At 38.9% G+C, this 121,896-nt stretch overlaps 1 protein-coding gene across 1 annotated transcript; it reads left to right on the top strand.

The window, feature by feature from the left end:
* The first annotated feature begins 2,983 nt into the window (after positions 1-2,983).
* On the top strand, positions 2,984-78,773 carry TMEM245 (transmembrane protein 245). Its single transcript, XM_058025938.1, has 18 exons — positions 2,984-3,619; positions 13,374-13,491; positions 14,636-14,737; positions 15,641-15,748; positions 19,627-19,851; positions 23,710-23,879; positions 28,719-28,742; positions 34,147-34,251; positions 35,553-35,635; positions 37,763-37,853; positions 38,653-38,751; positions 40,611-40,742; positions 47,474-47,596; positions 51,457-51,602; positions 67,013-67,113; positions 68,425-68,599; positions 70,806-71,000; positions 72,019-78,773. The coding sequence occupies exons 1-18, from the start codon at positions 2,984-2,986 to the stop codon at positions 72,062-72,064; spliced, it is 2,679 nt and encodes an 892-aa protein (XP_057881921.1). The 3' UTR covers positions 72,065-78,773.
* Positions 78,774-121,896: the final 43,123 nt, after the last annotated feature.

Here is a 121,896-nt window from a genome sequence, read left to right as displayed (position 1 = left end):
ATGCAGGGATAGTTATTTTCTAAATACACAGGCCAGTGCTGACACCTTGTGGCTTTGTTCCTGACTTATTTCATAGCTCCATGTGGTTATTTTGGTTGTAAATAATGATTAACTTGCAGCTGCTGGCATTGTCTATCTCCTCTGCTTTGTGGCCGCCTCAGCACCCAGTATTTTGGTATCAAGTGTAAAACAGCTTGGAACTTTGGTCTGTGTTGACTGCACATCGAGTGAATAAAGAGCTAGGGATGTCTCTGACCTCTTGAACAGGACTCAAAAGGTGTCAGTTCAGAGCACAAAATCGTGGGTGCTAGTATGGAAGCAGACAGAAGTTACAAGTTTCTCTTTTACTAATTAATACCTGATTTTAGGTAGGAGGTATTAGGAGAGCACCAAAGACTATCAATACTTATCACATGTACTTTCAGGTGCATATGGATTTTCTCCACAGATGTGAAAGCATTCTTTTGCTGCCCTCTTTTTCCTTGAAGATTTCCTAATTGGAAAAATATAATCAAAGAGATTGTTGTAGAATTTCTGGCAGTGTAGGAGCCCAAGGTGTGCTATTTATCTTTGACCATAAAAATGCCTAAATCAAATGTATCTGTGCAAGTTATGGACATCTAATCTAAAATCTCTTAGCATTTTAAATCTTAGGCAAAACCAGCTGTGAAGTTGCTATTTGAAATCTGTTGTGGAGTTAAGCTTTAGATGCTGGGGTGTGTCTTGTGAAAATCACACATCCTCCCCTCAGCTGTCAAAGATTTAGAGATTGTTTTCTGTTACGCTTGTGGGTCATGTCCCTGTTCTTAAGTAATCCTGTTGTGGTGATACATTAATTAGAAATCTTAATTTTATTGCATTGTTGTTTTTTTTTCCCCTTTCTAATATTTTTAGTTTAAAATGGAGAGTGGAAAGCATAATTGGAAAGGAAAGGTCTTAAACAGTAGGGACCAGATCCTTGGCTTATGTAAAACAATATTTATAGCTTCAGTCAAGTCAAGGAGGTGGCATTAATTTCTGTTCCTGCAGAACATGGCTGACTGAGTCTGTTAAGAAAAATCAAAGGAATAAAGATGTGCCAATGAAGATTTGATTTCCTGGCATCTCTGGCTAACAGAAGGATTAGAATTCTCCGCTCTCCCCTGTGTAAATCTTAATTGACACTTGCTAATTGAACTTTGATGCAATAAAGGTATTGTAATGAGCAATTAGAGTTTGGCTTCTGAACTAAGGAGAAAAGTTCAGGTAATGGTGCATTCATGTTACCTCCTTCAGCACCCTGCCAGGAGGCAGATCTATCTGATCAAAGAGCTGTGAGTGACAGTATCAGTTTAAGGTTCAATGAAAGCTTCTTGTATGGGACAACTGCTTGTAATGCCTCATCAGGATCAAACAAAGTGCCTGTAGGTTTGTAAGTGCTTTCATGGCATAAAATTAAAATACTTTGTTGAACCTACACGTGATCTATTCAGCAGAGGGAAAACAAGGAGCTGCAGGAGCTTAGAGGAACCTTTGCAAGTGTAAACTTCTGCATAACTGGCAGGAAAGGCTTTGCAGGGACAAGTCAGGACTGCAGTGCCGAACCTCAAAAACTGGCTGGGGCCCAGCCTCACCTACAGCTTCAGGATGCAACATAGTCACAGGAAGGGTGTGGAAAAACCTCTCCCTTTCACCCTTGGCATTATGATAGGGATAGGTCACACCTAGCCATTGTCTTGGTACTGCTCTGCATTTAAAAGCTAGATATGAAATGGTGTAGAATTCCCACTTTACAAGTTAAAGACAATTGTGCTCAGGATAATTTCAGCTTTTTAACATCTCCATCACGCAAGAAATGCTCCACTAAAGTCCTTGCGGACTCCAATCTAATATGAAGTTATGTAAGGTTAAACTTGCATGTAAAATTCTAAAAATACAGAAATTTTATTATTTTCCTTGTTTTTTTTTAATATCTGTGTACTTTTTATATGTCCAGTGGCATGTGATCTCTTTATTATGATTTAGAGGATAAGCTTGAAAAAAAAGGGGAAGATCCCTCTGAGGGTTTTATGGCAGCATTACCAATAGCTTTAGTACCTTCTGAAGGGCTGTCTTAAGCCATGGAAGGAAAACTGAGTAGCACAGTGCCAGCACTGAGCTAGTTCAAATGTCATGAATTTTGGCCCCTGCAAGAGTTGCCCAGACCATGTGTATTTATTACAGATGCATTTAGACCATTTGCAGAATGTTAGCAGTTGCCTTCATGCCCGCACTCAGGTGTTTGGTGTATGCCAGCTGCAGGAAGTTAGCTCCTCTCTAGATTATTTGCAAATAGCATGTGATGGTACAGTGTCATAAATGTCAGGTCTAAAAAACCAGTGCCATAAATGTCAGGTCTAAAAAACCACGCTAAGCACAACTACTTCTTCAGTGGGCCTGACTGCCAGTAAAAGAGCAGACGCTTCCTTGTTAAACGATTTGTTGCCAGAACATGTTCAGACGAGACAAAATGCTCCAGCTGGTCCAACCAGTCTTGCTCTCCAGCATGCAATGACACTCCAGATCTCCGAAGTTGTTCCGCTCCCCGAGACTGCAGCAGCAGTAGGGAGAGCAGAGCGTTCAGCGAAGCAGGACAGGGCTGCACTTTGGGGTGGGGAGCTGCGGGGCTCTTCCGTGCTCCAGCCTTTGGCCGCCTTCCTCAGCGGACGCCACGAAGGCGCTGGGCCCGCGCTCGGCGGGGACGGGGCAGGCTCAGGGCCCGGGCACAGCCCCGCAGCCCCGGCCGGGCGCAGGGAGCGCGGCTGCCGCTCTCCCGGAGCGGAACTACATTTCCCAGCTCGCTTCCCGGCCGGCGCCGCCCCTTTCCCGCCGGGCTGGGCGCACGCCCGGAGCCGCGCGGCGGCGGCACTACAGCCCAGGGCCCCTGCGCGCCCTCGGGCACGACCGCCCGGGCACTCCCGGCCCCGCTCCGCGCCCGCCCGCGGCGGCCGTGCCCGTGCCCGCCATGGCTGACAGCGCAGAGCCCGCCGCTCCCGACGCCGCTCCCGCCGCGGCTCCGGACGCGGGTCGCGCCGCGGCCCCTGCGGGCTCGCCGGTGCCGGAGCGGCGGGCGGGCGGCTCCCCCGGAGCGGGCGCGGCTATGCCGCGGCTGCCGCTGGGCGGCCAGGGCGGGGCGGCGGGAATGTCGCTGCCGCGGCTGGAGAAGCCGATCAAGCAGGCCTTCTACAACACCGGGGCGCTGCTGTTCGCGGGGCTGTGTTGCGGCGCCGCCGTCCTCGTGTACTTCATCCTGGAGGCGTTCCTGCGGCCGCTGCTCTGGGCCGTGCTCTGCGGAACCTTCCTGCACCCCTTCAAGACCTCGCTGACGGCGCTGGGGCGGCGCTGGCTGGGCCGCCTGCACCGCTCCCGCACGCCGGTGCTGCTGGCCGCCCTCCTGCTGCCCATCTGCTTCGCCAACTACGGCGTGGAGGCGCTGGGCGAGCAGGTGCTGCGGCGGCGGCGGCTCCTGCTGCTGCTGGGCGCCGGGGGCCCGCTGCTCTACGGGCTCTACTGCCTGGGCAGCTCGCTGGGCGTGCAGGTGCTGCTGGCACAGGCCGCCCGCATCATCTGCCAGGGGCTCGACTACTTCAGCAGCCAGTGGGTGAGTGAGGGAGCGCCGGTGTGCCGCGGCCGCGCTTCAGGCATGCCCCGCTTCTGGAGATGCTGTTTAGGCAGAGGTGATTCAGGCGAGCTCTTGGGTAAACATCCAGGCTTGTTGGGTTCTGAGGTGTGTGTTAAAGTGTTGCGAAATAGCAGCGCACTCCACAAGTGAGCCGGGATGGGGGAAGGCGCCTTAAGGCTTATTTCTCTGTCCGCTGTGTAGGGTTTCCTTTTTCTTAGCGTATCAAACAGTGCAAAGGCAATTTGAGCTTTAAAAAATAAAGCTGTTTAACTTAGAAATGTTACTGATGCTAACAAATCCTGGGAGACTACTTTTCCCTGTGTTCTGTTCAGTAGGTAGCATAGAGCTACCTATGAGCTAGCGTAGAGCTACCTTAGAGCTTCTGGCAGAACTCTTTTACACTTTGTTACTTATAACTGAAAATACAAAAAGTGCTACATATCAGAAGCAAATGGATATGTGAAAGATCAGATCAGTAAGTTGTACTTTTGTTAAATACTGATGTGCAACTGGCATGCTCAGATTTCTTAAGTGTCAAAGACTTTTCAAAAGTGGCTCTGTCTTTTAAGCAAAAATAGTGTGCCCTTTCCCTAGGTGACAGTGCTGCTGAATGGACTGACAGAATATTTTGACAGACTGCCTCTAGTGTGAATAGAATGGACAGGAGAATGTGTTTAACCTCTTGAAAGTAAACACTGGAAGAAAAGATTTTCTTGACTTTATTTGGTGCTGGAAGATGTCAGAGGACATGTGTTTCTGGTCTGTTTTGTCCTCAGAAGTACAATTAGGACTGAGTAGACAGAGATACATTCTCTCTTTATAAAGAGGCAAGATACTACCATGTTTACTTTCAGCTGAGTAGTAACAGAGCTAAAGCATGGCCTGATACTAGTGGGAAGCTTTGACTTGTTGCCACACAATTTGCTTGGTAAGCTTAAAATTTTTTTAAGATTTTTTTTTTTGCACTGACCTCTTTGTTTTATTTTTAACAAACCTATAATATTGCTGCACTAACTGATGTGGCTAAGCCGAGGCTTTTATTAAAAGTTTCTTAATTAAGCCATACTTTATGCTGTGTAAATATAAGGGTACTAAAGGAAGCTGCACTTATTGAGGCTGGTAACTGTGGCTGTAATGCACTGCTGGATGTCTCTGCCTGCTCGGTGGAACCTTGTTTAGCAGTCTCTGATCCTTCTGGTGTTTCTGATTTAACACTTGTGTTCATTGAACTGTAGTACAAAATTGACTGCACAAAGCATAGTAAGCTCCCAGAACTCTTCAGACCTGAGTTACTTGGGAAGATTTTTGTGTCAAGGTAACTGATCACAGAGTTCCTTAAGCAAACCAGTTGCTTTCTAGGCAAGCTGAGTCTCTTTCTGTGCCTTATAGGACAAAAAAATTGTGGGCTTTCCTTTGTAAATAGCTGCTGCTCGGTCTGGCATCATCTGTACACTTTGCAGTGTTTCCTTAGTCCAGTTTTTTTAATTTTGCAGTGCTTGATGTATATTATCTCAGAGCTGTAGCAGGGTAATTTAATTTTATCCATGCTGCTGAGGAGCCCAGAGCTGGATCAGTTAATAGTGCCGGTTTTAACTTCAGTTAAGCACTTTAAAAGCCATTTAATTGGTGTGTTATATTGCAGGGCTCCATTTGCATGCATATGTTCTGCTTGTTAGCTGCACAGGAATTTGGGATATTACAAGTTGGTTTCTCCATTGTACTGTTATTCTCTGGGCTCTGAATCCTTCGTGGTTCTTTCTGTATGCATGATTGTCTTCTCTCTTTCTGATTCTCTCTCCTGTGCTAGAGAAATGAGTGGATGCCTATCGTTAGAATTATGGGCATTTGGAATACTGACTTGTTATTCTCTAAATAAAGGTATTTTTATGGTATCTACTAGGCCATGATACTGAGACAGAAACTCTCCTCTTAAGTTCTAGAAAAAAAGAAAGTTCTTTAAATGCAGAAATTGCGTGTGACAATGACCTGGTAAGGTGTATCTTGGCACCAGTATGTTGAAGAGCTTTCCTGTCCTGCTGTCCTCACATCTGGCAAAGCCATTGATGGCATTGATGAGCCAAGATTCAGAAGTGCCTGTGTTCCCATCCGTGGCTCTTAAGTCACACCTGCAGTTCAGGAATTTGGGTGCCTCCATGACTGGATTGTTTGACAGCTGATTGGAAAACACTGCATTTGGAGAGCAAGTTCAAGATCTTAGGCTAGTCTACAAGCATCGTGCTCCCATGGTCTCCTTCTCTTTCCCTTCAGGCTTTATGATCTTTGAAGAAGCTTGCTCAAAAAATGTAGTTGGCTGCTGGGCCTTAAATTAGAGGCTGATTAAAAATTCCAGATGAGTTCCTTGTTCTGACTCCAGCCTTCTTTTGGTTATTTGCAGAATTCTTATGCAGAGGGCCCTGCACAAACAGCAGTTTCATATAATAGGGAAGGGGAATGTTTTTCTCTATAGTTTTTTTCTTGGGAAGGATGTGAGTTTGTCCTGTAGTGGACTGAATATAGTCCTACACTCTTTTGGGCTGCAGCAATTTCATTAGTTTTGCAGGAGCTATGCCTATGTCCAGCACTGTATCTAAAAACCAAATTCTTTTGCTTTGTGGCAAGAGTTCAAACTACTTCAGGCTGATGTTTTACACTTACGTTAATATATATCCAAGTCCAGCTATTCATTATATTTTCTTCTTTTTTTGAAGAAGAAGAATTTACATGCTCATATTTATTTGGGAAACAGATAGTTTGTAGATCCCAGCAGATGTTAAGAATTATACAGCTGCTCTGTGTTGGCTCTGAGATTCATCTTCGTAAATTAAATTTGATGTAATCGTAATGAGCAGAATCCTCTGTAGTGAACTTGATTATGGGCTGTCACAATCTTTCTCTCTGGCCAGTCTTTCTTCCTTGCTTTGTCACAGGTTGTTGCAGGCTCACAACTGTGCAGTCACATGTGTGTGTCAGTGTATTTTTATATCTCTGACCGTATGAGGTACAACTGGTGTTGTTCTGGGGGTTTCCATGCAGTTAGAGCACCTAATCAGTCTTATCCTCACCAGGGTGCTAGGCAGATCTGCAAATGCCATTGCCCACCATTGCCATGACTGCTGGAGTGGAATGTTGTCAGAGTACATGCTGCCTCTTATGGCTGGTGTACTGTCTGCCCCCCATCAGGGGTTCTGTGCAAGACATCCACAGGGAAACCTCCATTTGTGTTGCACTAAATGTCACCCCCGAGCAGCCCTTGCAGACTGAAATTCTCCAAGCATTCTTCATGCTCTGAGGCGTTTGGCTTCTATCACCTGTGGGGGCAAAAAAGCATGTGTGTTTTGTTGAGTTCACCTGATGGGGCAATTTCTCTTTTGTTAAAGAAAAGAGCACACTTCTGATTTTTAATGTGCATACAATTTCTATTTTTTTTGAGGGTTTAGCATCGGTGGGCTTTCTTTTTCCTTCCCTTTCTTCTTAGACCAGTCTTGCAGGTTTCTAAAACTTTCCCACCTTAAAAAAAAAAACCCAAAACCAAAACAAATGCCTGAACAAACTCTTAAGTATTCTTTCTGCTGTTTATTATCCTTTAGTATTATGGTATCCTGGCTTATAAACGATACAGCCAAGTACTGACTGTAAACACATCTTACCAAAACCACAGATTTTGGTGTGTTTTCACAACTTTGTATGGTAGAGATAAACTGTGTAGAGACCATATGTGGCCTGTTGAAAAACAAGATGGGGAGAGGCAGGGAAAGTCTGGGATGTTGATAGTGTTTTGTACTGTTGTTTTTGCCTTCCACACCCACCCTCAGTTTTGGAAGAGCCTGCAGTGAGATACCTTTCTTGGAGAAGCCAAGGAGCTTGTTCCAATTTACATGCAGCAACTACAGCCTCAGAGCTGGCAGTAGCCTAAAGCCTAATGATATATGCTACATAATATTAACTATTAACTATTTATTGGTATTTATATGTATGGTTGAACACAATGATGTTTATTTTTCCAGCATCTCTGAAAGGAATGATCATTATGGAACTGTCCAGCAAAATTTTAACTGTGCTCTATATAATAAAAGAAGAAGGTGAAGAAGTTGTATGTGTTGAGGAGCCATCTTTTGCAGAAGTGTTACCATGAAATATGTCAGAGGAGTGTTGCTCTGTCTGCACGGAAAGAACTTGATGTTCTCTGGGAAGCCTCTTTTTGCAAGAGAATCTTAATACATTTGATTTCTGAATAGCATTTTTATTACTAGTTTCTCATAAGTAGCTTTTGTATTAAGACAGGAAGAGTGAACTAAATGAGAAGTATTCTCAACATCCATTGCTTCAGTCTTCTGGGTATCTTAGGTTTTATGTTTTCTTCTTAAATTCAGTGTAGGAAATATTGCAAGACACATTGAAAATAATTTCAGCCCATGTGAGGCAGTATTATTTTAGTGGTCAGTTTCTCCCTGCCCCAGGGTTCTAGTTATAAGTTCATACATTCATCCCTTCAGAGAGGGATGATCTCACTAAACACCATGTTCTTTTTCATGTGGTTTACTAGTCTGTGTTTTTTTAATGCCAGAAATACCAGCATGGATATATGTCATGTTTGGGGGTTCTAGAAGAAACAGAATGGGCACACAGTTCTAGTCCTTTGGACTTGGGGCAAGGAATAACTTACTTGTGTCCACTTAGAACCTGCTCTAGGTAAATGAAGGCCTCCTAAGTGAAGGGAGGAGGTGCTTGTCTGTGCTCTGAGGTGAAAAATAGTCTTACATGTGTGATTAGTTGCAGTTTGGGTATTTTCTTATGTTTGATAAAGGCTGTCTCCTTACTAAAGGACAGGCAGTTACACACTTATTCTGCACATTGTGGGATGTTTCCTCTTGTGTGCTAATGAAACTGTGCTAAAGCTACAGTAAATCAATTTTGCTTCTGGAAACTGGAGTCAAAATTACATCTTCATAATTTGTTACCTGCCTCCTTATTATCCTTTATGTTGTTTAGAAAATCATTTTCAAATGAACCGGCAGGTAAAGAAAACACTGATTTTTTTTTTGACGGCAAACACAGTTTGGCTTTTAGCAGTGCATTTAATGCCTTGTGCCGCTTCATTTTTCAAGTCCAACGCTCTTCTGTTCAGCTTTTGTGGTGGGTTCATTTTACTTTGTCAGCCTGCATCAGCACTGAGGAAGGTGATGTAGAAATAGTGAACTGGTGTCATAAGATCACCTCTTTAAACTATCTTCACTCTGCAGTGCTGTTTTAAAAGTTTGCAAAAGTGCTGTGTTAATGCTTGGTCATGTTTTAAATTATTTTTTATTTTGAGAAAAACTAATGAAAATCTCTATTTCCAAATGAAAAATTTTAAAATATTACGGGGAACTGATGAGATAGTTTGGCCTTTTTTTTTCTTCCCCACCCCCTGCAAAAAAACTGAGACTGAAAAATAGAAAGCAATTTGAATTAGATCTGTAGATCCATCAAACAGTTTTAAATTTAAAGTTCAGTTAAAATCCCCCAAACAAACCAAAACTTAAACTCTTAAAAACCTTGTTTTTCATGATTTCCAAGTGGGAAAGAGCAGCCAGGTAAAAAAACATCATTTCAAAATGGCCACGGGAGAGAGTAGAGCTACAATAAGGAAGAAGTTCAGACTCTGTTTTCTAGGTGCTGAATTGTTACAAACTGAAATTTTTGGCAGGTTGGCCAGGCATGTATCAGAAGAATTAACTATTGTTTCATCTTCTCAGTCTTCACTGTTGTGTTTACTTGTGAGGTGGTTTATAGAATCATGGAATATCCTGAGTTGGAAGGGACCCAGATGGATCACTGAAGTCCCACTCCTGGCCCTGCACAGGACCACCCCAAGAATCATACCATGTGCCTATCACTGTTGGGTCAGGAATGGGTGAGTGAGTGGCACATAGACTCTAGGTCTCCAGAAGGCTAATAATAATTTTATTAGGAAGCCCATTCTTTTTATACATGGTCCTGATGCAGGTGAACCTGATTGGTCCTGTAACCAAAACGCTGTCACCATTGCCAATTACCCTTTGGTAAACATCTAATGAGAAACAACTGTTCAAAAGACCAGCTGCAGAGCCTTAAGATAAGAATTGTTTGAATTCTTTTCTCTGAGCTTCTCACAGCTTTTCCCAGAACAATTCCTGGGAAAGTTTATCTGGCTTTCTCTCTCTGACCAGGCTGTCCCAACCACATGTGCCTGAGAAGGCACATGAAGCAGGTGGGAAATGTGTTTGCTGCTGGATGTGTGTTGGGGTGTTGGGGCAGCATTCCAAGGAAGACTAAATCATTCCAACAGCTTTGCAGTGGGAAGCTCTTCTTGCTCATTCCACTTCTACATATGCTTCTGTTGCCCATTTTGTTACTGCCTGCCATACTTCTGTGAGCTTATTTTGCTATAACTGAATTACAGGTAGTTTTGTAGGGGGGTCTTGAGCTGGCTGGATGAATGTTGGAGCTGTTGTGCAGAAGAGGTGGGACTGCCCAGCTGGCAATAGGGGATAATGAGTTGCCACTTCCAGTAGCAGTGAGTTATTGAATGCACTCGCCTGCAAAACCTTCCCCACAGAAGTTTACTTGTTGATAGGAAAAAGGGGAGTGAATTGTGTAAATAAGAAATTTTACTCTCCAACATAAATCAGTATAAATGTTGTCAAAAGTTAAGTAGTTAGAGTTTGTTCTTGAAAAATGAGATCGAAGCCAAAAGAGTGTCTCCGATTTTCAAATCCTTCAACTTCAATTGCTTCAACAGCAAGGAGAAACAAACTTTCAGTCAAGTTCGTCATACTTCATGCTGATAAATCCTTGACTTTCCAGCACTGAAATTTCAAAGAAAAATCACTGAAGCAGATGCTTGAGTTTAATGTAAAAGTTGCATCTTTCTATGGTGTCATTTTGTCGCTAGTTGGCAATTTAGAGAGAACTAAAGCCCTTCATAGTCACCTTAGATGTCTCTAAATCTGCCTCTTAAATTTGCCACTTTAACACAGAAATGGATGCTAAAATCCAAGAAGTTACTCTGCAGTGTTAGCACTATTTATTGAGAAAAGTGGGCAGTTTTACATGTCTAAAGGCAAAGCAACACTTAGTTCAGTTTGTGACAGGTGCTACAAAATGCAAAGGACACGTGAAATATGAGGTCTTGGCTGTCTGTTAAGATGGGCAAGGGAAGGAAGAAGGGCAGCTTGCAGGATTAAACTATCCCAAAGTTGCAATGTATGGAAATTGTGCATGCCTGTAAATAATAATTGTGATTAAGGAGTGATTTAAAATCTCAGAGTACATGGTAAAAGTTAGGGTCTGCAACTGATTTCAGCTTGGTAAATAGTTGATGATAGCTAACACATTCTGCAAAATCTGAAGTGTATGTATTAGTTACCTGGTTAGCTGTGCACCCTTGTAAATTAAATTTATAGGCATTTTGTCTTAGCATGGAACCTTATCAATTACAGTTTCAGTGCAATAATTGCAGTAGCTTAATTTTAGTGAAAGTAGGCAGTCTTTCATTTGTTGTTTCAATTATGTCAGTTCTTGAGAATGACATATAATAGAGAGAGGCTATTAATATTCTCCATGCTTTTCAAGCCAAAACTTTTGGAGACCATCCAGAAAAACAAAGGCAAGGGTTATGTAACACACTTTTAAAGGGTTAAGGAAAAAAAAAAAGTATGCTGTTGCCAAGCCAGTACGGGATGAAATCCTAGTCCATGTCAATTTAAGTTAATTTACTTTAGTTGCTTTCAGCTATGAACCGTTGGAAGTAGGCTACCCTAGTTCCTGTGCACTGGTTCTTGCGGTCCAGGGATGTGCTTGGCCATAGCATTAACCAATAAAGAGCTGATTATTCTGTGGTGTCACTGAAATTAAACTTCTTGCCCCAGTCAGTTGACTACACAGTTCTTGTTACAGAGCTTCAGGAAAGTTATTGTTTGATCTCTGAAAAAGGGCTGACTGATTTATTTAAAAGTAAGCAATTTCTCTCTATTCAGTGGAAATAAAGATTTCAACTTGGATCATTTGCTAAGCTTTTAGAAATGATAACTGATTAATTTTTTAATTTCAAACACAAATTATTAAATACCTAAGCCCTGTAAGTGTTCAGCTACATGCATGGATAAAACCAGTGTGGTGTGTTTTGCTTTGTTGGCTGTTAAACATAGGCTTATAACTTGTTAGCCTCCTACTTGTTTTTAAACAGAAAGTTTAAATTACTGAACGCACTGAGTTTCCTCTTTAAAAATTTAAATTTTTAAATTTAATGATAAATTTAATTTATCATTGAATTTAAAAGCTAATGAGAAGATCTGCTTGGAACTGGAACGTTCATCATACAGAGATGTGTATGGCTGATGTTAGGGAGTGGGATAGTATCTTTGTGATGAGTTATCTCTTGCAATTAGAGCTGGGCTGTGAAGTGCCCTTTGAGTGAATTTATGTTTCAACCTATTAAAGGAGTGCTACTGTGCATTTCTGGTAAAAATTTCTGTTTGTTTGTGACTTTAGTCTTGATGTCCATGGGTTGTGTTAGTTTTAGACATTTATTTTGAGTCTGCACTTGGCCATAAGCATTATTGAACTCTGTTGATGCAAAACTAGAAACAAGTGAAAAGTTAGAGTGATCTGCTTAGATAAGAAGCATTAGTGTGCAAAGGGCAGGTATACCTTTGTTCACATATCTTAAGTGATTTTAAATAATCTTGTATATTCAATCATTCCCACTGAAGTTATCAGGGACATGACTCACTGCTTGTCTGCTCAATTCAGTACAGCTAAGATTTCCTCTCCACCAGTTAGGTATGTGGCAGTAGCCACTCAAACCTGCTTTTCAGAGACTTGTGTTTCCAGCATGAGTTGTATAGTGCAGAGTAGAGGTGAAAACTCCTCTGTGTGTTCTTCCTAATTGCTTGTTCTGTGTCTGTGCCTGTGCATTCTTCCTTCTTACAGTGATGTCTGATTCAGCAAATTCTCTTAATAGAAATTCTATTCAAACTTCATTGGAATTTATGGATTTATAAGTGTAAATTTTAAGATGTACTTAACTGTAATGGATAGGGAATGTTCATTGAATTTGAGTGAGAAAGGTCTTCAGTTATTTAGTTAAAGAATGAAACACTGGGTTTTAATTTTTACAGATATTTGTACTTCTTTTATTTCACATCCTCTCTTGAGTAGCGGCTTTTCATCTTCTGTTACCTCTTCCTGCTTCCTTCTTTTTTTTAGCTCAAATTCATCATCTCAAGATTCTTAACTCCAAATCTGTATTGTGTTTTATCTGATGAGTAGAGTAGTAGAAAGCAGTTAGAAGCCACAAACCCAAGTTGTCACTGATGTCTTCCTGTCTTTGGTTTTTTTAGTTAAAAAAATGAAAAAAATGACATGTCCTATAAAGGCATCTGTTTTGTGAACCAGCACCACTGAGGAGCAGCAGTTTTTGTTGTGCTTCCTAATGGCTTCTTTGGCTTAAGCTCCCTTTTGTGTCTTTGGACTGAAGCACAGGAGCTGGCAAATTGCTCCATGCTGGAATGAGTGCAGCATGTCTCCTTGCGGCCACATAGGTGCTGCCGATGAACTCAAATAATTAATTGAAATGTGGGCTTCTTAAAGGCTTAAAGCTGACTTCAGTTCTCTGTCTATGACAGTTATGGGTGTGTGCACACATACATGAGTGCAGTAGAGCTCTCTTTCAATGGATGTATACATACCTATGTGTATCTTTTTCTTAAAGATATGGACACTGGTAGTTGGTTACCTGCTGATGGTTTCGTTCAAGTGGAATATAAGCACTGAGCGTTACTTAAAAGCAGTCTCTGTTCCTGTCTGGATTATGCTGCTCTTTCACTTAGGTGAGTAACAAGAAGTTATTATTCTGATAACTGAGGGTTCTGTAAACAAAGCTCCTCACTTGCTCTTCTGCTAAATCTGTGAAACAGTCTTAGCTGAAATGCAAACTGTTTTGTCTGCTCAGTGATTCCAGCTGCATGTGTCCGTAAGGGAGCATTAGAGTAGGGAATGGGAAGGCACCAAGATGCTAAGCTATGTCTTCCACTCCTCAAGCCTTTGTACTTCCCATGATTTCCCCTTATTTGGTTCACAGACAATGTGAACTTCTTGACAGTGAAGAAAGGCTGGGGTCACATGAGGCTGGCTTTAGACATTCATTTGTGCTATTTTTTGAAAGCCTGCCATTAACCAAGGCTGAAGCTGCAAAATGTGTTTAGTAGTAGTAACAGAAGCAAAAAAAAATAAATTCTATCAGTAGTCAACAAGCATATCAGGATGATATCAGCAGTATAAAATACATTTGCTAGTAATCTCTATAATCTGTTAATACAACTATAAGATTATAGTAATCTTTTAGACTTATGTTACACATTTAATATAATAGATGTTCTCATATCAGAGTTTATGGTGGAAGAATCATGCAGTTAATAGAAGAATACCATGAAAGAAGGTTTCACAGTGTACCTCATCATTTACTTTACTTTAGCAGCAGGTTTCAAGGGTTGTTCTGACCACGTGGGTATGCCTCCCTGAGGTTTAAGCTATATGTAGTGACTTTGCATTTGCCTAAATTTTGACAATCTTGTATTTACTGGTAGTACAGGCTGAATAGGCGAAATCCAAGAAAAATCCCATTCTGTGGAGATCTAACATAAATACACATTTTTGGGGGGACATGACTTTTATCTGTTACCAAAAATCTTTTAATTCTGTATTTTCATGTGATTTTGAATATTGTTTTCAAAATTTGTTCTCTATCAGCATAATGTCACTGAAGTTAGGAACAGCAACAACTTGATTTGTTCATTGAGAAACTTGTTCATGTTTCTTTTCTGTTCTTCCTTTTCTTTAATGCAGAAAGCCTTTTGTTTTATGACTTCTTTGTTTTCTGGTTGATGTGCTGCCTTTGTTGGTTTTGCTAAATGTAGTTTTTATTAATGGTGTAATTTTTCTTGTTAAAAAAAAAATCCCAACTGTATCTTTCAGCTTCTGTGGCAGGTTCCTGGAGAATTCCTGTATTTCTGGTTATAGTTGTTCTGATGACAGTAGGCATGTTGCATGAACAGCAGAATGGAAAGGAATCTTCTGGTAAGGAAAAGTCATTGTTTCTTTTACTGTTGGAGGCAAAAATTCACTTAAGTCACATGAAATAATCTGGACTGTATGTCCATAAATTCAATAGCATATGGATTGCAAGAGTTTGCTGTAGGATGTTTATTGTGTTTCAAAGTGGTTTACTCATGCTGAAGTGAATCTTGGATTCTTTACAGAAAGTGATTGCCATGGACTGGTGTTTCGTTTCCATGGTAAAGTAGCGACTCATTATTGAGCCAAATTCCTTGAGTATGGATTTCAGTATGTAATTTCAGGCTTGAAGGTAGCCCAGGATGTTTGAAATCAGAGGCTAATTTTGAAAGAAATGAGCAATATGGGTTTAGTAACTCCTATTATGCTGCCTATGAGAGAAACCAAGACAACTCCATACAGCAAGTTTCCAATATACAGTCATTTGTTTTTAAATAAGTTTTTTAAAAATATGTTTTGTGTTTAGATTTTGAGAAGAATAGTTATTTTCCTGTTGCAAGTCAGTTTTGAAAAATGCAAAGGCATCGTAAATTCCTGATGGAGGAAACCTTTTTCCTGTCTGGCTGTTTTAGTTGGTTAGTAAAGATGATTAACTGGTATAAAATTTTTTTTAATAATCAGACTGTCAGCAACTGTGAATGTCTTGGGTGGTAGCAGTTCATTATCAAGAAAAGCACTAAGCAAATAACTGGTTTTGAGTTCTGGCTGCAGGTGTATTGTAATACAAAAATTAATAGCACTCATGTCTGTTTGATCATATTGACTACTTATAATACATACTAAACACTCACAGCATTTGTGCGTGTAATTTCTGCTGCCTGACAGCTCCAGTGGATATCTAACACCAAATAAAGCATTTTAAGGCTTAAGCTTTTTGTTACTCACATGCATGTATATATTTTACAGGGGCTGAGCTTCCTGGTCAGATGATATCCATTGCTGCTTCAACAATTGCCATGGCAATTTCAATGACAGAAGATGAGTCCAATAATGAACATTCCTCCCAACCCTCAGGTGACTGAATACTCTGTAAGAAACATTTGAATTTGCTCTAAAGGCATGAAAATGGATGGAATTGAGATAAAATTTCAAAATAGTCCATAACCTCTTCATTCTGTCCAAAATAGTGTCCAAATTGTGAATCAGGTTTATCTGTTTTTAAAAAATGTCAAGAAGATGCTAGTATAAAAGCTGTCTAGCAAAGGATAGTTTATGTGGCTGTTAAAGACCCTGAGTAGAAGGATTTATTACTGTTTTGTGAGTTTTTTTAGACTGAAGGTGTGATTCTTTTCCTGTTCTTCAATTAATTCTTTTAATTTTTCTAGCCTTTGATTTGTTGGCAGTTACATGTTGCATAGCTGGATTTCTGGACCAAGTACAGACAGACTGGAGGAATTTTTGTGTACATTGCAGTGAGGAAAAAAGCCCACTACTTTAAATATGGCATGCTCAAAGTCCTTCCTGTAGTGAGCTTACTTGACATTGTAGCTTGAGTCACATGATACTTTCACTTTGTGTAAGGCAATAGGCTTAAAAGAGTTCAGACAAGGTGTTTAGATATCCATCAATGATTTTGAACTTTACCATCTTTTTTTGGGTAAGTCTTTGATGAAATGTGATACTAGAAAATTAAGCTATTACTGAGATCTCTGGAAATTGAAAAGTTTCATCCATTTCCTGCAAACCAAACCAAACAGATCTTTCAACGTTACAGAATGTGAACTTCCAAAACTTAATTTTTAAATATAAAAATGGCAGCTTTAGACAACTTACTCTTATCTTTTTTTCTACATTTTACATTACTATATCATCAATATAAACATAGAAGCCTATGGAATTATGTCCTGAAATTTGAGATCAGAGCATTATGGTGACAGCTCTCCTGTAATTCTGTGTCCAGTCTTTAATTTTGGAAATGAAAATTTTTTTAAGCTGGGAGAATAAGGGAGAATAATTCAAAATTCTGTGACAGCAAGAAATTGATGTGACAGAGAACATACTGTGTAATGAAAAGAACAGATCTTAATAAGCCAGCCTGGAAAATTTGTTCTTTTTTTTTTGTTGCTGTTCCGAGAAGTACCGTTCATTCTGATTTTGCTAGAATTTTTTCCTGAGTATTGTGCTAGCTGTTTAGACTGTCATGCTCTCATTAGTTGGAAGATAGAAAGGTGTTTTTCAGGGTTCATCTCACAAAATAGGAAGCGCACTAAATGGGATTTTACAGAAGCTGAAGTTACTCAAAATCACTGTACTGACAGTTCTGTTTTTCTATTTGTGTTGACAAAGCACTCACACCTTGGTTTGCAGAGCATATCTTGCCAGCAGAAGGTGACTTTTTTCATTTGCAATTTTGGTTCTTTTCTGGACAGATCAGCTTTGTGAACTGGTTTATGAGAGTCATCTAAATGGCAGTTCTGATGCAGGCCTGTGTTTGTCATGTGGAGAATACTGGGTCATTGGGAGTGACAGTTTAGTTTTGCTAAAAGTGCTGGAGAACTGCATTCTGAAAAAGTTCTTGCCTTGGGATACCCTAGAACTTTTTCCTATTTCTTTCTTTTTCTCTTTCTTTTTTTTCCTTTTTTACTCCCTCATCTCTTGCCACTCTGTTTTGTGTTCTGTGTACAGTCTGCTTACAGGGAAACTGTAAGAAGTAAGACAGTAAATTGTTACTGCTTTTAACATTACTGTTGCTGTTATTTAATTAAATCATTCTTCATTGCAAAAATATGTCAATCAAATTTTTCATTACAAAAAGAAGGAATGTTCTCTTTTATTTCCCAAAGGCTGACTCTCCTAAGGAGTTTTTGGGCAAAAAATATTGAATAACTTTCATCTTAGGCATAGACTTCAGCTAATTATTCTGGTTTTGCTTTTGGTGCTTCCTTTTGTTTGATAAATATTTGAGTTTCTGTGTGTTGTATTATTGCTTCTTATGTTGATTATATTAGCTTTGGAGCAGAACAGTAAGAAGTGTTGAATAAATTGAAGGGGAAATTCTTTATTGTGGGTATACTGCTTTCAAATTTGTGTTTCTTTAGTGCATCCATTTGTTTCTGTTAGTACTCTTCTGCTTTATTGCATATAGACTGAGAAGTACAGGGGACTCATACACCCTTTTCCATATGACAAAAATACTTTGTCTTTTTAAGAAAATTTCTGTTTACAGGTAACTTTTTCTCTCCCCTTGCAAAAAGTTGTTTGTAGTTGTATAGTAGGGCTGGCCATCATCTCCTGGAGATACACAGTGATTTGCCAAGAACCTCCCCACCTGAAGCTTCTGCTGTGCTTGGCTGCTTGCAGAATTCCTTCTTTCAGGTTGCATGCCATAGTTCCTTCATGAATATTCTGGAGTTCCACCAAATACATAACCAGCAACTATCTGATGTTTCTGTCATCATTTCAGTGTCAATCCCAACTGGGTGAATCAATGGATTTGCACTGTTGTTTTGGTGTGGTGGGGATGTGTTCATAAGCTGTAAAAGTAGTTCCACTTACCTAGAATACCAGCCCAGGTTTCTGCAAGAAAAGAGAAGTGTTCATCTGCTGTGTGAGGATGCAGTTTGTTACTTAATCTTACTGTATGACAAATGAGTGTTGCCTTTTTGAACATTTTAGCTGTCATGCTTTAGGCTAGGAATGGTTTTGGTGACACACTGCAGCCAAAAACTGTGTGGAACACAAGCAGTTTGACTCTGTGCACGTAGTATGCTGTAGTACAGTTTTTACGCAGTTTTTCTTCATGGGGGAAGATGTGTCTGTGGCACAAGTCCAGTGAAAGAGTTGTGCTCATTGTTTACCAGCTGTGTGGTAGGTACCAGCATATTAAATTGTCTTTTATGCTTCAGCAAGAGTAACTTTTCAGGTTTTTCTGTGTGTGCATTCCTGCACTATGGCTGCATACTTTCCTCAAGTGGTGATATGTGGGAAATGTGTGCATTTGGACAACAGCACAGAGCCTCAGTAAAAGCTGCTGCTGCTGTTCTCAGGAAGAGATTTTACATAGTGTGGCTGAAGATGGATTTGGTGTCATCCAGCAACTGAAGGATCAAATAAATAAATAAATAGGCATGTTCTGCATCCAAAAATTTTAATTTGAACACAGTATTTTTGCATGAAAAGACTATTGTTTATGTATAGGGTCTTTAACATATCAGTTTATATTTTTAAATTTAATTTCTTGTTAGCTAACTTATGAGTGAGAGACTGACAAAATTTGTTATCCACTAACTTGTGCTTGATGTTACTAATATTTGTTACACAGAGCAAGGAATTTAGGATGATGGTGTGAGTGCTCCTATGTTTGTGTTGTGAGTGATCTGGAAAAGTAGTGAGACAGTTGTAAGATACAGGATTTCTCTTCAATGCATACTCTATATTTTTTGTTCTGTTTAAATGAGTATTGATTCCTAAGATTCCTTTTTGAGTACTTGAAGTAAAGGGAAGTGAAAGATTTATTTTAAGGCTTCAGATTTTTTTCTAGAAGTTAATTTTGTGTTTTTCATGCTCTTATGGTTCTTTGATAAAACATATTTGGCTTGTAATTTACTTGCAGGGACAGGAGCCCTCTTAGAGGCTGTAGCAACTTCTCATCTCTCCTCCTCTCAGCACTGTTTGGCATGGTGATGCAGGATGTGGGAGAGTTTACACAGCCTTGTTCTAGCTTTTCAAAATGCAGATCAGTGCCAAGGCTGTCTCAGTCTTTTAGAAAAATTAAAAGAAAAAAACCAACCCCAAACCAACAAAAACACACCTTCTGCTGCTGTCCCTTCCTTCACCTCCACCTTTCAAAAAAAAAAAAAAGCAGATAATTTGGGAATAGGGAACATATTCTGTTCTGTGGTGAATATTAATGTGATAATTTCCATTTCTTTGTTTGCATGTGTTTGTTTTAGGATCAACAGCAGAAAGTGATCAGCCTCCACCTCCACGAGCTTCATCATCTTTCGGCACCTCCTCTTCATCATCTTCTGGGAACAGACAAAGAACTGAGATTGGATCTTTTCTTAGAAAAAAGAAAACTAGTGATATTTACTTTGTTACTCTTGTGTGGGCCATTGTCATTGTTCAGATCTGGCTAAATTTTTGGATTGTGCAGCTGTTGCCAGTGCCATTTGCAGGTAATAATCCAATTACTAGAAATGTTTGGCGTCATGTTAAATAAAACAGGGGGAAAGGCTTGTAGGCTTGTATGAGTTTTATTTAAAAGCTTTTTCATGACTTGTTAAGACAAGATGAACTGTAGCTTCAAAAAGGAAGATTGATGTGCCCTGGCTTTTACCTTGTAGTGGACAACTCTGTTAAATTGCTTTGTCTATTGACTGTTGTAGTTGCCTTAAATAATTTGGGGCCATACCTTATATAGTAAGAATACTTCTTACTATGTAGACCAGTTACTTCTTCCCCCTGATGTCAGTTCTTTCATAGTTTTGCACCTATAAATGAAGAATAGTTTAGCTGTTATTCAGTAGTGGAGTAGAGCTCATGTTAGCTTTTAATTTCTGTAAAAAATGGGTTGCTAGGTACTGTGGACAAGTGACAAGATAAATGTAGTTCCAATTTTAGGTCTGAGGTTAATTAGCTTTGTGGCTTCACATCTATATGCATCTGTTCTCCTATATATCAGGTAAGAATTGCAGTAGTTACAGTAGCTATCAAAAGATATTATTTTAAAACTGGATGCCACTTTTTCCTCTACTCTTTTGGGGGAATGAAAAGGGAAAATGGGAACTCTGGGAGTATGTGTGAGCTGCTATGAATTGGAAGGCATTTTTTCCCATCCCCTTACTGCAAACAAAGTGAGTTTTTTTACAGTAAGGGGATTTAAGCTTCAGTTAAAATGCTGTTTTTTAGCATTTTAAAATGCATTTATCACTTGAATGTACCAATTTTATTTTTTACTAAGTGTGGTGGGTTGGCCCCAGCTAGTGGCCAAATACCTTCCAAATCAGTCATTCTTCCAGTGTTTTAATGTGGGCTTATTTGTGAGCTGCATTCCCTTTAGGGAGGTATGGGCTGTGTTCCTTCCTCTTGTCCCTGCCCAGGGTTTCTGCCCTTCCTTAGATACATTTGCATTGAAGCACCACACCCGTGCCTGATGGGCTCAGCTTTGCCCAGGGATGGAGCTGTTGTGGAGCCACCTGGAGCTGTGTCTGGGACAAGGCAACCCCTGGTCTCTTCCCATGGTGGCCACCCCAGAGGGCACCCTGCTACCAAAGCCTGACATCTGTGCACAGAACACAAAGCTCTGTAAACCGTCTGGAACTTGTGACTTGGAGTCACACTTAGAGATTGGAAGGGCTGTGAACTCCAAGGCATGGAGAAGGGAACAGCTGCACCTTTGGCTGTGGCACTGGAGCAGCAGCTCAAGAGTAATGTGATGGCAAGACATATAAATAGCTGAATGCAGGGTAAAGCAGAGAGGGGTTTGACCTTTGTTTCATTCCAGTATAGCTCCTACAGAAAGAATTTCCCAGTTTTGGTGTCTGGGTGTCATGGGAGATGGCAATCATGACTGAAAAAGCGATTAGAAAATAAATTTTAGACTTACTAGAAGCAGAGCTTTGTGAACTAGAACTAGCTCAGGTAGTTCAGTGAAAAGTCAAGGAGTAACTTTACCACTGTTCAGAATCCCCTACATGTGAAGAAAAGGGGGAGCAGCAGTTCTGCAGCTAGACAGAAGTGAATGGTTTAAGCTTGAGCCACACAAGTCTGGATTAAAGTCCACGTCTAAATGAGACAGACGAATACTGCTCCTGACAGTCATTAGGTCTAAAATAACTACCCAAACAATAAACTAATCCAAAAGAGAAATTGCTTTTGGGAATATTTGTGACTTGTTGCCTTAGCAGTGACACTGGGCCATGACGTGCTTTCTCGTGGCATAGAACTGAATCATCAGAAAGATATTACACATGGGCAGTATAATGATGAACAGAGCCAAACTTAGAACAGTGGATTACATTAAAGGTCAGAAGGTGAGGGATGATAGTCTGCATGGCTGAAAGAGAGGGAATTGTAAAAATACTAGGAAAATAGGAAGGCTAATAAAGCAAGTTTCCTTGCAATGGTTTAAGTTTAAAGAGACTAACAATAACTTGAGGCACTTCTGAAACCTTAAAGAGGATGGTTCTAGTATGTAAAAGCCCCCCAAAACCTCCCCAAAACCTTAAGTAGGTGTTAATTTCACTAGAGTTCCTTATATTGGTAAAGAGGACTCATACAGAGTAGCATTTAGATTATTAGAAACATCTTGGTGCCATTAACATTTTTCCTTGAATGCATTTATACTTCAGTTGGAATGAAATGATCTTTTAAAATTGCTTAGTGTAGAGGGTGGGAAAATAATACCATAATTATACCATAAAATGAAAAGGTGAAAGAATTGCTATGAATTGAAAAGCTAAGCAAAGAAACACATTGTGGAACACTTGCAGCATTTTACTGAGTGATTTGAGCCTGGAAATCCTCATATTGTCCTTTTTTAAGATCTTTCATTTACTTCCTTGCTTGTTCTGTTGTATCTTTTTTTTTAAATTGTTGTCAGGTAATTTTCTGCTTCCTGCAGATGTTTGGAACTTGTTATTATGCAGACTTTTTCTTCTTTTGCTCAGTGCTTTCTAATAACAGTTAGAAATAACAGTTTCTTTATCTTTTCCTCTCTTGTCTCTTTTTAACTTAATATGATTACAGCTGTTTGATTGACTGTAGCACCTCCTTTGCAATGAGTAACAATACTTTTTTTTAGAAGATACTGTGTAAACACTTAAACTTAAGTAACAGTGGAAGATTAGAATGCCATTTGAGGATCTTGTTCACTTTGTAAAATGCAAGCCTGCCTGGCTTTGCTGAGCAGCAGTTTGTGTTGTGGCCATGAGCTGCATTTCATCATACAGAATTTCAGCCTTTAAGTTCAGTGCTGGCACACGCACTGTGTTTTCTCCTTTGTTGTATCTTTGCCACTCATTTTATTAGAGAAATTATTGGATTATTCTGTTTCTTCAAGAGAATAAATCCCATATTTGCCACACGGTGGTGCCAGAGGGTAAGTGAACTAAATGTCAGCAAATCATTGCCCTGACTCTCCAAAACAAGAACATAAACTATTACACAGGTGGCTTCCAGAGAATAAGCTCTTGTGGAATTTGGATGAATGCCCTGTAGGCAGTAAAAGTCAACCTTTTTGGCTATGTATGCCATTTTACACTTCTCCAAGTAGAAAAATGATGTAAATTTTTGATGATGAAGTGATGTACTGCCAACTGTTGTGGAGCTCATGTTTGGCAGTAAGTAATGAATCTGGTTTGGAGAATAGTTGCAATAATTAAAAGAAAAAGATTTATTAAAAAAGTGAAGTTACAGGTAGTGATAGAAACTTCAGTACCCTGTGTTGCCAAGATAAAATGCTAATCACAAATAGCTTTCTTTAAGGTTTAAAAGCAAAATCTTATCAGTAATATTTCAAAAGAAGATTTAAATGGATGCATCTTTACTGTGAAATTCTGCATGATGTGGTGTCAGTTCTTGAAGGAAAGATACACTTTAACAACTTAGAAGGCCTAATTTAGGTTGAAGATTTTCTATTATGTATAAAGTGCTGTTAAGTTCTGATTGTGGCACTTTGTGTGGAGCCATTTGGCATGGTGTGTGTGTGGATATGGAAGAACTCCACTGTACTGGAATAATGGAGTGGCACCTTCTTATCCCAGGCCTTGATCAAGTCTGAGCTGCATTTTTGGGTAGTGTGCTGTCACTTTTCTTGTGCTGTCATCTAAGTTCCATGTGGATAAGCACAGCTACAAAGATAGTGAGGAGATTAGTACTAAAAACACTGGCAAATTCCACAAGTTTTTAGTGGGAAATAAAACTCAGGAGTCTTTTCCTTTCTTTTTCATCAGTCTTCCAGAATAGAATAAATAAGTAGTCTTGTGGTGTTCCTCTGAAATCTCTGATAGTAAATTTCCTTCTTGTGGTTACAGTTTGGGCACTTAAAAAATTCGTGGTTCATTTTGGAGTTTTGAACTTCATGGCAAAGCACTGCAAAAGTTGGTGGCAACTGGTTGAAAATTTTGTGAAGGAACGTCAGGAAGCTCTTGCTCCACGGCCCATCAGAGGACTTGGAAGTGTTATGCTAAAGCTTGACAGTAAGGTATTTCTACTTACTTCCTTAAGCCACTTCAAAGTTTGTTTTATTCTCTGTTTCACCATATTCTGAGATGCTTTAATTCTAAAATAAATGTCTGTCACTAATGGATATGTCTTTCATGTAAAACTGTATCTGTTTTATGGTGTATTTTAAATTATGTCTCTTCTATCACTATTCGCACTTAAGTGCACAGTTAAATTTGTTAAATGGTTGCATGCAGACCTTTACAGAAGTCACTTTTAAAATATTGAATCACCTTTATAAGGTTCCTTATCTGAGTAAGGCAAAGTTCTCTTAATCTTACCTGTTTACAAAGATTTTGAATTTAAACCTAATGAGCTTTAGTCTGAAGGATAAGATGTTCCTACTTCTAATGTGAAAATTTAATTAAAAAGCAGACCATTGTGTTTGGGTAGTAGGGTCCAAGTTAGTTCAGACATATTTGTCTGTACTGTGTGGAAGCAAAGTTGTTGCACACAGTACTATGGTGGTACAGAAATGAGTCTTCCCTCTGTAAAGGAAGAAATATGTGGGATAAAGTATTTGAGAATTGCCACAGAATAAGGCTTCTGTGTTCCCCTTCCTTCTTCCCCATGCAAAATATGCCAACATTTGCATTGCAAATTGCATAGTTGGAAAGCTGCAGGAAATTTATAAAGTTTCTCTCATTAAGAAATTTAATTTTCACGTAAACGGATAGATGGATTATTTTGTTTGTAATAGCTGTGGCACTGTATAAGAATGTGCTTTCTGTAAATGTGTCATTGAAGTATTCTCTGCTCTGGAAAAAGCCTTTATCTTAGGACTTCTATAACTGAAGAGCTGAACCCTGTAAGTACATTTGTCAGAGCATCTGTACCTTGGCAGATTGGTCTTGCAGTTTATAGCTCTGAATTCCTATAGGAGAGGGAGGAGCTTAAGCCTGGATGTAATGGGTGAATGGATGACAAAAGGTCAACAAAAACATTAAAATGGCTGTAGGAAAAAAGTAATGATTTCACAGGGTTAATTGAGGAAGAATTTGAAAAAGGAAAAATCTTTCAAAATATCCCTATAAAGAGCAATAAAGTGGTTTTCCAAAGGTAGTGAAAATTACTAATGTGGGGATAAAAGCTTACATTATACAAAGCTTTTAATAAAAAGATTTTGTTCCATAAGTAAGAAGCCACTCTAGACACAATGTTGAATGTATTGTTGTTTCATGAGTTGTCAGGTTTGGTATCCTTGTATTGTATAACTGTATGATACAGTATCCTTCCTAATTCCAGCAAGTCTTTTCTCCTTAAAGAAGGTAGGGCTTTAATGTGCAGCAGAACCTCTCGCTCTTCAGCTTAAATGTACTTAAGGTCAGTTTATTTACATGTTGTTTTTGTCTAAGCAGGAGAACAGTGTTGACCAACTCATTTCCCCATCTCCCTTCACCCCTCCATTTTTTAGATGAGAGCTGTATTCCTCCTGAATGTGTGCTCTGTGTATTAAAGCAGTTTAAGCTTTCCCAGACATTACTAGAAGGGCACTTGATAATCTGCATGATTTTGTTGTCCTCATTTGTGCCTATTTTAATTCTGTTTCAGCCAGCATTTATCATGGGTGACTGGGATTATATGTAATCTTCCAATGCTTATCACACTAATACATCCATATCTTTTTAATTTCTACTGGCTGTGCTCATTCTGTGTATTGTAGGATGATGGATGCATGGTATCTCAGAATTTGGGAAGCAATGCCACAGGCTATTGGCAGTTACATTTTTTGTAGGGACGGGGAAACAAGAGAAGTGATAATTACATCCTTGCAAGATTTTTTAAGTTATATTACCAAATGTTTTGCTTCAGTAGGCACTGTTGAAGAGAAAGTAAATATACGTGAACACAAAAAAGAAATTTAAAGAGTAAATTGTTACAGTTTACCTTTTATTGGGGGTGTGTGAGAAACCAAGACTGAGGGATCATTTCATTTGAAATTAGATGTTTAATTTTTAATATTTTGTTTCTAGCTTATTTACATGGGAGCTTAATCTGCTTAGGATTTTTGTTTGGTTTGGTTTTTTGTTGGTATGCAAAGTTAGTTGGAAACTCTATCTTAACATCAGGATGTATTGAGGATCTTAGCTAAGTACAGCCAGCTGTTGATGAGGTCTTTTTCATGCAAACACTTAGTGGTAATACTTGGGCTGGCAAACATGGTATGTCCAAATAGGATATAATTCCAGATTTGAGTGAAATGTAGTGAGAATAATGAACATATCTTAGAGTGGCATGTCTTTTTCCCAAACAAATTTTAGGAGGCTAGTGTAGATAGTCTGAAAAATGGCCCATTGTGAGAAATGGGTGAGTACTGCCCATGCATGCAAATCTGAGCTTTACTGATTCTATCTGTTTTTTAAACAAAACCATCAAGAAAAGAGCTGCTTCTCTTTGACAATTCTCATTTACCCCTGGTTCTCCTGGAAGTGCAGAGAAATTTGAAATGAAGAGAAACTCTGATGAGAAAGAGAAGAGCATTGCATTTTATTGTTTTTGTAAGCAGTAGGTCAGTCTCTGTATAAATGTGTGTTTAAGAATGGGCTATGAAATTAGGATGTGGATAGTGTATCCTGTTCTTACTGTATACTGTTCCTGGCTGTGCATTTGCCTCATGGAGTCTTTTGCAGACAGCAGAGACTTCCTGGAGGAGAGAGTAGGGAGGTTTCTCTTGTCAGCCACTGAACCATCCTAAACTCAACAGATGGGGTAACATGGTTGTTCTTATCAACAGTAGAGAATTAATAATCTTCTTTACTCATTTTTTTTAAATTTTATTTTAAAGAGGACTGTTGCCTTACAAAATGACTGCAGTTTGGTTATAGAATTTGTGAGGGAGTTTAGCAGCATTGGCAGTGGCTCAGCTGCATGCACTGGACTTTTACTCCTTGGCATGCACTAATATTTTACATACATGTTCTCTGATGTACTTGAGTGAATCATGTAGTTTTCATATGCTTTTTCTAGCTATAGTGCACTAGAGTTTTATATGTGGATTATTTAGATTCTTTGCATTTTGGATAAAGTCAGCTTCTATTTCTTCTGGTAGCAAGTTCATTACATAGTTTAACCAAGCACAGAAAACAAGCATAATCTCTGCCAATAGTTATATTGTTATAAAAAATACTTTCATACACATAGAAGAACTTAGATGAGTAGCTTTCCATTGAAATACTGGAAAAGTGGCTATAGACTTATTAGTTTTGGATGACTTGAAAATTAGAATTAAGCTGTAGCCTATTTTCAAATGTAGGTTGATTACATTTGTAGAACTACTTAAACATCAGTATTGGTAAGCTGATAGACAAGTAGAGCCTTCCAGATATTGTCTTAAATGTTGATAAAAAATATTTTTATTTTGGACATCTAATGTTATTTCCTAGTTACTGTATTTATCATCCAATTCCCAGAGGCTGAAATTACAGAAAAATACCAAAGATTTCCTTTCACGTTCAGCTAAAATCTTAGGGCTCTTTTGTTGTATTTTGTATGGAATTGCAAAGTGGAGCAATACAGCCATGAGATCTGTGGTTTTTCCAAAAAAAACCTCTGGTACAGACAGTAGGTTTTAAAGTGAAGAAATAAAGTTAAAAGTATGTTGTTTAATCAGAAAACAACTTTCCCTTTTTTCAGGGGATAAATTGCTCCATAGGTGAGGAGGTAAAGTAGAAACAAATTCTACAGTGTCAGTTTGAGGCTTTTGATGCCTTGTAATTGATTTCTCTGACTATGACTCTTTCCAAAAGTAGCAAAAGCTAGTAAACATGGGTGCTTTATGACATATTTCATTTTCATATTTCCTAATGTTCATGGTTCTTTGTAAATCTGCTTCTAACCTAATTAACATTATGAGATAAATATGAAATATTCATGCCTTTTGTTTCCATTGGGAGCTAATGTAATTTCTGGCAACTGGTGAACATGTTAGATTTACTGAGAATTCAATGTCTTGTTTTCAGGGAGAAACAAACTTCACTTACATGATCTTAATCTCTAACAGAGGTGAATAACAACATTAAAGCTCTTCTCTGTTCTGATTATGCTACTAATGATTAGTAATGGTTAGAATTAGGAGTATAATCCTACATAAACTAGGTCCTGAAATGGATATACTTTAGCATGTGGATGAGCATCAGTAATGAAAAATAACTTCAGTGCAAAAGGAGAAATTGACTGTTGAGAAGAGCAAGGAGAATTACATGAAATCTGTACATTTATATGATCTACAATTGGCTGTTGTATGTATATCAGACTTAATTATGTGTTTGTTGTGCCATTGAATGTGAGTGCTTTAATATGAATGTTGTACCAAAAAAACATATGAAATCTGTCCAAGAGTAATTGACATAATAAGAGTGTTCTGAAATGCGTAAAAAGGGAATATTTGAATGCTGCAATGGGAGTATTGATGCCATAAACAAGTTCCTCATGTCAAGTTTTGGTCTTTTGCTGAAATGTCCTTCTCAGAGTACAAGTCCTGCTCTGAAGTGATGGTAGCTGTCAGTATAATTAAACTGGAATTGTCCAGATTATGCTGATAGCTCGGTTAATGCCATTAAAGTTGTTCATATTTGTTATATCCCTCTTTGTTTCAAAAGTGCATGTTAGTAGTAAAACCCAGGTTCTTGCATTAGAATTTGTTATGATCTTTTCTTCCTATTGCAATTTACCTTTGTGTCTAGAACAATTTCATTTTCATTCTGTGGATGACTTTGCCTGCCTCTCATTGCTTTTTTTCCCTATTACTGCATTTTTCAATAATTTTCCACTGTGTTGTGTTTTTTTCCCTTTTCTTCCATCTCCGCCTGCCACTGACAAGCTGTGGCACTGGCTTAATAAGAAGGTAAATAAACAGAAAAATTATGATTCCAGCTAATGGATTCTGTGTTTTTGGGGAGTTTGATTTTTTAATAATTTTTTTTATTTTGCAGCATGAGCACTCCTTAACATGCCTTGCTTCATATAGATTTCTCTCTCAAATGCCTCTTTTCCAGCTCTTGGTATAAGCTACTGAAGGTCATATAATTCTGTCTGATCTCTTCTACTCCAGTGAATGCACATAGTTAAATGTTTAGCACAGCAGAGTATTGCATTAGCATTTCAAGGGGTAGAGTGATTTAGGGGCACTTTTATTTAAGAATAGTTGATCCCTGCCTGGTCCCCACTTGTACCCCTAACCAAACCAGTTGTCTCCCATTCTGGAGAGCTGTTCTCTGCTCAGGGAAAGCATCAGTTAACCAAATTACAAGGGGGGTGGTGAGGCTGTGAAGCACAGTTGTAGTTCTGTAGGTGCTTGCAAATGGTGCATGGGCTGGTTTCACTGAGTGCTGCCAGTCTTTTACTTTTGCAGTGCCAAACTTGCCTGTGTACACAGGCACAGTACCTCATGTACCAGGAGTGAATGCATACAAAATGAGACTTTGCATGGCCTCAGAACTGCTGAATCTTAACAAGTCTGAAGGAAAGAAAAAGGCTAGTTTAAAAAAAAAATAGGTAGTTGGTATAGGTAAAATAATTTTTTTCCTATTGTGTGGCTTTTAAAACTGTGTGATATGTTTTCATGACTGACTTATAATCGTCCATGAAGAGGGGCATTTTTAATGTTCTCTTGCCCTTGACTGTATTTCTGCTGTTTTAAAATGACATTTTTATTTCTCAACTATGAAATGTTTATCTTATGTGAGTGACTTGTGGTTAGTTAATATGTGCAACCATAGCCTGTCATAATTTTTTTTTAAATTAGATACTGGTTTGTTAGCAGAGTTCAGGTAAAGAGCTGAATTTGGTGACCCACAAGAGAAAGAGTAGTCTCAACTGCTTTTTTCTGTCATTTGTCATTTTGTTGAAAATTCATGAGTAGAGGTGAGGTTTTTTCCTTAATACTGGTAGGTTGCAAAACCAATTTAACTGTAATAGCTTTAAATGCTAAAATGTCTGGATTTTATTTTTAGTTTAGAAATTCGCATTATTTGGCAGAACCCTGTGGATATAATTTCTTAAAAGAGCATGGTTTTTTAGTTCCTTGGAGTTATCTTTGAAAACTGTTGGTTTACTTTACAGTTTCATAAGTAGAAATCCTGAAATCCTGATAGTATTACATACAGCATTGACTTCTGTACATGAATATACAGTAATAATACTATAATCAAGGTTTTTAAAAAAGTGAAAAAATGTGCAACCAGTGGGTTAATTTTGTTGTGTATAGTGTTTTGGTGATTTTTAAAAAAAAATTTGAAAAAATGTCACACTCTACTAGAGGCATAAAAAAAGAGGGGATTTGTGCTACAGAACACTGGCTGCAGTTAAAAGATGATTCCTTTTTTGCCTGTCTTTGAAGGGACGTACTTCAGAGACTACAGACATAAACTTCTGATAATCCAACAGGAAATTTAAAGTCATATGGATATGGTAGAGTTTGAAATGATAGTTGATTATAACTACTAGTGTAAAACCTTGGCTTTTTGATTCCTGTTTGTGGTATATATAGCCGAAAATATAGAATAGATTCAGTCAGTCTGGCGTAATTGGTTCTTAATAACATTGTCCATGTCAGGAGTCTTTAGAAGGAATTGCTAAGTTCTTCTGCTGCTTCTGCAGGAATACTGGTGTAGGTAGACTTGAGACCTCACACAGACTGTTCCCTACATTTTCTAGCTTAACTACTCAGCAGAGTCATTTCACCCTAACCTTGGGATGTGTTCTGGTTACAGACTTCCCCTTATTCTCCGCAGACTATATTAATGAGATGGTATCTTCAAATATTAACTAAGAAAAGGGAAACGAGAAGTCTAAGGAATGTCTTGGGAAAAAATCCTCATAAATAGTGGAGCTGTTTACAGAAAAAATAAAAGTCCATGTTGGTAATTTTTTTTATATAGATTTAATCAAATGTGAAGTAGATGCCTAGGTGTGCTTTACTGTTTGGTTAATGTAGTAAATTAAACATACTAGAAAAACTACTACCCCAAAGGCTATGCAGTATGAAACCTGAAAATAATAATTCATAGATGATGTATCATACTGCAAAATGTGGAGAGCCTGTCTAGATAGTAGGATTTCTGATTTTTAAGTATGGACTGCAGTTCTGTTACAGCTTAGTGTAATATGGTTTTGTGTCATCATCCAAAAGTTGAAAGAGGGAGTACTTGCAAATTATTGAGGAGCTTTCTAATAGAATGTAACTCAATCATAAAAAACACTTTTACAGTGAGCTAAATGAAAATAAAAACCTTGATAACCTTTCAGTTCAAAACTGTAACAATTAAAGATAGACTGTCCACAAAAAAACTATCACAAGTCAGTAATATTTCAGTTTGGTTTTACAAGTTGACCTTCTGTAGCTTAGGAGCCTGGCTTTCCTTTACCTTTGCATAATCTCAGATGCTGTGGCAGCCTCAGCTTTCTGCTGTTGACTAACCTTTGGATTAGAAGCTTGGAACCGAATATAAAATTTCATGACCTCTGGCTAATGAGTGTGTTTAGTCAGTACATGTTTGTCTCTGTGTGCATGCCCATGGTTTACAGGAAGGGTGTAAAGAGAGGTCTGGCAGGGTTGGGGTAAGAGTGAAGTCTGGACCTGATTCAGTGATAAATACGACCACACAGGCATTTAACAGTGCAGCTTCCTGCAGTGAGCAGCTTACCCGCACCTATGCATTATTTAACAGGAGTGTGAAAAGGTGAGGGGATTGCTAAGGAAGTGTTGCGGGTTGATGTAGGGAAAGAAAGTATGTTTTAATAAAAGAAAAAAGAAAGAATAAACATAACCTAAGTGAATATCCATCTGCTTTTACTTGCACAATACTCAGTCCAATTCAGTCTTCTGCTGTGATGTATCTGTACCACTACATAACTTGGATCCCCTTAAGTCTGTGTTGAGACTTGCAGTAGTACCTGTAGGCTTGCCAAAGCTGGCTTTCATCAGGCTTCCTTGGGCTACCTGCCCAAGTAAATAGAGACAGGGTGGCCTGGCATGGCTGAGGCTGCTGCTGGTACCAGTACAACATCAGTGCTGCCATGTCTTTGCTAACTAGATTAAAGGTAATCCAGGATTTACATATGCTCCAGCTGCACCTTAATGGCAGTCCAGGCATATTTGAACTGTCAGTATGAGTGTCTGGGAAAGATGCCTTGTGCCATCTCGGAGAGAATCCTCATCCTGGTCTTTTGGAGCTTGCCCTTCCATTAGTTGCTACGTGGCAAAACATCTAAAGCCTTCAGCCTCACCTCCACTGAGATTTCACCTATTGAATACCCCTCACACAATTATTGAGCCTAGCATTTTTTGAAATCTCTGACAGTGCTTCCAATTACATAGCTGCAGTAAATCTGATTAAAGTACTATTTGTAAGACTACTGGATTTCTTTAAACTCTGACTTAGAAAGTAAATAGTAGTTTGAACTTCGAAGTGATGAGGGCAGTTTTAATTTTTAATAGCTTAATTTTGAAGTCCATGCTATAAAATTTTCTTCCTCTGCCTATCCAGTGGTGTTTTCTTGGTGATATTTTTTATTTGTGTCCTTTGAAACAAGGACTTTCATTTCTTGCTTCTCTTGCATAATCACTAGATGTACATGAGGCTTGGAAGGATACAGCAAATCTCATTTCAGTCTTATTTCCAAAGAGGTAATCCCGATATATATGCCCTGTGCAGGGGCTGCTCAAAGTTTTTCAGAGCTGTAGTACTGCTGCAGGCAGGTCACTTCCTTCCACACTGGCAATGCATTTCTGATGGCTGAAATCCGTTAGCAATGCTGAAAACCAAACTTAGGTTAAAAATACCTAAGACAAAAGACTTTTCACACTTCCTTGTGTTTTCCGAGTTCCTTTCTGCAGTTCTTAATGTAGTACAGACTTTGTTACAAGAACTTGTTAATTTAGATCTAACAAGGAGCTGGTTGTAAAAACTTGGAATGTAAAAATAATTACTTGATATATATAAAGTACTCAGATACTACTGGATGAACACACACACAAAAAATCCTTGCTTTTGTCAAATAGCAGATCTGACTTCAGTGTTGACCAGTTCAGTCATCACAGAGCAGTCTGAGAAGTTTGTTGTTCCAGGGTCAATTTCATTTGTAGGGATAGGGTAAATATGCAGAAAGAACTAATGTAAACCATTAGCATGCATGTTAGTAGTTTTATAAGATCTCTGACTAAAATGTTACCAACTTAATCATTGAATATATAACTTGGACTTGAAGTACTTTTGCTTACTGCACATGGGCTTTGACCTCAGTTTTCGTGAATCACAAATTGTACAATTGTGCTGTTGTTTTTTCCTGTAGTAATGCTAAATGGAATAGAAATAGATCTGGTGTTTGAACCATAGGAGCTAGAAAAATGTATTTGGTCATGCTTGCATGTGCTTTCACAGCTTTTTATGTAAACAATCAGTTTGTGTGCAAGATGAAGCTCAACTTGCCATGTTCCAGAGCACTCTGCAAAGTCATGTGACTGAGCAGTTTGATTGTTTTGAATGACATTATCAGAATTTCTCTACTCAAATATGGTATTACCATTTGCTTATGGACATATATAGAATGGGCCTTTTGTGAACTGACAGAACAACAAGTGCCTGTTTCCTGTATCAGTCAGTTTAGCTGATGCATGCTTAATGCTGAGCATCCTCCTGAGACTGGAAGTGGATAGAAATAGTTGGTGCTGAATAATTGGCCTGATATTTAATAATGCAGAGCCCCACCTGTCCTATTTCAGTTCAGAAGGTGATGAGGCAGCTTTAAAAATTTTATTACTTGCAAAAATACCTCATTTGTCATTTAGATGGCTCTTAGCTATTCAAATCTGAAAGTTATGGTTGTGCTTTAAAGTATACCTTGATAGCTTTGAAGTCCTGTGCAGACAATATCTGTAAGTTTCCAGGTTACTGAAGGACAAGAAACAAAGACAAATTTCTGGGTTCTAGTTGACATGAATGTCTTCTTTAGGTACTTCTCTAGGTCTAGTAAGTAATTGTTGAATTATTGCTTGCTTTGCAGAGAGCTTGCTGTGTTGTGTGGTAATGTGTACACGTTTTTTGCAAAATCACATGTCATACCATGACCTTAATCATGCTAACATTGCTTGTTAATTGTTCATTTCCAAGCTTGGGCATAAATGCTGTTTGATTAGAGCCTGATTTTGTACTGTGATTGTAAATAAAAATACCAATACTGTTGCATAGCATACAGCATTGCTTTCATTAAAGATTGATTTATGTGCTATAATGTTTTTTTCTGCACAGATTATCGTGTGGCTGGAGAAGATGCTAGATAAAATAATCAGCATTTTCATAATATTTGTGCTGGTGATAGGAACCCTTCTGCTAGCTCTTCTCCTTACTGCAAAGGTACAGTGTGCTAACAAATGCAATCATGAAGCTCGTTTTTGTTGCTGATGAAGGTTACTGATACTTACACGAGATTGTGTAGCTTAAAGAATTTTTCTAAATGTTGTAATTGAACTTGTCACCATTCCAAGACTGTAAAATATACAAAAATATATAAAAATCTCAATGTTTCTATTTCTTTGTATCTCTGTGGATTTTACCTATATGACAAGGCTAATATATAGACATTTGTAAATACAAAATTTATTCTAGTAAAAGAATTACTAGCTTATGTATTACAGGAACAGATTTGTTTTGCACCCTGTTGACATTTTCCTTGTCAACAGAAGAACCATTTAGATTTTTTTCTCTTTAACTTATCTCACATCAGAAACATTTGCAAAATAATTAAGGTGTGTTTGTCATTTTGTTTGTGTAATTGCCTGTAATAACCTCATGGTATCCTTTCTGAGTTAAATGTACTGAGATTCATGATCAGGTATTCTCTGAAATTGATGTTTGGTTTATGGTTGAGTTGGGGTTTTTTTTTGCTCACCAGAAGAGGTCACTCATGTACCTTTTTTTCCCTTTTTCCTTAATGGAGCTGTGTTCATACTTGAAATGGTCAATGGAGATTGAATGTTTGACTTGAATACAGTTATGGAGCGAAGATCAATGGGTTCTGATGTCAATCTCCTTTTTCCAGAATGCAGGCATATGTAATGTTGAGTACTTAAAACTAAAGACTTCTGAAGTTGTGCAAATGTTCCTGCCTAAAGCTCCCTTACAGGCACAGAAGGAGTATTAAGATATTTATAAAAGGTGTATTTTATCATTCTTGCTGAAGAATTTATTTAGTTAGGCACTTCATAGCAGGGTTGGTCATGTAAGAGCTAAGTATTCATTAATTTTTACACTTCTTTGATCCATGGCTTAAAAAGCTGTATCTAAAACTTTTCTTTGTATTTTAGTACTTCTCTTGACAGCACTGCTGTTATTTTTGATTTTTTTTTCCACTGATGGGATAAGGTTTAAATTTCCATTTGCTATTACTATTGACCAGAATTTACTATTGTATTGACTTGGTGTTTCTTGTGTTAATGGGACTTCTTTCTTCCTAGTGGGTTGTTCGCACTGGAAGAATTATTTTTTAAATGTACGAACTGGTCACTGCATCCCTTCTCACCTTCCCCCTCCTCCCCACCCTCCTTCCTCTTCCACCACTCACTCCTCCTCCTCCCAAAAAAAAAGAATTCTTTCTGAATGTAGGAAGAGTTGTAGTTTGCATTGCATAACATTTCTCCTCTCTGTCTTTAATTTAGGTACATCAAGAGAGCGTTCACATGATTCAAGTCACAAGCAGCTTGATCAATGAGACAGTAGCCAGTCACCCAGAGTGGGCAAAGTAAGAATGCTGAAGTTAAGCGAATAGTATAGGGTGGATGAACAAGCTTCCAGGTGCTCTTATGCATAGTTTTTAATTTAAAAAATCCCCTAGGTGAACAGAAATGTGGGTATCTCTCAGAGGCAGATGTGAAAGCTAAACTCTCAGGCAGCAGAGATGTTTGTGCATCACTCTGGAGGACTGTCAGTGTGCTATCTCATTTGAGGACTGGTTGGGTTTTGGAAGTGAAGAATGACTCCATGAACTTTCCTAGCTACAGTTGTGGAGAAGAAACTTGTATAGTGCAGAGGATGAAGAGATCTGTGTTTTGTCCCTTTTTGCTATGAAAGAGAAGTGCTGACGAAGAATACTCTAGAAAGTTTCAAGATAGAGCTAAATTATTTTTAAATGTAGAGTGATGGATGTGGAGTGCATTTGAAGGAGTAGGAGTTGAAGACATTGTTCCTGGAGTGAACTGAAGAAGAGTTCAGGGGTGGATGGGGGGAGTTTGGTGTAACTCAGTTGGGTAGGGACATTTCTATTATGAGTAGGCATGTGCAGTGGGAAGTTTGTAAAGTTTGGTCTGTGTAACGACCAAAGTAAGCACCAAGACAAGTAGTAAGGGAGAGAGATGATTTTGAGAGAAATGCATCTAGAAAAAAACATGGGCACACTGGTGAGAAAGGAGTCATTGCATGAACATCAGAGGGGGAATAGGTGAGAATGAAAAGTGTGATATTAACAGGGGCATATTCCAGGTGGCTTTCATTCCGATTCAGCTAAACAGACATTGGGCAAGTGTAAGATATCAATTTAATGACAGCAAAAATAAAATCTCTCCAGAATAAGAATGGTTGACTCTTTCAAGGGCACATTCTTGATAAAAGTGATGGTAGTTTAAGAAGATCGAAAGAAAGCAGATGCTGCATTATAAGAGCAAAGCAATTTTTCAAAAACAGAACTAAAAGGATATAGTTAATAACCACTGTAGCAATACATCCTTTAGCACTACTGAAGTAATCACAATTGTGAGAACAGAAAGCACTTAAAGCACTTGGTTTTATTCCTTCATGGCATCTCTTGTGTTGTTTGGCCTTTCTGTTTTGCTGTAAGATGGAAATAAGTGGAACTAATGGAGATGGAAATTTGACTGTCACAAGCTTAATTGCATAATGCAACTAGTGGAGTACTAGTTAAATAATTTGCAGAATTCTAGTATAACTTCTTAAACTAGAGAAGTTTGCATTTAGTTTGCATTAAAATTTGAAGTATCCATAACACTATATTTTAGTTCATTAAGAATACCTCTTGCCAAATCCATGAAGCTTTACCAGCTTTCAGAGCTCGATGCTCGTTTTTATTTTTAGAGGTGAGTGACTGAAATATCTTGGAATTCCAATCTGGAACATTTCTGAAGCATTATACAGACAGAGGAGCTTCCATGTTGGTCTTTAGTCAGGTGAACAAATACAGCAGTTCTGTTTCCTGAATGCTTTCATTTTGTGTTGGAAGGGCTCCCAACAAGTGCCATTGAATCAAGATGTAAAAAGAAAGTGAAAGCAGAGATTTTGTGGCCTGTATTCACAAGTGGTAAAATGCTGTCAACTCAGTAGGGTACCTTGCTTGAAAGTGATGTGAATCCCTGAAGAAATTCACAAGCAAGTGCTTTGGTGAGGACTTAGAAATAACTGATGTCCAGACCTTTTGTCAGCTGGTTGATATTTCATGGAAACTATGTTAACAATTTACAATTGTAAATTATAATTTACATTCAGCTTGTAATTTCAAAAGGTTGTGTTTGCAGCTAGATGGGACTGCTTCATATGATATTTTCAGGAAACTCTGGGAAAAAAAAAGAATATTGTGTGAGTAGCACACATAGAGATTGAAGAACAGATTTTTTCTGAAAAAGTTGAGATATCAAATTAATTAAGGTTTCAGGAACCTTGGAGGATTTTAAATGCAATGGCATGCCCTAGATTTAAATGGGAAAATTTATTCCTTAATATGTAGAAGGAGACATTTGAGTTGTAGTAATTTTATATGTATTTAGCCATAATGATTTGTTGTTTCAGAATGTTAATTTGAAATGTGTTTTGGGTGTAATGAAGTGGGTATAATATAACAGTTAACTTTGTTTTCCCTCAGCTGGCTCCCAGAGGCCCAGGTCATTCAGAAGGCGCTCAATTCTGCAGCCAACAACGTTTACCAGTATGGCCGAGAATGGATCACACACAAGGTCAGAGTGAGCTGTCAGAAAGCTCAAATTCTTTGGTTTTTGCTTTCATTTCTTGTATTTCATAAAAGTAAAAAGAAATTAAAATACATTTCTCAGTAGTTCTTTTCCATGTGTTTAACCATTTTGTTGACAAATGTATTCTTTCCACCCTGGTTTGGGACTTTTGAAGGAAGAGTGGGAGTGATTTCAGTAGTCTTTTCTGTTCAGGGATTAGTTTATTTTTAAGAACTGAAGAATCATTCTAATGATTCCCAGTAAAAATGGATCAAATAAAATTAAGTCATTTTTTTTTTAAACTGACTTTGGCTGTTGTATTAGAGACCATGTAAACTTCTGTTTCGACCACTAGCCCTCCCTCTCCCCTAATTTCTGTGTGGGCTGGGTGTGGTGCCCTGGATATTTTTTAAATCATAATTTATATAGTTAAGCTATATTCTTCTTCTTCAGAATTTGCCAAGATTCTTACTCATATATTTGATGTCTAGCACACATCTCAAATTATTTGAAATATTTACTCTAAAGATATGATCAGGGGCTTTGGATTAAGGATTTTAGAGACAACATTTGTTTTGCAGTGCAGAAAGAAGTCCTCAGCACAGCAGAATGTTTTTAACAAAATCTTTGAATTGTGAACAATTTTATCTGAAGTGTGTATTTCATGCTGATACTAATTTTTTAATAACTTGGGTTTGAAATGTGCCTTTACAGACAATCTTACGTTTTTCATCAAGCATGAAGTTCATCCTTGGATGCCTGCTCTGTTCTGTCCTGTATAATAATAGATTTTTATGTGTTTTAGCTCCATAAGATTTTAGGAGAAAAAGTAAATAACACTGCTGTGATTGAAAAACAAGTACTGGAACTCTGGGACAGGCTTTATCACTCTTGGTTTGTGAAGGTAGGTAACTCATTTAAATGGTATTCATGCAAACTATCACTTAGTACTCTGACATAATTATGCATTTCTGAGGAAGAGATTAGCAGAAAGTTGGAAGGTTGAGTAAAAGTCAGTAAAAAGAAAGTAAAAGTTTCAAGTGTGTAAGACACATCGTTCTTGAGTCACAGTTTTAGTATTGCCAGGGCTGTGTCCTAAATTCAAGGAGTAAAGTGTGTTTTTCTGTGTGCCATTTTATAGTTTTCTCACTTTTTATAATTAGTATTTCATAGTTTAGTGCTTTCTGCTGATTATTTGGGTTGTTGAGGTCTTGGGAAAAGGCAACTGGTCTTCTGCATGATTTGTGTAACTTCTATTAATTTGAAATTGTGAGAAAATAATTGCCCTCTCATAAAGTTTCTTGCAATGCATTTTTGCAGCCATCTTATAATGTGTTCTGTACACTGAATCCTGAAAAGTTCCTAAGAGTTAAATCATTGTCATGCTGCCAGTGCTGTCTGCAGTTTAAAGGAAAGAGCAATTCATTAGCCATCGTGCAGTGGAAATATCAAATCCAGAAGTCATATTCCTGAAATACTTCTGTACATTTGAATGATTGCAATTACATTAACACTTTTCTTTATGCAGTTACTCTTCAAGTACCTCTAAAGTTCCAAGAAGATCTCTGCACTAAAGAAATAACAGTTTTGGTATAGAACTAGATGAACAGGTGATAGATCTCTACACAGAAATACAAATATTTACAAATACAGAAGGCCTATTCAAGGGAGATTTTTTGTCTACTCATATGTTTCTACTCTAAGTAAATTGCTAGCTCAGAAGAAAGATCTCTGTGTTGGCAGTGGATTGTTGTAGAGGGTTGCTAATAGTACATCAAAAAGTGTAACAGCATCTAGAGAGAATTGGTAAAGAGCAGAAACTGTAATACTCTTAGATAAATCGGTGCAGGGACTGCACTTGGAATATTATTTGCCATGTGTGGCAAAAAAAGATACTGCCATTTTGCATGCAGGTTGCTAAGGCTAAAAGTGTGCAGAAAAATTTAACAAGTAGTGGGATGCTTATTATAAAAGTCAGAGTTAAGAACTTGAGAAGTCTTCTGTTAAAGACTAGGATGTTTTAGTCAGCGAGTTTGCTTAAGCTTGCTTTCAGAGAATTTTGACATCCTTCTCTGAAACACTTGTCGCAGTCCCAGCCTGTGGCATTCAAGATGATAATCAGGTGTTATTCACTGGGCAATAGCAGCATCATAATTAGGGAGGAGCCACTTAAGGAATTAGCTATTGTTTTTATGGCCATGTCCTGTTGTCTTGTTGTGTGGCAATTACAGAGGTCTGTAGTCAGAAGAGATCCTCCTGCATCCAGTTTAGCTTTTAGGTTTTGTGTGATGAAACATTTCCTCTGGAGAGGTAGAAACTAATAGTGAGAAAACTAGCTGCTTGGACTTCTGCTTGCATTTTTCTTTATGGGCTGTGCTCGGAAAACTTGTATGTTGCAAACAGTAAATTATGTAGGCAATAATTGAAATCATTACCTCTTTCTTATGTGCTTTCATTAAGAGCAAAACAGATACCATTATATCAGTCAAGCAGTAAAGTTAACTTTTAACTGAGGTGAATCAATACAACATACACATATGTAATTAAATGGGATAATTAACTACAGTTTTCTGTCAGATTTTAATTTTTCCAGTGTACAGAGGACTTCCAGGTATTTTAGGGGATGCCAGTTAAAGCAGCTCTAAGCATTTAGATGGGTGTTGGATCTATTCCTCATTAAGAGAACACCAGTCTAAAGCATTAGCTTTTGTCTTTCTCATATATCTAAATTTTATTCAGATGTCTATTTTCTTTGTTTTTAAGAATGTAACACATTCTGGAAGACACAAGGGACACAAGTGGCACATAAACCGTCAGCACAGCTGGCTTGGAGATATTCTGGACTGGCAAGATGTTGCGTCGTTTGTTCACGATAACATCGAAACGTTTCTCTCGGTACGTATTCTTTGCACTTACTATGAAATTGGTCTAATTTTTAACTGATAGAAATTTCTCCTTGGAGTACCACTAAGGTTATGGATTCAAGTAAATGGAAAATTATGGAAACGCTGTTAGTGTTATTTACAATTACCTAAGCAATTGTTGCAAGCCTATTTAAGATATAGCTGTAAAACAAACAGAAATATTTATGATAAGCTCTTGTGCTTTCAGCATCTTCATGGATACCAGCTTTCTACATGTCTTCCTGAGGCATATTGTTACCTGTGTCACCTGCAAGCTGATTTTCAGTGCATTATTTTATGTAGTCTTTTCTCTTTAAAGAAGAAAACAAATAAGTTATAACTGGAGAAGCTATTGACTTAGAGTTTGTGAAAACAAAACCAAGCAAAAAAAGTGGAGGGGTGATCTTTTTGGGTTTTTTTACCTCAAATTACTATTATTTGTGGAGTTTAAAGCAGCTTATTTTTTTATTTTATGAAAGTTCTGTGGAGGATGAAATTGGTATTTTATACAGTGTGAATAAAAACATTTCACCTTATGAGGAGAAAAAGAGGAAGCATTGAAAGCTTGAAATTAAGGTGTTTCACAAAAAAAAAAAAAATCATGTTAAATCCTAAATGCTTAATACATAGGATCAATCCCCAATATAGTTCATCCTTGCCTTGAGCTGTTGTCATTACATTATCTTCAATTTTGTAAGACTATTATTTATACCAATCTGGCACTATAGCAGATCTTTGGATGTAGTTAAAGCTAATATTTTCCTCCAAGCAGTCCTTGGTTTAGACTGATAGGCACGTGTGCTTTTTCTGTCCTCCCCCAATTGCTGCTTAAATTGTTACAGCTTCTACCATAGAAGATGTGAGACAAGGAAGAGTTGAGAGAAACCTTATTGCAGGAAACCTTTTTTCAGTTAATTATGAAATTTGCTTGGTACTTTCTCAAAGTTGGTCGTGCATGCTTGAGGCAAAGGTTTTAAAAATGCGCAGCACATCATGATTGAAAATCAATGTGGAGTTTCCTTCTAGACAAGAGGCACAGAAGGAGGAGAAACTACCTGATAAGAGTGTGTCATTTGCAGCATTGCTGCACAGTGCTCAGAAACCATGATGTAAGATGTGCTTCAGTAATCTTAGCAGGCTAGAGAGAGGGAAAGAAAAGTGTAAAGAGAATAAATATTTAAGAATGAAAAACATTAACATTAAAATTTTCATCTAGCTAACATGCTTGCTTTACTTCTAAAACCTAGTTTAAAAGTTCAAGAAAAAAGTGCCAGCAAATGACTTGCTTTCCTGTTTATTTCCAGGAACTCATTACTCATCAGCAGTGGGGAAACACCTGTCTTTTTTCTCCATGTACTCATGTCCTTAATGGCAGACTGTAAAACAGTCAGCTTAGTATAAAGCTCTAAATCCTGATTTCACATCCTTACTGGGCAGCATTTTCTTTCCTGGCTAGCTCATCCACAGTGCATTGCATAAATATTACTCACGCCAATGTTTTTAATTAAAATTGATGAAAATACAGTCTCTGTTCTTGTTTAGGTCATTAAATTTGGAGATTTTTAAAATAAGAATAGCTTTTGCTTAAGTCTGGTATGTTTAAGCAAGTTTCTTACCTGTCCTAAGATACAAAGCAGCCTTACTGTATTCAGGATTTATGTTCTTACCAGAGCATGAAAACCTTTCGCCTGGTATTTTGAAGTGGAACAATGGGTTATTAGAATGGCATAGTGATTTGGGAAGGGTTAATATTTTAAATTATGTGAGTGCTTCTGGGAGTGTATGATCTAGGGATTTAATTTTTCTGTTGCTTAGATTCTTTAGTTTGGGTTTTTTGTTTGCTTTTTTCATATTTTATGGAACTTTGAGTGGGATTTAGATGAGATTACATGGGGCTTTGAGCAACCTGGTCTAAGGAAAGGTGACCTTGCCTGTAGCAGGGGGATTGGGACCAGATGATCTTTAAGATCCCTTCCAACCCAAGCTGTTTTATCTTTTTATTTTTTGGTTGAGTGTGTTGTTTGTGGGGAGAGTAAAGTTGAACACTTGAAATCAATGTTGGCTTGTAGTTCTTAAGAATATAGCAAGACACAGTACAGTCCCAAAGCTGTGTTGACAGGTTTTTTAAACATACAGATAATTTAAAGACGATGAGATAGCTGTAAAGAACTGTGTAAAGAAGCAGATACAAAGCTCTAATGAGATTTCCTCCACTTTTGGAAAAGAATAAATGTGTGTGATTACACTATTTACATGTAACAGTACTTATGCATAGATGGATATTTTTTTACAAAAAAATAACTGTCTTGCTATCCCCTTGACTTTCTGAAGTATTTCAGAGTAGAACAGATGACAGTTTTTCTGAAAATACAGCTATTTGACAGTGTCGTATTACAGCCACAAGCAGATAAGCTCTTTTCTATTGATGGAAGTCAAAGGAAGTATTCTTCCTTCTTAATAGGAGGAGTGTTTGCTGTAAGAAAAATGTTAAGAGAAGACAGATGCTAGTGCTTCACTTCAGGCTTTTCCTGTAATGGAAGAAATTTTCATTTTAGAGTTGAAGGCATGTAATTAAATTACTGATGTAGGTGTGCAGGGCAATTGCTGATGTTCATTTAATTTGTAACAACATGCATCGATTCAACTTTGCAACTTTGAGTATCAGGTAAAGCTTGGAAGACTTCTGTCCCCCCCCCCCCCTCAAAATGTGCTGTTCATTATAGCAGTTATGCTTAGCTGTAGTTTGATGTAGACAGACTTTAATTATTTTAAAGAAATTTACTATATAAACATGTAAATTGCCTGAAGATTTAATATGAAGATAAGCTTTTTCAAGTTTGTTTGTTGGTTTTTTTTTCCCTCTAAAAGCCTTGATGTTAGCAACATTGCTGCCTTTTTCCAGTATTAGAAACAGTAGTGTTAAAAACAGCATAGTATAATCAGTGGTGTGTTTCTGAAGTGAGGTTTATTTCATCTCATTCTTGGCAGAGAGAGCAAGAGTGGAGCCTCACTTTGTCTTATATTTTGCACTCCATATTCCGCTCCAAGGTAGTTAATCAGATGCATGAAATAGGCAGCATGGAGCTGGACTATTAAGATTTAATTTCTGAAAAATAAAAAAGACTCATTCTTTCCTTACTCATCTGTTTTTCCATTCATAAACCCTTTTCTCCATTTCTTGTATGCTTGTAGCATTGAGAAAGTGAATTGCTGCTGGCTAAATCTGTGAATGATGACTCAGAGCTCCCTTGATGTTACATGAAACATTGCTAATGTCTTCTTAATTTGATCTTTTGGCTCCTTGCACAAGAATACTCATCATTCCACCAGCAGGTGGTATCTCATTCACAGATCTCCCAGACAGGAAGACTGAAGACCTTGCACAGAGATATTCACAGCAAGCTACAGCTTAGTTAGGTTTCCCTTCCCGTGCTTTTAGCATGACTGATCTGTGCATTTTAAATCAAGTCAGCTCCTCAAATATTTCACTGAGTTACTACACATCCTAATATTTTTCTCTGGCTCCAGTAGTTTCTTTAAGTAATCTCATAAGTTTATAGTTAATTCAATCAATTTTTCAGTAATATATCAACTAGCATGTCAGGGTTTTTTTCACATCTTTACAGTTTTATTCCCTTTATACAGAATTGAGTTAAGTACACAGTTTTATCTGGCTTCCAGAAGTTTGCTGACTTGAAGCTCTCAGTAAATTACTGTTTTGATCAAGTGCCTTTTAACCCTCATTTTTGAGTGTTGACTAATTTAAAAGTGGCCAAGAGGACACCTTAGATGTCTGAGAATATTGTGTGCAATTTTTCTTTCTTGCCTGTTACACATTGGAAAGGCAGAGTAACTGATGCTGATGGTGGCACAGTGTGCTGTGTAAGAGTCCTGAATTCTGTACAGATTTGTAGTTCTTTTAAACACTGATCCCTTACAGCTGCTTACACAGCAGTGGTTTGGGGAAAGAGGTGTGGTTTTCTGTTATTTAATAGGAAAAAAGTAACTAAAAGTAATGTAACATTGTTGCATAAATAGTCACACCTTGTTGTGTTCTGGAGAGCTGAGCTGGCAAGGTGGTAACAATTCTTTCTGTGTAGTAGGTGACCTCATCAACTCAGCTGCAGTAGGCTCTGGGAATCAAACAGCTTTATGAGCTCTTAGGTGCAGCTGCATATAATTTTGTTATTTTGTGAATGGTAGGGAAGTATTTGAGCATATTCTAACACTGTATTCAGTAATGATTAGTGTCTGCTATGTCTGCCTTCTCACCTTAGCTATGAAACGCTTGTATCTTGAAATTTTAATGATACATATGCGTAACGAGGTCTCTGTGGTTGGTGACTAAAAGTTGGAGTCCTAAAAGATGCAGTTGCTTTCATAAGACTTACCAAAGCTGTAGAAAGACACTATCTACACTTGCTTTAATGCTGGTGATAACTGGTTCAACAGTTCCAATCAATGACTCCAGGAAGCAAGGATGTTCATGTAGGAGAGCCATTTCTGATGTTAATGGAACAACCTGATACCTACATTCAAACTACCTGCAGTTGGATACTCCTGGTTGTCAGCCCTCAGGCTTAAGCTTCTAGGGGAACTGTTCAATAAATCCTGCCTATACTGGAGAAACATCCTATTTTGAAAACTTTCACAGTCCCACCAATTCTGTGCTCTCCTCTGGCAGATGGGACAAGCTCCTCTCCTTGTAAACTCTCACTGGTATCAGCTCAGCTTATGTGTTACAAGTGAGGGTTTTAACAATTGCTGTGATCACTGGTTAGAAGGCTGTTAAATCAGAGTAGTTTTACTCTTTAGAGCAAAACTTTACTACACCACTTTTCATTAACCACATGCTTCATACCCATGGTTTGCTTTGCAGTCTTCTAATCATTGTCATTGTGTATTGGAAGTGGCCAGTCCTTAACAATCATGTCCTACATGAGCTGTGAGGCTAAAAAACCATCATGATGGTGCTGTGTAGCTGTCACCAACAGAGGCTTTGCTCAATGGGCTGAGTCACAGGAGTGTAAATGAACTGGCTGAAGAGCTTTTAGATATGCAGAGCTGGAACTTAATGGATGTCATCTTCCCTCAGATTAAGGAGCTTGTGCTTTCATAAGGTATTCTTATTCCTGACAGCTCCTGCCCCTTGGCCTCTGCCCTGGACTGGGTGCTCTGATACATGGGAAAAGTATTACTTTTCCAGATCATGACAGCTGCCTTGTCCTGTTGTTAGCCTGTTGTGGTTTTTTCCCCCTCTTTCTTAGTTCCTACCTTGTTTTCTTGAAGGAAGAGCAATCTTCCTAGCTCAAAGTTGTGCATCTTCAATACCTTCTTACTCAAAGCACTGCTTTGAGTCCTGTTTCAGGGACCTTTGTTTTCAACCTATGTCCCTATTTTCAAGGCCTTTGCTGCTTTTCTGTGATTAAGCTCCACATTATAACAGAAGACCTGTGGCACAGAAGCTCCTGTTCACACACCAAGTTCTACTAACAAGCTTAAATATCTGGGAGGGGAACCTTGCATACAACTTAAGGTCTGCTATTAACAATGATTGCACTATCCTTCCTGAATGCCAACTGGAAGGCCTCTGCTTTAGCTACAAACCATTCCCTCACTCAGAATTCACTGTCCTGTGTGTCTGCAGTCCTCCTAACATAATGTGCACATGATAATGTTACCGTGGGGCTGCATGAATTTGTAGCACTGCTACACCCCCAGAATGAATTTGTAGACAATAGAAGAAGCAAAGGGATAGGTGCCAGTGGGATATCATTTTTCAGCTGTGTCCTCTTCACTTCCAACATCACTTGAATTCTCAAGAGACACTAATACAATCTGTACAAAAGATGAGCTTTAACATTCATAATTCCCATTAAATAGTAGGAAGCATGAACTAAGTGGGTCTTTCTGTGTTATAATTCCCTGTCATTTCCTCCAGCACTTATTCCCTCTCAAGTTCATGCTTAATAAATTATGTTTAATATGATTCACTCACTTCTAAAGGGGAGGTGATCACATGGCTTACACTCCTTTGTCTGCTCTACAATTGCTGACCGCTGAGGAAGGGTTTCTTGGTTTTAGGGGGTGTTGGTTGAATGGTTTTGTTTTAATTTGGTCTAATTGCTATCTGTTAAACCAAGACTAGTAGTTGTTAGTTTTTAATAATTACTTGATTAACTGATGTGGCCTTACTCAAAGTCACAACTTTTACATTTCTGTGCAGATATTACTAAAAACATGCATTTCATTACCATGAAAGCTTTTAACAACAAATATATTGAAGTAGTAATTTTATTATTTGATTGGGAGCATCATATTTATTTCTGCCTTGTGATGTTACTCCTTGTTCTTCATGTCTTAACATTTCTGCTTTTGAAAAGGTGAATATTTTCTCCCAAGACAAAATCTACTTGGCAGGAATGTTAATCACAGTAAACAAGTGTCACCACATCTAGTTTTTTTTCAATTTTGCGTAATGAAATAATTTTGAATACTGAGAGAAAAATTCCAAAACCTTATAATCAGCTACGTAGAAACTTACCCTTGGTAAAGTGGACATTTTCACTTGATAGAACCTGCTGTAGTACAGGAGTGAGGGAAGATTATTTTTTTTTAAGACGTCTTTGTTTAGCTTGATGGAGATTAATCACTCAGCAAGTAATTCTCTGGCCTTGCTAATAGCATCCAGTGTCTAAATCTGTCTTCTCCCTCCTTTTTCAGATCCTGGAGTCTCTGTGGATAGTGATGAGTCGCAATGTGAGCCTCTTGTTTACTACGGTTACAGCATTAGTGACAATCCTCTTCCACAGTGGGACAGCTCTTCTTAATTTTGTGCTTTCAGTGGTAAGTAGTGTGTCATTGATTTACATGGTCCATTTTACTGGAGTAACCTAATTGCACATACTGTAACAATGAAAATTCAAACCTAAAGCATTGAAAACATCTTCTAAACTTACCTCATACCAAAGTTCTGTAAGCTTTGGCAAATTTTCTATCTGTTTGGGGGCATTCTAGACAGAAGGCAAGATTAGGAGTAGTAAGTCTTCCTGTCTTCACTATTTTGTTAGTGGAAAATTCTTGTTTTAGGCTTTGAAGATACTAAGCTGTAGCTTGTAATGTCCTACATAACTGCTGAAATCTCATGGCATGTCTGCTTAAGCATATCCCTATGCAAGCCATTGTGTTCAGGAGATGGAAAAATTTTTTCCAGGGAAATCACCAATTTTGTTCTGTAGTTGTCTTCCATAAAAATAGATTGCATGAGAGCATTTTATTTCTTCCTTAGTCCACAACTTCATCCAAGATGGCACCTTTAAAACTGTGTCCAAAATGTTAGAATACAAAAATTGCAAGCTTGGGAACTAAGTGCCAGTGATTTCAAGGCACTCAGGCTCAGATGCAAAATTTATCTTTAGATGCCTAATGACTTACATCAAGTTCATAGCGTGCTGTTTCTGTGATGCATGATCCTGACTTTTTGTCTGCCAGCAGCATCCTGCCTCTTGTGGAGCACTTCTGCAGTCAGCTGGTTTAGCAGAGGTAGTTGGGATCTTGCTGTGTTGGAATTCTTTTAATGGTTAGATGCTTGAACTGTACTTTTATTTTTTCATTTTTCAGGTTTCCTAGTTGCCACAGAAAAGTTTTTACTAGTTTGGGGTGGCACACACTAACTTAAGTTTTCCAACAAGATAATGCTCAAAGTGGTTAGCTTTTCTACTGATTACATTTCAATCCAGTTTTAGCTATCTTGAATAGAAATTAAAATACTGAATTTTATTTTAGGTTAAAAAATTTGTTCCTTAAAGCATGGAAATAATGGACACTTTGTTCAAAAGCTCAATTTTGAAAAATACACCTTCTGTCAAAAAATTAAGTAGGAATGTCAATCTGTGTAGCACATACATCCACAATCCAGTAAGATTGTGTTCAGATTTTCAAAGACCTTTGAAAACTGGTTGTCAGTTACAGAAGTGTCACTTGTATTTCACTTCTGAATACAAGTTCCTGTCTGCACACATGTGCACATGGATGTATGTATATGCCTCAGTGTGGATGTAGAATAATGCACATGTGTGTACCCACATGCACACACTCACTCACTCTGCTGCTTTCTGTTACTAAGATTGGAAGAGAAAAAGCTCCCTTTGGCTGATGGGCATCTACAGTCCTGCAGGGAATGCACAGATTTTGGATGCTGTTAAACGTACAACTAAACAAACAACCAGAAAACCCAAAACAAGCAAAAACCTCCCAACAAACAAAAACCCTGAAGCTTTTCAGCAGAAAATTGAGTATGAAAAGTAGATACAAAAATATTTACTGAATCAGTGGACCTGATGCACAAGCAATTAGGTTGTGTGTTTCTTGATACCTGTGGAAATGCTGAATTATCATTTTGGTAGAGAGTGTTTACCCAGAGTTTTCTCCTTGAATTCAGTCTGTGCCTCCTCAGTTTAGAGTATTTAATGTTTTCAGCTACAGGACAAATTCTACAGCATGAAGTAGTAATCCATCAATTGTTTAACTATGGAAAGTTCATGCTGTTTTGCCTTTGGTAAATTCTTTCACATAGCCATCAGCAGGATCTTGAATTGTTGCTTAGGAAACAATTTAGGTACCTCAGATATCCTGTACAAGAGGTCTGAAAGCTTTTAGCCTCCAGTTGCTCTAAGACAGTGCATATCTTTTGGTGCTGAATGTAGTATTGATGTTATTTTACTTGTTGGAACAGTCAGCAAGCCATTTGATAATACATTATTATATTCTGTGACTACAGGTTCTTTTTTGCATTTCTACATCTATTGTCTTAAAGGAAATGCATTAATTTCCTAAAAGGCAGCTACTCCAAAATTCCAAAGTGAATTTTGTGTGCTCCATCTTCTTTTAGCAGAAATTGAATAGGATTTGTAAGTTTTCCTGTGTAGTTCAGCTTAATGCTATTTTATTCCCCTGCTGTTCATTTCCAGCCCTCGCTTTGGTTTCACCCTTCAGGTGGGTATGTCTATCTTGTGTCTCTTAAGAAAGCAAGTTTTTTCTGTAAACACTGGGGAAGAACAGTCAGGATAAGCAGACATTATACTTACTGTGCTTAGGGCAATATGCTGCTCTCTGTGTTGAAAACTGCATGTGCAGAAGGATCTGTAGGCTGAGCTCAGTGGAAGGAAGACACGACATCATCTGGGTTCCTGCTTCTGTATAGAATTTTCTACTGAAATCAGGAAATATAGTAGTTTAGAAATGGCAGAGCCCATCAAGGAAGGAAAATAGCCATTATTTCAGAATTACAAAGGATGTTAAAATGTGATTTAAGATTCTCTGACTTGAAGCTGTAGCAAAACATAGCTGATACTGCTACTGGCGCTAGACTATCTCCCATTAAAGCAAGGCTTAATTATTGTTATTATTTTTTTAAGCTCAAAATTAGTGTTAACAGCATACTATTAAAATCTGCTAATATAATGACTTGTTTTATTAGCTAGATTGGTTTATCTCCCAAGGCAGAAGTTAAACACCAGGGGAGATGGAATATAGCCTAAACCAATACATGGCAATTTGCACGGGGGTCATTAGAGGTTAATAGTTGAATGTGACTTTCAAATTTAAGTTTGGGAGGGCAGAGTAGGAGCAAAATGGTAGTAGCATTTTACTGAGTATAAAGAAATTAGAAACAGAGAGAGATGTCATTTTGAGATTGATAATGAAATATTGCAATGCTGTTTGCATTTTGTTTTCTGAGCATCTTCAGAGGGAGTGAAGGAAAAGAGCATGAGGTGTCTGTAAACTGGATAAAATGCTTGAAAGTAAGAGACTTATGGAGATTAGGCTGTGTGGCTCATAAAGAAAAGATTAAGATGTGGTTTATTCTAGAATACAAGTTGGTTGGAAACAAGGAAAGTGAAAGAATTCTTTCTAATCTTAGAAGGAAAGGAGAAATACCTGAGTCGTGTACATAAAGCAAATATAAGCCATAGTTTACATCTGGAGCATACAGAATGAATTTTTCTTGTTTGAGGTATTCTGTTTCAAGATGGACACAGTTCTGTGATTCATTCTTACCCAAGAAGTTGCTGAGCCCACTAACAGGAGGATAAGAGAAACATAGTTGACTGCAATATAGAGGAAGCTAATCCAATCTGATTATAATTTTTTTGTCTTTTAACTGAAGCAGTGGAACTGCCGTTACTTCTGCTGAGACTCATCATCAAACTCACAGGAGGAACATTCACTTAGGATTGTCAGCTTAACATAAAATTTATGTTTGTGAATTTTTGTGTAATTCATATCTGATACCCAGCTGCATAATGACTCTTGAGGCAGCGCCAATATATTTGGCAGTTTTGTTTGCTTGTTTTGAGAATAGATGTAAATATTCAGCAATTTTTTGATCTGTTAAACATGATGAAAAAGAACCAAAGGGCTCCACAACTCTAATGTTTATCAGCACTCTAGTTGTTTGGTCTAGATGTGACTTTGGAAAGAAGCTGAACAGAGGCAGAAGTTTTTTAATGTCTAGCTGTAAATGTTAAGTCCTTTGTGGAGCAGGGGAGTAAATAATTCTTTCAGCTCTGTTTTTCTAAATCCAGGCTTGTGGAAGAGCATCTTCTTCCTTTTCAGTAAAATTCAATATCTGAAGCATAGCTGCATACTCTAATTTTGTGAAGTATTTATTACCTTCTAATTTAAAACTTCAATTTGTTTTGCAGGTGATTTTTCTGACCACATTGTTCTACCTGTTAAGCTCCAGTGATGAATATTACAAGCCAGTAAAATGGGTGATAAGCCTGACACCTTTGTCTCAGCCAGGTCCCTCCTCAAATATAGTTGGCCAATCTGTGGAGGAAGCAATAAGGTAAATTGCTGATTTCTTGCTCTTTGTTTAAAATTCTTCTTTAAACTTGATGTTCAGCTGCAAATAATTAACAATTGCAACAGCTTGTGTTTCAAAGCTGAGTTGTAAAAATGCTTTTAAGAACCTAGCGCTGATGATTTTTTCCCCTTTGTTTGTTAATTTGATTGGACTTGGCTAACAATTTTCAGAGGTCTGTGCTGTTATAAACAGTAGTGTTTTGTAAAACTGCTACATCCATGACATCCCTAACTCATCAGGAAGCAGAGTTTGGAGTTGTGTTGGCGGTAGCAGCTGGTGCAGCTCAGTAGGAGCAGATGCATGCAGCAAAACAGTAGAACTGGAGGACCTGACACCAGTGCTGTACACATTTCAGAATTATTTAGTTTGAAGTATTTTGTCTAATATTGGAGAATAAGCAGCCATTTGTACCTGGAATGTATTAGATATCCTTCTGGGGAATGTTTTCCAGTTCAGCTTCACCTGAAAGAAATGTAGTTCATGGTCTCCATGAACCAAATTACATCAAAGGGAACACCAGGGGAGCGCTGTCCTTATCATGGTTGGCACACCACTGTGCTGCACCTACAGAGGGCATTCACAGTGTTTCATGCTGAGTCACCATTTTTGTGTGTTGGCTCTAAAATACTTCAGTAATAAAAGGAGATTTTTTAAATGTTTTTAAATATGGTTCACAAGGATTTCACAGTAAAGCTATTTTTGGGGTGGTGCAGTAAAGTTCATGCATCACAGATGAATAAAATCATCAGCTTTCACCTGTAAGGAGCTTGAAACACTAACATGCTGGTAATGTAATAAACTGGATTTTAAATAAGATGTTTAAGTCGTAGTGTACTTTTTCAAAGACGTTCTGGGCAAGGTGAACAGACTTCATGCTGAGGTCTGTGTAGCCATTGCCTCTTACACCTCTGCTTTCTTGTGTCTTCTGCATACATACAGTACATGAGGGGGCTTTAAGCTGAAGAGATACTAGAGCTGCTTTCCAAACTCATTGCTAAATGTTTGCCATTTTAACAATGGCAACTTTGTATTATGTTATGTAGGATCTTGAACAAGAATGCTAACTGCTGTAGTCATTTGAAATGAAGGGGCAATTCAGGTAAAAAGCAACATATTTGGAATTCTGCCAAAAAGTTAATAGCCTTTCTCTTGAGTGACTGCTATTGAGTTTTCATTGATCACATGGTTAGTATCTCAGTTCTGTCTTTTCTGAATAGTGTGAGTGGATTTAGACACCGATACTAGTCTCACAGATTGTTCTCTTTAGCTCAGGGTAGAGGTGAACAGTGTGGAAAAGTATGGTATGGTTTGTCTGGGCATGGATACAATGTGAGGAGGATTGTATTAAATGCAGGTACAAGTTTACAGGTATGTGACACAGGTGACCCAAGGTATTTCTCAGAACTGGAGTGGTGGAAAGAAAGAAAATCATTTTAGAGAAGCCGCAGGAAAATGAGTAGGAAAGAGCGAGCATGCATCAGTAACTTGCAAACATGATGAGAAAAAGCCAGTGTCTGGAGAATTTGGACAATGTGGAATGGGAAGCAGCTTGTCATGCACAAGGGACCTCAGTCTGTGTATTTATTAAGGTGACCTGGATCAGTCACTCATATTTGATTGGAGTAGACTGTACTTGGTGCCTTATTTGAATTCTTTGGAATGATTCTTCTGAGATTTTCGGAAGTTCTGCACTTATCAGTTTACCCAAGAAGAGGTGGGCAATTGGCAACTTGTTTCTCTTGAAATCCCTTAATTTAAAGATGTTACCTAATGAGGTCTTAAACAAAGACCTTTTCCCATTTCAGTTTTTCTCATCAGAACTGTGCTGTGTTTTTTATTTTATGGAATATAAATAGCTATAAATTTTATAAATACTTTCCTAACTCCTTTGATGGTGAGTTTGCAAATACAGTGGCAGTTCTCTGATCACACAAATAGATTTATGAGCTGTACAGGGGTAAGAGTAGCTTTCCAGGCTGCTTTGAGCCAAGTGTTGAATCTCACTGTTTCTGTCAGAATACCACAGATTATAAATTTGAACTTGAGTAGTGGGAGAAAATAGATGCAGCTTCTGTGACACTATAGGAGTTTTGAAGAAGCTGAGTGTAATCCAAGAACTGCCTGCTGCAAACCATGGGATGAATTGCCCTGCTGGCCTTTGACAGGAAATTTATTCATCCAGGATGCCAGAGAAGCAGAATGCCAGTAGCATGTATCAGGTGGTGGGATCGAGCAGGGATTTGACAAGAGCATCATGCTCTGCCTGAACCAAGAGCTTGTTTGGCAAACCTAGTTGTGCAAAGGCAGAGCTGTGGAAGACAGAAGATCACTTGGAGGCATCAGCCAGCACAGCTCCACAAGGACAAGTTGTGCTGGGAAAAGCACGGGCCTTGCTTTGAGGAGGTGACTGTCCTAAGTGGGACCAGGGGACAGCAGTGAGTGCCACTTGCACTGACTTCATCAAGGCTTGTGACAGCCTCCCACAGTAACCATCTGGGTGAGCATGGGCAGGAGAAGGGGATGGCTGCAGCAGCTCTGCTGTGTGCTCAGCAGGACAAATTCCAGCTCTGGAGATGCTGCTGGTGGTAGTGTGACTCAGGGCAGTGATGGGGCTGATGCTGGTGATGGTCTGGAGTGAGGGCTTGGGTTGATGGTGGGAGATCACCTTCTGCGTGGTTATGGGTGTCCATTCCCATCTGTGGAAGGCAGGACAGCTGGTGGGAGTGTCCCTTGCTGGGTGGGGAAGGCAGCAGCTTGATGGAAGGAAGGTCCTCCGCTCCCCAGTCCTTCAGGCCTCAGTGCTGATGAGACTGCACCTTTTTATGAGGGGCAGTGGGAAAGAAGGGGTCATGCAACCCTTGACAGTCAACAAAAGAACTCTTTTCTAGATCTCCCTTGGGACTGGAAGGCAAATGGCAATCTAAGGAATGATCTGCTGCTAGTTTGGTCTTTTCCTGTGTTGTGAATGTGACTGTAAGATGGGCATTGCCTTTACCCCAGACACGTGCCTTTGTACCAGGCAGTGCGGCCTGCCTGCAAGCAGCCCTCCAGATGGGAACTGGCAGTGTTTGCACTAAGGAACAAACAGATTTGCAAATTGGTCATAAACCAGTTTTCCCAATTTTGAGTAACTTTCATCATGAAAATGCTCCTATGATTAGACTAAACACTGGTGTGTGCTTTGTTGTCATACACTGCATTTGTGTCTCCTCATTGTTTGCATCTGTGGAAGGCAGCATTTAATTTAGAGGGAAGAGGAAAGGTCAGTAGTTATGTGATGACGCCCTAAAACACAGTAAAAAATCTGGGAGTAAGATTACTACTGATGGCATATGTCACCATAGGGATTTCTGACTGATGTATGAAGTACTGCTTATCTTTCAAATCAACCAATTCAAAATTCCATGCTGGAACTTCATGTGCCATTGCCTATAAATGGGAAATAAAAATTTAGGAAAGTTATAATCATCCCAAATACTGCTAGTGCCTCAGCAGTAAAAGAGCTTCTGTTCTCTAGTAGTTTTAGTCCTTCAAGCCAGTTGGTGTATCTGTTTTCTTTTTTCTTTGGTTTGCAATCTCAAGTTGTTCTCAATCTGAGTCTAACTTTCTTTGTGTAACCACATTTCATTACTCTTTTTTAATTCTTGATATATTCTTCATTTGACCTTTGCATTTAATCCCTCCACAATTCTGTCTCTTTTTTTTCTTCTTTATTCTTCCTTTTTTATTTCTTTTTATTTTTCTTTCCATTTTTTTTTCTTTTTTGATTTGTTGTTTTGGGTTTTTTTGTTTGTTTGGGGGTTTTTTTGTTGGTTTGTTTTTTTGGTTTTTTTGTTTTTTTTTTTTTTGGTTGGTTGTTTTTTTTGGGTTTTTACCTGTTTTCCATATTGCATAAGTGGGTATCAGGACAAAATTGTGATGAATTACAAAGGTAATATTTCATCATTTGTGAGAGTCTCCCTTGACTGACAGCAGTGATTAGTTGCCTGTGAATCTAGTAAATACATGGTTTGCTTACACTGGAACCACTTAAAGTCAGCCATGGGAACAAAGAGAGGGAAACAGGGAGGGGCCTGACGGCTGTGGCAGAAGGTTTATGCCAGAGTAGGTTGAGCTGCAGGAATTCTTTTGGCACCACTCTGTCAGGTTTAGGAAGATGGCTTGCTTTAGAAACATGAGAACCACTTGGACGAGTTTACTGTGTTTAGATAATTTTGATTCTCAAGAGGAGTTAGTGATTTTCTTCATTGTAACTATAGTTAATAATATAGTATGTTTAAGGTTTGAGAGAATCATCATCTGCCTACAACAGTATGAGATTTGCTTTTTTCAGAAGGGTTCTGTAAAATAAAGTTGGTTATGAGTCACCTACTTTACTGCTTAATTAAGACAATTAAATTCTTTACCCCTGAACTAGGGAGGGGATGCTCTTGTCCGGATTTTTATTTTTGTTTTGTTTTTGTCCTCAATGGATGAAGCAGTAATTCTCCAAATCACAGATTTCCAAGTAGTAGCATGCACACCTTTGCCTGAACCATTTTCCTTTCCCTGAGCAGCATGTTGTTCTCTTCCTGAATGCACCATACCCTTGTTCCCTGAAGCTCCCATTCTGCTTGCTCTGGTGGAGATATTGCACATTACTAAGTTGCATGTTCTCACGGCCTCAGTGCAATTTAGTGTGTGCGATACTTTCACATGAGTGCATGCACACGGGTATGGCTGTGGCTTAAAGTTACTGCAGCTTTCAGTTTTGGTGGGGCCTGATTACATTGTGACATGGTCTTAAGCCCAGATCAGTGTTTTGAGTGATGCCTTGAAACATGTGTTAGTGGAAGTTTGTTCAGTAACGCCAGGAAGATGAAGACTGTTTGTTTTCAATTTGAGAAGGGTTATCATTATTTGCCTCATTTTCTTCATTTGCCATGCACACCTCAAATTTGATCAGATATTTCATTGATTATAAAAAAAGTTAATTAAAATATTACGTATTTCTAAAGAGGAAATTGTTATCCTTAGCTCTAATTGGTTGGAAAGTAAAAAAAATATTTGATGTGAAAAAAACCTATAGCATCTTGATGAATGAAATAGGTTCTTAATGAAATTTCAACTTTTATTTATCAACATCTAAAGAGATCTGTAAAGAGCTAGCATGTAAACAAACAAACAAACAAAAATCTCAGCTGTTTAAACATCTAATTGGTTTGCTGTGGATTCCTGGCAATGATTATGGAGAAAATGAGACAATGATACAATTCCCACAGAAAACAATAATCTTCCAGCATGTTAAGCTAATGCTTAGAAAAAGCAAAACGTGTGATCTCGTCTGTTTTACTGCAACATTAATAATTTCTCTCAGATTAATTTTTCAAAGAAAACTGTTAACTGATTGTGTTTTGACAGAATTTTTGCATGCAGTGAATGTTCTTTAGTAGCAGGAGTTACTTCTTGCTGAAATGTTATGTCACAGGAATGCATTTAACAGGACCTTACTGAAATTTTTCAAGCTTTACTCAAGGTGTATGTTAGGAGATGGGAATAGAATGGAACAATTGTCTTAATGACTCTGTCTTAATCATGAAGCCAATGGCATCCTGGCCTGTATCAGCAGCAGTGTGCCCAGTGGGAGCAGGGCACCTGTGCTCAGCACTGCTGAGGTCACACCTTGAGTGCTGTGTCCACTTCTGGGCCCCTCAATATTAAGAAGGACATTGAGGTGCTGGAGCAAGTCCACAGAAGGGCAGTGAAGCTGGTGAAGGCTCTGAGCACGAGTCCTGTGAGGGGCAACTGAGGGAGCTGAGGGTGTTTAACCTGGAGAAAAGGGGTCTTGGGGGAGGCTTATCGCTCTGTACAACTCCTTCTGAAAGGAGGCTGGAGCCATGTGAGGGTTGGCCTCTTCTTCCAGGTATGAGAGGGAACAGCCTCAAGTGGCACCAGGGCAGATTCAAGTTGGACAGTAGGAAGAATTGCTTCACAGAAAGAATTGTCAAGCATTAAAGTGGTCTGTCCAGGGAGGTGGTGAAATCACCATTCCTAGGAGTATTTAAGAAACAACCAGACATGCCATTTAGTGCTGTGGTTTAGTTTACAGGGTGGTGATGGGTCAAAGGTTGGACTTGATGATGTTGAAGGTCTTTTCCAACCTGAATGATTGTATGATTCTCTAATGAAGTAATTGCCCAGTCTAAAATTGGGAATAACAGACACTTATTTTTTTTTTCATTACATTGAAGAAAGGAAAACTTCATCTGAGTTATTGGAAAAAGAGTAGAATGTGGTCTGTAAATCTATGAGTTGCCACATTGTTTCAGTACCTATGCTGAACCAAACTGAAAATAACCATAACCTGATTTTCTTAGTGGGGTAGATAGTATTTTTAAGCTGCCTATTTTAGTAGCAATAAACATGTGACTTGCTCACACCACTTTTTTAGTCTTAAATATTCTCATATTTGCAAAAAGAACCACCCTAGGATTTGTCTTTACCCATATTTTTTACATAGAAAATACTTCTTAAACACAAAAGATGTCTGTGAATTATCTTCTGTACACATGATTTCAATCAGTTATTCAAAGGATATTTTAAAGAAAAATGGATCTTCAAAGAAAATTTCAGAAAATAATTTATTTGCTCATACTTAAATTTTTAATCCAAAATTTACATGAAACTATGAAAAAATGCTTATTATTACACATACATAATTTTGGTGAAGCATGTAACAGTCTGTAAATTTAATCTGAATTTTACAGTTTACTGCCCTTAACTCAAGATTATCTTAGTGCATAACCTGGTGCTGAAGCAGGCAGTTCTGTTCTCTCTGCCCTGCAGGCTGGGATCAAACACTTTGAGAGGCTACTGAGGACTCCTTGCTTTATGAGGGACAGTGCTGATGTTTTGCCATTGTCTTCTTTCATATTGCAGATGGCATGTTTTGTATGTTCTACCAGTAGTTTGTCCTAGTGCATATTTTTAGTGTGTAATTCTCTGGTTGTCCAGTGTTTTTTAAGACTGAAAATATCTGTAAACATGCAGAGGATGTGGGTTGGTGCATGTGTGAGTGGGAGCACATTTAAACACACGAGCAGATTTTCCTGCAATTTTTAATGTAATTACACTGCATCTTAGGTACAGGTCCTTTAGCCTAAGTGCAACATGAGTCCCTTCTGTTGCACTTAGGCTTGTATTTACACACTACTTTTCTTTACTATAGCAACTTTTTAAAAGTTACCTATATCTCAAAAGCCAATATTTGAATGATTAATTGGTAATAACATAAACTGTACCAGTAAAGAGAGTGATGCTTATGTTACATCTGGAATTTGGATCAACCGTTAGTTTTTCTCTTTGCTTCTAAGGCAGGCTAACTGGAAGGGATGGAAAGAAAAATGTTGATGAAAGACTTCATTAAATATATAGGAAAAAGATATTCCATCAGAATTAAATATATAGGAAAAAGATATTCCATCAGGTATTTCTAAGAATAAAAATATATTATTAGAATTGTTTTTAGTATTATATTGCAGGGTTCTGTTTGCAAATCTGATAATACTTTGTGCATTTTTATGTTGCAGTATGTGTTATTATAATCTTGGTTAGATTTCTGCTGTGTAAGGTACAGATAAACTGTAGCGTAAGAAGACAGCATGAAGTCTGATAAAAAACTTGAAGATTTCCTGGTATTTCAAAGATTTAACATCACAGTTTTAGCTTTTTACTCTTTCAAGGTATAAGGTTAATCCATTGTTTATTGTCTTCACCAACATAAGCAATGAAAATACTCCCTCCTTTATGCTTGTGTTTCATAATTTTATAATAGGAATAATCTGATGAGCCTAGGATTTCCTAAATATAATACTGCAATGGATCTCAAGCAGTATTGACTCAGGCCAGCTGTTGCTCTCTGAACTTTTCAAGCTAAAATGGCAATCCTAAAGAATTTACATCGTTACAAGAGGTGTGGGGAGCAATAAATATTAATGCCAGAGCATGCTAATAACTGAATAAGGCTGAAGGGAAGAGAGTGCATATCTGAACAGCAAAATATTAAAGGCCATGGAAATGAGAAACTATCCTCTTAAAACTGAAGTTTTTGCTATGAAATGAAAGGATCATAAACTTCAGTAGATAGAAATAGGCATAAAGCACCTAGAAATATGTGCTGAGTTGGATTCATTTACTCAAAGCTCCATAAAATGCTAATAAAGAAAAGTATAATTTTTCACGTGCGACAGAAGCAGCAAGCAGTCAGAGGGCTGAGAGGATGACAAGGGGTGCTCAGCAACCAAGGCTCAGGTTGTTGCAGGGGGGAGGTAAATTGATGCTGTTTTGCTTATTGCTGTGAAGGTAAGTAGAGGGAACCATATTGTAAAACCTTTCTTATGGATCAGCTAAAGCAGAATCTCTCAGAAATCACAGTGACTATAGAGGAGCTTCTAGAACAAAACAGATTAAATGAGCAATAGCAAATTGTTGGGAATGACTGATGATAAGTCACTATGGAAATCTCAGGGACAAAATTAAAAAAAAAAAAAAGTGTTCCAGGAAACCCAGGAAGTATGAACTTGTAAGCTGGATGGCTATTGGTACTGTAGGGCTTAGTAGGAACCAGCACCTGGTGAATATGATTTAGTTGCAGAGAATCAGTGGAGTTTTCACAGAAGGGAAGTTCTGCCTTATTCCGCATGTTTTCTGAAGTGTTGGCAAGCAAGACCCTTAATGAGTTCATCTGTGTGCTGTGTTCTACCAAAATTTAATAAAGGCTTTTTACAGTATTGCTTTCCTGAGATTTTCAAGGATAAGGGGTATTGTCTTTATGGAGGAAGAGGGTAGGTTTAAATTAGATATAAAGAAGGAATTCTTTACTATGACAGTGGTGGGGCACTGGGACAGGTTTCCCAGAGAAGTTGTGGGTACAGCAGGATTGTAGACAAACTCAGTTAAAAGACAGCGGTGTCTGGGAAGTAAAATGACTGATGAAATGTAGTGTAGATGAAAGTGATGCATGTGGGGGAGAACCAGTCCTAACTTCACTAATAAACTGATTACTGCTGTGCTGACTCTCATCACTTGGGAGCTGTATTTTCTGGTACACAGGCTAGCTCCGTGCCTGGTAATACTTAAAAAACATGTGCCAGGCACATCAGACGTTAAGATTTGTTACCACAGACCTAGAAAACAGAAACACAGAGTAGTACTCCCGTTGTATGAAACTATGATTTTCCTGTACCCTAAGTTACTGTTTGCCATTCTGTTTCCTGCATCTCCAAAAGGCTGGAGTGCAACAAGACTGGTTAGAGAAATGAAGGCATGCATCAGTTTCTCTGTGAGGAATGGCTGATGGACTCTTCTGCCTAGAAAAAAGGATGTTACACAATTGAAGTTTGTACAATCAGAACCAGTGTAAAAAGGATGACTGAGCTGGACTGTCTATGGTCCCTTCTAGGATAAAATATTTGCATCACCAAAAAGTGACCAGGCACTTCCAAAAAATGCATTGGTTCATGAAGCAGGCAGAAGAGCATGGGAAAGATCTTGCAAAAGAACACTGGAGTTGCAGCAACCTGCAGGATTGAACAGGAGCACTAAGAAGATACATTAATTGAAGATTAATTGTTAGAAAGCCTGCGTGAGGTTCATAATATCCCCTGAGGTGGAAGTAGAGGTTGGAAGAATGCTCAGGGGGAATTGTTAAAAGAGGTTTGTCTGTTTCTTTTGTTCCCTTAACATCTGCTTCTTGACTCTGCTGGAGATGGGAAACTGGCTAGACAGATCATTGGTCTGAACAAGTTTGCCTTTTTTTATGTTATGTTCCAAGATCAATTTTAAGACCAGTACAGTATTGCACTTGGTAAAAATTGTCTACTCCTGATAAAAATCTGGAAATGTTAGACATAACTGGTCCTTTCAAATGTGCTTCTCAGAATAATAATTGTAAGCTTACAATTACAGGCCAAAGTAGTAATTAAAAATTATTACAAATACAAAGGTATTTTAAAGAAATAGTCAGATACAGAATTTCTCACAGAGTAATTGTTATTTTTCACAGAATGTAGACATTCCTCTGTTAGGGAAGAAAATCCATGTGCCATGTGTACTTCAGACTGGTTGCCACACTTCAATGGTGTTTTGATAAAGTCATTGGAGCCTTGTCCTGCCTTGGGAGATGTATGCAATATTTGCATCAGTTATACCATCTGGAGGAACCATGCTTTGATAGAAGACTCTATCATTTTATCTGATTAGTGTCATTACTAGCCTGCATATGTTGGAGCTGTTTTGTTTAGTTGTATCATTCATGAGGAGGAATTAATTTCAGCAGCAAAACTGTTGAAATCTTGTCATGGAGTCATCTCTGAAAGTAATTTGCATATTTATATTGCTCCTGAGATGATCTTACTCTGTCAAGAAATTCTTCCTGCCACTTCAGCTTTATTCATAGCTGGAGTCTTGTCTTAGTGCACTTAGCTTACTTTCATGTTAGGTTTGAAACTGAAATATAAAGAGAGTCACTTTTTATCCCTAAAAGAACAGAACCCTTAAAGAGAGTCAAAGAACAGCTTAATAGGTTTTTTTCAAAAGGACTTCTTGAAGTAATTTCATTCTTCAGTGTTCACCTGGTGATCACTTGAAATTTGGGGGATCACTGTAGAAGAAGAATACTTTGGTCTTTTCAAAGACAATAGCTGTCACTGGCAACTTGTCTTTTGTAACAGCTCTTGGTGGTGTGTGAAGAAAGAGAGTTCTTTACACACCACAGAGAGTTCTTTGGTTTTGAAGTTGTGGTGGCAGTGAGTGTTAACTTCAGCTGGGGTAAGACAGCAGCGATATGTTCTTGCTCTCCAGCCAAAAGTGCACTGTTCTTTCCTAGTGGGAATGCAGCTATTTAGGTCACTGCTTATGAGCTGGCTGGGGAGTGGGGACCTGAGCTATTTTGTTAAAACTAACCCATCATGTAACCATTGTCATGAAATGAAAAAGCTGATTTCATTGTAGAAAGTGTCATGGCACATAATGAAGACTGTGCTGGCAGGTAGAGGAAGGTTCATCTGGGGCAGAAGCGAATCTTTGGAACAGGGGAATGGAAGGGCTCCTTTCCTGGGACACTTCTGAGCTAACCTGTTCTGAAGATAAATTGTGAAAACATGCTGTGAAGTTTTGAATGCATTTCTCTTATACTTTGAACTCTCTTTTAAAATGTGATGGTTGTATTCCCAAGAGAAACTGAATAGCTGAGATCTCTTAAAGCATCATTTTGAATTAGTCAGTTCTCTGTACAGAAAGGTTTGCAACAAAGATGTAGCACAATCCTTTTAGTGTCTACTGAGAGAATATGGGAAAATACCAAACATCAGTGGTGTGAGGAAGATGACAAAAGAGTGAAATTTTCTTATTCTAACAATGTCTTTGGCTGAGGGTGTTCCCATTACCAAGCTTGCATTTTAATTGGATTATAAACTGTTGTATGGATTGTAAAGGGTTTTGTAAGGAATTTAGAGAAACGCTATTTCTTGCAAACTTTTCCAAAGATGAATACCAGGGTTTTTTTTCTAGTTTTTACTCTCATGCCCATTCACAAGCCAGGGTTCATATGCCTGTTCCTATAAATTTAGTATAATAACCAGAAAATCCCTCTTCTGAGCTTATGATATGCTTACTCTAATCTTTCTGGTAACTCAAATTCTTATTATTTCAGCCCATATGCTCTTCTTTCCTCCAGTGTTCTGGGAGCAGAGAGATCTAGAAAATCAAATTAACTCCAAGGTCAAAAAATCCATGATCCGAGCTGAAGGGCTGTTTTCAACTGGGGTTGCTGCAGCATTAGGTTGAAATGTTTGAAATCTCATTGTTTCAGTAACAATGAGCAGACTTTACCTGCAGGCTCTGTGAAGTGCACCCGAATTCAGGTGGACATACATTTGATATAAACTACAGTAGTTATAAAAGGGATGCTCTAGACTTTTTATGGCCAGTCTGTAAAAAAGAAGAAAAAATCCATGAAACCCTGAAAAGGTGGCCCTTTCCCTTGTGGAGTCTACAAGCAAATTCACTACTTTTGGGGCAGAACTTAGTAGAAGGAACTTTTACCCAAAAATAAAAAAGTAGGCCAGCTGTGCAGAAGCATTTCACAGAAGTTTCTTCATTTTTAATCTGAATAATATGTAGCATGACCCATGTCCTCTGATTTTTATTTATTTTAATTTTGCATGCTTTTCAAAGCTCACTAAAATGGAATATGTATGTCTGAGTATGCCTTGTGCCAAATTGGCATGAAGTGCTCATAAATTACACATTTGCAGATGACAGCTCTTGCAGGTAAAGTGGTTCATCCAGATACAGTGCCAAAGTGAGACGTGAGCAGCAATTGGATTTTTTGATTTCTGAATCATTCAATTACTCTTGTATATAAAAAGAAGTTGTATGTGTGCCAGTAATGTATTAAGAGATGAAAGTTACTTACTGTCATAATTACACCAGGAAGGGTCTGCATTTTACAGGTGGTAATAAATTCATGTGGCACTGGCACACCCACATTATCTTTAAGGTCTGGTATCACAGGTGCAGAGTAGCTGAAGCAAACTGCTGATAAGATTCTAGTTAGTGTTTTCAAAATTTTCTTTTTTGCAGCCTTAACCATGAAGCAAAATAGATATGAATTTCCAGACTTTAGGATACAATTTGTAGTTTTTGTGACAGTTACCAGAAAGTAACAAATATGAGTTGTCAGACAGATTAAGGTTCTCATGGTCCACATCTGCCACAAAGTAGCATCCCCTGTGCCTTTGCTGCGTTTTATGACTTCGGTTGAGGCAGACACAAACCAGGGGAAGGGAGAGGAGGAGAATGAGACTAGGTGCAGCCTCCTTTCTTCTCGTGCTTGACCCCTGGCACTTCCCAACTTCCAGCACTGTGAGGTGGCTTCTCCTCTGTGTGTTAGGTGTGTGTTAGAAGCACGGAGCCAGCGAGATGCTGCACTGTTCTGCTCTCTGTCAGAGGTATGCACTGTTTGGCCTTAGAAACATGTTATGTATCAACTTGCAGAATTACATTGAGCCAGGACTACCTGTTAGTCCCAGATTAGTTTTCCTGTTGTTCTACCAATGCATCTGTCTGCCAAGTCCTTGAGCTGAGACTAAGAAAGCAACTCGTTTTCTAGGCACCTTCAATGTTTTTTTCCCCTGGGTTGCTGTCTCTCTTTTGGTTACCATAATAGCACTGTCTTCCCTCCTTCTGTAGTCTCTCTGGGAAAATCTAAAATGACTGCTTGTAGGCGGTTTTTTTAATTTCAGCTGAAGATGATACTTCACGTATTTTTCTCAAGCTAGAGGCTTGTCTCATCTCTTGTATACTGAAATGTAGTTTTGGTGCATACGTATAGAAAATGCCAAGACCTTGTTAATTTTATACAGTACAGAAAACTTCTGGAAAAAATAAGGAGATACTCAAGGACTGTTGTAAAAATTTTTGACAACTGTGATGTGTTTGTGCCACAGTTCCTGTTGGATAAGAAAAAGATTTGCTTGAAGATTACTGCACAGGTTCTTCTTAGAAGGATTACTCAGAAAGAGTAGACATGAGTTAGATATCACAAAAATGCAGACAATTAAGACTTTTGAGTAGCTAAAGTATGAAAGTATCTTAAATTTTTAATGGAAATCCACATTTAACATTGTTACTGTGGCCTTGGGTCTTGGGATTTTCTTGCCTCCTTGCCAAATTTTTTTTTAAAGTCTGAAACTTCTTTTCTTTCAACTCAAATACAAGTGAGTATGTCATTCTTCAAAATTTGTAGATTTTATATATTTTGGTCTGATCTTCCATTTTAATATTCTAAAAGTTCATCTAAATGGAGAAGTATTGACACTTTTTTTTACTGATGCCACCACATATTTGTAAACGTTCTCTGCCTTTCTTTTAGCACCATGTAATTATTGCCTGTCAAGGATTAGACTTGTTATTTCAGGTCATTCTTTAAAGCTTGCTTTTTTTCTTTATTTTTCCTTTCCCTCTTTTGGAGGGGAAAATGGCTGACGACAGTTGTTTCTGGTTAGTCTGTTAAGAGAATCACATATTTTGGACAGTAGTGTTGATGAGTGAGGTTTATTATGCACTCATAGCTTCCAGTGAATGAATTTTAAATAAGATAATTTTGATTCTGAAGTCATATAGAAATCTAAAAGCGAGCCCTTAGGTAGGAAACAATGGCGAAAATATGCACACTGCCTACAGAAATAAAAATGAGGATAGTGGCCAAAGAAGCAAAAACCGGGAGTCTTGGACTTATTCTTGGTAGCTCAGAAAAGATTCTACCTAGTAATTTAATATCACGGGTTTCTTTGCTGCATGGCTTTATGGACTCAATGGAAGAAGGAAACTGTGCTGTTACAGACTTTAGATCCAGAAAGGGCAGGTTTTCTATGCCCTTCAAAGACAGCTGCTGTATGGCTTCCTGTCCTCTTTGCCCTGCTGCCAGAGTTCCCAAAACTGTCAAGAGACAATCACTGTGAGTTATGGGAATTAACATGAATGGAAAAATAACATCAGGAGACTTCACATTGATCTTTGCTAAGAGGATGCATGGGCCACCACTTGTGCAATGATGGAACTGTTAGGACTGTTCTGAGCTGTGGGACTTGGTTTCTTCCATTCAAGCTGAAATAGTGATTTCAGGAAACTTGGCTTCTCGAATATGGGTAAAAAACTGACATAATACAATAATAAGATTTAGCAGTTTGAGATTATGGCTTTTTGTGACTGTAGATCTAAGACATGGGTTTCCAGTTCAGGAATGGGATATTCCACATGTGTACCTGCCCTAGTGCTGTAAAAATGTCACAGCACTTAGCTCCTGTTCGCTGTCTCATGAAGCCATGGTCACACTTGAGGGAGAACTTTGGATTCAGACCTGTTTCAGCAGGATTGAATTAGGTTCCCAGATTTACCATTTGGTTTTTAATAATGTAGCCTAATAAGCAACCTAAAAGCGGGGGGATCCAGTGAAAAAGGGCAGATGCAGAAATGTAAGCAGATAAAGAAAATGAACAAACACCTAGAAGTGGAAAAGAGGAAAGAATAGGTACTTTGTGTGTAGAATGGTACTGCTTCTCATAGAAAACAGATTATTTTTGATAGAGAATATAGTCTGATACTTGAGCAGTTTCTTTCAGGGCATCTATCCCTAGAACCCATTTTTTTGTGTCTAAATGCTTTCAATTACATACGTGGTGAATATTTATTCTTCTCAGAGGGAACAGATGTACAAAGGGTTCAGTGTTACATTTTGAGATGTGTTATTTTTGACACTTTTCAGTTATTCAAAGCAACCTGTGTGTGTGTCTTCGTAGTTCTTGGAATCCTCTTGCTAATAACAATTAACAGAGTCTCTTTGATCGTTTTAGAGGTGTGTTTGATGCTTCCCTCAAAATGGCTGGGTTCTATGGACTCTACACTTGGCTGACTCACACTATATTTGGGATTAACATAGTCTTCATACCATCTGGTAAGGATTTGAGCCATTATATTCATAACTAATATTATGTAATTATTTATTGTACAAAATCAGAAATATTAAGTGTTGCTGATAACCTTAGGTCTGTCTGATCTTGGAGAATTTGGCTGTGTGAAGGGTGGAGAGAAGGCCCTGATTGCTCTTACCCTGAGCCTTGCCTTTTTCTGTTTTCACAACACATTCCCTGCTAGCTATTTTACCTCTTCTTTCTGTTTTGTTTGCTAGGTCTAATTCCTTCTCTCTTGTATTCAGTTCAAGTGTTTTCAGATTTTAACTTTATTCTACCTGTCTTGGCTTCGGTTTCTTTCACAGTTGACAGGTGCTGATTTTTCAAGATGCCTAAATGCAGGAAGATGTGCTATCATGGAAATGCATGATAAAAGAATGCTTCTTATTCTCAGTAGTGTTCTCTGACTGTATTACCAGCCTCTGGTTTTCTTTTATTATTTAATCCTAGTTTTGGAAATGGCTGGACAGTTTCTCAGAGAGAAACCTTCTTCCCTGTTCCTCTTTGCCCTTCTTTCTCTATATAGAATGATAATAATAGTAATTGCAAAGTGTTTGTGTACAAGGAAGCATAAGGGGAAGCTATGAAGCAACAAACCCCAATATAATGGGAAATGGCTGTATTGTAAAGTGCAGCTGTCTTAAAGGCATTGATTGTCACTAGACCTACTTAGAGAGTAATCAGTCTTATTTTTTTTCAGCTACATGCGAAATCTTAAAGGTTTTTGCTTTCTGGTTAATGATACCAAAAAAAACCCAAACACTTAATTGTGCTTTGTATTATGTTTATTATACAGAAGGTGCATTAAATTATGGTGGCACCAGATCTGTATTGCTTTAGATTACAATAGGTCTTTGTTATAAGCAGAAGGGTGTGCAGCTGTGTGCACACGTTTGCATACAGAAATATATGTCATAGATCTCATGTTTTCCTGCTTTCTCACTATTATGGATGCCTGCAGGAGACGCAATAAGTTAGAGTGAGACTTGGGTTCATTTGCTTTTTTACACAGTAAGAAATGTACATGATTGGTATAACTTCAAGTTCTTCTAAACTGATGCCTCTTAACTCCTTATGACTCTCAGTGGCTGAAGCTCTTCTGTATGGGAAATGTTCCTAAACCTGAGCTGTAAAACACCAAGAGCCTCATCTGGAACTTCTTCAATGCTTTATTTCTAGCACTTGATGGAAGGGGGACTTACTGGTGTGGCAAAAGTGTCAGAATGTAACTGTAAATATATTTGTGAAATATGTTTCTGTGATCTTTTTTTCACTTCTGCTTCTGTGTGCTCTAGCATTAGCAGCAATCCTTGGAGCAGTGCCATTTCTGGGGACATACTGGGCAGCAGTCCCTGCAGTCCTAGATTTGTGGCTTGTGCAAGGACAGGGATGCAAAGCCCTTCTGCTCTTGGTTTTTCACCTCTTGCCAACCTATTTTGTAGATACAGCAATTTATTCAGATATATCAGGGTAAGTACATTGAACAGTTTTTAAAATTAGCATTGTAAAAATGATTGACAATCACTGATGCCTTTAATTAAACTCATTTTTCTGAAGCATGCAAAACAGTATCTTCAAGCCCAGGAATAACCTCATAGTAAGCAATTTTACTGGCCTAAATGCCTTCATTTTCCCAGGCCACTTTTCTATGAGCTTTGACACTTCAGAGGTCTTGAACTCAACATCAGCAAAATGAACTGTTTCAGTTGGGTTGTTAGAATTAGTTTATGTTTTCTGTTTATCTAATTACTAAGTAAAGGTGTGTAGCATTTTCTTTTTATCTCCTAATGCCAGATAATGCTGCAGAGCAGATAAAACCATGAGCTATTTAGGGACCACAAAAAAAAATAGAGTTAATGTAGAATAAAGTGGTTCACTTCTGTGTTGTTAGAAATCAGTATTTTTGTTTGCTAAATATAATTACACTGAACAGAGTGTGCCTAATGATAATATGCCAAATATTAATACTAATTTTAATAGACTGTGCCTCTAGTTATTTTGGATTAATTAAACCTAATAGTGAAGTATAATAAAATTACATTTTTTTCCAAACAATAAATGATCGATAAATTTAAGGTTAGTAACTATTTAAATAGCCAATAATTCTTCTGCTTCCTAGAATACATTTTTTTTTTTTGGACTGTAGAGGATACAAACTCTGTTTACTGTCCAGAAAATATATGAGGGAGGAATAGATTTTCTGACAGCAGAGGAAAATTGTGTTCTTCCCAATAAATTGAACAGTGAGCATCATGATGTCTTGCAGATTAGATTAAACCTATTTGAAATAGCTATAATTAGGTTATGCAGGGTTTTCCAAATGGATTACCTTTATGTAGTCCTATTTCATTATGTGATCTGTTGTTTAATTTAGAAAACTAGGCAAAAGAATGTCTAAACTGACGCAAATGCTGGGAAAAAATTGAAGTTTTTAAAGGTTTAGAAATAATTAATGTCTATTGTTGGAGAAACATAAAACTTCAGGCCATGTTTGTCTCCTCAGGAGAGCAGTCTGGTGCTGCTAGTAGGTTAAGTTTGATCTGGGTGAGACATGATTGAGGTGTGTCAGATTTAATAGGTCATGTTTCATGGCCTTGTTTTGCACATGGTTGTGTTGAAGGTGAAGACTTAAAACTTGGGAGTTGAGTAGAAATCAGGACCATGGTAGAAACCTCAGGAGCTGCTGGAGCTCTGAATTGACTAGCTGACATTTTCTATGTATTACACTCAGAATTTAGAGGAACTTCCTGGGAATTGTGTGCCAAGTTTCAGCTGTAGTTTTTCTTCTACAATACCATATTGTCATCATTATTTTAGGTATAAAGAATGAAGAATGATGAGCAGGCTTTGTGTAAATGCTGTTATTGTGTAAACACTGATACAGAAAATAAAACTGGTTTACTTGCTGCTGTAAGAGCTTTTATCAAAATGCTCTTCTGGTATTTTCCAGTAAATATTACTATGTTCATTAAAACATTAAATTAATACATTAAGTAATACATTAAAGTATTACTACTACTAATATTTACTTTTCAGTAAATATTAATATGTTCATTAAAATCATTAAAATGTTCATTAAAATAGTTTTTCGTCTGAAAAGGTTAAAAGCTAATGATAGCAAACACTCAATCTGAGAGGTTTTTTATAACAAAATGAGAAGACATGGCTATTTCTTTAAAAACTGTGTGCTAACTGTTCTTAAAAAGATGCACTTCAAGTTGCTGTCATCAGCTAACTGAATGGCTTTGCTCAGGGGTCCTTATATTACCTGTTGCTAATTGTGTTAAAATAAACTTCAACAGTTCTTGACCATAAAGCATGAGCAATCTGTGTAACTAACCATCTTTCCACTCTCAAAATGGAAGTGTGTTTGCCATTAAACCCTTCAGACATTGTTTAGCAGATGTCTGTAAAGTAACTATTCCACTGTGGATCTTACCAGCATTCCAGGCTGCAACAGTGTTTGATCAGTGTTTGATCAGTCATGCGAATACAGCACAGAATGCAGCTTGGAACCTTTGTGCAGTCATTCACACAGCAGTTTATAGTGTAAATATGGGTAGCTATACCTAGATGGGTCGTTTCCTAAGCTTAATGAAATTTCAGTATTAATTCACATTTCTTAATTGATAATGCTGTGTTTGTTCTTAATTTAATGTTGTTGTTCTTGTGGCAGAGGGGGTCACCCTTACCTGACAGGCCTTGCAGTAGCTGGTGGAGCATATTACCTGGGACTGGAAGGGGCCATCATAGGACCAATTCTCCTTTGTATACTTGTGGTTGCTTCCAATATATATAGTGCCATGTTGGTGAGTCCAACGAATTCTGTGCCCACTCCATCGCAGGCAGCATGGCCATTGCAGATTTACCGGTGAGCTGGAAATGCCTTACTTGTATGAGTTGTGTTTTCACACACATCACTGTGCCTATTCACAGGTGTAGGCAATGTGTGCCTCGGGTTCATATAGTAGTGTGTGAGTACTGTAGTATTTGAAGAGGGTTCAGCCGTCCCATATTCTAGAAATAAAAAGTATGGCTAAGTAAAGCACTCACTGGAACATATATATGGGAATTGTTTAATGTCTCTCAGCCTCTTACAGAAGGCTCATTTAGAAAATTTGCTGATAAAATTTGCTGATAATACCTTTATGTCCTATAATTTATATGTTGCTGTTGTGCTAAGAAATGATTGAACATAATTTTTAAACTCTTATTATGGATATCTAAGAGTTCATTGCCCTTAAAAAGGGGCCTGCCCCAAATTACTTCCTTTTTTATGTCCTAATGTACAATACTACAAAATATAAACCTACCTAGATTTAAAAAAATGTGTTATCATTATATGCCATTTTTCCATTAAAAGTATTTTCCTTAGTAATGTCATTATTGAAGTTACAGAATTATGGAATATAGAAATGTGTCTGTAAACTGTACAGTTAGAAATGGTATAATAATAATAATGCAGTTAGGAATAAACTCATAATTGAATAACTACTTAGAATTGTAAATCACATTGTGGCAATATTAACAACAGTAGCTATTTTAATGTTATTACTGTCTTGTTAAACTATGTAGGTTAGCTCATTATACATGTAACTTGAAGAGGATTCTCTGCTTGTCAGAAATAATTCTTTGCCTTATTCACATGAATAGTGCTGTCTCCTTTCATCTGTGTAATTAAGGAGAAAAACTCCTAATTGGACCTGTCTGTAGTCTCTGGCTTGTAAAATTACATTCCAGTTGCCCTGTTTTAAACAGAGCTTCCAAGTACACACAAAAAATCTTCATGTGTGTTTGGTTCTCCTTTATTTTATCAGAAACAATTGTTTGGAATCACTGGGCAGATTTGTGTCTTACTTTTCACTTCTTTTCCTCCCTCCATCTCTCAGGTCACCTAGAGAGAGCCCTGAGGAGGCGAAGATGTCTGCAGAGTGAGGGAGGTGCTGGGCTGTACCCCTGCAACATGAGGGAACCGCTGTCTTCTGTCTTGGGTTCACAACAGCCATGGATGGCCTTCTGTCCCTTCCCAGCTCTGCCTGGGGGCTGCTCACAGGGAAGCATAGACTGGGTTTTAGGAGAAAGCACTGGCCTTACATTATTGTGCACTTTGCCTCTTCCAGAGAGAATGTCTAATTCCCATGGCTTTGCATACCAACACACAGTCAGCTGCCTTGTTGAAGACTTTAAGACCTTCTGTCTTAGCAAAAGAATAGTTAAGAGGACAGGTACATCCACTGGAGTCGTTATCTCCTGAAATTACTAACTTGGCTTTTATTTATTGGATTATTTGTCTTATTAAACTGTAGTAGCTTTAAAGAAAGCTGTAATTCCAAAATATTTATTTTTAGGCAATCTGGTGGCAAAAGAAGGGCAAACCACTCATTGTGAAATGAAAGTATAATGTAATAGTTTGCTTCTCCTCAAGGTGTTTCTTTATAAGCTTCAATCATCATCTGTAACTCATAATAACACTTAAATATTATTCACTTACACGCACTGAAATTTAATGTTGTTGGAGACCGGTATTTTAAAAATCTTCCTGATATTTATAGAAATGCAAACTGTTAAATGTGAGTTTTCCTCTTACTGACATAGGAAGACTTGTTTAAATAGTTTAAGTCTTGCCCCCATTTTCAGCAAAATCTGATAATATTTTGCTGTTTATCCACCCTCTCAGTGGAGTCATCTTGTCAAGTAAATTTAATCAAAGGCCTTAAGTGTTTTCAGACAGTAGTAATGTAGGATGGTCACATGTCCTTCCAGTAATTGGAAGAAGTTTCATGGGAATTGTTTAATGTTGGTTTTCAAATGCTGTGGCTAGTTTCATTCAATTTTTAAACAAATTTTAGTACCAGAAAGAAAGGGGAGAGAACATAGATTTTGGTTTAGCTTATTTGGGGCTTTTTAACCCTGTAAAGCAGCTGGCCACATATCTTGCTGAGATATAGGATATATCTTAATATATTAAGGTGCATCTTATTAATAAGCAAAGATCTTGAATATGTAATTTTACTTAAAATGCAGCTTTGGTGACATTTAAGGCCTTTTGTATTGATTGTCAGATCCTTTTTGTAAATGAGAAGTGGGGTTTTGGTAAGTATTTTGTACTTGCACAGCTTTTCCGCAAATCCAGTGAGGCCCTAGTACAAAGTAGCAGATGCACTTGCTTAACCAAAGAACCACCATTCAGTTTCCAGTAACTCAAATTGATTTCAGAGTTTGATTGATAATGAGTTGTACAAAATATAGGCATGCCTTGTATTTATTGTTGACAGTAATTCAATGCTTGAAACAAAGGGATCTTATCCAGGGATAAGGATATCTAAGATATGTGCACAAACAGCTTGCAGATGTTTGTTTTACGTGAGTTCTAGGAGTGCTGACAGATTTGGAAGATTGTTTTCAAAAATACATTGCCATGGAAAGTGATTGGAAAGCACTCTGGTACTGAGTAAAGAAGAAAGTCCTGCTGTAGGTTTGCAATAAATAGGCTGCCTAACAAGACACAAATACTCTGCTCCTCAGATTTTCAAAATAAGCTGCTGCAATTTTACTGATAAAATTGTATGTTTTAAATGAGAGGGGTTAAGTATGCTGTTTGTGCACACTTGCAGGTATGTGTTTGAGGGACAGACTTGAGCTTAATTTAGTAGGATGGCTCCGGTTTATCAAAACATGGAAACATACCATTTAATATTTTAAATTCTGAAAGATCTACAGATCATTAAATGAATAAGAAGAATGTGTTGGTTGAATCAAGTATCTGTTTCATCTCCTTGGTTTTGTGGCTTATGAAAAAGCTTAAGTGAAACACATTTTTATAATTGTTGGTGGCTAGGGTGGAGGATGTGGGGAAACCTCAGGCTTTACTAAAATACTCCTGCAACTTTCTAACCAGGTGGAATGAGACCACCATGATATTTAGGCAACTTCTTTATTGTATTACTTTTTTTAGTTCATAGTTTTGCACTGACTTGTTGTGTTCTTGTTGTAGCTTCTTGTTGTAGACAGCATTGAAAGCACCTCTTTGCTCACTGGTCAAGACACGTTTATTGTCCACATTTGCTATCCCATTTTCTGAGACAATCTTTCATACTCCTGTGGTACTCGACTTGGTCATTTTAGTCATTAAAATGTATTATTTTGTTTGGTTTTAAGTTTTCTTTTTCCCCTTCAACCAATTGCCTTTGATCAAAGAAGGGTCTTTGCTGTGAAAATTAAAACCATGATTGAGACTCCATTAACTTCAGTAATGCAAATGAGTAAAATCACCTGGGAAGATACATTGCTGTTTTGAAATGTTCCTTCTCCATCGTGGAATCCTTTTATACAGAGAATTCACATCTGATGGAATGTTGTTTAGTTTGTCCTCCTTTGAAATGAGGCTTCATTTTGATGCTTTCTGTTCCAAATTCAGCTCAGACTTGCCATGAAGAACCATCCACAGTACATGTAGTAAATGTAGTCAGTAAATGTAGCTTCAGGAGCTCATGCTGTCTGCTGTACTTGATTGAGGAACCAACTAAATGGTTCAGTAATGGTGCAGTAACATATACAACCAAAAAGAAAAGAAGAATAAAGAACAAAACTTCCAATAACACCTTCTTGGAATAGGAAGTAATCACTGATTTTCACCATGTTTAGGAAAAAAACCACAAAAATCCCCAAAACCACAAAATACCACCTTATGAAAGAGCATACTTTGATTATTTGGGTTTCGTGTTTAGCAAGTGTCTAATTACCAGCAGAAACAGAAGAACTTGTCATTGAGTATTTAGCAATCTATATTATTTTGTGAGCAGACTCAGCCTTTGTAGGAATGGTTTAGTATAGATCAGTCTTGAAAATAATCAAACTGGTCATTTTGACATCTGGTCTTTGAAAAGTGCCAGTTCATGGTTATATTGCCTCATCTGCAAAAACAACCAGCAGTTCGGTGGGATGAGATTTTAGTACATGTATTGTCGCTTTCAAAAAAACCAGCTCAACTCCCTGCTCCAAGATCCCACAACAACAACCACCCAACCAATAAAAAAAGCCCCACCACTCTCTGCAGTGTGGTTTTTTTAGGAGAGCCATCTTTTCTGCTTGCTTGGAGGCAAGAAGTTGATGCTCTTTAGCTTTACTGTAAACAGTCATTCCAGGAGCAGGTACTTAGTAAGTGTATTTAGTACATTTAGTGTTTAATAATTTAGAGTTCAGAAGGGAATGCTCATAGTAATGCAAGACAATGTGGTCTTAAGGTATTGTGAAATTCAGCTGTGGTGGTTTTTATCGTTCTCCTTGGGGAATTGCAATCAAGTGTAGTGCCAAAGGGCTGGTGCTGTTTCTGGCACTCGAGTCTGAGTTAGCCTTTCCTTCCTGTACCTTGGCTGAGCACTGCTGTAGCAGAGCTGGCCCAGGTGACTGTGTCATGTTAGCTTCAGGTCACTGTGCATACTGGCTTAATTGGATCCATCCAGGAGCAGACTGCAATGGGCAAGAACCTGGCACACATTCATTTTGCCAGCCTTACTACAATATGGTGGCTTTCAGCACAGGTGCACCATGACCAATTGGGAGCAGAAATAACTTATTTTGAAAGGCTGCTCAATAAGAAACAGTTTAACATTATAATAATACATATGATGCACATTTTTCAGAAACTAAGTTGATACCCACATGTTATTTCTATGCAGAGATATGTGCACATGTGTATGTGCAGGAACACTTCTGCTTGTCTGATTTCAAGCTCTGTGGGGCTTCTCTTAAAGACACAGGGGAGGAGGATATACTTCATGTATATTTTGTCAGAGATTATTGGAATAGGAAATCCATAATCTGTTTAGTTAAAATAAGAAAAAAGCATTGTTCAGGGGAAGTTGGATGCCGTCTCCAGTATTTTCCATTGTGGGTATAGGCATAACTTTTGAAATAGGTGTACACTGCAGTATTCAACATTGTTTTTCAGAAAGCCTGAATAAACAAAACTGGATGAAATTGTTCTCCAGTAAAAGCAGCAGCTGAATTGTGTTTGCTCTGCTGCTGATCCCTAGTACTAGGAATACTGCAGTGTAGCCTTTCCTGTGGACCTGATCCACTGAGGATGGAAAAATACCATTATTCTACTGAGATTCCATAGCTTTGCATCATTGGTAGTGGGTGTTTCCACCACTGCCTTTATTCAAACATTGTGTGTATATTATATTGACTTTAATATGATATAAACACAATTTATATTGTGTTTATATTATATTAAAGTCTGGGGATTCTGCCACCTTAATGGATGCTACCTCTGGAAGTGGCTATGATTTCCTTTGAAGGTGCTGAAGGGTGCATTCATTAGATTTAATAGCAGAGGTAGCATTCTTCCAGAGATGCAGTTGCTTACCTTGAAGTTTCCAGTTTTGCAAGAGAAAATTGATTTGCCAGATAATCTTTATTGAGTGTCAGCTGACATCTCTTAAATCCATGGATGCATCATCTTTATAAACTCTGTATTGATTTGTATTTCAAAGGTTTTCTTCTTAGTTCTTACGCTTTTTGCTGAAGCCAACTCAACAATTTCCTTATTATTTCTCTTTGTGCAAAACTGGAATCTTTTAAAACTCTTAACAAACATTAGGGAGATTTGATCTTTGACCTGGCACTGTCTATCTGTCATTTTACTAAGGTACCTTAATGCTTTATGGTAAAATTTTCCAAAATTGCTTTTAAGTGATAAAATTGGAAAGAAGTTTAAAATAAACTAGGGTTTTGAAAGAAACAATGCCAAAAGTCATAAATACATTCAGGGATTCTGGGTTTGCAAATGTATATATTGATATGCAGTGTTATATAAATATTGAGAGTCTCTGTCCTAATCAGACTTTAACTGAAATTTTGTCCTAATATTTTTAACATACCTGAGAACAAAATAGTGCCTGTACATAATGAAAACAAGCAACATTTTCTACAATTCATGTTTACTTGACACAGATTGAGGAAGAGCCAAGCAAATCCTGGTAGCGTGACTACCACTGTTTAATTGTAGTTCATGTAAAGTAGAGAAAAGCTGCTAGTAATGCATTGCTGAGAGGTTGCTGTTCCTGGAAGTATTTGCACACATCCTCTAAAAACTGCCAAAATAATTAGGTAATGAAATACATCTTCAGTTCCCCAGACTTTAAACTCATCCACCCCCCCCTCTGGTATCTTGTTTGGAATGTGGTTTAGTACATGAGTATATTGCTTCCATCCACCTTTGGGAATTGATTCCAGGACCTGAAGGCATGCTTTTAGTGTCCATATTGAAATAGTATGTCCAATTCAGGAAGGAAGTGCTAATTGGAAATAAATGCATCCTTGATCTGCTCTGCATATGGATGGACTTGGACAAATATAATTAATGTTGCATTGAATTGAAGGTTAATTTTTTAATATAAATACTATTTGGTGACACCAAAGCCAGGTTTGAGTGAGATGCAGGGCAGATTTGCTTGCAGCAGGGTGAATCTGCAAGCTGATAAAGCAGAGTGAGTGCTCTAGCATATATATATATATATATATATATATATATATATGAAGAATTTTTAGAATGATGTTTTTAAAGCAAAAAGTTGATTTCTTCTCCTAGCCTCACTTTTTACCCACTAGAGTGTCAGAGACAGTGGTCCAATGAGAACCTATAGTCAGAGAAATGTTTCATGGTATTCATGTAGATTAAATGTAAGAGATATCACAAAGCCAAAAAGTAGCCACGCTGCAAAAGGTCATTAGGCTTAAGAACTGGCATCTGGACCATAAGGTTGGAAAAACAAAATCCCAGTATTTACCACTCTTTCTGCCAGTCTCAGCCTAAACCAGAATCTTTCTCAAGTATCAATAAAAACTACTTTTGTGTTGTTCATAACCTACTGTCTGTGTAGATCAGGGTTTTCAGCTTGTCATCTGTCATCATGTGTATATTCAGCAAGCATTCAATTTGTTCAGATTGTTGCCTTTAAAAACCAATTTTCTGTGCTTTAGTGATGGTTGGATGGTTGGAAACCAACTTTTTATATCAGTAGTTAGGTTCTTGCCTATATATATATTTATATATGCTAGCTAGCATTTGATGTTTTGGTCAGGGGAGGGTTGGAGTTTTTTTCCCCTTGGGAAATGTCACCAAACCAAATCCAAAGAAAATTTTGACATCTTATCCTAAGACTGGCTACATCCTACTCAAACCTAACAGCAGATGTTTTGCATTACAGAGCACAGGTTGTTCTAAAGTGTGTGTTCCTACCAGGCCCCATGGGGATTTGGAGCAATAACTTCTATTGTCTGTTGACACAAATTTTGTCTGTATGTGTGATACATCTTCAGAATGGAACTGTGTTCAAAACTGATCAGTAATTGGGTTTGATAGAGTACCTGGTTGTGCATGTAAAATACTGACAATATAACCCCTGTGTCCATCTGTGGCCCAATGAAATGTGTAAGTTAAGGTTGAGAACTACTTGTGTAGACTGCAGAGGTATTTAAACTAAATAATTTTGATTGTATGCACCAGTCCTCATCCTAATAAAAATGGGTTTTGTAGCAGGTTTAAGAAGCTTTTAACTTGATATTGTATTCACACTTGCAGTCCTTTGTAAGCACAGAATGGTTAATATATTTTGAAATAAAATGCCATTAACATAAAGAGAACTGAGTTTGATTTGAATGATGGGTTCTTTGGAATCAGCCCCAGAGGCAGCAGTTAATGTGGTGAAATAAAAGGTGTGCTGGAGGCCAAGCTGGATCTGCAGCCCCTGTGTGTCACTGAGAGAAGCCATACTTCACTTTTCCTTGCATTTTCTGTGGGAAAGGGAAGGACAGAGGCTCCAGGGTAGCTGTGGCTCAGCTGGCACCTGGCAGCTTGCTGCACTGCCTGCAGTACCACAGCCACACGTCCAGAGCCCACAAAAGCTCCCATTCAGCACCTGTAAGTAATTCAAGTGGCTTCCATTATGGCCTGCTCTCTGAACTGGAAATGGTTGTTTAGTGCCTAAGTGGAGTTTTAGATCATTATAAAATCCTGCATGATCCTCCCTGCATGACTGCTCGCCTTTAAAAATGAGATATGGCTGATGGTTGCAGTTTCCACCCCTCTCACTGTTCTGGGAACAGCACCTTGAAGTATTTCCTACAGGAGAGTCAGTATTAGCTGGTACCTCCTTAGTTCTCTGAAGGGGTAAAACTTGTTTTATGCATATACAGCAGGAGGGGTTTAACAATTGACTCTAGTAACATAATTATGATTTAATTTTTTTTTAATTGAGGCAAGTTTTCCAAGGTTCTCAGAATTCCTTTTAAGTTAGAACCAAACCAAATGCACCTGTAATCAGGCAAGCCAAAGCACATCTACTTCTGTGAGAATTCCTTAGCTCTTGTATGGGTTTTTTTTTTAGTCATTTTATTGTGCACATAATGGTGTTTTTATTAAAGAAAATAAGGAGTTCTGTTCAACACCTTTCTCAGATAAATATATAGTGATGTAGCACCAACCTATCCGCTCAGTCTCAACCATTTCTTCACAATAGTTCAGGAGTTACATATTCAATATAGTTCATTAACATTTTGGGAGTGGGAGAGTAAAGAATATGGATGAGTTATCAGGCAGATAACAAGCAAAAAATTTGCTTCTGGGTTGACCAGAGATAGAGTTTAAAAGATTGCAGTCTTTTGGCTTTACCACATAGAAAAAAGCAATTGCCATTTTGAGAAAAAATATACCCTAGACATTCACATACGTCTAGTTGACATCCAAACACATGGTGAATGATAACCAAGAAAACTGAAAGCTGTTTAAAAAGGCACCAAGATGGTATCTCATGCTGTGTATAAAATTTTGTGCTGCCACTGAATTATAGACTATAATCATATCAAATGCAAGAAGAATTCAGCTTCCATACTTCTGACTGAAGGATATTTATATCAGTTGGCATAGCTTTATATCAAACAATTAATAGCTTTATTCTACTTTCCCAAACCAGAAATTACTCTGAGCAAAATATTTTTCTCAAGGAAGTTCATGTTTCACATCATAGCAAGTAGTTCTTTCTTTTTGTTTTGTTACACGAGGTAATCTTTGAAATTAGAGTATTAGTGCTGCCATTGCCTCTGCTGCTACCTGAGCATTCACCCTTGCAAGTGTTCTGGTGAAGCTGGCAGATGCAGGATAGTTGAAGGAAGAGGCAGGTTAGGCACACTAGTCTCCTCCACTGCTGTTATCTCATTCTTGCTGTTGTAACAATAACTATAAAAATCTCCACCTGTTCCTTCAGCATAACTTCATTTTAAACAGTGCGGGTACTTGCAATACATGCAGGTGAAAGCAGGGCTCAAAAGTCTGCACCAACAGCTGTGTGGGGTGGTTTATTGGGTTTTCTTTCTTTTTTTTCCCTTGTAGACTTACAGCTGTGCACACACTTGCATTCTTGATTCACAGATGGAATCAAATCCTTATGCCTTAGATAACTGTTTGCTTTAATTCTGCCTTTCTTACCAGAATCTCATCTTTTTTATTAACAAAAAGTAAAACCAAGATTAGCTTTGGCAAACACCTGCTTTTCTTTGCTTTAGAAGACAAACAGCAGAGAGACCATTGTGATAAAACTTTGAGAACTTTTGGTGCCTTCAGAATTTGTTGATAAGTATCTTTCAGCTGAAGTTGTCTGACAAGTTTTAGGGAAAAATCACATGTAATCTTGGCTGGCCTGACTTAAGCCCTCCTTTTGTTTTATGGGAGAGAGAAAATTTTAATTTAGAAGCTTTGCATGACTTAACATAGCACATCCTTTTTAAAGCACTGCTGACTGCACACTTGGATTGCTCAGAGATTGCTTCTTGGAGAGAAGTCAGGTTGAAAATTTTGTACCTCATGTTTCTCAGTTTTCTGAAGAAAAGAAATTCATTCTCAGATCCTGAGTGTAATCTGGCTTGTTTAGAAAAGGTAAACTTTGGTAAATTTTGGCTTGTTTGAATTTACAATAGAATTATATAATATGCTGAGTTTGAAGGGACCCATCAGGATCATTCAGTGCTAACTCCTGGCCCTGCACAGGATGCCCCAAGAGTCACACCATGTGCCTGAGAGCAGTGCCCAAACACTTCTTAAGCTCTGTCAGGCTGGTGCTGTAACCACTCCTCTGGGGAGCCTGTTCCAGGGTCCAGCCACCTTCCGGGTGAAGAAACTTTCCCTAATATCCAAGCTAAACCTCCCCTGACACAACTTCAGGCCATTCCCTTGGGTCCTGTCACTGGTCACCACAGAGAAGACATCAGAGGAAGATATTCTCTTCCCCTCATGAGGAATTTGTAACAGCAGTGAGATCTCCCTTCAGTCTCCCCCAGGCTGGACAGACCAAGTGACCTCAGCTGCTCTTCATTTGGCTTCTTCTCCAGACCCTTCACCAGTCCTGCAGTTTCTTGGGACATTCACCCTTATGCTGGTGAGTTAAATTTGCTGCCCCCCATCTGGGGTTATGGATTGAAAGGCTGGGAGCATTTGATATGGAGAGTTAGACATTAATCAGTGACCAATGATACAAACAGGTCAATGATCACCAAATAACAATAAGCACAATGGCAAAGAAGCATTTCCATATAATTCTCTTCTACCTCAATTTTACCAAGAAAAGTAACAGGACTGTCACAGTTAAAATAATTAATCTTTTGTAAGATGGTGCAGTCAGTGACTTGTAATGATGAATATGTTTATAATTACTATTCAGGTAGGTTTATCAAACTAGAGGTATTTTCAAGACCTAGTCTCATTATTTTCAGAACTCAAATTAATGATGGCAAACTTGGGAAATAGCAGTCCCACCTCCCACCAGCCAGAATCATTCCAGGGGTTTTGGCACTGGACTGGTGATTTGGAGGGCTTACATGGTAAATGTCAAGATGATATATGTTCAGTAAGTGTCCACGTATGGTTACAAGCCCCCAAAAATAGAACAAAACAATTTAGTAATATTGATTGACAGTTAAAGAACAACTTCATTATTTTATGTTTGCTGGTTGAAAGGAGCTGCAAGTTTTTTTGTGAAAATGGGAATATCAGTCTTGGAGTGAGAACAATGTGAGGTCCAAGAGGACTTTGTGGTGCAGACTTTTGTTGTAAGATTTTGCTTAAATGTGATGCATTTCCCAAAAACCCAAAGAACCAGTCTGGGCATTTCAGAAAGGGAATCTAGATCTTATTTTTATCAAAGCAAATAGTTGCTTAGATGCCTGTCAAAGAAAGGTCCTAAAAGGTCATCCTTCCCTGAGACGTGCTGGAACATTTTCTTGGTGAAGACAGTTCAATTCTACTCATTTCAATTCAACCTGGTAAATCGCAGCATCCTGTTCAGATGTGTGATGGAAAGCCTAAAACCAAATTATATCCCCTTCAGGAGGCAACAATGTCAGATTTTCTTTAGTTTTGTTTTCTTTTTTTTTTTTTTTTTGAAGTTAGTCTTCTACAGAGTTTTTCAAACAAATTCTGTTCTGTGTAAAGCAAAGGCTACTGGCTTTTGTCAAATGCTGGTTTAGCTGGAGGCTTTCAAGAAGTGTCAGTGACAGGGCAATTCAGCAGCTTGCACACTGGGAATGCCAAACCTTTTATTGTGGTTGCTGGTGGTCTGTAATGACATATAATAAGTTATTTCTTTGCTTTATGAAACACAGTTAGTAGGTGGGTGTAGCCAGGCTGCCATTGCTGCACTATTGCAGTGGTGCTTTTGCTGCTCCCATTTTTTGGTATGTCCTGACAAACATAAGCTGTCTGTACACTGTAAAGCCAATTTCTTCATGAAGATTTAAAATGATTTTTTTTTTTGCCTTCAAGAGGAAATAAATTTGATTTTCCCTTTGAAGTGCTGCCAGTTACTGTGAATTGATAGAATCCAATATGTTTTCCTAGCCGTATTTATCTGGGAAAGTGTCGGTTAGTTTGAACTCTCTGCCTACCATCACCACTGGGTTCAAAGCATTTAAAAGCTTGACTTCAACACGCTTCTGCTGTTTTGTGAGAGTAAATGAATGCGCTGTGGTGACAAAAGCTTCCGATATATTTAATTTACTAGGCAGAATGAACTACCTTGCAGTGGTAGCTACTAAGTAGCTAAACAGAATTTTCTCAGTATCTGTACAAGAACATCTGATTTGCCTGTGCATTTTCAAATGTTTCTGTTCTCTTTATCTCTCAGGAAAAAATATTTGGAGAAAATGAGTTTTAGTTCTCCCAGCTGTAAGAAATTCACCATGGCCATAGTGGAAAGATACCAGCCTCTTCCCTAGATACAACAGCTGGTTTTCTACACCTAAGTCCTGTCTTTCAAAGTAGAAGCACTCTGAATGTTCATACAAATTAAATAAAATTTGAAAAGCAATTATTTGGCTAAATTTCAGTGATGAAGAGATTTCCTGTCTTCTGGGCAGTCATTTGTGTGGCAGGTCTTGCCCAAGGGAATGCTTCCCTTTGGATGGATTGTCAAGAATTTTGTTGACCTCATGGACTCCTGTGAGACCTGACAAATACCATGTCAAAATAGGATCAAGATTAAGAAATTGTTAACACACATGAAAACTTAATTAAAACATAGTGACTATAGAAATAATAAATAGAAATAATAAAATATTAATCAGAAATAATAAAAAGGCTACTTTTTGAGGAAAAATTGTGACTACTTGAAGATTAAGTGCCATTACTCAGTGTGGGGGGATAGAATGTAAGAAAATAAAGATAGTGCAGAAGGCAGTCTCACACCTGAGGAGTTGCAGCTGTACTAATCACCAAAGATTAGGAACAGGCCTGACTTTAACAGGCCACAGGTGTGTCCAATAAGGATGAGTGCCGTAAAAGAGTGGGTTAGCTGGGTAAGGAGGGAGTTGGAGTTTGTTGGCTGTGCTGTGAGGAGATGTCCATGAGAAATCACCAAGAAAGTATGGGAGCTTTGTAATAAGATGACAACAACTCAGGATTTGCAATGACAGGTAAAAATTCTTTCTTAGAAATCTTGATTGCTTGCCAAATTGAGCTCATTAATAGAGCCAGATGCAAAGTGATGCTTTCAGAATTTTGCGTCTTTTATGAGGATTATATTTTGGAAGCTAATCCCCCTTAAAGCATTCAGGGTTCAGTTTAGATATCTTACAGGGTGAAAATCAGTGGTGTTGGATGATGAATGGTTGAAACAAATCGTTCTATAGGTGGCTGGCTGGTGTTTCACCATCTCCAGCCCTTGTTCTTGTGGGAGACTTTAGCCTGCTGGATGTCTCCTGTAAGCTCAAGGAGGCAGTCTAGGAGGTTCCTGGAGTGAGTGGAAGAGAACTTTCTCACACAGCTGGTAAAAAATGAGCCTGCAGGGGAGATGCCCCACTAGACTGTGGTTTGCAGACAGAGGAATGTTGGGGGGAGATGTGATGGTCAGAGGCTGCCTTGGGCACGGTGACCATGAAATGAGGGCATTTTCAATAATTAGGAAAGCAAGGCGGGGGGGTGGTGGTGTTAGACAAAGACCTCTGGATTTCCAGAGGGTGACTTTAGCCTGTTGGGACACTGGTTAGAAAAGTCCCTTGGGAAGCAGTCCTTAAAAAGAAAGGGGCTCAGGAAGGCTGGATGTACTTCAAGAAAGAAATCTTGAAGGTGCAGGAGCAAGTTGTCCCTACATGCTAGAAGATGAGCTGGCAGGGAAGAAGACCATCCTGGCTGAGAAGAGAGCTTTTGCAGGAGCTCAGGGTAAAAAAGAGGGTGTATCACCTTAGGAAAAGGGGCAGGCAACTCAGGCAGTGTTTAAGGATGTCACGCAGAAAGAAAATCAGGGAGGTGAAAGGTCATTTAGAGCTTAACTGGACTGCTTCTGTAAAGGATAGTAAAAAGTGGTTTTTTTTCAATGCATTAGAAACAAAGGAGAGCCAAAGGAAACCTCCATGCTTTATTGGGTGTTGGGAGGGAATATAGTCACCAAAGGAGGGAAAAGGCTCAGGTACTTGACACCCTCTTTGCCTCAGCAGTAAGGCCTGTTATCCCCAGGACCACTAGCCTTCTCAGCTAGTGGACAGGGGGAGGAAAGGACCCCCTGTAATCCAGGAGGGAGCAGTCAGTGACCTGCTGAGCCCCTTGGATGCTCATGAGTCCCTGGGAGCAGATGGGATCCATCCCAAGGTGATGAGGGAGTGGGTGGAAGGACTCTCCAAGCTGCTCTCTGTCATTTGCCATCAGTGCTGGCTCACTGGACAGCCCCAGATGTCTGGAGGTTGGCCAATGGGACACACATCCATAAGAAGGGCCCAAGGAGGATCCAGGGAGCTTCAGGCCTGTCAGCCTGGCCTTGGTGCCCAGCAAAGTCATGGAACAGATCCCCTTGAGTGTGACCACAAAGCATGTGCAGGACAACCAAGGGATGAGATGCAGCCAGCACAGCTTCAGGAAAGGCAGGTCCTGCCTGACCAGACAACCCAGCTGGTGGGTGAGGGACAGGCTGTGTGTGGGTTTACCTGGATTCCGGCAATGCCTTGGACACCATCTCCCACAGCAGCCTCCTGGAAAAGCTGGCAGCCCTCAGCTTGGACAGGAGGGGCCTTTGCTGGGTTAGCATGGCTGGGCCCAGAGCAGCTGAGGGAGCTGGGGCTGCTCAGCCTGCAGGAGAATTTATCGCTCTCTACAACCACCTGAAAGGAGAGCGTAGCCAGGTGGACATCAGCCTCTTCTCCCTGGTAAGAAAGAACAGGACAAGAGTCTTAAACTGCACCAGGAGAGGTTTAAGTTGAATATTAGGAAAAATTGCTTCAGAATTTTAATCAACAGAAGAGTTGATTAGATATTGGAATGGACTTCCCAGGGAGGTGGTGGTGTCACCATCCCTGCAGGTCTTTGAAGAAAGACTGGACATGGCACTCAGTGCCATGGTCTTGTGGAAATGTTGATGTTGGGTCACAGGTTGGACTCAATGATCACAGAGGTCCTGTCAAACCAAACTGACTGTGTGAAGTACAATCCTTGGATGTGTAAAATGATAGCACCATGTATGTCTGTGGCAATAATGGAACTGAGAAAATATTCAGGCTAGTCCTGAGGCTCATGCACTGGAAAGAGTGTTCGACTGTAAAAAGGTTCTGAAATAAAAAAAAAAGGCAATTCTGTCCTGACATTTTTTTCTTCTAATGTGGGATTAAAATAATGTTATTTTGGTGTTTAGCCAAGAAAAAGCTCATTGATGTTGGATTGATCAAAGTCTAGGGAAAAGCAAATTGAAAAATCAAAGAAGCTTTTCAAGTAGAAAAAATGCCAATATCAGGTAGCTAGAAGTTGATTCCAAACAAATTTGGACTCGAGTTAAGGCACATGTTGTAACACTAATTAACCAACAGAAAAATCTCACTGATAAAAGAATTAATCATCTTTGAGCATTTAAAATCATTCATTGCACACTGTCTAGGACAGCTGAGTTTCTGAATTAACCAAGTCCTATGGCTGCTGTTTTGTAGGCTGGAAAATAAGGCCTAGAAGAATTGCTTTATCTCAAAATTCTGTGAATACTTAGAATAGGGAATGTTTCATTCAGTTAAATTCCCTCTTGTATTTAAAGCATTCATAGCTGTCTGAAGAGATAAGCAAGGCCTGCTGTCTTGGTAGCTGTGAGATCAGAATCTGAAATTTCAAGACAGTTCCTTGCATGCTACTGAGCCCTGTCCTTTAATGTATCTTTTTATTATAACAAAAATGGTGGCTGCACAAGGGCATTTTTGCTGGGGATTTAGCAATGGAAATGGTTTCATGAGTCGTGCTGAAGCCAGATAAATTTTTCAGCTCTGTATGGTTTCACTTTGATGTTAGCTTGTTGACTTTCATGTTTTCCAAATAAGTACCTGTGATGTCGAATGAAAAAACTTTCTGTATTTTCTGTCATTTTCAAAAAAATGATGCCTTGCCTTGATCTCTCTTAACAGCAACATTTGCTGCTTGAGGAGCTGGAAAATGCTGTCAAGTTTTCTGGTTTGCTTAGATGCTGCTTCATTTTCCTCAGAGCCAGTATGTTTTCTGGAATTGCCTGTAGTTACTACTTATCCTCCAAGTATTAATTGCTCCTTAGTGAAGGAGCAATCTAATCCATCGTGCCCACGAGTATGCAGGAATGACCTTGCACACTTGCTGAGTTGGAAAAGTATAAAAAAGTCCCACTGCCTTGACTGTTTATTCCATTGGCTTTGTTTTTTAATCCTTATGAAATCCAGTTCAGAAGATGAACTGGGTAAACTGTTGCTCATGGCAGCCTCTTTGTTGCAGTTAGGTGAGACTGAGGCAGTGGTGCAATTTTTGTAAAGTGACAGACCCTTTTCATGTCCTGTTTGCTCATGACTAAATTTTATCTTTAAAACCATTTGCCCCCTCATAATCAAAAAACCTCCAAAGCAAAAACCTAGTGGGACATTTTTGCTGATACATGGAGTCCCTTGTGGAAAAAGATGGATATTCCTACCGCCAGACAGTTCTTTTTTCTTTAGCTCTTTCCAGATTAGGGTATTTGGGAAACTTGTTAGCAGCAGATCTCAGCCTACTGAGAAGCAGGGGACTGTTGTTAAGTGTTTATTATTCACAGATAAAATGAGACAGTGGGATAAATAACATTGATGTCACTACTTTCATTACAAACAGCAGGAGTTAAATCAGATACTTCAGAGGCACCAGAGTTAAACCCATGTACTAAGTGATTTTGAAAAATCCCACTCTGCAGAGCTCACTTTGAAGATGGAGAAAGCCAGTGGCACATCAGTAGAAGAGATCAGGATTTTGTTTTCCTGTGGGTCCTACCTGAATACAGACTACATCTCGTGTCTGCTACCACCAAAGCTGCTTTACCTGAAACAGGTTTTGGGATGTTGCCTCACCAGGAGCCAATGTGGGTTCTTGTAAAGATGAAGCTGAGTGATGGGGGTTGCCAGGGGGAAAGAGCCCTTTAGGTGTAGTTAGAAGAGCCAGTGCCTCAGGTGGGGTCCAAAGGAAGAGAAATCCTGTAAGGGCGAGGCTGCCTTGGGGGGAATCCACGTGGCTGCCCCCTGGCTGCCTGTTTCCTGGTGGCATTCTGCTCTTGGAAGCAGAAGCAACCTCTGGGAAGTGGGCACCCCCATCCTGGATCTGGTCTGAGCTGTCTTTTGACTTAGTGGACACCTTCGTAACTTCTGAGGGATTGTTTAAAGTTCACACCAGTTGTAAACTACTGAATCTTCCTGTTGCCCACTGCAGATTGGGTTTACATCTGCCTTTTCCCTGCTGAGGATTTACATCTGCCTTTTCCCCACTCAAGGCTAAAAAGCAATCATGGCTCTGCTGATGGTTCTGGCAGTGTTGCTGTATCAGGGTTTCCGCAGGCTCTGTCACAGTTAAAGGCTTGGACTCTCATTCTGACCACTGAGAGTGTTAATTATCTTTTGGGTTTCATTCCTCTTTTTCTCTCCAGGCAACCCATTTCTTTTCTGTGCCAACTAGTATAAAATATAGACAAGCAAGGGAAGGTGTTATTTGAGTGTTGCTCTACATCCACTGAGACACAAAGTGGGGGAAAGGGAATTGGGATTTGTATGCCCAATATCACAATTGCTATGATGAACTACTGAGTTCATTTTAATCCTTGAGGAAACTGAAATTTGTGGGATTACTGTTATTATTATTGTGTTCCCCAAAATCTCTTTTTAGCTGAATCTTGGCAGAGCTAAAAGGTGGTTTTAGATGAATCTTGGCAAAGCTAAGCAGTTCAGAAGCAGAAACACACCTGAGCTCTCCCAAACCTGTAACAAGGAGTGGTTCCTCTGCTTCTGGCAGCTGCACATACTCTCAGCTGACTTATTTTGCATGTTTGAATTGGGGCTCCTGGCACAACAGACAAGTGACTGTACTGTTTTGTAAAGCAGGGCCAACAAAAGCATTATATATGGAATTTTTAAAATTAGCTTGGTGGTTTAAACACTAATTGGGGATGCAAGATCAGCTTACTCTTCTTCCTGAAAGCAGCCTTTGTGGAATGGGATGCTATTTCCTTGCTGCTGCTACTGTAACAACTTCATGTGAAGTAGATGAGTTTTTTTTATATACAGAGGCTAGAGGCTGCTGCTCACTCCATTTTAATAGGTTTTTAAATATTCAGTGGGCAACAGAACAGCTTTAACTGAGCCAAGAAACCACCTTCCCAGCTCTAGATGGGGAAAGCAGTTAGGAGGGAAGAGTAATGTCTTGGTGTTTTAGGCAGCAAAGAGTATTGAACCCTCTCAGGCAGGTCTTTAAACACATGGAAGCTGGGTAAAAAACAGGCTGGATGCAATCCCCTTTGGTTTTGATGCTTGTTAAGGGAAAAATTATACCCTGCTCTTGTCCACCAGAAACATGCTTTTAGGAGGAGGTTCCAAGCTTTTAGTCCTAAGCCAAAAAGTGTTGCCCCAGCAGTGCCAACAGAGGCAGCAGTGAAGATGATTGTGAAACATCTTTGCCCAAATGTCCAGTAAGCAGAGCTCAGAGCATGGCTGTCTGTGTTGGAGGAGGAGGGAAGACAAAAACCCAAAGATATGATTCTGAATTCTGTAGGACTTGCCCACTCAACTCGCCTTTTCCAGAATATCTGCTTAGTAGGTTCCTGGTTGGGTTATAACTCCATGAAATGCAGACACAGCTCTTCAGAGGAAAAGCATTTTGTCAAAAAGTGAAGGCATCATGGCTGTGCATTGTACCCCTTTTCATGGAGGAGTAAACTCTCATGGATTGGGGTGAAACTGCACAGTTAAAAATGAAGTACTTGGCAGCCTATATTATAGAAACTTCTCAAGATCTTTGTTTAGCAAGTTTTGATATTGCTTTTTGCAGCTGTGCTGATGACCATGTTCTTTCTAGGAGCTGCAGCTCTTCAGAACAATTATTATCTTGCAAGGAATTTTGATGTTTCAGAATGACATTGTGATTAAAACAGGAAGTGAAACCATAGGAAAATAGCACAGAATGTAAATGCAAGCATTCCCCACCTGAAATGACACGTTTAAAATGTGGTTTTCCTGAAAACTGAATTTAGAGTTTTTTTCATCTGTCATTGACCAAGTTTCAAATTACTTTTCCCAAGGTGAATGCAGGCCAATATTTGCATTGAATCCATAAGTTTCACTGGAATATTCCTCACCAATTATCTGAAATACTTGCTAGGAATTATCATGTCCCTGTACGGGAAAAAAAATCCACTAAAAAACTTCTAAGAAGTGAATTCCTTGTGGAAAATTTTGGTTCAGAGAATATGGGAGAATAGCCAAAGAAGTCCATCAGAGGAAAATTTACTGCTGGCATGTTGTGGGACACACCAGACTAAAATACAAATTTCATCTTATCTTCAACAACAGCCAAAAGATGTGGAAGAATGCTTCTCAGTACACTTCTTGTTTCACATTTCATGAAGCAACAAGTCAAAGCTTTCATTGGTTCTGCTCTGGAAAGCCTGTTCTGGTAAGGCTCACTCTAGGGACTGTGCTGGGTCTGTCGAGCTTCAGGTACCTTTGTGTGTTCTTACAGTGAATCCATTGTGGAATGCCCCTGCAAACCTAATGCCAGCCCAGGGCTTTGCTGCACCTTGCTGCAGGGGCTGGTGGCCGTGGGAGAGACAGATGCTCTGCAGGCAGCTTCATGCTTAATGACAGTCTAAAGCAGACTCTGGAGAAAGAAGGAAGTTTCAAGTCTCTGTGCTTGCTTTACTCCACCTTGATGTATTTGATTTGAACTGTCTGGTCAAGTTAAGAAAGAGTTAAAATATGCTGGTCTGGAGCATGGTGAGCAGCAGGATGCAGCACCTACCTATTGGGAGCCCACAAATTCATTTGTGACTACCTTCCTTTTCAGAGCAGCCTGGAACAGTAGCTTCAATAGACATTTAGGCAAACAGTTTAAAACAATAATTAAAGTTAGATGTGAATAGTTACTATGAATGTGTTACTTTTAAGTGAATCACAGCAGGTGATGAGTGCAATGGTTGATAGAAAAGAGTGCATTGTGTTTGGTTATAGAAATGTGTATTTGACAAATAGGCACAAACTTCAGTAGATAAAACCAGATAGAAGCGATGCCATAAGAATTCTCTTAAGGCTTATGTTTAACATGCACAGTCATTGTTTCTATTCAATATTATCACTTAGTTGGCAAATCGTTCCTGAGTTTACACTTCTTTTATATTTTTCTTCTTAAAAAAAACAATGCTGTTGGGGAGACGAGAATTCTTGGAAAGGAAAAGATACTAGATCAACAAAGCAACAAATAGGGTTTAAACTTTCTAAATAGGAGTGGGTTTTGCATAAAGACATTGCTTCTGGTCCTATCCTTAGCTTACAAATCGATTATTTGGAAGATAAAATGGATTAGAATGTAGTAGTAGTTCACCAAGCTAGAAATTTCCAAGTCTACTATATACTTAATATACTTCTATAATCCAAATGCTTTTGTAAAACAGGCACTCAGCAGTGACCTTAGAAAATAAAGGTAGTTCCTTTGGCTCAGGAGAAGTGTGGTTTGCAAACCTGGTCTAACTACATTGTTAAAACACTGACTCCCAGGAGAGAGATCCTGATTTGCAGTGAACTTATCTAATTACTTGCTGTGGTGTGATAAACTGTGTTATCTTTCTAATATGTACTGTAAATACCTTGGGAGAGATGTGTGGTATTTGCATATATTAGTTTTATCTCATTGACACTTGATAAATAATAATAATCCCATGATCATCAGAGTCAGCAAATAGTTTCATCCTAGGAAGAGCTTACTATCAGGTGCAATTACTGGCTAACTCTTAAGCCAACAGTTCTGGAGAAACTGCTACTTCCAGTGGATTATTTCAGAATTTTGTATGCAGTGTTGTCAAGAGACTTGCACTGTTGTACAGTAAGGCTGTTTTATCTTGGGGAAAGTATTTGTTGATTGGCTTTGTCTTAGCAGGAACTTGGAAGGCTGTGTTGTCTGATGCATAATTAACACCTGAAAGCAAAGGTCACTGAAAAGCTTTAGCATTTACAAGATAATGCTGGCATGCATTTGAATAATTTTTTATTTCTTGTCTTGAAATTGTTTTAAAATCTCAGCCTATGACTTTTACATACATAACAGAGCTGGCAGCTATTTAGGCAACTCTTACACAACTTTTCATAAATATTCCCTTGACAGCTGAACATTTCTACCTCAAGTATACATTTTTCATAGAAAATGATGCTGCTGCCAGTTTGATTCTGAAGTCTGTCAAGGAAAGAGTACTTTTTGCTGTTGACATTCTCATTGGATTTTCAAGTGTTGCTACAGCATTTTTCTCCTTTGTTTTATACCATCTGTCTTGTCTTTGGCCAAAGAAAAGATGATCAGCCACTGCTTGTGGATATTTTTGAAATGATACAGGAAAGTCTCATTTTGAGTACCTGGTTATCTTTGGAGAGCTTAGCTGCATCCTGAGCAAGTGAGGAATCCAGAGACTGCAAATAAGCCAGAGCATGATTGTGCACGTCTAAACATGGTTCAGTTGGATTTATGAAATGGAAATATAAAAGCCAGCACTGACTGCATGTTTATAGGTATCCTTGAAGGAAGATCCCCTTGAGACAACAGTGCTCTTCAGCCAGTGCTTTTCCCTGAGCAGAGCCCTGGCCTGGGCTTCAGCTTTGCAGAAGGGGAAGTTCTGCAGGTGGGTAGGGAGGCTCCTTGCTGCAGATACAGGCTACAGGTTTCTGCTTTTGTCTCTAACAATTACTTTAAGCTGCAGAGAAATGCTCTAGCTGCAGTTGATGATGGGGTTTTAGGTGGAGGGTGCAGGGACAGAGATATTTGCCATTCTCCTCAGTCTCATTCCAGTTAACAGTGAACCCTCTCATAGTTGTACTGTCAAGGCCCAAATTCCGGCTCAGAACTGAGTTACAACAGCTCTGCCTGTGTTTGTGCTCTTAGCCCAGGGAAAATGCCAGGCAAGTTGATTTGATAAAGTGTGTTTCAGCAGAGTTGCTTTACCTTTGTCTCTTCCCTGGTATTGTCCATCATGTCCATCAGCTATTAGAAAGTCAGCATGTCCATCAGCTATTTTAGTGCTCATAGGACCCAGGTTGCATGTTCAAGCCCTAAGGTGTCACCTTTAGAAAAGATGGGGGAAAATCTTTTTTTTTTTCATGCACAGTAAAGCACAGAAATGTAAATGTTTTTTGCTAAAAACTTGACATTTTAATTTCTGTTTTAAGAGGAAAAGTTAAGAAACCACTGGATTTACTTTGTAATACTTATATTTTAAAAGTGTAAAAGTTTCAAAAGTCTGACTTCTTTAAATACTGTTTTCAGTGTAGCCCATGAGGGCTCGATGCTGTTATCTAGAAACTGTGTGGTACACCCTGTGAGATCTGCCTTGGAGCTGATAACAGATATCCTTTGTGTATGGCAATCTTGAGGCCTCAACAGTGCTTCAGAAAAGAGGGAATTCAGCCTGTCCTTCTGCAAGAGGGTGTTCTGAGGTGCAGGAGAAAGGGGGGGCACAATTGAATTACATGTTAATTTGTCTTGGCTTCCTCTTGCCTTTCCTACTGCAAAACCTCTAAGTACAACAGTTATCAGATGATTGTTTTTGCGTCCTTTGCAGAGGAATAAATACAAAAACATCTTATAAATATGAATGATGTTTATGAAAAATAACGATGAAAGCAATTTTTTGTATTGGATGAGCAAGCAGCTGGAGGGCTGTGCCCAAAAAATAGCATAGTTGTTGTGTGTTTGTGTTTGCATTGCAGAGACAGCAAAGAATTTATTTAGCTTTAGCTGAAAAATCTGAAGTGATAATTACATCTGTGTGTTTATCAAACATCTGCAAATGTTTCCATTTCAGTGAACACAGCTAGTGCCTCCCACTGGTTATTTGTAACCATCCCTCTGAATCAGTGTCATGAAGAGCTGAGATTTTTAGAGCATAAGAATGCAGTTTGCTATTGTGGAAATAACAGAGTCACATGCTGTCTGATGAAATGTCAACCATGAGGTTTTTCAGTCTGAAAAATTGTGCAAAAGCAGTGCTGTAGTAAAAAAACAAAACCAAAAAAATCCCCACGAAACCAAACCAAGCAAAAAACCAAAAAAGTATCTAAAAACATTCCATGTTGCACTTCTGTGAATATATTGAACATATATTTTACAAGTTGGTGTGGAAGAAAAATTGCTGGTAAATATGACTTTCATGAAGATTTAAACTTTCTTAGAGGTTGTGTTTTTATGCAGGTGCAAAGTATAGTTAAGGCTATGTAAATACACTGTATGTTCTTTTTTAAAGATTTTTTTCTTAGTGTAAAAGAAGTTGGTGCCTTTTCCCTAATTAGATAATTGTAATTACTATTTCATATTTGATTTTTAAACGTTCAGTAAAATTTAAATAAGGAAACATTAAATACAAGTTTGAGACATTTAGGTAATGTAAGTAATAATGTAAAAAATATTTAAACTTCTCTCCCCCCCACAAAAAAAGCCATCAACCACCCTGCTATAAAACATAAAGATGTTAAATTCTTCAACTTTTAACTAAGTTAAAGAGTGTTGCATCAGCACCTGTGGCACACAGTGAACACATTCCACATCTGGAATGTTTCATGTAGGATGGATTATCAGATTCCTCAGTCTTGAAACTTCAGTTACTTCTATGTGTGTACTAGTCAGACAGGAATTTGTATAAGTATTGGAGTAAATAATTCATCTACAATATAAGAACAACTTGGCAAGTTTTAAAAGATTAAAACCAGACAGAGGGTCCATCAATTTAAATACATTCAGCTTGGCAGACCACTTACTTTTTCAGAATAAATAGGTGAAGCGAGGTTAATTACTGTCTTCCAGCCTTGGTTTCCTATACATTGTGAAGGAGGAGGTATATATGAAAGTAGGAATGAGATTTGATTTTGATAATATTTTCCTTGGAATCAATTCAAGCTGACTGCTTTAAGGCCTCAGTTCTGGGAAATGCTGAGCACCTGCAGCTGTGAGCAATCAGTGGCAGCCAGGAGTGTTTTCCTTTCAGGAGGTCAAGCCCTCTGTGAGGAGGCCTTCTCAGCAGTGAAGAAAGATGCATGGATGTGTTGAAGGAGTATGCACATGATGCAAAACCATTTAAGAGGAAGGTATGATTCATGTGGGAAATTATTACATAAGTATGCATGGTGTTTACTTTTTGAGAAAATGCAGGCACAAATACAGTTTGTTAGGTGAACAGGAGATTCCCAAGAAAATACTTGCACATTTTCATGAAACTACAATGTGTTTCTTCATTTGAAATGTGAAGAAATGTGGTATTTAGCTTATGTAAAGCATTCGTGACTTCCTTTTCTATTCTGAATGCTTCATGATCATCCAATAGGCAGTGGGCATGATTTACTCATGGCAGCACCTCACAAGTAGATAGGAGTCTCAGAGCGATAATATAGGATAGGAGGAAGAAACCTAGTGTTTTCAGGAAAATATTTTACTTTCTAATAAAACAATCACTGCCACAAGCAGTGACAATCCACTGACGCCTTCTAGAAGCTGGTGCAGAGTGTTCTGGTGAAAAAACAATTCACTGCCTGTGGCACATAGACTCTAGCAAATGAATCACCACTGAAAGCCTGTGTTTAACAGAGTAGCTATCTAAGTTGATGTTAATAGCAGGCATCCAGGCCTTAAAGGTTCTTAAATCCACTTCAGTGGATATTGATTTGGATAATAAGAAATGTTTCCTTAGGGAAACACTTGATAAAAGAGCTTAAAGCAAGGGGAAGTGATTTTGCACAGCAGTGAATGTGAGGAAAGAGAATATTTAGCCAAACAGCAATCTCTGTGATCAGCTGTGGTTCTGACTTTTTGTGCTGACACATCTGAAGAGTTTGGGCACCTCCCCTGGAGCCTGCAAGCCCTGCTGCTCTCGGGGTGGTTCTGCCCTTGACAGGAGAGGCTGTCAGTGGGGTGTTAACCCATTAATAACCTCAGGGCTGCAAGGGCTGCTCTCCAGAAGGGCTCTGCCTCTGTGAGTGGGGCTGTGAGGGTGCTGCTCTGCAGGGCAGTAATGTGCCCAGAGGCAGCAGCTCTGTGCCAGCTTCTTCCAGCACCCCCAGACCTTCAGGTCTGAAGGTCCACTCTGCCACTGCTCTGATGATGTGGGCAAAAATTAGGAATCATTATGGACAGACCTGGCCTCAAGTTTAGACTTGTTCAGCAGCCTGGATTCTGCCACATCAAGGATCAGGTTCATTGCATACTGCATTTATGCCAGGATTCTGGGATAGCAAGTGTGTTTGAAATATGTGCTGAGAAGTACCAGCAAAGGGAGAGAAAGACAAGTGATTGGTGACAGACTTTTCTTATGAAAAAGAGTGACTTCTGAAGTTATCATGGATGCTTGCTTTGACCTGTGTTTTAGTTTGCTCTTATGATACTTCAATTAGAGGTAAATAAAAATACATTTTTTTTCTGTCCCCTCTCACCTTCTACTGCAGTCCAGACCTGCCTGACATTTTTCAGATGTAAGATGAGTGCTGCCCCTGAGGCCTGTGCAGTCTTCCCTGTGCTGCTGGAACAAGGTGATAATCCATTTGGGGAGGGTGAAGATGGTGTCACTGAAAGCAGAGATGGAGCTGCACTGGAAGCATTCCTTTAGTTCACCCCCTTTCAGTGCTCATTTGCTGATACCCAGCTCCCTGAACATGGGCTCTTTTGTTTGACTCCACCCCCCTCCCCTTTGCTTTGCATTCCAAACCTACTGATGTACCAGGTGCTGTGAGAGACCTTGTTCAGATCAAGATGACTTAGAAGAGCCTGAGTGAGTGGGATCTAAGGAAACTGTAGCTTGGTGGCAGTAGTGCCCAGCAGTGCTGCTGGGAAGACCCCAGGGAATTGTGACTGAAAGGGGTAAGGAAAATGTGGATGCAGTGGAGTGTAAGAAGATTTCTGGAAGATGGGTTTTGGTACACCGCTGGTGTAACTGGAGAGCTTTGAATGACTAGCTAAGGCCCAGATTATTGCAAAGGCACTCTGATAATGGAGTTAAGGGATCAAGTGATGTGGCAGCAGTGACAGGGGGCACTTTGTGATTATTTTCAGCGTGTCGGCCAGATGAGAAGAAATGGAACAGGTGTGGAGACTGGATAGGAGGAAACAGATACAGGGCAAGACACAAATAAAAAATTTAGAGGTGGAAAAATGAAAGAGATGGACTTTGTAATTCCAGACAATTCTTGAGTTACCTTTAGAATTGAAAAACAGAGGCAAAGTTTGTGGGATAGTTTATATCCTTCAGAATAGAATGTATCATTATTTAAAGACATTTAAGTGACTTGCAGATATTTTTTGAGTAAAGTGAAAACCACATTTTGTATACAGCAAGTTTCAGTATGGTGAATCTCTCAACTTTCAGGTTCCTGAATATTTCAGGAGGAAGGTAGAGAAAAGTGGAAGACTGATCATGTGTTTCAAATCAGTTACCTTTGATATGCTTTGAAGAAGGAGGGAAAGAATAAATGTCAACCTTCAAACAGGAGTTAAGCATGAATAGTCTGGGTAGAGGTATATGCCGATCTTATTAGGGAGGCAGCTGCCTCATCTCTTTGCCAACAACATAACTGACCATTGCTAGACAGTATCTTGATAAAAAGAACTCTCCTTTTGCAATTCTTCTATTTAAGTGCATTTCAGGAGGCACAGAGAACTGGATGCAGCTATGTTGATGCTGGGAAAAAGAGGGGCAAAAAGGTATTGTGAATTCATTAGCAAGCACTCAATCCAGCTGGGAATATACAAATATGCTGACAGGAGAGGCAGAAGAAAAGGTTGTGTGAGTTTGGGTTAGACCTTGCCTGCAGGATTGTATCTACAATCGTGAGTGGTCAGTGCTTCAATTTTTCATTTTTACAGAGGACTTGGATGCCTTGAGGAATGCCTCGAGATGACATTTTATACTCCTTTTCAAAGGCAGCAGTTGGCTGGGATGAGTGAAACCTTTGAGGGTTTGTGAATCTGTTCTTTGAGGTCACACCAGCAGATTGATTTTGTGACCTTATAATAAAAAATATCTGGTATGTACAAAAGCCCTGTAATAGAGTTGACAGAAATAGAGATAGTCATGGAAGTAGAATGTAACAGATAGAAGGTAAAAGTAAAAAGTCAATAAGGGAAAATACAGCTCAAGCAATTACACTTCCATTCCTTTGGCAGGCATTGTTACCCATTCTTGTGATTGCTCTGTCACAGTGGTTGTTTTTCTTTTTAACATCTACAGAAAACAAAAGAAAATAAAGTATTGAAAGTATGCTTAGAAGTGATAAAAATGAGAATTTGTGAACATTGAAATTAATAAAGTTGGGTATTATAGGGAGCAGTTCTTAAATTATTTGTCATATTACAGCCAGTCTGTACATGGCTTATGTGCTTTTTCATGAAACATCTAGGCTTTCCTTTCTTCTCTTTCATAACAAAGTTGAAAGATCAGTCTACTTTTAGGTTTTTTGAGACCTCTTAGAGTCTTAGGGTGCTTTATTTTCCATCTTGGGTTATCACCTGATTCTCTGGACTTGTCATTTTTGATGGCAACTTTAGAGGGTACTCTAGTTTTCTGGGTGTTTTTGGTTTGGTTGGGGGTTTGTTTGTTTGTGTTTTTTTTTTTTAAATAACTGCTGTTTCCTCTGCAAGTTGTACGTAGTATAATTTATAATTTACCTGACTTTGTGGCAGCTCTTGGGACTCCAGATTATAGTGAGTGACTTGCTTTCCTCTTGCTTGTTTGTTTTGTCTTGAATGTTTGTAGAGCCCTAATGTGTTTCTCCCAACACATTATTTCCTGTTGAGCATAATAGCTCCCATCATCCCTGAAGCTCAGACCTTAGAGTGCTCAGTCAGATGCTTCATTTTCCCCTGGCATACTTGCTCAGACTGTTCATGGCCCCTGCCCTGTGTGTAACGTGTAGGTGTGGACCTGTTCTAATTCAGTGAGCCTGCAGATGTTGGAAACAGCACTTGTTCACCTTTGCCATTTACCCCCATGCTTTTCCTCATTCTCCTAGTGAGGGTTAGCTCACTATGACAAACCCTCCAAGCATGTTTTGTGACAACCCTTTCCTTGCTCACATCACTGTTTCTGATACTGCATTTATCCAACCCAAGCTTCCCAGCGGCTTCCAGGCTGAGCTTGTGCTCAGCTGCTGCAAATTTTTCCTCAGTTCTTACTGAAATGTCCTTCTTGACCTACCACTGCTGTCTCAGTTGACTCCTGAACATTGCCATATATTCCAGCTGTATGTACTAACACGTGTGGGAAGAATACATGCTCTTTGTTAGTGCTGTATTTACTATAAATGTATAAAAAGAAGTTTTTATGCCATTTTGGGGCTCAGTTCTTTAATTTAACATGGGGGATTTTTTTCCCCCAAAACTTCTCACAACGTTTAACAACTAGAAGACATTAATATCACCAAAAAAATTATTTTGGTGTTCTTTGTGAGTCACTAATAAGTAGATTAATTTCTTCTCATGCCTGTGACCACCCTGTTGTGCTTTGCTATGACTTGGATCAAGTTCAGTTTTATTTGTTTGGTTTCTGTTATTCTCCTGCTTTTTTTGCCATGCTGTGAGCTAATGAGAGGAAGTTTGATGGACTGAGTTTTCCAAATAAAGCTTCTGTGAGACCATTATCAAGAGGTTTCAAGAATACTAAATAAATTTGTCTCAATTTCAACTTCACAAACATCACTCTTGTATATCTTCTTACATGGTGGATAACTTAAAAGCTGTTTATTTATTTCTTCACACTTGATTTAGATTACAGTATTGTTTTATTTAGACAAGAAATTTGGCTTTGTTACAACTTTCTCTGAGAAGTTTGGCTTAAATTTTCTGAGTTTTTTTCCTTAGAAAAAAGGAAAAGACAAAAATACTTGTTCCACAAGAAAGTTGCTTACACACATTTATGTAAGGCCTAATTGCCCTAAAAATAATGCTTTGTGACACTACTGGCTTCTTCCCAAGGTCAGAATGAGGGACACCGATTACTGACTTATTATACATATTTTAAGGTGTGTGAAAGAGTAAATATTTCTGAGGCTTGGCAAATTTGACAGGTGAGGCATCAATTTTTGGAAATGCTCTCTGCTGATATTTTTCTACTGTTTCTAAAATTATTTGTGACACTTCTGGGGAGGATTGGGGGGTTGATGAGATAATGTGGCTGTTAAAAATTGCATGCATGAGTGCTGTAACTAGAGGTGATGGAAATATCTATATTGCATGACTACATTTTTCTATCATATGCCTTGGGTTGACAGTCTTATTTTCCCCCTATCATGACAGAATCATGATGGTAAAGTCATGTTTGAAGGGTAATTACCTAAAATTGATTTGGTTAGGGTGTTTCAAGTCTTGCTTGTCTCTGGCCTTCGATGGAAAGAAGATACTGAGCTGCAATCAATATTGTTTACTTCCTCAATTATCATGTGTAAATTCAAGTCTAAGCTTTTGCAATTCAACTGAAACAACTCTTAGATAACCACTCAACAGTCACCCATCAAGACACATTAGTTTTCCCCACATTCTTGCCTTTGGTTGAAGGGAATTTAGAGAATACCTTCATCTCTAAATGATGCCTACCTCAGAGAACTTATGAATGTACTGGAAGTGTTGTGACACATTTAAGCAATTTGTACCTGTAAGTTGAAATGTAATTTCTCATTATTCACATCCATCTTGCAGATTAATTGGTAGACTAAAAACTAAAAGCAAAGCCACCACTATATATTCCAGGAATATTTCAGGCTAACTAAAGATCATTGCCCGGATGGCTGGTAGTCTAACTTATGGTTAAGGACCATAGAAATAAATTCAGTTGAAACATGGCAACTCTTAGACATTGTCTTTGCCATCTACAGTTTAGGGTTTTTTTCTTTGTTTGGTTTTTTTTTTTTCCCATTAAATTTAATTTTCTGGAAAGAAAAGTGAATGTATGTGCAATGCTGTGACCTATCTTTTATTGATCTTATGGAAGAAACAGCACTTGACATGGGTTGGGTGGCCCTATGATTTTTTTTTTTTAAATTGCCTGCAGTGATTTTGCAGGCGAGGTGAACCTGCAACACCTGCGTATTTCTTTACTAGGTTATGTATTTTCTTACTGTTGCGTCCTATTTTGGCCTTTCTTTTTTTGGTTCTGGCTGCTCGGATCTCATCTGTACTTCTCTGATGCTGCTGGGGGAGACCTTCAAAACTCTTGAGGACCTTTTCATTTTAAGTGAAAGCCCTCAAGTAGCACTCCTGGACTGGACTGATTTGGCTGCCAGCTGTTATTCAGCTCAGTGTGAGACATGGTCTAGAAATCAGATGATACCCTTCTCATGCTAATGATAATTCTCTTGCACACCACTTGTCCTTTTTTATTTAACACTGGATGTAGTGCTGGTGAGAGATGTCCTTTTGATAGTGCTATGGAAGAATATTAACTAGAAAAAGTGGCTGTCATACGTAAATGTGCAAGCACGCCTAAAAATGTAAGTGGAAGTTTAAGGAATTTTCTTAGAAACAGAAATGAATTGTATCTCCATGGTCCATGTATGTCTGGTCACCACCCAGTCTGCTAACTACTGCAAAGTGCAATGGTGAGTTAGTTTTGAGAAAGAGAAATGTATTGCAACCACATGCCACCACTTGGCCTAAATGGAAATAGAATTAAACCCTCACTGGCAGGTAAAACACACCCTGTTGGCTCTGAGGTGATTAGCTTGGCTCTTGGGACAATGCCAGTAACTTTTGAAAGAATGTTGGAGTTGTATATCTAGACATGGAATGCAAGAGGAAAGATTACTTCTGTAGTCCTTATTCAAGCATGGATCAACTTTCATAGTCACAGGCTGCAGTTTTAGGATAAAGCAGGATGTGTTCCGTGTCTACCTGTCCCAGGCTGTAACATTGACATTCTCTGAAAAAATTCCTTTGCCCAGGATTTTTCTCCTGGGAAGCTGAGAAGCCTCAGAGAAAAAGAGAACAATTCTTATCTCATTCGCTTCTCCTCTGTTTTGCTCATGTGGAATGTATTTGGAGATTGTTTACCCACAGATGATTGTTTCATTGGATCCTGGTGTGAGTTGTTTGACTCATTGGCCAATTGGGGCCAAGCTGTGTCGGGACTCTGGAGAGAGTCATGAGTTTTCACTATTATCTTCTTAGCATTGAGTAAGTATCCTTTCTGTATTCTTTAGTATAGTATAGTATTCTTTAATACAATGTAGTATCATAGAGTAATAAATTAGCCTTCTGAGAACATGGAGTCAGATTGCTCCTTGCTCCCAGCCATGGGGGTCCCTGCAAATACAATACCAGACTTCCATCACTCGAGCTGGCGTAACTAATGTAACAGGTTAGGGTTTCACACTCCCATGTGTGAGGTGCCTGTAGAAGATGTATCACTGAACTTTGTTTGCAAGGTTAGGGATTCTGGTAGCCAGCAGGTTTTCCAACACTGTGCCTTGAACAGTAGATTCACTTTCTGACAAGGTGCAGAGTGGTGGCCAGAGCAGTGCTTACACACAGACTTGCAGCATGTACAGGTCTGTAGGTGTGGCCTGTTTGTTCTGAAAGTAACATGGTAAAAGTCTTTAGATTGGAGTCTCATTTCAGTCTCCAGTATGCCTGAAGTGTCTTTGAGCAACGTGTCCTTTCTCTGAGTGGGAAAATATGAGACACCATTGCAGGGAGATGCAAGCCCCTCTACCCCATTTGTGTGGGTGCCAGAGGCCTTCATACAGCTCTGTAGCGGACTCTGGGCAACAATACATGGCATCCTCTCCAGAGTGGAGGCATGGAGGCAGTTATTTGGGGAAATAATTTCAAACATTTCTGAAAAATGTTGATTTTGTCCATTAAGCATTATTACTGAACCCTGTAAACAAGTACTGATGAGGGCAAAATACCCAGGGTGAGCTCTTAAATGGGTATTCTTTCAACTGAAAGTGGGGCACTCCAGCACATCATTATTGTAGAGACATTATCTTTTTAACTGGCTGCCTTTTGCTTCCCAGAGCTGAACAGCATGTTGCATTGACACTTTCTTTGTGCTTTACTTCCTTCTCTGAAACCCTGTAAAAATATAATTATTTCGTATCCTTTGGCAGAAGGTTGATTTCCTGGGGCTTGTCCTGCCTTACAAAGATGTGTATCATTGTCCTGGAGCACTGATCCTGTCACTGGGTTTTAAGTAGTGAGGTCTCACGATTATTTGTTATGGCCCTGTGACTTCTAAAAGGAAGTAGAAGCTGACAATTTTCTAAACGTCTTTTACTCCACCCTTTAGATCCACTTCCACAAAACAAACCCTGGAGGTGATTTCATAAAAAATTTTGAATTGCAGAGTTCAACCAGGTTGTCTGTGTGCCAGAGAGATGTGGGGACTGGGGAGAAAAGGGTAGAATAGATATCTTGGGAAGATAAGATTCATTCTCAATTTGGAACAGCAATTACTCTAGCTATGAGTACAGAATCCGACAGGGTGGGCTAAAACAAAATTGAATATCAGTTCTCCATGGAGCTGGATGGTTGTTAAACTGTAGGAGCAATTTCTGGACTACAACCACAACTACCAATGCAGCCTGTAATAGAAAGGTAGTGAGACCATTATATATATTCTTGTTTTGATTTTTATGGGATGAAAACTTGGCCAAGCCTTGTTTTTCTTCTACAAACTAACCAAACACTGAACAAACCCTCAGTATTAGGACTGTTCATCTTGAGGAATTAATAGATTATAACAGGCACACACATACGTAGCTGCCAACTAATTTCTGTTCAGTGTGAGCATTTCTCTTTGACAGCTGGAGAGAGGCAGTGCTGTGGGTGGATACTGGCTATTCCTGCACCAGGGCACTCCTGCCATTCTCCATAGCTCTGTGCAGCTGCTGGATGCTGTCCCTCAGCCATGAGAGAGCTTCCTCCTGAAGCTCTTCAGTATCATGTGGAATCCATGCAGTTGAATAGAAAAATAATGTGCATGTCCCCAGGCCTTGGATGGTCACATGCAGGCAGTAAACAGGGTTGCAAGTAGTTGTCTGTATGTGTGCAGTTTTCTTGAAACCTTAGCCTTAATTAGACCCAACCAAGTTGAATCTAATGACAGTCTGTGAGGTGTTTCATGACTCCTTCACTTTTATCTACAATGGATAATTAGTTAGCCTGGAGTTTTCCCATTCACAATTTAATCCTTCCAATTGGTATTTTTCTGATATTTGAATTTTAAGTTGCTCTGCTTTTTTTGGTTCTTTTTTTAATTAGGAAAATTTCCTCTGTATTCTGTGTAAATCTAGACAAAGGTGAAATTTGAATAACTGCCATTTAAATCTCCTCGAAAGTGACCTGTTCTTACTGTATTTTGAGGTTGTATCTTGATGAGATAAAGATAACTGAAACTGGTGGGGTCTAGGCCTGAAGATGAATGGGATGGCTTGGTGTGTCTTGGGCTGCTTTCAGGAACATGAGGGTAGAGGTGCTGAGGATCTCAGCAGTGCACACAAAGCAGAAGGCTGGGGGCTGGCACTAGCTGAAGGCTGGAATGAGATCCTGTTACTAATCACCTGTCATAACTGTTCCTGAGCTCCAGCCCATTGTGCCCAGTCTCTCACTTTTCTGTTGGGCAGCTTAGCAAGGAGGAGAGAAAGTAACTCACTTTCCAGTTTTATGATTTCTCTAACAATTTCCATAATGCAGACCATGAAATCATAGAATAACCTGAGTTGGTGTCCTGGTTTAGGACAAATTAGGGGAAATCTCCAAAAGGGAGCCCCCCAAACAAAACAAACCTCCAACCACGCCTCCCCCAACACCGGGTTCGGGAAGGAATTTCTCAGAGGAGCAAAGTGGAAAACAAAACCTATTTATTTACAAGTAACAAAAGAACACTCCCCAACACAAGAAAAGAAAACAGACTGTGTTGTGAGGGCGCCAAGCTTCTCTCGCAAGCTCCAGGTGTCCTGGACGTCTCAGGTCAGGTCCGGAGCCAGTCCAGTATCTTCAAGGGGAGGGTAAGAAAGAGGGAACAAAAGAAAAGGGAAAAAACCAGCACAAAAAGCAGAAAGCAAGCAAGCAAAGCGGCTAGCCAAGCCAAGCAGCCAAAAGCCCAAAAGCAAAAAGGCCTGGTCAAACACTCCCCCCTCTCTTCCCCGCCCCGCCGCAGCAAGACGGCCGGGGTGGGGGGGGAAGAGAGAAAAGGCACAGCTGCCAGACACAACACACGATATTGGGATAAAGGCTGTCAACCCACGACAGTTGGAAGGACCCAAAAAGATTAAGTGCAACTCTTAGACCTGCACGTGGCTATCCCCCAAGAATCACCCTCTGGGTGAAAAACCTTTTCCTGATACCCAGCCCAAACCTCCCTTCCCTCAGCTTCATGCCATTTCCTGGAGTCCTCTCCCTGGTCACAGGAGTGAAGAGACTGGTTCCTGCCCCTCCACTCCCCCTTGTGAGGATGTTGAAGACCCAATGGTCTTCCCTCAATCTCTTCTTCTCCAGGCTAAATAGGCCAACTTACCTCAGTCACTTCTCATAATGCTTCCCATCCAGGTCCTTCGTCATCCTTGTGGAACTCCTTTGGATGCTCTCTAATAATTTATTATCTTTTTTTATATTTTGGCACCCAAAAACACCCCCAGCACTGGAGGTGAGGCTGCCCCAGAGCAGAGCAGGACAATCCCCTCCCTTCCTGGCTGGTGATGCTGTGCCTGATGCCCCCAGAATATGCTTGGCCTCCTGGCTGCCAGGGCACTGCTGACTCATGTTAAACTTGTCATTGATCAGGTCCCTTTCTGTGGGACTCCTTTCCAACATTTTGCTCCCCAGAATCTGACACAAGCCATTTTTAAACATACTGCAAAGAGTCAATGTTGCACATTGCCTAGGAGCTGCTGTAGTGGCAAGAGTTTTAGTCATATATAAGGTATGAGAATCAGGTCTGTGACCAAATTATTCTTGTATTTTTATCCTGATTCTAGTACTTGCTCTTCAAAGAGCTGATCCAATCCTTTTCACTGCCTTGGTTTTGTTAATTTTAAAGTAGGTGGGAGTTTATTGACTTGTGGAGGATTGTAATGGCTTCATACTTGGAAGATTGTTATGTCATGCTTGGATCTCCTGCATACACTTTGAGAATGACATTGAAATAGTGGAGATAGGGTTGCAAAGCATGACTGGGAAAATGTAAGATACATCTTCTAGTGAAGGACTTACAGAACTCCATTTGTTTAGCCTCATTGCACAGAAAGGTGACTTGATGAGTGAATTTCACAAGTACTTTTATGAGAAGAAAGTGCTGGGTTCTTAAAAAGCTTTTATCTTGCGGAAAGAAGCATAACAAGAAGAAACGGCTGGGAGTCAAAGCCAGACAAAATCTATTTGGAAGAGAAACAGTTGAGTTTGGGGGACAATGGATGTGATTTTAACAGGGAGAGTGGTTAACTGTTGGGATAAACCAACAAGCCCTTGAAATTTTCAGCAAAGAATGTGATGCCTTGTTGCAAGATATGCTGTAGCAAAATATAAATGTCTGGGTTGCAGCAGGCTTCACAGGCTTTTATGGTATGGCAGGTTGAAGTAAATTATCTAGCAGTCATTTCTGATTTTAAAGCACAGAATTCTGTGCACATAGCACGTCTCTTCATATGTACACATGCAGTAATTTTAAAATAATAAATATTGAACTATATGTGTAGATTATACCTCTACAATATTTAACATCTTTTCCAAAATACATAGTACTGAGCAGACACATGCAATTTTTATTGATTTAATTTACATGTATAATAATTTTTAAAAAAATCATTTTTCGGTATAAAGGTAGTTGTCAAAATGGGGTATAAAGGTAATTGTCAAAATAGAAATGTGACATGACTCAAAAATGCCTAGGTTTCCAGTACCTGAAGTTACTTTAATTGATGTTTTTGCTGTAATTTTTCTTTATTGCAAATTAGGCTTCTCATGATAAAGTGAAAAACAAAGCCAAGCAAAAAATTAGTCACGAGTCAAAACATGTATTTGAGTTTGAAGAAAGGGCATTTTTCCAGTGTCTCAATGTGAACTCTGAAGGGCAGAGAGTGTATTCATTTTGGATTATGTGTGCTTTTTTTTCTTTCAATATCAAAACACGATCTGAAAGTGTAATATACAAAAGAATTAGTCAAATAAGCCCTGTAGTTTTATGACTCTGAGGATAATATTCCTCTGGTTCACTTGTGCTTTTAATTAGTGTGACAGTTACTTTATTTTGTTGTCTTAAAAAGCCAACAAAGTAAGGGCTCAAGATGGAGCACCCAGAGTTCATTTGCAGATATTTGGTTTAAGATGAGAAGCTAGGAATATTAGGATTGCAATAACCTGGTTCTGCTTTTCCTGTTACCAATGCATACTGACCAGAGTGCTGTTACCTCTTGCCCAAAGGTTTCTCCACCAGGCCTGTGCTGCAGACATTCATCACTTTTCTGGCTGCAGCCAGTTGTCACCCCAGTGTCATGAATGCAGTATAACTACCCCAACTACTGTAAATGTACTCTCCAGAACTGCCCTGCTCTTCATCCTGTCTGCATTTTAGGGCACACCCCAAGCAGTGGCATTTTTGGAGGTCCCAAACAATGCAGATTGATCATATGGAGCAGGTTTTTTCAATCTTTTTCACTAAAGCAAGCAAGGTGTTTGTGTGGAGGTTGCTTTGGATATTTAAAATTTTGGTGGAGGATTTTGTGATATAATACAAAATGTGCTAGGTTATGTCCACAATGAAAAATTTGGGAGGAGCCTGGTACTTTCCATGTCAGCTTTATGCCTTCTTTATAACAGAAAAGTAGTGCAGAGGTCTCTCCATTAACAGCAGCTGACATGGACGTTTCAAGTTAAGGCATGAGTAAATAAAGGAGGATGAGGGAGAATTGGCTATGAATAAACAGGAATCCAAGAGCTGATGATTGTGGGTGCATGTGTGGATACACGTACATGCACAAGCACACAGTACAATTGTGTCTCCTGCAAAATAACTCTTTGCAATTGAAAAAGCAAAGAAGGCTGCCACATGGAGGAAAACCAGAGGTGAACACAGAACATTATTTTCATTGTTAATGCAGACTGTTTTGAAGAAGAAAGAGCAGCAGGGAAGGTTTTGGCTTTGCAAGCAGACATAGAAACATCTGTCAGCTCATAATGAACCTGCTTTTGCCTTGGTTTTCGCCTGAGTTGTCAGTGTTTGTGTTTCCCTTTTTCCTTCCTTGCTGAACTTCTTTCTAGATCAAAGCTCCTATTTTATTTTTAAACTTTTCATTCCTGTAAATGACTGGAAGCTGTCCAGCTGAGCTTGGCTAAAGCCAGAGGGGACTGGAAGCAAAGAGCAAGGACAGACGTGAGGACAAATTACAGACACTTGATGTACACTCCTTTAAAGTGGTAACAAGCAACTCTCCTTCCTCTCCTTGTATTTTAGCTGTTTCCAGTTTTTTCTAAGGAGCAGAGAATTTCATTTTACATCCCAGTGCAGGAAGAGATGTCAAGGAGACAGGGAAAGACCTTGGCAGCGCAAATAGCTTAGATGTTTTTAAAGGATGTGAATACTTATTTTTGGAAAGTTAAAATAATTCATTCATTATGATGTAGGCAGCTGCACATAAGATTTAGACTGAAATGACAGGTTTGAATGCAAAAACATTAGGACACAGCCAAAGGGCACTGTCACCTGAACAATTTATGCCCAAATAACCAAGGATAGCATCTCAATATCCACCTGGCAAGAAGTAACAGGCAGTAGTAGTTTTTTGCTGTGCGTGACTGGATGCTAAGAAAGGCAATCTGCCCTGCAACCAATTCAGGCCCCTCTTTGCTCTTACCTGAGGCATGGAGTGTACCAGGCAGATGGAGAACAGAGTGGGGAGACAAAGTACTTGGGCTGTTTATGCTGCTGATGCTGGCCTTGCATGACCTATCTGTCCAAGATTCTCCCTCTGTGAGGGATCCATGGATGAAGGATGAATGCAATAATTCCTAGTGATGGTGGCAGAAAACTGAGAGAGTCTGTTAACATTAAAGCAACAAAAAGGTATTCCCTCTTCTTCAGGCGCATTTAAACAGTAACTGTATCTTAGTAATTTGGTGTGCCTAATCAGTCGTATTTTCACTTGCCCTTAAGCCACTTTTTAATACTATTTTAGCATTATTTTCTTGTGTACCAGCTGAACTATCTCCATTTAAAGAATGATATTTTACTAGTATTACTGTAAGTGTATTGGCAAGCAAGAAGGAGACAGTCATACTGATGCTAGGTGGAAAGCAGCTCTTTTTCATCATGCTAGTGAGATGCCCTTCAAAGTGTGGTCCAGCTTTTGGGTTGCTTTTCATTCTTGTACCAGCTTTATAAAGGCACCTGATAACCTTCTCTCAAAGACTGTCAAAGTCAGGCTAGGCCTGGCGTGAAGGAGAAGTTCATATATTTATAGGAACGCTGAAATTTATTAGACTGTGGAATTAACTAGCCTTAACTTAAGGAGACATTGTCAGCTTAAATCTCACCCATCGTTAACATCTTGTATAAATAAGCTGTAAAAAATACTATGCCTGATAGGGGAAAAGAATCTCATTTTAAAATAAACAAATGAAGGCATTTCCCTGAACTGTGTGAAAACCCAACACACAAAGGACTGACCCTATGTTGACAGTAAGTGTCAAATAGAAGTGAAATGAATTTTATGTCTGTGCTGAAAGAAATGTAGTTTAGTTAAAAAAACAAACAAACAAACAAAAGACAGTACTTCCTTTTGGTCATTACCAGGCCTTGAACATCACTGTTACTCTGCAGTAGTTTCACAGTCCTTCCTCTCTGTATGGGTGTCAGAGAATATCACATATAGCAGTTTATTAATAAAAATCTGTTTCCTGAGCTGTCCTATCAGTGATGTCAGCCTCTCCCATACCCTGTGGTTTAGATAAGCCAAGCATCAGCATCCCACAGTAAGCCCTGGTCTTGTTTTATCCTTGATGCAAGGTCAACAGCAGTGCTGTAGCAGCCCTGTGCTAGTCGCTCTTAGGTCTGGGTTCTGCTGAGCAGCTGTGCCTGCTCATGGGATGAGAAATGGACCACAGGGCAGTTCCTGGACTCGGTATCTGCACTCCAAGATCCAGGGTCAAGGAGATCCTTTGAGGATACAGTGCATCCTTTAGTCACCACTTAGTAAGGTGTCCCTACTATCATCTTTTGCCCATACATTTATCTGAGGGTCTGTTTTCCTAGTAAATTGTCCCATGTATTTTAGGTGAGTAAAGATTTGAAAGACATCAAGGCTGAAGTTTTTTGATCCAAAAAGCTGAGAGATTTGGTAATGATACTAGATCTATATTGTTACTGTGGGGGATGGCTACTCTTGATATCCTGGTGCTGTGACCCATTTTTCAATTTTTCCATTTCATCAGTGTCTGCCTTCGCCCCCAAATGACATTCAAAACTCTCTTATATGACTGCAGGTACTAGCCTTGTAACTTTTCTGTCAACTTCCTTATTCTTCCTTGCATTTCATACATAGGGAAGGACCAGAGGCTTTCCTAGCAAGAAAGGCACTCCCATGTGTTTCTGCCCAAAAATACAGGCAACTCTTAGCTTCAGCCAAGATGTTTGCAGGATCTTTGAGCTATGCTTTGGTCTGTGAATTGCTTACCAGCAGTGCTGCCATCATTTGAATTTGTTTACTCTCTTCAGAGCTGGATCAGTGAGTGTATCACAGTGTGAAGGGAAGAGTTTGGAGGTACCAAAGGTCCTCTGCTGCTCAAGTGCCTAAGACTCCTGTCACCCTGGCAGTTGTGAAGAGGGCATGATTTGTCCTGCCTGGAACTGAATCTTAATGTGACTCATGGCATAGATTGGTCTATCAAAATTACAACAGTGAAACACTTGTTCTTAATGAAGAGTTAAAAAAATGAATGTTCTGGGTTTTTCTTCAACAGGAAAAATATGTTTTTATTTGCAGAGTTCAGTTCTCAGACTGGGAAGATGCTTAGCTTGCCTGTAAAATACATGCATTGCTCCTGTCAGATGTCCAGAAGAACTTTGAGGCTAAAGCAACTGCAGCTATTCAACAACAGTGCAACATACACAAATATGATATAAAAATATAAGTAGTGTGTATATGTTTGTGTGTTTATATATAGCATGTGTATAAATGTGTGTGTGTGGAGACAGAGAGACCACAACAGAGCTATTTGACTTTTGCAGTACAGGTTTCAATTCACTGCATCCATGACGTTTCTGAAAGAAGTAGACATCCTTCCAATGGGAAATGATCCATTCTCATACCTCAAATGTGTATGAAAAAATCCCTGCTGAAGTAGCTCATCCCTTTGGTTAGCCTTAGATCACTGGTGTTGAAAGCTAGTGACAGATGGGAATACACTTCTAATACCTTAGAAAACTCTTCCTCTTTCTTTCACAAGTTACAGATCTGCCCTCTCAGTGAACATATTCAACACGAGGACATATAAGACCTGCCCTTTTAGATCTGATTTTCACATCAGATAGCCTGTTTCCTCAAAAGCCTTGTGGCAGATTACATTTTACAATTCAATTTTATTCTTCTCTTCCCAAAATGAGAAGCCCCTGTGGCACATATGCTGGGCAGAGAGCTGATGGCCTTTTGTGCAGCACTTAGCAAGTTTAGGGTCAAATTCCAATGGCCTGGTGGGAAGCTTACAACTGTGAGACTTGGCTGTATGCCCTTCAGAGGTATTTGCCAACAGTCATCTGAGTTCCCTACAGAGAGCAAGGAGAAGGTTATAAAGAGCCTGAGTGGGCTGCCTTCTTAATAGATTCCCAAGTATTTCTTCAGGAGATGTTCTTTGTTGGGCTTCACCACCTTGTGCCAAGAGTTGTGTGCAAATTCATTTTTCTCCATTTGAAAGCAACCTTGTGTATTCCCAGAAAACAATTTATCATACACTGAAATGGATCAGAGAATGCCCAACATTCACAATAAAATATAATCTAGAAGTGTGGTGTTTTCCTTGAGGATAGGCTCTCAGGCTCTCATTAGATAGATGTGTGGTTCTGCTCCTTAGATATCCAGTGCTGGATATGCATATGCTATGTCTTGGTTTCTGAAGTAGGTGAGTTAGAGAGAAGGAAGTCTGCTGTTATTTTTGCAGGTTTTCCTTAGGTGTAGACAGAGTAAAGATTGAAAGTTAATGGTGGAGTACTTTTTCTTAGTCATGTGATACTGGTTCAGAGTGGCTACTCCAACAGGCATTTTGTTTCTGTGACTGCAAAATCTCTGAACATCTAATTTTTATACTGTTTTCTTTAAGGGAAATGTATGAAAGCAAAATGACTGTATACTGGTGTTTCCCATATACTCACATTTGGTAATGATTGCATGTGGTTATCACATTCCCTCTTCAGATTTGCAGTTTAAATCATACTATTGCATTGCATTCCCCTCTCAGCCTCCTTCTGCTAATGAAGGAGAAGAGAAGTTGTCAGGTTGCTGCAGAGAGGATGAGCATGAATTCTAATTTAATTCTAGCATAGCTGGATTCCCACATTTTTATCATTACATTGTGACCTCTCCCCTCTGATTACAAGAAGTAGAGAATTCAGAAGAATTTTGCCACCCAGGCTCAATCTTTTCTTTCCTTGGTCTGCAGCAAAATTGAAAAAGAAGCCAAAACCAGAATTTTCAACCAGAAAAGTCAAATGAATATTTCAAATTATGTGTTTTCATAAAAGTAGAAGTATCCTAGATCTTAATATGACAAAGGCTTATCTCTGCAGGCGTGACTGATTTCAGAGCGTCACTAATGTGGAAAGCACAAAACCTTGCTGGGAGGCAAAACTAGAATCATTCTGAACAAGTTTTTGTCTGTGCTGTGATTTCTTAAAGTCACTATGGAAACTGAGCTCAGACTCAGTTCTTCTACTCTCCCAGGCAAACCTATATACCACATTCAAAAGGGGTGCTTTAAAACCATTTTGCTCTCCTCTTCTAAACAACACTTTTTGGGTTAAAAAGTCCAAATGGGCAAAATCTGTGTAGCAAAAGATTAGAAATGCATAGTAAACACCGTTCCATGCTGAAGGATGAAGCTGCTCTGGAATAGTCCCACTCAGTGACTGCCTGCTGTACTTTCAGGTAGAAATTACTAAATTATCTGCAGCATGGGTAATGTTCTAGTAGAAACATTTATAATGCCAAATGACTGTTTTGATGAGTGCTAGAGCCTTCAAATTATTTTTTATTTTCTGTCTTACAATTTAGTGATGTGGCTGTCTTACCATCCATGTACACAAACCCCTGGAAAAGTCATACAGTATTTAAACAAGTTTGGTTTGGTTAATTTTCTTGGGTTTTATCTTCTTGTTGCTATCTTCTTGGGTGTTTTATTGTTTTTTTTTTTTTTTTTTGTTTGGTAGTTTTGGATTATTTCTTTTGTGCAGTTTTTTTTTGGGGGGGTGGGTTTTTTGTTGGTTTGTTTTTGGGTTTTTTGTCTTTGTGGTTTTTTTTTTTTTTTGGTGGGCTTTTCAATGAAGTCCACCACACCATTATCACCTCAGCAAAATGAAGACTTGGAGTTTATTTTGTCATAGGTCCTTTTTGCTTTCATCATATTCATGAGTTCCTAAGCTTATGAACTGCTTCTGCCATGACACACATATTGTGATCTGCTAGTGTAGGGCTAAAATCACAGATTTCCAGGAAATCCTTGCTTGCTGTAGACTAATGGTCTAATTCCTCCTTCAGTGCTGAGTTCACGTCCTCAATGTAAACTCTTTGTGAGCTCATGTGAGCCTGCATTATCCAGAGCTTGAGTGAGGACTGGTAATGCTTATGGCATACACTTGTACTTCCTCACTATCTGTTACCCTTCAGTGCTCCCCACTGTGCCCCCACAGCCCTTCTCCAATGTGTTGGATTTTTTTGGACTTGTCATAGGTACCTATGTTGTACCCTCTAATCCTTATCCTTTCAATGCCTAAATAACATTTTAACAACCAGTGTGACTAAAATGCAGAAGCAAGGTAAGCTAGGTAATTTCCTTGTACTGTGGGAAAGCTCCTGTCAGGCAATTTCTTGTCGCCTTAATCATAATTGTTCTCCTTCGGTTTCTGTCAAGGCTGATATTTTAACATCTTCTAGCAAGGTAGATTGTCTTACTTCCTGTGGTTTTCCTGCTCGCCTGCAGCCTTCTTGGTATCATGCCCTGGACATTTTGCATGTATCCTGTTGTTGAGGAGTGATTTTCCCACTGTTTGTTATATTTGGCAAGAGGCCCTGGTGGTACTTTATTTTAGCTAAGATTTTTTCCACCTTGCTTGTGAAACCTCAGAAGCATAGCACAGCCTTGGTGATTTTTTCTGTCTCAGGCATTTAATGAGTTTTCCCTTACCTCCATATTAAATTTTTGTGACTTGGTCAGTCCTCTAATTATTAACATATTGAAAAGATTTTTTTTCTTATTTGTATTGAACCTTTCTACTTTTTTGTTTTTGGATAGTAATATTTATAGCTACTAATGATAGCTGGGCATTTATAAAATATGTAGTTAGTCATGGGAGAAAGTTCTCTTTTTCCACTTTTGTGTGCTTTTATCCTCTTTAATGATCCCATTGAGAACTGTTGCCAGAAGCCCTGTAGGTGTACAGTTCTGCATTCCAATTTCTTACCAGGCTATAATCTAGTAGATAATCATAACCACCTTGCAAGGTGAAAGTCAACTGTCTGGATGATAAGACAGTTAGGTTGTCTGTGTGCTACATCTTCTGAGAGTGCTGGTTACAAAATAGAAACAATTTGAGAGATGGGGCCCATCTGTTTGAAATTTGGTTATCTGTTTCTGTCCCCTGTATCCTTAAGCATAGCTGGAATCCATGCTGTGACTCATGTGGTAGGACAGGGACTATTGAGCAATTCATTTGTGCTGATTTAGAAGAACCACTATGGTGAAAAGTGAGAAATTACCTCTCATTTGTCCCATAAGCACTAATCAGTGTGAAGCCCACTTCTCCATGTCATTGTCATTTCTTATGTCTGGATCTGCTGTTTCTACAGGAGATATTAATCTAGATCTATGATCAGACATCTTGCTTTTTATTTCCCTTTCTCTTGTTTCATTTTTGTGTGGATTTTTTGTGTCTGTTTCTTTGGCTTTGTTTTGGTTGGTTGTGTTTTGTTTTTCTGTGGGATTTTTTGTGGGGAGAGGTGGGGGTGTTTGCTAATGAATAGATGACAGCCAGAACAGCTTTGATTGAATACAGTTCAGGCTCATGAGAGCTGAACTGAAGATAGCCTAGCTGAAGTAGCCACGGACTTTAACTAAATCATTAAACTTTCATTTTTGTTTTTCGGTCATGTCTTCCTAATTGAATATTCTGCCTGGAATCCTTTTTGAAGTGATTTGAGCAGAGGATTGAGACGTGCCAGATAGTAGATTAGAGGCATTATATTCGGAATGACTGAAAAATGAATATGATGGAAAGAGAAACTCACCTCTAGTAGGATAAAGCCCTTGTTAAATGAATGCAATGAGAAAGTTCCTCCTTAAAAGATGTAAGATAGAAATAGAGAAATAATATAGGCAAACAGTATCTTGTCCCACCTTAGCACAAAACAAAGTCAGCTCAACAATTAAGTGCTTTAATTAGGATCCAAACCAGTGATATCTGACAACAGCTGAAAAGGAAAAAAATACTCAAATGTTCCAAGAAGTGAAGCAGGAGGAAAAGACACCCCATGCTGAGAATCATTAAGACCCAAAAGTAATTAATCACAGGCACAACTAACCTTATTAAGGGAGAGTTGCATTGTCTTCGTGGTGCAGGCATTGATTCCATGCTAGGAAATGAACATAAAGGCGCCTTTACTAGTAAAAGCAGAAATATTAAATTTCTCCTAAGATTGTAGATGTGCTGTTTACCCCATTAAGGAAGGATAATGAGACTGTTGAGGGAAGTCCAGCCAGCCAGCTTAAGGAATGTATTTTGTTAAATACTAATTAAACACTAATTTCTGCTGAACACTGTCCAAACAGTGAATTATTTACTGAAAAGAGGAAGCCCTGGAAAAAAAAAAAAAGGCAAAATTTTTCTGCTGTCAGAAGGCACCCAAAATTTTTGTGAGTTACTGTCCAGGTTAACTGTTTATTTACCACAATTACTTGCCTAGTAGCATAAAAAAGAGCTCATCTTTCTCCCTGCTGGGCTGTCTTGCTTGCCTGTTAGCTAAGGGCCTCATCCACTGCCATTCATAGACTAATGGATCTTGCTAGAATGTAGAGAAGCTAAGCAGCCTGGGGCAGAGACAGCCCTCTTTCTTGTAGAGTTAGTCTGGGTCTAGGAGAGTCAATGCCCACCTCAAACTGGCTTGAGCATAGGTGGCTTTGTGTACAGTGCTGTAAGTGTCCATGCCATGTTTTTCTTGGTGTTTCACATTACCCAGGCTCTCCAGGTATTTTTGCCATCTTGAAGTGAGGTAAAATTGGAAACATCATAATTCACCCCAGCTCTGATCATTAATTAGCAGTTCAGTTTGCAAGCAACTAGGTCTTAGTCTGCTAGACCATGTACACGTGAGATCTGGGTAGTTTAAACTAAATCCTTATGTGGAGAACAACAGCCTTTCCAAGTGATATCGTGACAAATACATTGACAAAAAGAGCCTCAGCATACACTGACTTGGCTGTGATGTTTCTTCAAAATATAAGTGGAAAAAATTATGGTGAACTCAGCACTGAGATTTGATGGTGAGTATGGACAAGAATAAATGGGATTTCCAGATGAAACTAGGTGAAGGAGCAGTTTGTGGAGCAGTGGGAGCAGGGCAGGTGTCCCTTAGGATTCTGGTAGATTAAAATATTTGGTGCACTCTTGTTAAAACTTTATTTGATTTAGGAAGTGATATTTGTAGAAGTCTGGGATTTGATTACTCTGTTCTCCCACAGGCCAAAGTGGCTTTGGGATGAAGTTGCTTTGAAAGTCAGAAGGCATGTTAGACATCCTGTCCTGGACTGTCTGCTGCTGTGCGAGTATTGTTGAGCACAGATCCCCAGACATCCTTCATGGGATCAGGGAGAGACCTTGGAATGTGTGGCACATCCTTTGCTTATGCCACCGAGGTCTTCCAAGGGATAGGAGGGAGTGGGGGGAATGGATGTGCAACCTGCTCTCATCCTGATGTGCTATGTGGATATGGGCAGGGAACGCCGCTTTGAAAGTCAAAACCTGCTGGCAATACCTAAGGAACGCCCCTTTCCTACAATTTTGAGACGATCATTTAAAGTTCCTAGTAATTTTGCATGCCTAAAAGCCTGGATCCCTAAAAAATAGTTATTCCAATGGCTGATAAGCTGAAGTGAGAGGGTTTAATTGAAGTGGAGGCTGACATGAGGAGACTGGTATTGCTGTGAAGTCCTTAATCCTGCTGTATCATTAATAATATCCTGCAGACAAGGGTCTTCTTGTTCAGAGACAGAGCTGTGATTGCTTCTGTGGCATAAGTAGTAGAATTCTTAAAAAGTTTGGGCTTCTTCAGTGTCAAGGGACAGGCCCACCTGCAATTTGACTCTTTCAACTTGGTCAATGGGATAGAATTAGGAGAGAAGTCTTTTAAATAACTGCTCCTTCTGGCTTTAGCAGCAACTTCCAGATGTTGAGGGAAAGGCTGGGGGCTGGCCTGCCAGTGAAGTATCTGATTCATTATTTCACCCTTCTGATTTTCTACTGCTCGCTCTTTCCTTTGCATAAAAGAGCTGCTCATGTAACCCTGGGATTTTTTGCATGCAGGTGTGCATACTGCTTATCATCAATGCTCCTGTGGTGCAATTTAATTTCAGAATGAGAACTGCGTGTTTTTTAAAAGAACATTGGAAGTCAAACTGCCTGGCAGAAAGGTTAGTCCATGACAGAAAAGAAAACTGATAAGCAATCACTATGCTTGGATAAAATGGCAAGTGAATTGGTTGATAAACTAGGCAAAGAGGTAAAGCCGTGTTTTTTTCTGCTTGAAAACTGAGCAGGATCATCCAGTTTAGTGCTGGAGAAGCACAGATCGTAAGGGCAAATTCCTTTCAAAAAATACAGAGCTAGAAGTTTAAGAATCTTTCCCTACGCGTAGCTCCCTGTTGATGAGGCAGTTCTGGGGGCCAAGAATTGGTTTTGAGCTTTGCTCTCCCCAAGCTATTTCTCTCAGCACCAAAGCCCCCTGACTCTGATAAAGGCTCAGAAAGGAGGCAGTCATTCTTTCATCTTTCAGGAGTTTATTCAGATCAAATAGATTTCAGCTAATGCTCACTTACAGAGAATCTTTCATGAGAAACAGATCCTTTCCAAAGCTGCAAAAGGGATGTGATGGTCCAGCTACACATCTTTTGTATTGCAGCCTAATTGGCTAGAACACATGCAGAGAGAATGTGTGACCAGGATAAATTCCTTTCTCAGCCTGGAGGAGTTTCATCTTTTGTTACTCACCTCCAAGAGCAGAGGAAGCGCAGAGTGGCAACTGTTTTCCTAGCCTGAATCAGGCTGCCTTCCAGTAAACAGGGCTAGTATAAAAATTGAACATTTCTTTGATCTAAAGAAAGAGAGCACAGGGAAGAGCATTACTGCAGCGATTAAGGCCTTCTCTGTGGTTTATGCTTTTGTTTGCTTCAGTGACTTTACAGAAGGAGGAAGCAGAACTCATGACCACCACCAGCAAGACTTAATGGGCTGATTATCACCCTCTCCTCTGCACTCTGGCCCAGAGTATCCAAAAAGGTTCCCCCATTTAGCCAAGTATGCAAGGCGGGGGGGTCTTGAGGAGGCAGAAAATATAAATTTGAATCCATTCTGGTTCAGTTAAGCATTGACCTCAGGTCTCCTATTTTCTGGCTTGCTGTTTTAAGAAGGAAATCATTAAAGGTAGCCCACTGTGACACCTTTCTCTCATTTCTCCAAGGAAGATCCTTGCTCAATGTTCTTTTCTTTTTTTCTCAACATGTAGCTATATCTCATTAGCAAGAGAGGATTTGGGACTTTAGATTGAGGAGACCTTGCTCACAACTCTTAATCCTGTTGCCTAATTTAATTCTAATTAATACTTTAGATGTTATTATGTATTTATTTCAATTAACTGAAATTTACTTTATTTAGTTTTCCATTTCCCAAGGGAGTCATCATTTTGCTCATCACTTTGCATAAGCTAACTCCTTTCAGCTCTTTGCACAAACTGAAATATGTGGGGGAGAGGTCTGGTAAATTTGGAAAGCATTAGGAGATAAGGAGGCAGTTGAATTTTGGTGTTATGGTGAGCTGGCAGCCAAATGTTGTGCTCTCTCACTGCCCCATCCTCAGTAAGTTGGGGGAAAAAAATAGAATGAGAAAGTTAATGGGTCAAGATAAAGACAGGGAGACTGCTTACCAATTACAGTTGGAGGTGAAACAGACTCAAGCTGAGGAAAATTACTTCAACTAATTCCCATTAAAACAGATTTGAGTGGTGAAAAACAACAAAAAATATAAAACAACAGCTTCTCCCTTTTTTTTTTTATAGGATCTATTTCAACCGCGCATTTCTAACCCTTCTCCCCTCAACCTTGAAAGGTGCAGGGGGTGTGAGAGGTGGGAGGTTGTGCTCAATGCATAACACTTTGATGCTCCCTCCTCATACTGGTCCCTGTCTCCAACACTGGTCTTTCCACGGGCTGTGCTTCTTCAGGACAAATGGCCAATGCTTGTGTGTGATGCTCCTGACCAGGGCTGGGTGCTGCTCTCCAGTTTTAAATTCCCGTGTTCATTATTTAAAACCAGTCTTGCTTAATTGATTTTATTGGAGTACATCAGTAAATAATACTGCACTGTCCATCCTTCAGGCAAGTTTTTGAACATTAAACAGAGAAAAATATGAATGTACATGTATTTTGCTGACTTACTTATTTTTCAGGAGGGACTTCTTGATAGTTTCTGACCCCACTAAAAGAATAAACATGCTGGAAGTTATATCAGCAGATTTAAATTTGATTTGTGAACTCTAACTCTAGGTTTTTTTGTATCTGTGCAAAAAATGTCTGCTTGTGGGGTTCAGAGAAAGAGTGATTCTGTGGATATTCTTCATATATGAATTAGTTGTGAAAGCCAATAACCTCACTACTGCTAGTACGGGAAAGGTCTGGGGAACAGCAATGTATGAGAACAGAACCAACAGAGAAAAGCAATAAAATGCATTAAAGAAAAGGAGGGAAGGAGACCTGGGGAAACTTGACATAAAATGTCATACTGCTGAAAAGTTTTAAGGATAAAATATAAAACCTCTCTGGAGTCTGACAGCTCCAATCTTAATCCACAAACCAGAAAGTGATTTCTAAATGAGCCTTCCTTCACTAAAGCCCATTAAGAAAACTTTTTTCCATTTTTTACGCTGTAGAATTTTCTTAGGAGTTAAAGGATGTGTTTTTTGAGAGATATTGTTTTGTTGATAACAATTTGTGTATTTTTGTTTGGGAGCATGTGTATACAGGTCAGCCATCAGATTCCTCTATGTCTTCGGTTTTCTTTTGGAATGCTATTTTCTTTCCAAAAATCGGCTGCATATATCATATACATAAAAATAAGAATAGATCTCTTAATAAATACATTAATTTTTAAAAAAGAAAATAACTAAAAAATAAAAATTCCCAAAATTAAAAACAACAAGGAAAAAGTAGAAAAATATAAATATTTATATATATTCTAAAACCAATCCAAGCTTTAGTTATTTCTGGAAAAGAAGTAATTTTATAAAACCTGGACATCTCCTTGAAACAGAAAATAAACTAGAGGAGTGGAACTGTTATTGTAGATCATAGAACCATATAAGAGTTTGGGTTGGAAGAGACTTTAAAGATCATCTAATTCTGAGCCCCCTTGCACAGGCAGGGACACCTTTCACTAGATCAAGTTGTTCAGAGCTCCATCTAAACCAGCATTTCTTCCCATGTGGGGGGATAGAATGTTAGAAAATAAAGATAGTGCAGAAGGCAGTCTCACCCCTGAGTAGTGCAGCTGTACTAATCACCAAAGATTAGGAGCAGGCCTGCCCTTCACAGGCCACAGCTGTGTCCAATAAGGATGAGTGCTATAAAAGTGTGGGTGAGCTGGGTGAGGGGAGAGTTGGAGTTTGTTGGCTGTGCTGTGAAGAAGTCAGTGCTGTGAGGAGGAGCTGTCCATGAGAAATCACCAAGAAGGTATGGAACTTCTGCAATAAGATGACAACATTCCTACATCTCCAAGGGCACTGGGGACTGTAGGTTGTCTTTCCACATCCCTTGGGACAGCTCTTTGGGACAGGCCTCTGTCAATATTGTGTTTCCAGTCCTCCTCCTTGGCCAAGGTCCCTGGCTCACTGGGACATAGGCCTAAAGCCACTCCAGTGTGTTCTGTGTGCTCGGGATGGCCTCTAGCCCCTCCAGGCCTGGCTGCCCAAGGCTGAGAAGTGAGCTCACCTGGCAGATGAGAAGAAAGAGAGGGGGGTTTCTGTAGGAGTTCTTCCTCAGGTCTTGAGGAAAAACTTCTTTGCACTGAGGGTGGCAGAGCTCTGGAAGGGACTGCCCTGAGGGATTGCAAAGTCTCCTTCTCTGCAGACATTCCAAGTCCCCCTGGATCCTTTCCTGTGTAACCTGTCCTGTCCCATGCCATGCCATCTTGTCCCTGGCACTCAGCTGCCACCAATGAGCCACCAAGACCATGTCAGGGAGGAAAGCTGCTCCTCTGCCTCCTGCTGCTGGAGCTGCTTCCCTTTCAGGCTGTCCAGCTGCTGTG

Source organism: Melospiza georgiana, chromosome 1 (assembly GCF_028018845.1).
Source record: "Melospiza georgiana isolate bMelGeo1 chromosome 1, bMelGeo1.pri, whole genome shotgun sequence".
NCBI classification, from domain to species: domain Eukaryota; kingdom Metazoa; phylum Chordata; class Aves; order Passeriformes; family Passerellidae; genus Melospiza; species Melospiza georgiana.
Note: the sequence above shows the minus strand (reverse complement) of the source record. Positions and strands in the feature narration are given on the sequence as shown.

What these genes read in the sequence shown, in the direction of transcription:
- TMEM245 (XM_058025938.1), top strand. Translation starts at nt 2,984, where the DNA reads ATGGCTGACAGCGCAGAGCCCGCCGCTCCCGACGCCGCTCCCGCCGCG. An exon ending in ACTACTTCAGCAGCCAGTGG is followed by an intron (nt 3,620 to 13,373) that starts GTGAGTGAGGGA and finishes TTTTTCTTAAAG; the next exon opens with ATATGGACACTGGTAGTTGG. An exon ending in TATGCTGCTCTTTCACTTAG is followed by an intron (nt 13,492 to 14,635) that starts GTGAGTAACAAG and finishes TGTATCTTTCAG; the next exon opens with CTTCTGTGGCAGGTTCCTGG.